Source organism: Salvelinus fontinalis, chromosome 23, assembly GCF_029448725.1.
Source record: "Salvelinus fontinalis isolate EN_2023a chromosome 23, ASM2944872v1, whole genome shotgun sequence".
Classification (NCBI taxonomy): Eukaryota; Metazoa; Chordata; class Actinopteri; order Salmoniformes; family Salmonidae; genus Salvelinus; species Salvelinus fontinalis.
This window is the reverse complement of record NC_074687.1, coordinates 20518819-20619957: the sequence shown is the minus strand read 5'-3', so window position 1 is coordinate 20619957 and position 101139 is coordinate 20518819. Positions and strand designations below refer to the sequence as shown.

The window sequence follows — 101139 nt, the reverse complement described above, 5'->3', positions numbered from 1 at the left end:
CAGAATCCACATTTTACTTGGCTACAGTAGTAGTACAGTCGGTATCACTATCATTGGTGAAATAAAATGTGGAAACGGTAACAGTGATTATCAAAGTACTATGCAATACTATGTAATAAGTGTCAATAACAATGCTATTACATAGGTATGAATCCATTGCTATCTTTTTCAAACGTGTGCATGGTACTCTGACGGACTGTGTGATGATGAATTGCATAATTCTTTAGTCTTTTCTGCGCAAATATTCACGCTCATACGGTAACCAAAGGAATGTGTCACACGAATGTAGAGCAGTAACGATGTCAACTTGTTATTTACTTTCCAAATCTGAATGACTGAGCAATGCGAAAGGAGAATTAATCAACCACTATGTGACCCTACAGGCGAAAAATACAGATCAGTGGGGGAGGGGAATCAACTCAGTGGCCAGATACAATGTAGGGTTGCATCGTGTGAAGATTACTACCAGATCCAACCAACCCAACGTCTTTGGCCTTAGTGCATTAGAAACATTAGTCATTTTCTAACAAAGCTAAGATTATAATGATTGCAATTCTTCAAACTTGGGATTCCGATTCACTTCAAATATATATTTTGGGATTACAGTGTAGTTTATTCTTGATTGATGTAGGTGTTTAATCAAACAATAATATTTTACCATATAAAGTAATACATAGGCCTACTTTAAAATAATATCACACAATATGTTTTGTAGGGGTTGCAATGACATTAATCAATAATCACTGTTATCATCACTCAATTTATATTTGTCTTTTAAAATGGCAAATGCAATGTAAAAATTACAAGTAGGCTACCAAAGACAATACATGACTATAGCTACAATGCTCTTTGGTTGAAGTTTACAGTGGCCATGTTCTGAGACCACATGTAGCCTACATGTACAAGCAATTACGTACAAGAAATTAACTTGAGGCAATAACGGCTAATAACCATAATTTTAAAATGGCACAATAGAGGAAATCATTGAAGATAGGTCAAACAATGCCATTCACGTGCATTAGAATTGACTATAAATTCTCATTTTTTATCTATAAAGAACATGGCTTGTAGGCAAAATAACATCATGGTATTTCGTTACCATTTAGGCTACTGGAAGGATTTTTATGTTTTGAATAAGCAAGTTCAAGGTCAGGTGCTGATTTTTTCATTGTAGGTCACGACAGTCTCTATCTCTCTCTCTCAGCCCTCTTTCTCTATGCCGATGAGTGCTTGCTGCTGTCTCTTGACGTTCTATTTTCAGAAACGCTGAAAACTCAATTGCATACATCCCCAGCTTTAGACCTCGCGCTTCTTTAAACTTTACATGCCACACACTCATTTGCCAGGAATATATCTTTTAGACCATCTCTGTTACCTTCGGAACGCAGTTAGAGATAGCAGCGGTGGACAGAACTTGAAGTATGATAAGCAAAATGGGAGGAAAGTCGTCCCTTGCTTATTGAGTTGCAGGCTCTCCTTGTGGAAGTGGAAGAGGTGGCGGCAACACCACGAGCTCACTCTGAGAAAGGTAAGTTAGAACTTTTGTTCAAGTTTCATTAATAGTAACATTGTATTTCCATGAATTATACATTGTTGCATGTTAATACTTGCCGAACTGAGTAACACTGTTTATTATGACACGTTTACTGGATCACACTCTACATGTGTAGAAATGTCTTCCAAAGGAACATTTAGATTTTTAAATTGTTAGTAGTCTAATATAAACGTTGCCTTTTGTTTTAACATAGTAATTTAATTATTGTATATTTTGACATAAATTAAACATTTTGTTGAGCTGCAATACATCAAATGTAGTAATTCTGGTGGCAGTTATTGTGTTTCCCTGCTGAGTTATAATCCTGACTTTTAGATTAAAGAGTAAATGAAAAAGAAAACGTGTGATGCAATTTAACATACGCAAACTTAATAATAAAATGTAATATTGGCCCCATTTAAAAGGTATTGCTCATGCTGATAGTTCAGAAGCGCATGAGTGGGGGAGGGGAAGTAGAGTCAACTGCACCACCAGTCAGACAGACATTGGTTTCATAGTAGCTTAACCTGCTGCCAGGGTTACTTCTTGTTACAGTATCAGTCAAAATGGTGACATTTAGCCCATGTATAAAATCAACATTCACCCTCCAGCCCATTCAATACATTTGTTAAAATGCTAATTGGGCATTCGATTTTAGAGTTTGTGTATTTCCTTATATTTACACTTGAAATTAGAGGAGTCTTTCGAGAACGGATATACTGATTGGTATTGGCGAAGCTTGTGGATAGGTCACTGGGAGGCTTGAGGTTTGGAAGAGTCATCATCACATGGAATGTAGCCTAGGCCTATCCCACTGGGCAAAAACTGGTTGACTCAACGTCGTTTCCACACCATAAATGTTTTTTTAATAATTCCACGTTTAATCAGCTTGGAATTGTTAAAAATGTTCCTTTCTTTAACTAGGCTAGTCAGTTAAGAACAAATTCTTATTTACAATGACGGCCTACCGGGGTACAGTGGGTTAACTGCCTTGTTCAGAGGCAGAACGACAGATTTTTACCTTGTCAGTTCAGGATTTGATCCAGCAACCTTTCTGCTCTCGAACTCTGATTGGATTCGCAAAAGTACTTTTTTTCACTCAACTTTTAACCTAAATCCAATATCATGGTTACATTTTTTGGTTGAATTCACATTAGTTGACAACTCAACCAAATGTAAATACAAAATAGACATTTAACTGATGTCTGTGCCCAGTGGGATGGCACCACCTCTATCACCTGTTGATCTGATGGTATCTAGGTCCTTACGGTAGACACAGAACACAGCGCTGTAAAGACTATACATAAAGTAATTTCTATCCTCCCACTTACATTTTATGGGATAATGTGCAGTCATATAGAACTTGACAACACCCACCAACATTCTTCAATGTCTGGCAAGAGTTTACCAGTACAGTGACACTGGAATTATCGTATTCTAACTCTTATGATGATCCTCCATTACCAAGGAATCTGAACTAATAAAGGCCTAGAATACCAACAAAAACTGGAGCTTGTCTTGCCTGTGTCCACTGGTTTGGTTGTAGAGTGAAACCAAATGAGTCATAAGAACAACTGGTTTAGTGCCATCTATTAAAAGAACAATGGGGGTTTATTATAACTTAATTGCTGCTCCTGGATGACAAGGCTTTTCCATTTGTGGAAATCTACAAGCTATTAGAGAGTGGTAATGTAGAAAGTCATTAGTAAGCTATGACTGTGAACCGTGGCCCCATTTTGGAGATGGAGCAGTATCGGTGGTTAATAGCAACGCAAAGCCTTATGCAGCGTTTCCCGAGCTCGGTCCTCGGGATGCTAAGGGGTGCACGTTTAGTCAACGCTTAATGATTAGTTGATTATTTGAGTCAGCTGTGTAGTGCTAGGGCAAAACCCAAACATGTGTCCCTTAGGGTCCCGATGACCGAGTTTGGGAAAACCTGCAATGATATTGTCAAGACTTTGAATTGGTTTATGTCTCAGTGAACATTATGTTCTGGGAGATTATAAAGTCGTTTTTCTCCCGATGAGCAGTGTTTCAGAAGACCCAGATTGTTTACACTTGAATGTCTCAGCTTTCTAGGGGGCCTAGATGAATAATATTGTTAGCCATGGTATGTCTATTGAAGGTTCAGTGATCTGATTTGGCCTTTGGCTTTAGTGGTGAGTGGTGATGTTGTGTGTTCAGTTTAGAAATGCCTGGCTGGTTGTTGCTAAAGTGCGCTAAAGTGACTAGAATGACGTATACAACAGCCAACTTAAAATAATTTGGTCACATACACTGGATAGCTGTAGTGAAATGTGTTGTTTTACAGCAGGGGTAGGCAACCCTGGTCATGGAGGACCGCAGGCACTTTAAGTTTTTGATTTAACTGACCTGGAAGACCGGGTGTGTTGAATTTAGGCAATCACTGAACTGATCAATTAGCTCAGTTGGCCAGGGCTGCTTTCAGTACATTAAAACGTAATTGAATGGAAGTGGTACTGTACTAAACGACCAGTTGAAAAATGGGGAAGGGTTGGGTTGTGGGTTCAGAATGCACCGCTACCCTTTAAATCTGTCACTCATTGCGTCAAGCCACACCATGGCACGCCCAATGAATGGAGTAAACATAGCTCAAAGTCTGATCAAGAATGTTTTGGGAAAACGTGTCATTCAGTAAAAAACGTTCAGCAATGTAGCAAACGTTCAAGCGAACTGATTGCACACCTTGTTTAGGGCCGGCCTAGATGGAACTTAATCCTGGAGTGCCTAAGGTACTGCAGGGTACTGAACAGGGTTGCCTACCCATAGCCATAGAAGTACGGCACCCCTGGAGCAAATTAGGGTTAAGGGCACATCGGGCAATTTTTATTATTACATTTTTTTTTTTACCTTGTCCACTGGTTTGGTTGTAGGACCAATGCTCTAACTGCTAGGCTATCTACCACTCTTTCAGATGGACTCTTTGCCCTAAGTCAGGTTGTAGTCTTTTTTTAATATTAGTTTTCATTTTTCAAATAGACATGTTTTACATACAACAAAAACATTAATTGTCTGAAAAAAGAAAGTAGCGTAAAATAGAAAAGGTAACCTATTTCCCTCCATGAACCAATAACACAACCCTACCAGTCTCCACTGTAGGCTAATGGCCATTTTAGACGTTCTCCTTCAGTCAGTAGTTTGTTGTTTCCTTTGGTTATACATTTTGTTATTTAGATACATTTGTGAAAGTTGCCCCTTTGTGCAAGAGATGAGATCTTTCAAATAGAGGGCATTTTGTGTGGAACTCCCATTTGCTCATAGCATGCTTCAATTCCCATTCACCAGCAGTACCTGAAGTTAGCCGCAGATACAGAAACCCCATGTGACAACCGCTCTCAAACTCTGCATTTGTCCAAATATTTATGCGGCAATATTTATTTCTAATAGAACATGGGAGGAGGCATGGCAGGCAAGAGGGGCTTACGGTTCACATGGGCCACCAGCCAGTTGGCATGCCAATATTTTACTCAGAAATAACACCCATTGATGGCATTACAGCCTTGTTCAAGACTACATTCATTTATTTGGGATCTGGGATGGTTGTGTTTGTTGTTGTGTCTGGCTCTACCCTCATGACTTTGTTTGTGTGTATGCCATACATGTAAAGACAAGTTGGAGGCCTGTCGAGAGTGTACTGGAGGCCACAACAGAAACCTCAATGTACATGTTGTTACGGCAACTGCTCGCTGCAGCTGCGAATCAATCTCTATTCTCAGACCTAAACTGTAATGATTGCTAGTGCCCTTGTTTGAATGCTATAGATTCCAGACAGACCCCATTCTGCTCCTGGTAAAGCACAAAAGTAATTGAGACATATCCAATAATCTATCCTATGAATTGTGTAACCCAGGAGATAGTGGTGTCATATACGTGTCAGGTTTGTGACGTGTCATAAAAAGGATAGCGAGAGATTCGAGGGAAGTACAGGGGAATACACATTCAGCTTTAAACCCATAGGATTAATGTTTATTGAACGTTGTAAAAAATTTAATATTATTTGTAAAAAATAATGTCGATTTATCTGATGACCTGCCAATTTTTTCCATGTATGATTTCACAATATCACAGTGTAATTGGGGAGCATTTACTGTGAACCCATGATACAACATCAGAAAGGAATTTGTGTGACATTGTAATGTCCCCAATGAGTTGTGAGGTTTGTTTTTGTGTGACAAAGAAAACCTGCATCCCTTCTCTGGAGTTCTGCTGCTGTATTTTTTTCCTGAGAATAATTTGTTTGTTGTGAATACTTAGCGTTAAATCATTAGCCTACTGTAAGTCAGCTGTTCGGCATGGCTACCACTAGTGGGGAAAACAATTGATACAGTTGCATATCGCAATGTTATTTTTGGACAATATTCATTTGACTCCAATTATCAATTTGTTAAAAGAATATATATATATATTTGTATTTTTTGCTAACGCTAGTCAGCTTTACCTGTGCCAAAACGCCGGTATTTTTCATCTTATAGCTTGGCCTCAATATTATTTTTTAATAGTGAACCAACATGTTTGCAGCACTTTTATTTTCATGACTGACCCATTTTCTCATGCACAGGTTAGATTGGCATTCCTGAAACATTTTGTTGAAAATGTATTTTCTCTGAGAAATTATGCTAATTGGTTTCACCCAAATTGGCCATGTAAATATATAGGATTCAGATAATATTGAATACATATAGTACCCAACATCTGATTTAGACCAAACTTTTTCCTATCAATGAGTAAGACATGAGAAATCCCCCACTTCCCCATGCCAATCGTACCCCAACAACTAGTATACAGTATCAGTTCTCTATGTTTGACAAATGGTATGAAGCCGTGGCTTGTAGTATTGTTTTTCCATATTATGTAATGTATTCCCTGTGAATCTGGTGATTCGTTTTTTTGCCCCTGTTCAGAGAAATTAGTAATTTAAGTCACTTGCATAATTTACCATAAAGTAGTGTGAAAGTACCAGGTTTTGGCTTGGGATGTGGCGGTGCTGTGGGTGGCTTTTGACCTTTTTGGGGGGATTCCTCATCTTGCTCATTGATATGAAGAAGTTTGGTTAAATCGAAAGTTGGGTGCTATATTTATTGAAACGATTTCAGAACAACCTGAGATGGTGTGTGTCGAAATCCTCTTTCTTGTGCTTTCTGAGGTGGAACGACCCAGTATAGAATCGCAATACATAAAGAATCATGAGAATTGCAATGCATATTGTATCGGTACCCAACACGCAAACCACACCGGCTGCGTTGTGTAGACTTACATGTATTCTGTAATTTCACCCACACAGCTTGCGTGAATAAGCGTCTGCGTAGCCAAGTGCTAAAATAGAACATGGTTCTATTTGAAACACTCAAAGCACTGCGCTGCAAGTGCCCTCCGTAATGGATATCAGGAAGATACAAACCCACGTGGATGCTTGAAAGACAAACGAGGCGAAATTAATAGCAGATAATTAACTTAAAAACAAACTACGTTTCCCTTTATATCTGTGAATTAATTGTCGGAGTAGAGAAACACACGTTTTGTATGACTCCGGTTTAAATTTCTACAAAGAACCAACTAAAAAGAGGACCATATGCATGTCAGGTAAAATAACAACCCAATGTTCATCTCCCAGGACAAGCTAGCTAGCTAAATGTCCAAGAATGTTTCATGTATGTTTCGACTTGCCCCAAAATTAATATAAATTGATTCACAGTTGGTTTTGGAATTTTAATCTGCGTGTCATGATTGCGTCTGGTGGGGATAAACAAAATCAACATACGCACACACGCAGTCAGCATGTAAGTATTGTGATTTAATCGTATTGTTAACCAAAGTCGAAACCGTATATATTTTTTCTAGAAATGGGACATACAGTCACGGCAGTTAAAGGAAAATAACACTGATGTTAATAATTAATGCTGGTAGTTGTAAAGAATTCTGCTGCTCTCATTATGTTTGTATGGGCCATCTGTCTGGTCTGGTGTGCAGCCTTGACCATGGCCTCTCGCTGTTCTGGTTTCCAGGATAACCCTGTCCTTGAATATTGGCTCTTAGAACACAGCTCTGGAATGGATACCAAACCAACGTGTAGGAGCCATTGAACGTTTCATGTCTGCCTTGGTTAGCCTTTATCTCTGCCATTTCCTACCGTTTGTAATTTGAAACACTCACCCATACACTCTCATAGTAATACCACAGTCTGGAGGTTCTAAGAGGTTGACTAACACTGTGACAAGTAATGCAGACTTTTGCTTGTATTAGGCTTGGTCGGTACAACACACACACACACACACACACACACACACACACACACACACACACACACACACACACACACACACACACACACACACACACACTTGAAGTCGGAAGTTTACATACACTTAGGTTGGAGTCATTAAATCTCGTTTTTTCAACCACTCCACAAATTTCTTGTTAACAAACTATAGTTTTGGTAAATCGGTTAGGACATCTACTTTGTACCTGACAAAAGTCATTTTTCCAACAATTGTTTACAGACAGATTATTGTTGACTTGCCTAGTTAAATAAAGGTAAAATAAATAAATGGAAAAACCAAACCTGTAACAATCAAATCCGAAACCTTTATTTCCGCCTAACGACCTAGTAATAATTGTGTTACATTTCTGCCTATGGGTGAGTATGAAACATAGCTGTAATGCTGAGCAGGTATTGGCACGTAATACGCTCTTAAACTCTTGATGGTTGCTAGGCAGCACCAGTTAACCATCCTCCTGACAGTTGTGAACTTTGGGAGGCATGTCTCTTCCCCCATCTCTTTACACAGCCCACCACTAAGCATGCACTAGTTTCTTAACCACAACAGGGTGGGTCCATAAAGAATTACTGTGGGAATAAATATCACTGAATGATGAAAATAATGGAGTAAAGTAGGCTAATGCAATTGAAGGCTTGTATCAAATTGTCGCTTACTGAAAGTCCCAAAGTCATCCAATCATCGTAATAAATTTGAAGAAATAGCCTACCCACATGTGGTCAACTAGATAATTGAGACAGTGCCATCGCGCAGCGTTGAGACAAGCATGGGGACTCTCTTGATAAATCAATTGTCAAATTTTTGTTTTCACTGAATCTCTGTTTGGATATTGGTTAGGCTATTATTAGGCTGGGGAAATGTTAGCTAAGTTGAGGTAAGTGTTGTTCATGATCATCTTGTCAAGTTGGCTCATTTATTACAACATTTTGCCAGCATGTTATGGAGTTTAACATGTGGATTATTTTGCTCTTCAGTCGCTTAATAGCCTAGGCCTACTCCCGATCAAAAGCCTGTGACTTTATGGGCTTGTTTCACTGAATCGCTGTCTGTTGGCTATTTGGTTAATTGGTTTCTGGCTGGGCAAATAAGTGGAGGGGGTATAACTAATTTGTTTGTTTTCTCATCTATCACTGATCAGAAACATTTAGCATGCAGTAATGTAGCCTAAATCAAGTGTAGGCCTCTTGTTTTGCTCGATCGTGTATAGGTAACTCCAAAAACCCATGGAGGTTGTGAAATACTAACACGAGACATATGCTTTGAAAACAGGATTTCTATTGTTTTCTACCTTTGTCATGAAGATACTCTCAATGTAATACACTACATCTGCTCCCTAATGAAGTGGAGTGAGGGTAAGAAAGAGATGAAATGCGGATCAAAAAAGCATGGGCCTGGGCTCTGTTTCAAAATATCACCTTTTTTTAATAGGACAGCGGTTCCACACAATCCTGTGACACAAGTTGGGCGGGAAAAATATTATTTGTATTTTATACTGTTATATTCCATTATATTCTTACTTCAAAAAATATATATGTATGTATATGTGTGTGTGTGTGTTGACTGTGATGGACGGGGGTGTGTGTGTGTCTTGTCTGTTTAATTAACTATTGATTTCATTAATTTGGACGTAACATAATTAAACTCAACATATGCCATTGTTTATTATCTTATAATGTTTCTTAGTACCTGCCTAAACAAATTAATAATGGATTTCTTTTGATGGTATATATTCAATGAATTGAATAAAATAGACGCACACCCACATCTGCACACCACTACTACTGTCACGATCGACCATGGGAGAGAGAAAGGACCAAGGCGCAGCGTGTAAAAATTGCATCTTCTCTTTATTTAGGAGATGACCAAACGAAGCAAAACAACAAATCGAAGACCGTGAAACCAAAACCGACTAAATGCAAAACATGCCAACTTGAAACAGACCTAGACACAGACTAAGACAATGACTAAATCAATGACCCAACAAACACATGATGCCTATGGCCGCCTAAAATATGGCTCCCAATCAGAGACAAATGAAAGACATCTGTCTCTGATTGAGAAACCACTCAGGCAACCATAGACATACCTAGAAACCCTCACTAAACCATAGACATACCTAGACATACTCACTCAACACAAAACCACACACACAAAACCCAACAACCCCTTAACCATATAATCACCCAAACACCAACCTCCCCCATGTCACACCCTGACCTAACAAAAATAATAAAGGAAACAAAGATAACTAAGGCCAGGGTGTGACATAACCCCCCCCTTAAGGTGCGAACACCGGGCGCACCAACATAAAGTCTAGGGGAGATCCGGGGTAGGCCTTAATATGGCGGCGGCTCGGGTGCAGGACGTGGCCCCCACTCCACCATAGTCGATCCCCGCTTCGGTGTCTCTGGTAGATCCTGGCTGAATGGCGGATTCAGCCGATCCTGGCTGGCGGACCACTCTGGCTGATCATGGCAGGCGGGCGACTCTGGCTGATCATGGCTGGCGGGCGACTCTGGCTGATCATGGCTGGCGGGCGACTCTGGCTGATCATGGCTGGCGGGCGACTCTGGCTGATCATGGCTGGCGGGCGACTCTGGCTGATCATGGCTGGCGGGCGACTCTGGCTCGTGGCAGACGGATGGCTCAGAAGGCGCTGGGCAGACGGATGGCTCAGACGGCGATGGGCAGACTGGCAGCTCTGACGACTCGGGGCAGACTGGCAGCTCAGACGACTCGGGGCAGACTGGCAGCTCAGACGACTCGGGGCAGACTGGCAGCTCAGACGACTCGGGGCAGACTGGCAGCTCAGACGACTCGGGGCAGACTGGCAGCTCAGACGACTCGGGGCAGACTGGCAGCTCTGACGACTCGGGGCAGACTGGCAGCTCTGACGACTCGGGGCAGACTGGCAGCTCTGACGACTCGGGGCAGACTGGCAGCTCTGACGACTCGGGGCAGACTGGCAGCTCTGACGACTCGGGGCAGACTGGCAGCTCTGGCCGGCTGAGACGCACTATCAGCCTGGTGCGTGGTGCCGGCACTGGTGGTACCGGGCTAGGGACACGCACCTGAAGGCTAGTGCGGGGAGAAGGAACAGGGCATACTGGACCAAATATACGCACATTAGGCCTAGTGCGTGGTGCCGGAACTGGTGGTACCGGGCTGGGGGCACACATCTCAGGGCTAGTGCGGGGAGCAGCAAGAGGACACACTGGGCTCTCAAAGCGCACTATAGGCCTAGTGCGTGGTACCGGCACAGGTAGTACCGGGATGAGGACACGCACCTCAGGGCGAGTGCGGGGAGAAGCAACAATGCGAACAGGGCTCTGGAGACACCCTGGAATCCTGGGGCGTGGTGCCGGAACTGGTGGTACCGGGCTGGGGCGGGAAGGTGTTACAGGAGGTGTAGGACTAGGAATGCACACAGGAGGCCTGGTTCGTGGGACTGTCATTCCCAGACGGTTAGCACGCAACTCAGGACGAGCATGGAGAACTGACTCAGGTAACATCACCTCCCGCACGCGCTCTGTCGGGTGGATGTCGTTCCTCACGCACCAACACAGCAGGTCCCTCTTTTCACTCTCCTCCAAACTCCTCAATAAATCCTTAACAGTCTCTGTATCCTTCCCATTGCTCACCTCCAGTATCTGCACAACGGGCTCTGGCTCCCTCCTTTCACGCTGCTTGGTCCTGAATGGTTGGGTCATTCTGTCACGATCGTCCATGGGAGAGAGAAAGGACCAAGGCGCAGCGTGTAAAAATTGCATCTTCTCTTTATTTAGGAGATGACCAAACGAAGCAAAACAACAAATCGAAGACCGTGAAACCAAAACCGACTAAATGCAAAACATGCAAACTTGACACAGAACTAGACACAGACTAAGACAATGACTAAATCAATGACCCAACAAACACATGATGCCTATGGCCGCCTAAAATATGGCTCCCAATCAGAGACAAATGAAAGACATCTGTCTCTGATTGAGAAACCACTCAGGCAACCATAGACATACCTAGAAACCCTCACTAAACCATAGACATACCTAGACATACTCACTCAACACAAAACCACACACACAAAACCCAACAACCCCTTAACCATATAATCACCCAAACACAAACCTCCCCCATGTCACACCCTGACCTAACAAAAATAATAAAGGAAACAAAGATAACTAAGGCCAGGGTGTGACAACTACCACTCGTCGCCAGCATGCACAGGGAATGTATAAAAGGCATATGCAGGCACGAATGTTTTTTTGTTACAGACAAAATACTGTAAATCCTATGTGAAAGCAGTATCTGTCTCTATCCCATGTATTCTCAAGTGAACCCTAGAATAAAGGTTATAGATGACTCCAGGATATGGCAGTAGATGTGTCCATCCATCTGATTGGCTGGCAACAATGTACATAACACTTGAGACAACTGGCTCCCATGTTATTTGCCATTTTTTCGAGTAATTTGTGAATTATATAATGGTAATAAAAATGTAGTCCAAACTCCATGTTTGGCATACATGCTGCATTGATGTCAATGGTTGATATTAGTGATGAACCTATATGCCATTTTTGGCCGATACCGATGCCCGATATTTTCATTTCCAAAAAACCCGATACCGATATGATTTTTTTTGCGGCCTTCTAAGCATTCTAATACAGTTAAATAGTTAACACACACACGGACGCAGCGGTTTAAGGCACTGCATCTCAGTGCAAGAGGCATCACTACAGTCCCTGGTTTGAATCCAGGCAGTATCACATCCGGCCGTGATTGGGAATCCCATAGGGCGGCGCACAATTGGCCCAGCGTCGTCCGGGCCGTCATTGTAAATAAGAATTTGTTTTTAACTGACTTGCCTAGTTAAATAAAGGTTACGCACACACACCACACTAACCAAAAAGTTATTTTTGGCATTTACGTATGTCCCCATTACCAGTAAAACATAATAAGTTCCTATTTCTTTCCTTCACTTGCTGTATTGTTTCGTTGTTCATTTGGTCAGTCGTTTCATTCTCAACCAGGATTTCTATGGAACACCGTTTGGGTCTTTGCGTGTCAAAAAAGATACACGTCAAATAACACGACATAATCTGTTTCAGTAGCTATAGTTACCTAGCTAACTATATAGCTAGGTGTCATCATCTAAAATAACCCTAATTTATAAGACAGTTCTTATTTGATTAATGGTGGTCGGACACATCTATGTGAAGCTAGCCACAATAAGGATTAGGCACAATAGTGGAATTTGCGGTTTGCCTTCAAAATAAAAGGCTAAGTGCAAGACTAACCGCAAAGTCCACTATTGTGGCTAATCATTATTGTGGCTAGCTTCACATAGATGGGTCACAACACATAACTCGGTTCGGTCGAGCCTCACTAGCCAGATAAACCTAGCTGGCTGTTTATAATGTTTGCTTTGGGCAACAGGGTTAAGTAGCTGGCTAGCTATGAAATTCAAGTTCAATTTCAATAGGCGAACAACAAGTGGCAACCTAGCTAATACTTACTCACAAGGATTCCTAAATCATTGATAAGAATAATGAAAATGACTGCAGTTTCTACTGGTCATTGTTTTCAGGTTGGTTGTATTGGTGCTAGCGAGGTACTAAGCTAAAGCTAGCTACCCCAGAAGTTGCGGTCGAACAAATTATGCTTTATTACCAACGCGGTATTGTAAACACATCATTCATGGCCGGTGTTTGCTTGTTTGCAGACTTTTTTTGTACATATTTGACAGTGCTACTGTACCCTTTTTGACACGCAAAGACACATACTATGGAACGTTGTTTGGATGTCGTGAAGCTAATAGCATTGACTCTATTACTGTGTAACTCCGGTAGGGCAACATCTGAAAAATAGCGCACTTGGTAGTGTACCGGTGCTCGACCAGCCGGAAAAAGCCGACATGCCGTTATTACGTCATGTACCTATGTTATATACTCTACCGTTCAAAAGTTTGGAGTCACTTAGAAATGTCCTTGTTTTTGAAAGAAAAGCCAAAAAAATGTGTACATTAAAATAACATCAAATTGATCAGAAATACAGTGTAGACATTGTTAATGTTGTAAATGACTATAGTAGCTGGAAATGGCAGTTAAAAAAAAAAGAATATCTACATAGGCGTACAGAAGCCCATTATCAGCAACCATCGCTCCTTTGTTCCAATGGCAGGTTGTGTTAGCTAATCCAAGTTTATAATTTTAAAAGGCTAATTGATCATTAGAAAACACTTTTGCAATTATGTTAGCACAGCTGAAAACTGTTGTTCTGATTACAGAAGCAATTAAACTGGCCTTCTTTAGACTAGTTGAGTATCTGGAGCATCAGTATTTGTGGGTTCGATTACAGACTAAGAATGGCCAGATGCAAATAACTTTCTTCTGAAACTCGTCAGTCTATTCTTGTTCTGAGAAATGAAGGCTATTCAATGCGAGAAACAGACGCCTCACAAGTCCTCAACTGGCAACTTCATTAAATAGTACCCGCAAAATACCAGTCTCAATGTCAAAAGTGAAGAGGCAACTCCGGGGATGCTGGCCTTCTAGGCAGAGTTGCAAAGAAAAAGCCATATCTCAGATTGGCCAATAAAAATAAAAGATTAAGATTGGCAAAAGAACACAGACACTGGACAGAGGAACTCTGCCTAGAAGGCCAGCATCCCGGAGTCGCCTCTTTACTGTTGACGTTGAGACTGATGTTTTGCGGGTACTATTTAATGAAGCTGCCAGTTGAGGACTTCGGAGGTGTCTGTTTCTCAAACTAGACACTCTAATGTACTTGTCCTCTTGCTCAGTTGTGCACTGGGGCCTCCCACTCCTCTTTCTATTCTGGTTAGAGCCAGTTTGCGCTGTTCTGTGAAGGTAGTAGTACACACCATTGTATGAGATCTTCAGTTTCTTGGCATGGAATAGCCTTCATTTCTCACAACAAGAATAGACTGACGAGTTTCAGAAGAAAGATCTTTGTTTCTGGCCATTTTGAGCCTGTAATCGAACCCACAATTGCTGATGCTCCAGATACTCAACTAGTCTAAAGAAGGCTAGTTTTATTGCTTCTTTAACCAGAACAACAGTTTTCAGCTGTGCTAACATAATTGCAAAAGGGTTTTCTAATGATCAATTAGGCTTTTAAAATTATAAACTTGGATTAGCAAACACAACCTGTCATTGGAATACAGGAGTGATCGTTGCTTATAATGGACATCTGCACGCCTATGTAGATAACCATTAAAAATCTGCCGTTTCCAGCTGCAATAGTCATATACAACAGTCATAAACAACATTAACAATGTCTACACTGTATTTCTGATCAATTTGATATTTTAATGGACAGAAAATTAGCTTTTCTTTCAAAAATAATGACATTTCTAAGTGACCCCAAACTTTTGAATGGTAGTCTAGGTATGCTCGGTAGCTTTGACATAGTTTTTTAACATCGGTGTTGAACTAGACATCGGGCCGATACCGATGTTGGCATTTTTAGCTAATATTGTCTGATTCCGATATATTCACTGATATATCGTGCATCCCTAGTCAATATGCATGAACGTTCAAGTGAGGCGTGTACATGGATTCTATCTGGTCCTGTGTGATGTGGTGTAGGACGGAGAAGAACTGGGGGCAAAGTTAGTCACCCGAACAGTGGCTGAAAAGCTGCTAGCTGCAATAATGCTTTGATATTGCTATTCACTGTAGTAGTCAATAAATGACTCCCTGATGTAGACCTACTACATCCTGTTGGATTTGACAACCAATGTAACCCTTCAATATTAAAACTACAGAAACACAGTGTAATCTTCAAACTGTTGTCAGTCAATCACCTCTATCCAGGCAGGCAAGGCAGGCGTGGAAGAAGTGGTTTCCTCTAGATACGGTAGTGCTACCATCCCACAGTTTCCCTCCCACCCCACACCACCTGTCGTTTGAGCGAGTCCTTGAGAAAGGCAGACAATAATACACAAATAGTTGTTGCGGCTACCTGATTGTGGCATCATTAGTTATCCTCCCCATTCCCCTCCCTTCTTCCCCCTCTCTCTCCCTTCCCCCAATGGTCAGTCTAACCAAAGGCAGGTTTTACTCAGAAGAGTAGTTCAAGAGAAAATGGCTGCTGTTTCCAGGTCATATGGCAGGTTTTACACATCTGCACATCTGTCAGGAGGTGACTGCACAGGCGAAAATGGGGTCCTCCTCAGCATGTTAGGGTAGAATGTGCCTTCCTGTGTTTTTGTAAACCTCTTTTTTTTGTGTGTCCTGTTTTTCTACATCAATCCCCTTCAAAACCTATACACATAAATGCCTGGCTGTAGAGTTTTTCTTTGCTTTATTGTCTCAGGGTATTTTGATTGCATGTTGTCTTCTTGAAGCCTATGTAATGATTTAAAAATATATATTTTACGCTTAATTTATCTTCATATTGAATACTATTTGTTGTGGTTGATGATTAGAAACTTATGTAAATAAGAGAATATACATTTGTACTGTAATTTGCTAGGGTTTGTGCGTTTTTTCTCTGCAGTGTATGGACATGGTTGTTTCTCTTTCCTCTCTATATCCAATAAGTAGATGTTAATAGACTTCTCTAGTCTGGGAGAGCACACTGCTTTGTCCTTGAGTTCCAAACACAAACCATCCACATCTATTTTTAGGCCAGATTATCCAGCAAAAATCAACATTTGCAACCAATTTTTTTCTCTCTGTGTAATTACATCCCCCCATGGTGACCTTATCATGAAGACTTATCGCAGCTTCCCCTGCTTGTAGATTGTCTGTACTTCTGTACTGTCTGTAGATCTAGGAGAATAGTTAAGCAGTTTATATTTTTACGGTATGAATTTACAATAAGCGGCAGCCATTTCTGTTTTGTAGTGCCACAGAGTGCTTATGTACCATCAGTTGACCCTTCCCCAAATGTTTAACCTCACAGTTAGAGAGGGGAAAAAAGATCAGACCAAAGATCAACGTTTAAAGGCAACTTCATCCTAGAGAAACTAATCCATGCCTGCGCTGGAAAGACTGGATGTGTTTTGTGGAAAAATTGTGAATGTAGCAATAAATTACGTTTTAAATGGAACGCTCATGAAATGCTTACACGACATCAACACTGTTTTGGCTTGAGTCCTGAGATCGTTTTGGTTGAGCCATTTTACCTTCTACAATAAGTGTTTGTACTTACATGGACAGTCAACCTGATGTGGTGCTCTTTCCAATGAATTTCTAATGACTCAGGCAGCTACTATAGTTGTCATTTGGTTCGTAACAACTTAAAGAAAATTGGACATTCAGTTAAATTGTGCTGTACTTTCACCACAGCCTCAGGCATAACACTCAGTTGAAACCTAAACACCGTAGCCTGGGTGAATGGCTGGAATCAACTTTACTGTGCATTAAACATGCTAATGATTTCCCTAATAAGTCACAGGGCTGACGACTAATGGGAAGCTCATAACTGTCCAGTATTATTTCCATGTTTCTGCTGCTGCAATCAGTCAACTCCTGGGATGTGCTATATGGAGGCTAAATGCAATTGATTGGGACTGTTGTGAATGCATGCCCCAAACAAGGAAAACAATTTGGAGCAAGACAAATAATGTATTTGAAATGGGTCTGATGAATGGCAAAACACTATGATGTAGATTATGTGCACCGAAAGATTACATTAGGTAGATATGTTCTTCCAATGATATCATAACTGATATCCCAATTATGATATTTAACAGATAGCATTTCTGGCACAGAGTAGGGGTTGGTCGGTATCTAGATTTTCATACCGTCATACCTTTTCTGTACCTTACCGGCATATACAGTATTTCCGGAAGTGCACACAAGGGGCGCTATTTAGAAAGCAAAAACAATTTAGGCAACAGGGATCTTGATCCAGGAGGGGATTGAATGTCTCTAGTCTTGTAGTATTTAGTTTTAGAATTTTGACATGAGCTAGCAACATTTGACAGACTGGTTTCGTCTGGACAAAAAAAAAAGGTTAGCAACCGGATACCAACGTGTTCTGTGGAGAGACAAAAAGGTGATAGTTCCAGTATTTGGACAATTGTTGTGATTGGAGGATAGCTGTGAGGTTTATCGAAATCGGGACAAACTCCTCTTCTCCTCAAGCTCATTAATGATAAAATATTTATATTTGAAGATGTCATAAAGGCCAGTCTCTGGCAATAACCAGGTAGGTAGGGCAAACAGTGGAATGTTAGCTAAAGAGACTAGTACTCAGGCTAGAATGTCTCTGCTGTAAAAAGAAGCTTGATATTAACATTTAGCCCCTTACCTAACAAGTTAGCAAACCAAATGCAAAGCTGGAACCCTGAGCTGGATATAATTCATTTGACACATCTTAGATTTCTTATAGCTAATCTGACCTATTTTTTTTACGGTATTGAAAATCATACCATCAGTATTTCAAAATACCCCGGTGTACGGTATAAACGGTATATCGCCCAAGCCTAGCATAGAAAAGTGTCACGTTCCTGACCTATTTCTGTTAGTTTGTTGTATGTGTTAGTTGGTCAGGACGTGAGTTTGGGTGGGCATTTTATGTTTTCTGTTTCTATGTTGGTTTAAGGGTTGCCTGGTATGGCTTTTAATTAGAGGCAGGTGTTTGGCGTTCCTCTAATTGAGAGTCATATTTAGGTAGGTTGTTTCACAGTGTTCGTTGTGGGTGGTTGTCTCCTGTGTCAGTGTTTGTCGCACCATACGGGACTGTTCGGTTTGTTTTTGTACATCGTCATTTTGTGTAGTCTATTTTCCCTGTTCGTGCGTTCTTCGTGTTTAATGTAAGTTCGTCGTCCAGGTCTGTCTACTCCGTTTGTTGTTTTGTTAGTTATAGTGAAGTTCGTGTTTTTTCGTCTTGTCTTTAAATAAATGATGTGTTCACAACCCGCTGCGCCTTGGTTCCATCACTACTCCTCCTTTTCGGTTGAAGAGGAGGAGGACTACCGTTACAAAAAGTGCAGATGCAAACTTTGGTAACAGAATGATTGTTTGTGCTGTTTGTGTTGTCACCAAACTTTGCATCTGCTGTCACAGTCGTGTGGAAAGACGGACCAAGGCGCAGCGTGATTTGAGTTCCACATATTTATTTATTGAAACTTCTAAACAAAACAATAAGCAAACACCGACCGTGAACAAACGTGGTGCTACATGCACTCACTCAAAACAATATCCCACAAAGCAGGTGGGAGAAAGGGCTTCCTAAATATGATCCCCAATTAGAGGCAACGATTTCCAGCTGCCTCTAATTGGGAACCATACAACCTAGCCACATAGAAAATCAATGACTAGAACACCTCCCTAGTCACGCTCTGACCTAAACACCATGGAGAACCGAGGGCTCTCTATGGTCAGGGCGTGACATCTGCACTGTTTAACTTTGCAATCATTGGTTTTTGTTTGGCATACATTTTAAAGTAATACATCTGAGTCTAAGCATCACTCTGTTACTGTGGAATTGCTCTACTGACAGTGTCAATGTCACCAATGTTCTCAATCCACCAACTCAATTTGTCCTCACCGTACCTATATCACTCAACAGATCACGACGTTAAAGTGCTCTTGCTAGTTGCCACAGCACAAAGCAAATGCCTAGGTAAGCATTTGTGTCAGAGGTGGGAGAAGTGTATAGGCTGTGTTGTTTCGAGGGAAGCCTAGATGCCCAGGAAGCTCTGTAATGGATGATGCCGTCATGTGCCCATCTGATATATGGATTAGTGCTGAGCCCCCCCCGACCTTTTGGGCTTCGCCTGGTAATTATGTTTCCAGTTGTTTGTTGTGGTGATGGCAGCAATGGCTCGCTGCTTTGATGCCGATAGCCCTTCCCTTCCAGCCTTGCCAAAGAGAAGTGGTGTGTAGGGATGTCTCTGAGTTTTGCCTCCCACCCAGACTGACACAAAGGCTTAGCTAGGGAAAATGGGACCTGCTTCCAGTTTTGGTGTTTTTTGTAATTTTTTTAAATGTGTCATAAATTATTGATCAGGTTATTAATTGTGTTTTTGGTTTCATATGATACTGACTCAAGCGATGCCTCTCATTCAATAACGTGGTGGTGTGATTTATGTATTCATGGAACGTTAGTGTGAATCCACCCGAGGAGAATGTGTCTCAGTGTGAGATTGATCTTCACACTAGCTCCAAATCATAGCACCATCTCTGATTGTTGGCGGAAAATTCATGTGAACATTCACACTCAGCCAATATCGGGGGTTATTTCATTTGAGCGCTGCATGTCTGCTGTGTGGTACAATAAAGCCAGAGAGAGTCCATGTGAAAGAATATCCCAGTGTAATCGGTGTGAAATGGCTAGCTAGTTAGCGGTGCACGCTAGTAACGTTTCAATCGGTGACGTCACTTGCTCTGAGACCTTGAAGTAGTTGTTTCCCATGCTCTGCAAGGACCACTGCTTTTGTGGAGCAATAGGTAACGATGTATTGTGGGAGGCAGTTGTTGTGTTCAGAGGGTTCCTGGTTCAAGCCCAGGTTGGCGAGGAGAGGGACAGAAGCAACACTGTTACTCCAAGGTGAAGACTTGCATTATTCATGTTGAGTAACATGTTTGACCCGGCTGGCACAGAGCCCAGTGGTAATTGGGACAACACTATTCTGTGTCTATTTTGCGCCGGTTGTTGGTATGCTACCAAAATGGAACTCTTTAGAGTCAGTTGAGCTCTGTGTGGTGTGGTATGAAGGTTAGAGGCCTGCATTTCTTACTGACTGGCTCTACTCTGATTCTGACCTGGGAAGAAGTTTGTCCCTCTTGTCCAGATCTACCCTTCAAATTAGGCTGAATGCACAAAAAGTAACAATGGCCATGATCCAGCTTTCTAAAGGTCAGTTCTAGGATCAAGTTCAAATGTATTGTTAATCTCTGAGGAATCTTAACCTCTTGTGGGGATCCGCAATAGAGGTCGACCGATTATGATTTTTCAACGCCGATACCGATTATTGGAGGACCCAAAAAAGACGATACCGATTAATCGGCCAATTTTTTTATTTGTAATAATGAGAATTACAACAATACTGAATGAACACTTATTTTAACTTAATATAATACATCAATAAACATCTATTTAGCCTCAAATAAATAATGAAACATGTTCAATTTGGTTTAAATAATGCAAAAACAAAGTGTTGGAGAAGTAAAAGTGCAATATGTGCCATGTAAAAAAGCTAACGTTTGAGTTCCTTGCTCAGAACATGAGAACATATGAAAGTTGCTGGTTCCTTTTAACATGAGACTTCAATATTCCAAGGTAAGAAGTTTTAGGTTGTAGTTAATATAGGATTTATAGGACTATTTCTCTCGATACCATTTGTACTTCATATACCTTTGACTATTGGATGTTCTTATAGGCACTATAGTATTGCCAGTGTAACAGTATAGCTTCCGTCCCTCTCCTCGCCCCTACCTGGGCTCGACCCAGGAACACATCGACAACAGCCACACTCGAAGCAGCATTACCCATCGCACGACAAAAGCCACGGCCCTTGCAGAGCAAGGGGAATAACTACTCCAAGTCTCAGAGCGAGTGACGTTTGAAACGCTATTAGCGCGCACCCAGCTAACTAGCTAGCCATTTCACATCGGTTACTCCAGCCATTAGGCTGATAGGCTTGAAGTCATAAACAGCGCTGTGCTTGCGAAGAGCTGCTGGCAAAACGCACGAAAGTGCTGTTTGAATGAATGCTTACGAGCCTGCTGCTGCCTACCATCGCTCAGTCAGACTGCTCTATCAAATCATAGACTTAATTATAACATAATAACACACAGAAATACGATCCTTTGGCCATTAATATGGTCGAATCCGGAAACTATCATTTAGAAAACAAGACGTTTATTATTTCAGTGAAATACGGAACCGTTCTGTATTTTATCTAACGGGTGGCATCCCTAAGTCTAAATATTCTTGTTACATTGCACATTCAATGTTATGTCATAATTACGTACAATTTGGGCAAATTAGTTCGCAATGAGCCAGGCTGCCCAAACTGTTGCAAATAACCTGACTCAGCGTGCAATGGACGCAAGAGAAATGACACAATTTCACCTGGTTAATATTGCCTGCTGACCTGGATTTCTTTTAGCTAAATATGCAGGTTTAAAAATATATAGTTCTGTGTATTGATTTTAAGAAAGGCATTGGTGTTTATGGTTAGGTACAGTCGTCCAACGATTGTGCTTTTTTCGCAAATGCGCTTTTGTTAAATCACCCCCCAGCGTTGCATCGATTATATGCAACACAGGACACACTAGATAAACTAGTAATATCATCAACCATCCATCAACCATAACTAGTGATTATGATTGATTGATTGTTTTTTATAAGATACGTTTAATGCTAGCTAGCAACTTACCTTGGCTTCTACTGCATTCGCGTAACAGGCAGGCTCTTCGTGGAGTGCAATGTAATCAGGTGGTTAGAGCGTTGGACTAGTTAACTGTAAGGTTGCGAGATTGGATCCCCCGAGCTGACAAGGTGAAAATCTGTCGTTCTGCCCCTGAACAAGTCAGTTAACCCACCGTTCCTAGGCCGTCATTGAAAATAAGAATATGTTCTTAACTGACTTGCCTAGTTAAATAAAGGTATATATAAAAATAATTAAAAAATAATTATAATAAATAAAAAAATCTGCAAAATCGGCGCTCAAAAATACCGATTTCCGATTGTTATGAAAACTTGAAATCGTCCCTAATTAATCGGCCATTCCGATTAATCGGTCGACCTCTACTCCGCAAGGTTCTTTATGAATGATAACTAGCTGTTTTTGGTGAGGTAAATTATTGGAGCTGCCAACATGAATAGGAAGCATTTTACGATGTATAGTTGTCTATGTGGTCTTGAAAACAGAATGTGATATATCACATACAATGAGCTCCAGAAGTATTGGGACATTGACACATTTTTTTGTTGTTTCTGTACTCCATCACTTTAGACTGTCAGCTTTAATTTGAGGGTATTTTCATCCATATCGGGTGAACCGTTTAGAAATTACACCACTTTCTGTACATAGTCCCCCCCCCCCCCATTTTAGGGGACCAAAAGTATTGTGACAAATTCACTTATATGTATTGAAGTAGTCAAAAGTTTAGTATTTGGTCCCATATTCCTAGCATGCAAGCTGTGACTCTACAACTTGTTGGATGCATTTGCTGTTTGTTTTGGTCGTGATTAAGATTATTTTGTGCCAAATAGAAATGAATGGTTAATAATGTATTCTGTCATTTTGGAGTCACTTTTATTGTAAATAAAAATATAATGTTTTTCCAAACAGTTGTATATTATTGTGGATGCTACCATAATTACAGATAGTCTTGAATGAAACATGAATAATACTAACCTCCCCTGTTATTGTAATGGTGAGAGGTTAACATTATTTTATCTTTGTTTAACTAGGCAAGTCAGTTAAGAACAAACTCGTATTTACAATGACGACCTAGGAACAGTGGGTTAACTGGCTTGTTCAGGGACAGAACAACAGATTTTTACCTTGTCAGCTCGGGGATTCAATCTAGCAACCTTTCGGTTATTGGCCCAACACTCTAACCACTAGGCTACCTGCCACCTGACATTTGTGTGTCTAACTTTCTCACTCATTATTATTATTATTATTGTTCACGATTCACGTAAGTGAATTTGTCCCAATAATTTTGGTCCCCTAAAATGGGGGGACTATGTACAGAAAGTGATGTAATTTCTATACATTTCACCCAATATGGATGAAAATACCCTCAAATTGAAGCTGACAGTCTGCACTTTCACCTTATATGCATTGTATAATTATAATCTAAAGTGCTGGAGTACAGAGCCAAAACAACAAACAATGTGTCACTGTCCCAATACTTTGGTAGCTCACTCTATTTGTCTGCTTTGACTTCAGTTTGAAGGCAAAGTTCGCAACTTCAGTTCGCTTTACTCGTCAACAGATACATTGGGCTTTGATACAAAATAAAGTTGATTATTGCAGTGGTCAAGGGCATTTCACACAAACTGGTTTGCTTCTACAGTTTCAGGATTTTGACGATTTCTTTCTCTGAATTCTAAAGGTATTGTTCCAGTCTCACCTTCATATTTCATACCCTATTATGCATAATATACTGTGTACAGACAGACAATGGATTGATATGTTGTTTGAAAATGATTAATATTTTTATTATTTTTATCAAAAATCCGAAACATACAATATACTTACAGTGAAGCCGCTCAACAACTACATCATACCAGTTGCATGAGAGTGTGTGTATTTGCATGTGTACAAACACCTGCACAGCATCAGCCTCAGGCAAACCAGCATTAGTTGTAAAACACTGCTCCTCAGTGTCATTCAAACGTACTTTTTGTTATGTTTTATTTTTACTTTAAAAAAAAAAACGTATCTTTGACCATCATTCTATCTCCCGCACAGCAACTCCACTCCCTCAGCTTCCATCAGCCCATCCCAACTACCTGCTGGCCACCCACTTCGGGTTTCTACGCAACACATATCTTTCAACTATGCTGTGATGTTTAACGTACAATTTCAATTATCTAATCGAATAGAATCCACAGATTGCGAGTTGAAGATAAATACTTTTACTAAGAGTATTAGTATATTCGGAATTGACTGACCCGGTCTCTCCAGATCTCCTAACAATACAATTTCTAGTGTCAATTTTAGGTCCATGATATGCATTTTCAGCCATTCCTGAACCTGAGACCAGAAACAGGCTACCTGAGGGCAATACCAAAATAAATGGTCTATTGATTCTGTATCCTCACAACAAAATCTGCAGAGCTTCGATGATTTTATGCCCCAAATATTCAACATTTTGTTGGTGGCAAGAATTCTATATAGTAATTTTAGCTGAAAAGCACGAAGTCTTGAATCTTGCGTTGTTTTATATATCAACTCATATATCAACCATCGAATACATCAAAAATCTCTTCCCAACTATTTTGCAATCTGTATGGCACAGTTGTCAACATCCTGGTCCTCAAATGAAACTGGTATACTTTCCTATTTATGCTATTTTTATTCCCCCGCCAGTTTTGATACTTTATATTGGGCAGACAGACCAGTTGAGTTTGAGTTTATTTTATTTTTACAGGGACAGTGCACATTAATCAACGTTTCAGTAAAAGTGACAGTTTTAGCCAGCTGGCTAATTTTCAACCGCAGTCCCTGGGCAGGTTATTAAAAACAATTACAATATAGACAATCATTAAGCAGTGAGCACACGCAGAGCAACATAGGACAAGCAAGACATAGCATACAGACAGAGTTCCTCCTCCCACTGCCCCCTGCCTCCTCCATTTTTGGGGTAATGCTGAAATCAATTGGTTGTACTCTCGAGCAGACCTTCCCGTACAATTCTGATAACTCCATGAAGGACATAACTCTACCATTCCAATTTACAATATAATTTAAGAACACAATACAATTTTGAAACATCTTTCCCATAAAAACAGGTATTTTATCAACCAGCACATTTGAGTTCAGCCATACTATTTGCTGTAATATTTGTTCTACCTTTTCAGGGGGATGAAATTTAAATTGTAGCCAGTTCTGCAATACTTGTTTTGAAAAAGAGAGATACTTTGAAAAAGGTATCATTTTCAATTAATCGAAAATGAGACATGGCAATCTGCACAAAGGCAAAAAGGCCATTTTTAAACAATGGATGAGCTTTTCTTAGTAATCTACTTGAGAACCATTTAGGATTCAAGTAAAACTTTTGAATGAGTGAAGCTTTTAGAGAGAGGTTTAGTGCTTTTATATTTAATATTCTCAACCCACCCAATTCATATTCATTATATAGATAGGCACATTTTATTTTGTCTGGTTTAGCGTCCCAGATAAAGCAAAATATTTTTTGCTCATATGATTTGAAAACGAATCATCAGGAGTAGGCAGCGCCATAAGTAAGTTAGTAAACTGAGATATGACTAAGGAGTTAATCAGGGCAATTTCACCATAAATAGACAGGTATTTACCTCTCCATGGTTGCAGGATCTTCTCTATTTTTACAGGTTTTCTATTTAAATTCATTGTGGAGAGCTTATTTATATCTTTTGTGATATGAATACCAAGTATGTCTACTTCACCATCAGCCCATTTTATCATCAACCCAGGGTTTATAGGTCAACTGTAAAAGTTGGATATTTTAAAGATCCAATACGTAATATTGTACAGTCGTGGCCAAAAGTTTTGAGAATGACACAAATATTAATTTTCACAAAGTCTGCTGCTTCAGTTTGTATGATGGCAATTTGCATATACTCCAGAATGTTATGAAGAGTGATCAGATGAATTGCAAAGTCCCTCTTTGCCATGCAAATGAACTGAATCCCCAAAAAACATTTCCACCGCATTTCAGCCCTGCCACAAAAGGACCAACTGACATCATGTCAGTGATTCTCTCGTTAACACAGGTGTGAGTGTTGACGAGGACAAGGCTGGAGATCACTCTGTCATGCTGATTGAGTTTGAATAACAGACTGGAAGCTTCAAAAGGAGGGTGGTGCTTGGAATAATTGTTCTTCCTCTGTCAAACATGGTTACCTGCAAGGAAACACGTGCCGTCATCATTGCTTTGCTCAAAAAGGGCTTCACAGACAAGGATATTGCTGCCAGTAAGATTGCACCTAAATCAACCATTTATCTGATCATCAAGAACTTCAAGGAGAGCGGTTCAATTGTTGTGAAGAAGGCTTCAGGGCGCCCAAGAAAGTCCAGCAAGCGCCAGGACTGTCTCCTAAAGTTGATTCAGCTGCGGGATCGGGGCTCCACCAGTACAGAGCTTGCTCAGGAATGGCAGCAGGCAGTTGTGAGTGCATCTACACACACAGTGAGGCGAATACTTTTTGAGGATGGCCTGGTGTCAAGAAGGGCAGCAAAGAAGCCACTTCTCTCCAGGAAAAACATCAGGGACAGACTGATATTCTGCAAAAGGTACAGGGATTGGACTGCTGAGGACTGGGGTAAAGTCATTTTCTCTGATGAATCCCCTTTCCGATTGTTTGCGGCATCCGGAAAAAAGCTTGCCCGGAGAAGACAAGGTGAGCGCTACCATCAGGCCTGTGTCATGCCAACAGTAAAGCATCCTGAGACCATTCATGTGTGGGGTTGCTTCTCAGCCAAGGGAGTGGGCTCACTCACAATTTTGCCTAAGAACACAGCCATGAATAAAAGAATGGTACCAACACATCCTCCGAGAGCAACTTCTCCCAACCATCCAGGAACAGTTTGGTGACGAACAATGCCTTTTCCAGCATGATGGAGCACCTTTCCATAAGGCAAAAGTGATAACTAAGTAGCTCGGGGAACAAAACATCGATATTTAGGGTCCATGGCCAGGAAACTCCCCAGACCTTAATCCAATTGAGAACTTGTGGTCAAACCTCAAGAGGCGGGTGGACAAACAAAAACCCACACATTCGGACAAATTCCAAGCATTGATTATGCAAGAATGGGCTGCCATCAGTCAGGATGTGGCCCAGAAGTTAATTGACAGCATGCCAGGGCGGATTGCAGAGTTCTTGAATAAGAAGGGTCAACACTGCAAATATTGACTCTTAGCATCAACTTCATGTAATTGTCAATAAAAGCCTTTGAAATCAGCCGTTACACACATCCCAGCATTTCCATACGAATTGATGTTTTACATGATCATGAAAGAGACCTTGCATTACTCTAGAGACGGCTTCACTACAGTACAAATGTATTCCGTACAATATGTTATTATTCCCCAGTGCCCCTATTCTAATATCTTCCCCTTGCTTGTTGTAAACATATATAAACGTGTAGACAATTACATCAAAAATATAGACAAACAATAAACACATTAAATTATAACAGTTCTCGACAGAGAAGAGAGCGAGATCAGGTGTGTGTGTGTGTGTGTGTGTGTGTGTGTGTGTGTGTGTGTGTGTGTGTGTGTGTGTGTGTGTGTGTGTGTGTGTGTGTGTGTGTGTGTGTGTGTGTGTGTGTGTGTGTGTGTAAGTCCGTATGTGTAAGTGAGCATGTAATTGAGTATGTGTGTGTTCATATCCACTTCATAGTGTTCAGATATTTTTACAGTTCCCATACTTTCTTTTTTTCGTAACCTGAAGTCCCTGTAGAATTTAGTACAGCCATTAATCATTCTTTGTAGCAAAGCACTCCCTAGCCTGAAGGCCCTTATCAGTGGGAACAATATCTCAATTGCTGTGATTCTAAAGGGCTCTGTTTTTATGTTTTTCTTCAGCTCCCTGTAGTTTTGAAAGAATACCAAATTGAAATGTTGATGCATTCGCCAGTAAATGATGTTTTCTGTGAAAGCGATAATGATGTGAATGTTGCCCAACTTTACCAGTAATTAGCCCTAGCCGGTGTGTTGAGTTCTCCTCTGCAGTTTACTAGATAGCGACAGTAGGCCTTTAATGCCATGTCCTGCTTTATTAGGCTTCTTTACCCATCTAGATCAGTGGCCAGGTCAATAATAGTAGAATGTTGCCATTTTCCCCTGCAAGCCAAATGGAAATGGACACCGCTGTCGGATCACAGAGCGATGGGGGGGGGGGGGGGATACTTAGCATGTGAAGTAGAGATGGATTCACTAGTTTAGTGATCCGGTTATTGACATGCTCTGTGTGTGTGTGTGTGTGTGTGTGTGTGTGTGTGTGTGTGTGTGTGTGTGTGTGTGTGTGTGTGTGTGTGTGTGTGTGTGTGTGTGTGTGTGTGTGTGTGTGTGTGTAGGAAGTACATGCCTGAACTATGGTCTTGCTTTATCTTTGTATGTGAGGACATGGTAGCTGTTAAGTCATTTGGTAATAATGATTGGGGACCTACCTAGATATAACCTACATTTTCCCACTCATTGTGAATCTTGTCATCTTGTGAAACGATGTAGCTAGCTGTGTAATGAATCTAAAACTCATTGTCTTCTTCTCTTTCTTTCCTAGAGTGAGCCGATCTTTACTAGATACATTACCTCCTCCATCGAGGTGGGCTAAGATGAGTATAACCAGTGATGAAGTGAACTTCTTGGTATACAGATATCTTCAGGAGTCAGGTATGTATGACTGCCAACCTCCCTGTAAGACACTTGTCCTGTCTCTGTCTGTCTGCTGAAATGATTATTATACTTCTGCTTTACATATTTCTTGTGTATTTGTTTCTGTGGTAATGTAGGAATTGAGAATGGCTTTGTAGTTGACCTTGTTGATTATGTTGTCATGGATTAGACTGCATTGACTCGTTCTAAACCACATGTGTGAAACTCATTCCACTGGCTGAGTGTCTGCGGCTTTTCACTTTTCCCTTGTACTTGATTGAGGAATTAAGGTCACTGATTTGTAAGGAACTCCCCTCACCTGGTTGTCTAGGTCTTAATTGAATGGAAAAACCAAGACACTAGGCCCTCAATGGAATGAGTTTGACACCCCTGATCTAAACAGTGCCTAAAGGTTTGGGAATTTTGACACACATTTTACCAATGGCTACTTCAATACATTCACCAAAAACATGATGAAAAGCTTGAGAGAGTGCAGGAATAGGAAAGTAGAGGTGTCAGTAACTCCAGAAACTACACTTAGTGGAAACCAAGCCTATTCTACCTGTCTGTTGGCTGTTCAGAATATCGCTTTCCCTTCATATGTACCTGTGTCAACATGCCATTCACGCTACCCTATTTTTCACAGGGTGAATGAATTATTGAGATCCTAGCCGCTGTATTTGATTACTGTTGGGGCTTTCTTTGAAGCCAGTCATTGGATAAATGCTTGATAGCTCTGGCATTTTAACATTTCTTCCGCTGAAAAAGTCTACTTGGAATGAATGATGAAAGTTCCCTTTTATTTTTTGGTTTACATAACATTGATATAAAAAGTTAGAAATAACACCTCAGCCATGGCAGATGTCTGTAGATATGTCTGTGTAGGAGTGAGATGTTTGTGTTGCAGGGTCTCTGGTGTTCTCGTTGTACTGACTGTGTTCTCTGTGTGTCCCTTTCCAGGTTTCTCCCACTCGGCGTTCACCTTTGGCATCGAGAGCCACATTAGCCAGTCCAACATCAATGGAACACTAGTGCCCCCTGCTGCCCTCATCTCCATCCTGCAGAAAGGCCTCCAGTATGTGGAGGCAGAGATCAGCATCAACGAGGTGAGCCCAGGGGCTCCACTCCAGGCTGCCTTCTAGTGCTGCCTTGGGTCATATTCATTAGTGCATACTGTAGCAAAACATTTCGCAAAAGAACACAAAAACTATATATATATATACGGTACTAGTCAAACGTTTGGACACACCTACTCATTCCAGGGTTTTTCTTTATTTTTACTATTTTCTACATTGTAGAATAATAGTGAAGACATCAAAACTATGAAATAACACATATGGATTCATGTAGTAACCAAAAAAGTGTTAAACAAATCAAAATATATTTTATATTTGAGATTCTTCAAAGTAGCTACCTTTTTGCCTTGATGACAGCTTTGCACACTCTTGGCATTCTCTCAACCAGCTTCATTAGGTAGTCACCAGGAATTAATTTCAATTAACAGGTGTGCCTTGTTCATTTGTGGAATTTCTTTCCTTAATGTGTTTGAGCCAATCAGTTATGTTGTGACAAGGTAAGGTTGGTATACAGAAGATAGACCCAATTGGTAAATACCAGGTCCATATTATGACAAGAACAGCTCAAATAAGCAAAGAGAAACGACAGTCCATCATTACTTTAAGACATGAAGGTCAGTCAATATGGAACATTTCAAGAACTTTGATAGTTTCTTCAAGTGCAACCGCAAAAACCATCAAGCGCTATGATGAAACTGGCTCTCATGAGGACCGCCACAGGACAGGAAGACCCAGAGTTACCTCTGCCACAGAGGATAAGTTAGAGTTGCCAGAAATTGCAGCCCAAATAAATGTTTTAGAGTTGAAGTCACAGACACATCTCAACATCAACTGTTCAGAGGAGGCTGCATAAATCAAATTGCTGGAAAGAAACCACTACTAAAGGTCACCAATAAAAATAAGAGACTTGCTTGGGCCAAGAAACACGAGCAATGGACATTAGACTGGTAGACATCTGTCCTTTGGTCTGGTGAGTCCAAATCGGAGATTTTTGGTTCTAACTGCCGTGTCTTTGTGAGACGCAGAGTAGGTGAACGGATGATCTCCACATGTGTGGTTCCCACCGTGAAGCATGGAGGTGGGATGGTGTGGGGGTGCTTTGCTGGTGACACTGTCAGTGATTCATTTACAATACAAGGCACACTTAACCAGCATGGCTACCACAGCATTCTGCAGATATACGCCATCTCATCTGGTTTGCGCTTAGTAGGACTATCATTTGTTTTTCAACAGGACCCAAAACACACCTCCAGGCGGTGTAAGATCTAAATGACCAAGAAGGATAGCGATGCAGTCCTGCATCAGATGACCTGGCCTCCATAATCACCCGACCTCAACCAAATTGAGATGGTTTGGGATGAGGTGGACCGCAGAGTGAAGGAAAAGCAGCCAACAAGTGCTCAGCATATGTGGGAACTCCTTCAAGCATTCTAGGTGAAACTGGTTGAGAGAATGCCAAGAGTGCAAAGCTGTCAAGGCAAAGGGTGGCTACTTTGAAGAATATAAAATATATTTTGATTTGTTTATCACTTTTTGGGGCATTATTACATGATTCCATATGTGTTATTTCATAGTTTTGATGTCTTCACTATTATTCTACAATGTAGAAAATAGTCAAAATAAAGAAAAACCCTTGAATGAGTAGTTGTGCCCAAACCTTTGACTGAGTGTGTATGTGTGTGTGTGTGTATATATATATATATGTTTTATTCATTAAGGTTCTTTTTCAATCTGTTTTCCTACTTTTGGTGCCTAGAGAATACAACCCTGGCCTGGACTACCACACCCAGAACAAACACCACACACTCTCCATGTAAATCAATGGGGTTATTAATATAAGACTGCACTCACTAATACAGTGCCTAAGATCAATACTTAGCTCAGCAGTCATTTGTATGCAAAATAAGTTTATCGAAGTCATGAATCTCAAACAATACCAAAATCAATACACTATTGTACTTGGCAAATTAAAAATGTAAATCCTACAGTTTGCATTTATTGTCCATCAGTGCACTCTACATCCAACGGGGTAACCATGGCATATTTGGTGTTGTGTTGGCAGGATGGCACGGTGTTTGATGGGCGGCCCATTGAGTCTCTGTCACTCATCGACGCGGTGATGCCAGATGTGGTGCAGACGCGGCAGCAGGCCTTCCGCGACAAGCTAGCCCAGCAACAGGCGGCCTGCGCCATGGCAGCCACCGCCGCAAGCAACCAACCCAACACACCAAAGAACGGAGAGGCCATCGTAAACGGAGAGGAGAACGGCACACACACCATGTGTAAGAACAGCCTCCTGTCTAACAGGGCCATTTAGCAATCACTAGCAAGCGTTGTCGTGCCGTAACTTAACAAATGATAGCTAAATATTTTCCCACATTATCTTGATACTTACTATGTGAGACTTACTACATCAAGCAGCGTGTGTGTGTGGTACTCTAGAGCCATGTGATTTAGTGACATGGCATTGAGTGTTGGTGAATTTGACCCTGCATGCATTCACCTTCATTGTGCCTCCCTAACAGATGCTTCTAGAATTCAGCCAGTAAAACCAGAGAGGTATGGATCAGGTAAAGCATTAGATTAGGGAGAAACCGATAGAGGATGTTGTGGATGTTTGTGTCAGCCGATCCCACTGGAGTTAGTCTGTCTGTGTGGGTGGGTGGCAGAACATCAGCAAAGACTATGTTAGTTTAAGTAATGCTTGTCTGAACGGACAGGGATGCTACAGCCCCGTAGGATTGCTCTTCAGCAAAAACAAGGCTGGAAGAAAAACACATTTCATCAATACTGCAGGCAGGATATGAAGATGATTACTGGATTAGCTCTTAGCTCATCTCCCAGAATGGTTGAGCTTTGATCCTCTACAGATTGCTCCTTCCACTTCAATTGGGTCAACAAGTGTGTTTGATGCGGTAGTTGCAAATCTTAGATAACACTGTTATTTAAGACTTAGTAACTGTCTCGGGCTCTCTACTATTTGCCGTTAATGTTTTGGAACTAGCCTAATTTAAATTATCTGATCTTAAATGGTTATGATTTGAAAGGGGAGAGGTTAAACACCTCTAATTTTTGTCAGAAACAAACTTAAGAGGGAAACAGTTCAGATAATTAAAGTTTTTGCAACTGAATATGACTCTGGTTGAGAAGGAAATGGAACTATATTTTCAATATATGTGATCTCCTGTATAGTAGGTACTGGGAGTCATGTATGTGTCTGTTTTATTTCTTTATTTTATTTAACCTTTATTTTACTAGGCAAGTCAGTTAAAAACAAATTCTTATTTACAATGACAGCCTACCCCGGCCAAACCCTAACCTGGACGATGCTGGGCCATTTGTGCGCGCCCTATGCGACTCCCAATAACGGCCGGTTGTGATACAGCCTGGAATCAAACCATGATCTGTAGTGATGCCTCTAGCTCTGTTTTTTGTTGTTGTTTTCTTGTTTATCTGTCGGCCCCAGCCTCGAACTCAGGCCCTGTGTGTAGTTAAGCGACCTTCTCTGCCCATTCATCTCCATTTGACCTGTTGTTGTTGTCTCAACTGATTAGCTGTTGTTGTCTTAGCTAGCTCTCCCAATCAACACCTGTGATTGCTTTGTCTCTCTCAAATGTCAATATGCCTTGTATACTGTTGTTTAGCCTAGTGGTTAGAGTGTTGGACTAGTAACTGAAAGGTTGCAAGATCAAATCCCTGGGCTGACAACGTAAACATCTGTTGTTCTGCCCCTGAACAAGGCAGTTAACCCACTGTTACTAGGCTGTCCTTGAGAATACGAATTTGTTCTTAACTGACTTGCCTAGTTAAATTAAGGTAAAATAAATAAAAAATGTTTTAGTTTACTGCGGAGCCCATAGTCCCACTCAACATGCCTCAGATACCTCCTTTGTCCCGCCACCCAGAGATGCAACCTCTCTTATCGTCACTCAATGCCTGGGTTTACCTCCACTGTACCCGCACCCCACCATAGCCCTGTCTGTACATTATGCCCTGAATCTATTCTACCACGCCCAGAAATCTGCTCCTTTTATTCTTTGTCCCCAACACACTAGATGACCAGTTTTGATAGCCTTTAGCCGTACCCTCATCCTACTCCTACTCTGTTCCTCGGGTGATGTGGAGGTTAACCCAGGCCCTGCGTGTCCCCAGGCACTCTCAATTGTTGACTTCTGTAACCGAAAAAGCCTTGGTTTCATGCATGTTAAAATCAGAAGCCTCCTCCCTAAGTTTGTTTTACTCACTGATTTAGCACACTCCGCCAACCCTGATGTCCTTGCCGTGTCTGAATCCTGGCTTAGGAAGGCCACTAAAAATTCTGAGATTTCTATCCCCAACTACAACATTTTCCGTCAAGATAGAACTGCCAAAGGGGGGGGAGTTGCAATCTACTGCAGAGATAGACTGCAAAGTTCTGTCATACTTTCCAGGTCTATGCCCAAACAGTTCGAGCTTATAATTTTAAAAAGGAATCTCCAGAAATAAGTCTCTCACTGTTGCCGCCTGTTATAGACTCCCCTCAGCTCCCAGTTGTGCCCTGGACACCATATGTGAATTGATTGCCCCCCAACTATCTTCAGAAGTCATTCTGTTAGGTGACCTAAACTGGGACATGCTTAACACCCCGGCAGTCCAACAATCTAAGGTAGATGCCCTCAATCTCACACAAATTATCAACGAACCCACCAGGTACAACCCTAAATCCGTAAACATGGGCACCCTCATAGATATTATCCTGACCAACTTACCCTAGAAATCAACCTCTGCTGTTTTCAATCAGGAACTCAGCAAATACCTGCCTCATTGCCTGCATCCGCTATGGTCTGCGGTCAAACGACCACCCCTCATCACTGTCAAACGCTCCCTAGAACACTTCTGCAAGCAGGCCTTTCTAATCGACCTGGCCCGGGTATCCTGGAAGGATATTGACCTCATCCCGTCAGTCGAGGATGCCTGGTCGTTCTTTAAAAGTAATTTCCTCACCATCTTAAATAAGCATGCCCCTTTCAATTTTTTTTTAACCAAGAACAGATATAGCCCTTGGTTCACTCCAGACCTGACTGCCCTCGACCAGCACAAAAATATCCTGTGGCGTACTGCACTAGCATTGAATAGTCCCGCGATATGAAACTTGTCAGGGAAGTCAGGAACCAATACACGCAGTCAGTCAGGAAAGCAAATGCTAGCTTTTTCAAACGGAAATTTGCATCCTGTAGCTCTAACTCCAAAAAGTTTGGGACACTGTAAGGTCCATGGAGAATAAGAGCTCCTCCCAGCTGCCCACTGCACTGAGGCTAGGTAACACTGTCACCACCGCACCTTATCTGCTGTACAATCTGGTTTCCGAGCTGGTCATGGGTGCACCTCAGCCACGCTCAAGGTACTATATAATATCATAACCGCCATCGATAAAAGACAATACTGTGCAGCCGTCTTCATCGACCTGGCCAAGGCTTTAGACTCTGTCAATCACGGTATTCCTATCGGCAGACTCAACAGCCTTGGTTTCTCAAATGACTGCCTCGCCTGCTTCACCAACTACTTCTCAGACAGAGTTCAGTGTGTCAAATCGGAGGGCATGTTGTCCGGACCTCTGGCAGTCTCTATGGGTGTACCACAGGGTTCAATTCTCGGGCCGACTCTGTATATATCAACGATGTTGCTCTTGCTGCGGGTGATTCCCTGACACCGCTACACAGACGACACCATTCTGTATACATATGGCCCTTCTTTGGACAATGTGTTAACAAACCTCCAAACACGCTTCAATGCCATGCAACACTCCTTCCGTGGCCTCCAACTGCTCTTAAACGCTAGTAAAACTAAATGCATGCTTTTCAACCGCTTGCTGCCCGCACGCTCCTGCCCGACTAGCATCACTACTCTGACTTGTGGACAACTACAATATGTGGACAACTACAAATACCTAGGTGTTTGAATAGACTGTAAACTCTCCTTCCAGGCTCATATTAAACATCTACAATCCAAAATTAAATCTAGAATCGGCTTCCTATTTCGCAACAAAGCCCCCTTTACTCACGCCGCCAAACATACCCTCGTAAAACTGACTATCCTACCAATCATCGACTTCGGCGATGTAATTTACAAAATAGCCTCCAACACTCTAATCAGCAAACTGGATGCAGCCTATCACAGTGCCATCCGTTTTGTCCCAAAAGCCCCATATACCACCCACCACTGCAACCTGTATGCTCTAATCGGCTGGCCCTCGCTACCTATTCGTCGCCAGACCCACTGGCTCCAGGACATCTATAAGTCTATGCTAGGTAAAGCTCCGACCTCATCTCAGCTCACTGGTTACGATAACAACACCGACCCGTAGCACGCGCTCCAGCAGGTATATCTCACTGGTCATCCCCAAAGCCAACACCTCCTTTGGCCACCTTTCCCTCCAGTTCTCTGCTGCCAATGACTGGAACGAATTGCAAAAATCGCTGAAGCTGGAGACTTATATTTCCCTCACTAACTTTAAACATCAGCTATCTGAGCAGCTAACTGATTGCTGCAGCTGTACATAGCCCATATGTAAATAGCCCATCCAATCTACCTACCTCATCCCCATATTGTTTTTATTTACTTTTCTGCTCTTTTGCACACCAGTATTTCTACTTGCACATCATCTGCACATCTATCACTCCAGTGTTAATTTGCTAAATTGTAATTACTTCACTACTTTTGTCACGATCGTGTGGCGGATTAACGGACCAAAATGCAGCTTTTGGAAAATAAGCCATCTTCTTTTATTATAACACGAAGATGAACACGACACAAAAACACTTTAACAAAACAACAAAACGACCGTGAAGCTACAAACGTTGTGCACAAACATACAGGCTACTAACGTTCTTACATAGACAATTACCCACAATTAATGAGAGCCTATGGCTACCCTAAATAAGGCTCCCAATCAGAGACAACCGACATCAGCTGTCTCTAATTGGGAACTCATTCAGGTAACCATAGACTCTTCTAGATCACTCACCAACATAGACAACGCTAGACATCTACACTAAACACAAAACCATATTTTACACCCCATAACCCCTTTACCAAATAAACACCCAAAACCAACAAAATATAAACATTCCCCATGTCACACCCTGACCTAACTAAAATAATCAAGAAAACAAAGAATACTAAGGCCAGGGCGTGACATAACCCCCCCCTTGAGGCGCGAACTCCGGGCGCACCATACACAGTCTAGGGGAAGGTCTGGGTGGGCTTCCCTCCACGGTGGCGGCTCCGGCTCTGGTCGTGGTCCCCACTTCACCACAGTCCCTAACCACCTCCTTAGTTTCTTCAAAATAACCCCTGTCCACATTAATCCCATTGCATTAAGGGGGAGTTCCGGATTAAGGGCCAGTACCAGGGTAAGGGGCAGTACCAGGATCAGGGGCAGTACCAGGGTAAGGGGCAGCACCAGGGTAAGGGGCAGCACAAGGGTAAGGGGCAGCTCCAGGGTAAGGGGCAGCTCCAGGGTAAGGGGCAGCTCCAGGGTAAGGGGCAGCTCCAGGGTAAGGGGCAGCTCCAGGGTAAGGGGCAGCTCCAGGGTAAGGAATGGCAGCTCCGGACTGAGGGACTGCAGCTCCGGACTGAGGGACTGCAGCTCCGGACTGAGGGACGGCCCATGGCTGGCTGACAGATCTGGCTGCTCATGGCTGGCTAACTGATCTGGCTGCTCATGGCTGGCTGACGGATCTGGCTGCTCATGGCTGGCTGACGGATCTGGCTGCTCATGGCTGGCTGACGGATCTGGCTGCTCATGGCTGGCTGACGGATCTGGCTGCTCATGGCTGGCTGACGGATCTGGCTGCTCATGGCTAGCTGACGGATCTGGCTGCTCATGGCTAGCTGACGGATATGGCTGCTCATGGCTAGCTGACGGATCTGGCTGCTCATGGCTAGCTGACGGATCTGGCTGCTCATGGCTAGCTGACGGATCTGGCTGCTCATGGCTAGCTGACGGATCTGGCTGCTCATGGCTAGCTGACGGATCTGGCTGCTCATGGCTAGCTGACGGATCTGGCTGCTCATGGCTAGCTGACGGATCTGGCTGCTCATGGCTGGCTGACGGATCTGGCTGCTCATGGCTGGCTGACGGATCTGGCTGCTCATGGCTGGCTGACGGATCTGGCTGCTCATGGCTGGCTGACGGATCTGGCTGCTCATGGCTGGCTGACGGATCTGGCTGCTCATGGCTGGCTGACGGATCTGGCTGCTCATGGCTAGCTGACGGATCTGGCTGCTCATGGCTAGCTGACTGATCTGGCTGATCCTGTCTGGTTGGCGGCTCTGGCAGATCCTGTCTGGTTGGCGGCTCTGGCAGATCCTGTCTGACGGACGGCTCTAGCGGCTCCTGTCTGGCTGGCGGCTCTAGCGGCTCCTGTCTGGCGGGCGGCTCAGTGGGCTCATGGCAGACGGGCGGCTTTGCAGGCTCATGGCAGACGGGCGGCTTTGCAGGCTCATTGCAGACGGATGGCTCAGATGGCGCTGGGGAGACGGGCAGTTCAGTCATTGCTGTGCAGACGGCAGACTCCTGCCGGCTGAGGCGCACTGTAGGCCTGGTGCGTGGTGCCGGGACTGGTGGCACCGGGCTGGGGACACGCATCTCAGGGCTAGTGCGGGGAGCAGCAACAGGACGCACAGGACTCTGGGGACACACAGGAGGCTTGGTGCGTGGTTTAGACACTGGTGGTAAAGGGCTGGAGACACGCACCATATAGCTAGTGCGTGGAGGAGGCACTGGTGGTACTGGATTGGGGCGGGGAGGTGGCGCCGGAAATACCGGACCGTGCAGGCGTACTGGCTCCCTTGAACGCCGAGCCTGCCCAACCTTACCTGGTTGTATGCTCCCCGTCGCCTGACCAGTACGGGGAGGTGGAATAACCCGCACCGGCCTATGTAGGCGAACCGGGGACACCATGCGTAAGGCTGGTGCCATGTACGCCGGCCCGAGGAGACGCACTGGTGACCAGATACGTTGGGCCGGCTTCATGACATACGGCTCAACGCTCAGTCTAGCCCGGCCGATACGTGGAGCCGAAATGTACCGAACCGGGCTATGCACGCGTACAGGAGACACCGTGCGCTCTACTGCGTAACACGGTGTCTGCCCGTACTTCCGCTCTCCACGGTAAGTACAGGGAGTAGGCGCAGGTTTCCTACCTGACTTCGCCACACTCCCTTTAAGGCCCCCCCCAAGAAATTTTTGGGTTGTACTCACGGGTCTCCAGCCTTGTCTCCGTGCTGCCTCCTCATATCGCCTCCTCTCGGCTTTCGCTGCCTCCAGCTCTTCACGAGAGAGGCGATATTCTCCAGGTTGAGCCCAAGGTCCATCTTCTTCCAATTCGTCCTCCCAACTCCAGAGATCCTGTGTAGGTAGGTCCTGTTGCCGCCTACCATGCCGCTTGGTCCTATGGTGGGTAATTCTGTCACGATCGTGTGGCGGATTAACGGACCAAAATGCAGCTTTTGGAAAATAAGCCATCTTCTTTTATTATAACACGAAGATGAACACGACACAAAAACACTTTAACAAAACAACAAAACGACCGTGAAGCTACAAACGTTGTGCACAAACATACAGGCTACTAACGTTCTTACATAGACAATTACCCACAATTAATGAGAGCCTATGGCTACCCTAAATAAGGCTCCCAATCAGAGACAACCGACATCAGCTGTCTCTAATTGGGAACTCATTCAGGTAACCATAGACTCTTCTAGATCACTCACCAACATAGACAACGCTAGACATCTACACTAAACACAAAACCATATTTTACACCCCATAACCCCTTTACCAAATAAACAAAACCAACAAAATATAAACATTCCCCATGTCACACCCTGACCTAACTAAAATAATCAAGAAAACAAAGAATACTAAGGCCAGGGCGTGACAACTTTGGCCTATTTATTGCCTTACCTCCTCATGCCATTTGCACACGCTATATATAGACTTTATTTTTTTCTATTGTGTTATTGACTGTACGCTTGTTTATTCCATGTGTAACTCTGTGTTGTTGTTTGTGTCGCACTGCTTTGCTTTATCTTGGCCAGGTTGCAGTTGTAAATGAGAACTTGTTCTCAACTAGCCTACCTGGTTAAATAAAGGTGAAAAAAATATATTTATAAAAATGCCTTAGACCGCTGCGCCACTCAGGAGCCCCAGTCTGTAACAGAGTGTGGATGTGATCTGATTACAGATAACCACAGTGAGCCCATGGAGATGGATGTGGACGTGGAGATCCCAGCCAGCAAGGCCACGGTCCTCAGAGGCCATGAGTCAGAGGTGTTCATCTGTGCCTGGAACCCTGTCAGCGACCTGCTGGCCTCAGGGTGAGTCTCACTGGGGAGGGGGAAGTGTGGGGGGCACAGGGATGGGACAATACTGGGTTCAGCTTTTCTGGGACTTGCGAGAGCAGCTCACACACACACACACAAACACACACACACTCTGTCACTGTCTGTATTGACTTTCTCTTCTGTATTCTGCCTGTGTGTGTGTGTCTAGGTCGGGAGACTCGACAGCCCGGATCTGGAACCTGAATGAGAACAGTAACAGTAGTTCCACCCAGCTGGTGCTCAGACACTGCATCAGGGAGGGAGGCCAGGACGTCCCCAGCAACAAAGATGTCACCTCACTAGACTGGAATGTGAGTTCTCAATTGTCCATTCCATCCATCATCTACTGTGTCAATTCTCACTTGACTGAAATGGTCTGGAACGGAACATTAGAAGTCCTCTATGAAGATTACAGTTAACTAACTGCACTATTTGACCCCATAGAGCGACGGGACACTCTTAGCAACAGGATCGTATGATGGATTTGCAAGGATATGGACAAAAGATGGTTTGTTGAGCTTTGTTGCATTTTAATGAATTTATATTACAGTGCCCAATCTGAATCATATTGTCATCTGTGCAGATACATGAAACTCTTGTCTTTCACAGGTAATCTGGCGAGCACCTTGGGGCAACATAAAGGGCCCATATTTGCACTGAAGTGGAACAAGAAAGGAAACTCTATCCTCAGTGCTGGTGTAGATAAGGTATATAAAAAAATATATATTTTATTGTATATATTATTTAATCGAATAAATCAAGTAACTCCAGTAGCAATCATCTATCCCTGCAGTATTTGCTATGTATCTGTTGTAATTTTCCAGACAACAATCATTTGGGACGCACACACAGGAGAGGCCAAGCAGCAGTTCCCCTTCCACTCAGGTAAGCCCCCTGTGTCCCGAACAGAAAGATGTAGGACTTCAGCTGCTCGGTTGATGTGAGTTAACCCTTTGAATCCTGTCCCTGTGTGCTGCCTCCTACCCACAGCTCCAGCCCTGGATGTGGACTGGCAGAACAACACAACGTTTGCCTCCTGCAGCACAGACATGTGCATCCACGTGTGTCGACTGGGCAGCGACCGGCCGCTCAAAACCTTCCAAGGCCACACGGTAAACAAACAGCATCTCTGTTCAACCCTCTACATTTCACACCACCGTAGTCACACTTAGGATTTCTCTACTTCCTGTATTTTCCCAAACTTTTGAAGGTTTGTAAACAGGATAATGTGTAACTATTAAACGGATAAGCATGATGTCTTATTGGTCCTCTACAAGTCTACATGTCTGTCTTCCCATGTGTTTTTCAGAATGAAGTCAATGCTATCAAGTGGGACCCGTCAGGGATGTTACTAGCCTCCTGCTCTGATGACATGACTTTAAAGGTAAGGTCAGCACTTCTACTTCAGCCAAGATTTTGGACACACAATAAATTCCACCTCTTTCCTATGACCATGATCTCTATATGTCAATATAATAATATAATGATTACACAGTGCTGTTCTCTTTCCCAGATCTGGAGTATGAAGCAGGACTCGTGGGTCCATGACCTCCAGGCCCACAGTAAAGAGATCTACACTATCAAGTGGAGCCCCACCGGCCCCGGCACCAGCAACCCCAACTCCAACATCATGCTGGCTAGGTGGGACACACTCGCACTCACAGCACCTAGACTTGTTCTGGGACAGTGTTGTGATTTATGAGTTGAGAATGGACAGTGTGTGTGCCAGTGAAGGGGTCTCTTGTCAAGAAGTGTCCCAGACATTCTCTCAGGGCTAGTAACTGTCAGTGGATCAGGGACATAAAGCCTATGCTTCCATATGTACCGTAATTTCCGGACTATAAGCCGCTACTTTTTTCCCACGCTATGAACCTTGCGCTTTATACAATGACGCAGCTAATTTATGGATTTTTCCCGCTTTCACAAATTCATGCCGCCAAAAAACTGAGCACCGTCACATAATGTGACGTAAATCGAGCGCGCTCAAACTTTCCATCATTCTGATTACGGTAGTCATTTTGTCACCCTCATCATGGCAAAGACACGGAGAAATGCATATGATGCAGCTTTCAATTTGAAGGCGATCGATCTGGCTGTTGGAAAAGGAAATAGAGCTGCTGCACGGGAGCCTTAATGAGTCGATGATAAGACGTTGAAAACAGCAGCGTGAGAAACTGACTTTAATGCAAAAAGACAACAAAAGTTTTCAGAGGAAAGAAAAGCAGATGGCCCGAACTAGAAAATGAGGCTTGGATGAGTTTGCCTCCGGATGAAAGTGAGGAGAGCGCAATGAAAACGATCCAACATCGGATGAAGCAATTCTGAGGCTATTCAACTCTGACACCAAAGGAGATGACTTCAGTGGTTTCAGTGCACAGGAGGAAGATAGTGACCAAGGACTTTCTTGGTAGGCTATTGTTTACTGCTATTTAAAAAAAAAATAATAATGTTACAAGCCTGTTTCGTTAAAGCCTATTTATTTTTGTTACAAGCCGTGTTTCGTTAAAGCCTATTTATTTTTGTTACAAGCCGTGTTTCGTTTAAAGGCTGTGTAAAGTTAATTTGTTTCAATGTACCGGTAGGCACCTGCGGCTTATAGACACGTGCGGCTTATTTATGTACAAAATAAATAAAAAAATTAAATTCAGTGGGTGCGGCTTATATTCAGGTGCGCTTAATAGTCCAGCAATTACGGTAGATGTTACAGTTCAAATACCACAGGCATTTACAACCTCTTCTGAAATCCCCTGGGATGAGCGTATATTTCACTCTGGATGTAAAACTGACATTACTGCTATGACTTGTTCGGAACTTGATAGTAATCTGAGGTAAATGCGGTATTGTACACCAAGATACAGCTCATGTCTGATCATGTGATTTAATCAGTTCTTTCCCAACTTCTGTTTTTTTATTTCGTTTTAATCTCACAATATTTTCCTGTGTCCTTGTAAAGAGAGATTTGCAATCTAGCCAGGGGCAGCCCCAGAAGACTTGGCTTACACTACCTAATAATACCATTTTGATGAGAAAGTGTTGATGAACGTCAGCTCCTCTTTTCATTAACACATGCTCTCAACCTTGTCTCTCCTTTTGTGGTGACAGATGTTCTCACCGATTCTACAACATCACACGTCTCGTTTTGGCTTTGTGGATCAGCATGTTGAATTAGAGTTTGCATCGAGCACCAAAGCCAACTTATTGACATATTTCTTACATTTCATATCCTTCTTTCTATGTGGTGTTGTTGACAACCTGAAGCTGGAAAAACTACTTGGTTGCTACTTTGTTATAAAGTTGTTAACTCTCCTGTCAAACCCTGTAAATTACCATTAGTACTGAAAGATCAGTAATGTCTTGTTGGTATGAACATAAACTTGAACAAAGTTTGAGTTTTCATGTATTTCAGTTACAGTATGTATTTTCATTTAGTAGATAGATTTAGATGGAGAACTGACCATGTGCTCTGTCCACCCCTCAGTGCCTCATTTGACTCGACGGTACGTCTGTGGGACGTGGAGCGAGGTGTGTGTATCCACACCCTCACCAAACACCAGGAGCCCGTCTACAGTGTGGCCTTCAGCCCCGACGGGAAGCACCTGGCCAGCGGCTCCTTCGACAAGTGTGTACACATCTGGAACACCATGGTGAGTCACCCTGGAGGTTATAACTCAGTTAACAGTTTATAACATGTAACAGCTTTTAGCAGTTTATAACAGATTGTAACAGCGTATAACAGGTTATTATAGATTATAATAGGTTATAGCATCTTATAACAGTTAGTTAGTAGGTCCTGTGGTCAGGTAAAACACCTGGCTCTATGTTTAATACAGGCTGTGACATTGTTGTTAGGTCAAGCAGGCAACTATGGTCCTCAAGCAGTCCTCACCAGATTTGGTGGTAATTTGGTTGTGTTGTGGTTGCAGTCTGGAGCCTTGGTGCATAGCTACAGGGGGACTGGAGGGATTTTTGAGGTTTGCTGGAACAGCACAGGAGACAAAGTTGGTGCTAGCGCTTCAGATGGATCGGTATGTTTGATACGATTATGATTTGTGTTTTAAAATGTATATCATTTGTATTGATGTCTTTTTATTTTTCTCATTTATGCATGTACTACTACCACTCATTTTTGTACGTTAAACCAAAGTGATAAAAAGCAAAGAACTTAATGCTTTAGTCTCAGGACCAATGCTTTCAGAAGTGCATGGGGTGAAACCAAAATATTCTGAAGCATAATATGTATTATTAATCATGCTATCTTTGCCCTCCAGGTATGCGTTCTCGAGCTCCGGAAATAGAATCCTGGCAGTGATTTTGAAGATGGACCCTGGAATGTGCAGACAAAATGCCTTCTGCTATCAGCAAACACACTCTAATAGTTCAAAGCAGGCCTGGCAACGTGGAGGACAACCTCAGAGTGGACACAGGAGACCAACAAAAACCCTTTTTCTAACTAGCACAACCTACTCAATGGATTTGTGTCTCTTGTTTGAGACCACAAAGAACATCTGCTGGGTTAATTAATCCACAGGACTGGACTAAATCTAATAATTGTTGTTCAGCCATGCTTTAAAAGGTGCCTAAAGAGGAAGTGAAATGACCACCTACCCCTGCTGTTATTTGGCTAGGGCCTGAATCATGGAGGGTTTGCCGAGGTTTGGGTGTGTTTGGGGTCATATTGTGAGAGAAAGGTTGTGTTTTAGAACTTATCTAAGCACATGTTAACCCTATGGTGTCCTGAGTTGAGAAACAATGTGGGAGACATGAGGAGAGTGACATTGTTACTGGCCTCCTCAAATATGATGATTAAGTTGTCCTGAGTGGGAAATGGTTTCTGTTTCAAGAGCTCTTCTTGCAAATTTTTCTGAAATGGACTTTTGAAAGTCAGAGTAACACAAGGCGTTGCTATGAGGTAGTTCTGTTCTGACATTTAATAACATCATTTCAATTAAGAAAAAACTAACTTTTAATGATGTTTTATTTCACATGAGGAAAAACAACTTTTTGTGGACATCTTTACAAGATGCAAAAAGTAGTTTATAAGTATTCTCCCTTCTGGATGTAAATTTTATGAATGTAAAGATATGTAAATTAGATGAATACACAGACTTATATACTGCGTATATATGTTTATTTACAGTACACTTTGGCGTCATCCTCTAGACGCTCAATACTGGCTAGAGATATTGCCCCTTTTCTTTGCTGATACTCAGTTACAAGACCCTGATTAAATTTAATGCATGTCAGATTTTTTTTCCCACCATGTATGTTCTTTTATTCTACCAATTATGTGTGCATTGGGTTTGTTTGTCAAGTCAGGTGGCGCTGAGGTGGACTGTAGTCATTTCACAGGACGTGTCGGTGAACTTAGTCTGTATTCAGTCCTAATAACAACCAATGAAATGGAGATCAGAACAGACAGAGAACATGATGACTGACCAGGAGAAGGAGAGGAGGCTGTGAATGTTTTAATTGTGTTGTCTCAATGTTGCTTTAGTAGCAATCTGTCATCACTAGTCATCTATTGATATTCTCTAACAGCACTCCTCTGTTTGGCACTGCAAGCTATCTGACGGAAACCCAGATTACACTCTGACCGATCAATCTGATTGGAAAGTCCTGCTGTAGCTTCTAAGCTGTGATTGGTTGAATTCGGTGGAGGTCCTGATGTCTCCACTGCCTGATCTAATAGGTCAGATATGACTTCTGATTTGAGATACCTGTATAATGGGTTTAGCTTTAAATGAGGAAGTTCGTTTTGCATGGCCCATTGAACATTTTAGACCTCTCCACTGGTACTTAAGTGAAATCACCTGGGGCACCGGGCCATGCCAAACGAACTCGCCCGTTGTGTGCTGTATGTATACTTGTACTTACCATGGTCTAACGTAATATCTGTCTCTTCAAACTAACAATGCCTGTTTACTGGTCCCTTTTCTCTCTTTCAGTCAAGATCATTTTAAGAGCAATGTGTGAAGTGCACTTTTTCAGAAGGTAGGATCAGCTTTAGTTTGGATTTGTGATGAAAGGGGAAGGCCAGCATTTTTATTTCTTGTTTTTTACGACATGATCGGGCGTTGATGGATGGATGGTTCATTGTCTTGACTTATTTTTTGTTGCTGCTGAGAGCCATTATTGTCTGTGTCAGACTGAGAATCGGACTGTGGTTGGTGGCCATCTTGGCATGCTGAGAAGCCCAGTGTGGAATAAAATGCTGTGACTGACAGCGATCACTCTCCCCCACCCAGTCTAGGGTATGGTCATCTGTTTCCAAGGCTAAACAATGAAATCACATTATGTCTCAAATAAAGCACTCTATTTTGATATTAGAAAACACTTTCCTTGTATTGTTGGGTTCTTGTCATTTCCCTTTACATGTGGCTTAATGTATAGCATTATTATGATAATGTGCATATGGAGAGGTAGATATTTAGTGTCAGTGTAGTACTTTATCAGATACTTCATGTGATCATTTAACTCATGACACATCAAACTTGAAAGAAATTACAAAATGCTTACCCTCCTTCAACTTGGGTTAAAGATAACACTATCACAAAACTTCAATTGCTCAATGTTTAATACTGTATAAAATAGAACCAAAGTACAAGGTTAACAATGTAACGTTCAAAACTTTATCTACAAATCTTTTACCTATAAACAACATCTCAGGTAGAGATATATTCCTGTTCGTTTATGCTTTTGGGGGCTACTTATGTGCACAAGTCATACATGCATACGTACAGTATACTGGGTCTGCTGATGTGTTGAATGGAATACATGCTTCTGGAGTAATTAAGGCACATTTTTAGAAGGCAGCTTCTAGGTTCACCAATAGTCAATAGTACAAACCTGACATTTCTTATCTGAATTGAACATGAGACATCGTGAGGTAGCCTTGAGGACTATTCCATTACTGTACAGTTGATGGTTCAGTAGCGTAACGCCAATGGTGATTAGGAGGGCTGTGTGTTCCGTGCTGAGGCAAATGAACTGGCAAACCCCTTGGGGCCTGTCATATGGACACCAGAGATATGAGAAGCAGATGGACGGCCAAGTGTGTCATGTTGTTCTGTGATAACAAACCTTTAACCATGCTACAGTAGTAATGAAATGGCAATCCTAAAGAGAAAAAAAACTGAAATGGTACAGGTAGACAGACCATTTTTAAACACTGCTGGTTGATCTAGAGGGGCGTCTATGGGTTCATGGTTTTCCAACAGAGATCAGGGACAGGGTCTAACAATGCGTCCCTATTCCCTATATAGTGCACTACTTTTGACCAGAACCCTATGGCCATTGGTCAAAGTAGTGCACTCTATAGGGAATAGGGTGCCATTTGGGATGCGAACTAAAACATGGGGTAAAGACGAGGTGCAGAGAGTGGAGGCTGGCAGCAGGTTTTGCAGGTGGCTCCAGCTAGTGCCTTGCAGAGCTCCCCAACGATTCTCCATCTGCGTCTATCTCCTCATAGTCTCGGTGCTCAGTGGAAATGTGGATTTCAATTGTACTAGACTCTGAACCTAGCAAGACAAAATAGGGGATAGGGGAGATGACCGAGTTAAGGCGAGTATATATATCCCTTCTCTTACACTTCAAATCAAAACTCCCAAGTCTCTAAAATTAACAAGTCCTCTGCTGCAGCTGTCTTCATTCAAGGCATGCACAACACCTTCATACAAGTAGCATATCTCTTACCATTGCGATTTTTTAAAAACAGGTTAGACAAGACTATATACATGTGTTATGGGTTAAAATATGTTTGGATCCTCTTGTTAAACCCCCCTCCCCCCAAAAAACAAGCCGAACAAATTTCCAACACAACTCTATATCAAAACGTAAATATAAGATCCTTGAGAGCCATAATACAAATTCATAAACAAGAAACACTAAAGCCTTGAAAGTTGTTCTTTATTTCATGCGGAGTTTTCATTAAGAAGCCAGGATCACTGTCTCAGATCCTGAACAACAATCAAAAACATTAAATATCTGTGTACATTTTCTTGAAATTGTGCACCGAAACATCTCACTAAGGGCTAGATTATATCAGATCCGAACTAGCTGACACCCGCATAGCGGTTGTTTTGGCTGTGTCGGCGGAGGAACTGCGTTAGAGTTGTCAAATCCAAAAGCGTATCCTTGCGTTAGGTTAACCAGAAGACTTTATAATCTAACAAATCCCATGCTACAAGTTCAAACACTCGAATGCGTGATTTTCTATTGTCTACACCTCGATTAGACTGATAGGCTATAAATTAACATGAAACCATGTATTTGCCTACACTTCCTATCAACATTTTGAACTTCTAACACGGTAGGGATAATGAGGAAGAGAGTGGTTTGTGACACACTAGGCAGCCGCTGAAATGTGTCAGCTCATACCAGTTACACCTCTAACATCGCCAAAACATTGCTATGCGGATGTCTGCCAATGCGGGTTAACGCTAAATCTGATTGAATCATAAACTAAGTCTGCTTAAATAGTAGAACATAAAAATAAAAAATAAACAAAAACATAAATTTCTCCCAAAAGACATTATATATTTTTGTCCTCACTTAATTGTAATATAACCATGTGAGAGCGTAAATATTTAACATTATGGAGTTAAAAGATGCAGCGGCACATGGCAGTTAAATACACGTTCTACTACTACACAAACAGTTCATGTCATTTCATGATGAGATCCAAAGCATTTCTGTCCCTGGTCATTTCTCCTGGCTCAGACCGTCATCCTCTATAATACATCATCTAAACTGGTCCTGGTGGACAATCTCTAACAGTAATATATTTTTCAAAACTGGATTTACTAAGGAAAACTTTGCCCGGTGAGTGAGGCCATTCCCTATGAGTCTGAAGTCATCTATAACTTTATAATCTAAAACCAAATCCATACTTGCTGGTATGATATGAAACAAATTGAGTGCGGCTTTATTGGCAGCACCATGCACTGCAGAATGTAACGTTAGATGATGATGCCCAGCGTGTGTACAACAGGTTTCACCAGCCTTGATACACTGGGGAGTTACCATTGCCATTCTCCCCGCTCTGCAGCCACACATGCCCTTTACCTTCTGATAGGACGCTGATGGCGTCGGAGGCCGGCTGCCCGTTGCCTGTCATGTTCTTGCCGGTCATGTTCTTGGCCTCCTGGACATGGCTCTGGTAGAGCAGGGTGGAGCCCACGATGGGGTTGTAGCCCCCCACGTTAGCCGCCGAGGTGGAGGCTGAGTCCCAGGCCAGCTCCCTCCTCTTCTGCAGGCTGCAGTCCACTTTGAAGCCCGTCCAGCCATGGAAGGCCAACGTGTTGAGGAAGCCTGACATGGGGTTCAAGATCCCCTGGAAACAGTAGAACACAGCACAGAGACCTTCAGATATGAACAAACCTGAGCCTTCAGAATAACACACTTATATTGGTGCTGGACTGGTTTGCTGTACAAATGAAAACTTCTTGCCAAGATCGTTTACTATAAAGTAAATGTATTGAAAGTGAACCCACCATGATAAACCATGTGATGAGGGCTGCGTTTCGTATATTCTTCAAGTCACCAGCTTTTATATCTGTCTGCATCTCCAGGTAAAACAGAAGGCTTTCATTGATGATATTGGGAAGCCAGCTGAAACGTGGGAATCATGATAAAGGTATCGTACATTAATGTCAGGAAAGCATACTGAATGTCAATACTTTTTTATTATGAATCTTATTTTTCCTTATGAAAATTAGTTAAGTTCCTTTACTGACTGGACAGATTCACCCAGGGCTAGCTACAATATGGCAAATTAGGTCTCTATGGCTACATTTACACAGGTAGACCAATTCTGATATTTTTTCCACTAATTGGTCTTTTGACCAATCACATCAGATCTTTTCACATCAGATCTTTCTCAGAGCTGATCTGATTGGTCAAAAGACCAATTAGTGAGAAAAAAAGATCAGAATTGGGCTGCTTGTGTAAACACAGCCTTAAAGTAATTTATAAAAAGTGTAGTAAAAAAAAGTGCCAGTTCTTCAATTTTGAAACGTGGATCTTAGAATTCAAGGGCCTCTGCAGCTCTCCATAATGTTCGGAAAACGCTTTTTAGAAATAAATGGATTTACACTACCGCATTATAAGTATGACCTCTTTGAGGAAGGTCATGGACTTTATGAAAAAAGGTCATACATAAGCCATTCTCCAGCATTGCCAGGAAACACAGTTGCCTTAACTTAATCAAATTTAAGTTTACTTTATTGCCAGGAGCTGTGATATAGATTCCTCCATAACCCATTTACTTGCCGTCAAGTTTTGTATGTTGTTTGGCTAACACAATATAATAGAAGACAGGATAAATGTTATAGACTACATACTATGTATCCCACAATGGCATGCATTATTCTGGTCTTTCTCTTAGATAAAGACAAGTTTCTTACCAAATAAAGAAAACCAGCATGATTTTGAAGAAGCGTATTTTTATCTCTGTTCCCAGGCGTCTCTCGTTTTCTGTGTAGATCCCTTGTCGTCCTTTCAATAATGATGTCACTGAATGGAAAAAAACGAAGGTTCACATTCTTTCTTTCTGGTTTTACAATAATCACAGAATGTTTCTTCTGGAAAAGAATAGCTATAACAGATTGAACCCATTTAAACACATCTCTGTAGGACTCTACATTTAAATACAACAGAGCTGTTAGTATTTACAGTTGAATTCTGAATTTTACATAGCCAAATACATTTAAACTCAGTTTTTCACAATTCCTGACATTTAATCCTAGTAAAAATTCCCTGTCTAAGGTCAGTTAGGATCACCACTTTATTTTAAGAATGTGAAATGTCAGAATAATAGTAGAGAGAATTATTTACTTCAGCTTTTTTTTCTTTCATCACATTCCCAGTGGGTGAGAAGTTTACAAACACTCAATTAGTATTTGGTAGCATTGCCTTTAAATTGTTTAACTTGGGTCAAACGTTTCGGGTAGCCTTCCACAAGCTTCCCACAATAGGTTGGGCGAATTTTGGCCCATTCCTCCTGACAGAGCTGGTGTAACTGAGACAGGTTTGTAGGCCTCCTTGCTCACACACGCTTTTTCAGTTCTCTCCACAAATGTTCTACGGGATTGAGGTCAGGGCTTTGTGATGGCCACTCCAATACCTTGACTTTGTTGTCATTTTGCCAAAACTTTGGAAGTATGCTTGGGGTCATTGTCCATTTGGAAGACCCATTTGCGACCAAGCTTTAACTTCCTGACTGATGTCTTGAGATGTTGCTTCAATATATCAACATAATTTTCCTCCCTCATGATGCCATCTATTTTGTGAAGTGCACCAGACCCTCCTGCAGCAAAGTACCCCCACAACATGATGCTGCCAGCCCCGTGCTTCCCGGTTGGGATGGTGTTCCTCGGCCTTCAAGCCTCCAACATTTTCTTCCAAACAAAACGATGGTCATTATGGCCAAACAGTTCTATTTTTGTTTCATCAGACCAGAGGACATTTCTCCTCCAAAATGTACGATCTTTTCCCCCATGTGCAGTTGCAAACCGTAGTCTGGCTTTTTTATGGCAGTTTTTGAGCAGTGGCTTCTTCCTTGCTGAGTGGCCTTTCAGGTTATGTTGATATAGGACTCGTTTTACTGTGGCTATAGATACTTTTGTACCTATTTCCTCCAGCATCTTTACAAGGTCCTTTGCTGTTGTTCTGGGATTGATTTGCACTTTTAGCACCAAAGTACGTTCATCTCTAGGAGACAGAACTCGTCTCCTTCCTGAGCGGTATGATGGCTGCGTGGTCCCATGGTGTTTATACTTGCGTACTATTGTTTGTACAGATGAACGTGGTACCTTCAGGCATTTGGAAATTGCTCCCAAGGATGAACCAGACTTGTGGAGGTCTACAATTTTTTTTCTGAGGTCTTGGCTGATTTCTTTTGATTTTCCCATGATGTCAAGCAAAGAGGCACTGAGTTTGAAGGTAGGCCTTGAAATACATCCACAGGTACACCTCCAGTTGACTCAAATGGTGCCAATTAGCCTATCAGAAGCTTCTAAAGCCATGACATTGACAGCCATGACAGAATTTTCCAAGCTGTTTAAAGGCACAGTCAACTTAGTGTATGTAAAATTCTGACCCACTGGAATTGTGATAGAGTGAATAATAAGTGAAATAATCTGTCTGTAAACAATTGTTGGAAAATTACTTGTGTCATGCACAAAGTAGATGCCCTAACCGACTTGCCAAAACTATAGTTTGTTAACAAGAAATTTGTGGAGTGGTTGAAAAAAGAGTTTTAATGACTCCAACCTAAGTGCATGTAAACTTTCAACTTTAACTGTATCTATGTATGAAATATCTGATATGAGTGTGCCTGTGGATGCGGCCTGTCGGCCATGGTCAAAAGTAGTACTCTAAATAGGGAATAGGGTGCCATTTGGGACGCATATTTCCTGTCCAAGACTCTGAATCATAAAGAGCTAGCCAGCAACAGAGGGGCAGTTTGAACTGACCTGCAGACACAGTCCTGGCGAACAGCGTAGGGTTGACTATAAGCACCAGCAGTAGAGGAGCGTAGGTAGTGATGTAGTGAGGAATGGCATGCTGCAGGCCATTCTCACAGCTGCAACACGAGAGAGCACACTGAGGGAAAGGCACTGCACATCACACAACCTTACATGTATCCTCCAGGCATGGGGGAAGGATCACAGGAGGTAGCAGTACAGAGACATGTTGGGTTAGCACACCACAATCCTCAGTCATTTAAAGGTGTAGTTCAGGATTTTGGCAATGAAGCTCTTTATCTACTTTTCAGAATCATATGAACTCGTGGATACAATGTTCATGTAATTGCATCTAACTTCCTTCATACTGGACGCAGATACAGTACATAAAAATCATAAGTTAATTTGACTCTGGGGAAGTAGATAAAGGGCCTCATTGCCAAAGTCCCGAACTATCCCTTTAACTACAATAGGGCTATTGACTGTCAGTGTACAGCACAAGTCTTGGAATGCACATAAAACTGGTCTAACATCAAGGATCCTGAGACAATGTTCACTCCTCCAAGTATCTTGACAGTCAGTAGTCCAGTAAATGTTATCACAACTTCACAAGTCTACATTTTCAATGTGATTCATGACAACACAAACTTGATGTCACAGACACAGCCAATGGAGAGCTGTTGACATACCTGGAGATGGATGGGTAGTAGAGCATGGCCACACCCTCCACACACAGCAACACGGCCAGACCCCATGTGATCATGTGATACAGGATGATGGTACTGACGGAACAACAAGACATCACATGTCATGGGGCCCTGTGTGTTGGTTAATTATGTCACATGACCTGGATTTTAATCTTTATTTAAAACTTTTTTGGGATAGGGGGCAGCATTTTCACTTTTTGATGAATAGCGTGCCCAGAGTGAATTGCCTCCTACTCTGTCCCAGATCCTAATATATGCATATTATTATTACTATTGGATAGAAAACACTCTGAAGTTTCTAAAACTGTTTGAATGATGTCTGTGAGTATAACAGAACTCATATGGCAGGCGAAAACTTGAGAAAAATCCAACCAGGAAGTGGGATATCTATCTCGATTTTCAAATCAGCCCCTATTGAATGCACAGTAGGATATGGATCTGTTTGCACTTCCTACAGCTTCCACTATATGTCAACAGTCTGTAGAACCTTGAATGAGGCTTCTACTGTGATGTGGAGCCGGACGGGAGCTGTTTGAGTCAGTGGTCTGGCAGAGTGCCAGGTCCTGGTCAGGCGCATTTCACAAGTAAGCGACCTGCATTCCATTGCTTCTCTACAGACAAAGGAATTCTCCGGTTGGAACGTTATTGAATAGTTATGATAACAACATCCTAAAGATTGATTCTATACCTAGTTTGACAAGTTTCTTCAACCTGTAATATAACTTTTTGAAGTTTTCGTCCGACGTTCGGCTGGACCTGCACGAGCGTTTGGATATGTGTACTAAACGTGCTAACACAAGTAGCTACTTGGACATAAATAATGGACATTATTGAACAAAACAACAATTTATTGTGGAACTAGGATTCCTGGGAGTGCATTCTGATGAAGATCATCAAAGGTGAGGGAATATTTATGATGTAATTTCTGATTTCTGTTGACTCCAACATGGCGGAGAAATGTTGTTTCTATCTGAGCGCCGTCTCAGATTATTGCATGGTTTGCTTTTCCGTAAAGTTTTTTTGAAATCTGACACAGCGGTTGCATTAAGAACAAGTGTATCTTTAATTCTATGTAAAACATGTATCTTTCATCAAAGTTCATGATGAGTATTTATGTTATTTGACGTGGCTCTCTGCAATTTCTCAGGATATTTTGGAGGCATTTCTGAACATGGCGCCAATGTAAACTGAGGTTTTTGGATATAAATATTAACTTTATCAAACAAAACATATATGTATTGTGTAACATGACGTCCTATGAGTGTCATCTGATGAAGATCATTAAAGGTTAGTGATTCATTTTATCTAAATTTCCGCTTTTTGTGACTCCTATCTTTGGCTGGAAAAATGGCTGTGTGTTTTTTTGACTTGGTGGTGATCTATTATAATCATATGTTGTGCTTTCGCTGTAAAGCATTTTTGAAATCGGACACGGTGGGTAGATTAACAAGATGTTTATCTTTCATTTGCTGTATTGGACTTGTTAATGTGTGAAAGTTACATATTTCAAAAAAATATTTTTGAATTTCCCGCGCTGCCTTTTCAGCGGAATGTTGTCGAGGGGTTCCTCCTAGACAGGTAATCTTTTTCATTTAAATTTTATTTTTATGTCAGATGGTCCAGTACCATCCTTAGACAATTGTTTTCACTTTTGATGTAATTCTAATTTCTGGAAAAGGCTTAAAATAGAGGTTAAAATCCAGGTCATGTGACATGATTTACTAAAACACAGGGCACTAGTCATGATTCATGAGCCAGGCAAAGCTTTCAACACAGAAAAATACACTAAATGTACAAAACATTAAGGACACTGTCCTGATATTGCGTTGCACTCCCAGTTGGCTGGATGTCCTTTTGGTGATGGACCATTTCTTGATACACACGGGAAACTGTTGAGTGTGAAAAACCCAGCAGCGTTGCAGTTATTGTTTTGTCTTGCCCATTCACCCTCTGAATGGCACACATACACAATCCATGTCTCAGTTATCTTAAGGCTTAAAAATCCTTTAACCTGCTCCCCTTCATTAATACCGATTGAAGTGGATTTAACAAGTGACATCAATAAGGGATTGTACATTTCACCAGGACTAACCTGGTCAGTCTATGTCATGAAAAGTGTGTCCTTAATGTTTTTTACACTCTGTGTAGTATATTTCACACAATATCTCACTGACTACATATGAGATACACGGTAACGCCCAGAGAGAAGTGGTATCAGAACTGAAGAGCAGATTTTCACATTCTCTGCCTAATGGAAGTGGCATATCATTAGGACAGTATGAATAATTAAACACAATATTTGTTTTTGTGCTACATAAGTCGCTGTGGTACTTTCCCCATCTGGAAAGACAGAAGAGTTTTATATTGAGGAGTTGCAGCTATATTATATTGTGAGATTACTGATATTATATTGATGTTCAGAGGCACATCAGAGGCAGTGGTACTTTTCCCTAACTGGAGACGTAGTCAAGAGTTTTATGTCTATAGTATTTTGAGAGCAGAGGAGGCTCGTGAGGGGAGGATGGCTCATAATGAATGGAACAATATCAAACACATGGAAACCAGGTGTTTGATGTGTTTGAGACCATTCTTTTGATTTCCGTTCTATTGATTCCGTTCCAGCCATTACTATGAGCCCATCCTCCCCTTTTAAAGTGCCACCAGCCACCACTGATTGAGAGAAAACATATTTGATATAGAAGTGATATAGCAAAATGTGATTGATAGCAGGAGGAGAGTATAGACTACCTGATTCCTGCAGATCTTCTGACCACAAGGAAGACATCCACAGCGTAACAGAAGGTCCACCAGAAGGATGCACTGAAGAACAGCTGGATCCACATCTGTGGAATACAAACCAGACTAAACATCAGAACAACACACTGTATATAAACCATACTGCAACAAGCATCATACAGGAGGATATTATACATGGTGCAGAATCTCTCCTTGATAAGTAACGTGATAGCTTTCTAATGTAACTAAACCTAATCTAGGTCTAATCTCGTATTTGAAATAGGCCTATGTCTGTGTCTCTGCATGTTTAAGAGCACAGGGTGGTCGGTACATGTAAGCATCTCTGCTGTGTGTCAGTGTGTCCAACACCCAAACACTGGATCAACGTTGTTAAATGCTACATGCAGAATAATTGACTTACTCAGGAAATTTCTAATTCTCTAAATAATGGTGATGGTTCAACACTCTTGACTTTCCTCAACATTCTCTGCTGTGTGCAGTGAGATGTTTTATTTTATGGTTCTTCACAACAATAACTCCTTTAAGCACCATTTTGTCATGCAAGTGACTGTTTCTAATGTAAAATACAATCTGCTAGCCCATTCCTGTCAGTACTGTATATTTGCTGAGCTCCTTTTTGTCTCAGTTTAGTCATTTAGTAGATGCTCTTATCCAGAGCAACTTAAAGGAACAATTAGGGTTAAGTGCCTTTTTCAAGGGCACATCGACTGATTTTTAACCTAAGCTCAGGGATTCAAACCAGCAACCTTTCGGTTACTGGCCCAATGCTCTTAACCGCTAGGCTACCTGCCATAACTCTTTTTCTGCCAGGTCAGGAGTTTTTCCTGGTCAGGTTACATGGTCAGGAAAAAGTCCTAGACGTGGTTATCATACGTACTGCACTGCCGACGCAGAACACCTCTGGCCACACATCGCTGTTGTTGGCCACATTGATCCCTCTGACAAGGTTGGGCATGCCCAGCCAGATGGATGACCTCATTATGATACCTGGAGGAGACAAACACAACATCTCAAAACATCTGACCGTCTCATAAAGATGTGTTTAATAAGGCTCCTGACTGTATGGATGTCAATGAGTCTCCATTGATGACACACTCAGTAGAACGGTCAAACAAATGCAACAAGGCTCAGATCACAGAAACTAAATAGAAATACACAAGGGTGATTTTTAAACATATGTCCATTAAACTGTCATCTTTGTGAGGTGGACGGAAATCACCATAGCATCATACATACCTTACAGGGTATTATACTGGAGTTAAATCCTCACTGGCTTTAATTAACACCGGAAACAGATAATGAAGCTGTTGCTTATTTGGCTCGTATTATTACACACCTTGTTAATGGGATTCTGTCATGGAATCCTTTTTATTGTGGTTACAAGTGTAATGGAAATACTAGACACGTCAGGTGATGGTTCATAAGGGCCTTTCCGCTTCCTGCATCCGATAGGGCTGCCCTGCTGCACTGTGCTATGACGCTTGGAAACATGTGAGTATACTTCAGGAACTTAACGTGATGTACTTGATGCTCAAGTGTGCTTTGGCTGAAATGTGGCATGTTGAACGTATTAAAGTTGTTTTTATTTGCAGTTGGAAAACAACCATGCTTGGAAAAACTGGAACCACATACTATTCAGGTTAATTAGATTATTCTTTGACACCTTCTGTAGAAGCAAAATAACAAAGAAAGACATACCTTTGTGGGTAGAGAATGTCAAATGTATAATTTCTCACTACCAATTGATTTAACATGTTGATTTATTGTGTTCTAATGTCATTTTCCCTGTAGACAATGAAATAGGTTTTCATTGCAACAAATATATCAGCATAGTAATTTAAATGAAGAATAGAACTGATCAAACACCCTCAGTTCTATACTCACAGAAGGACAGCAGTCCTCAGTTCTATACTCACAGAAGGACAGCAGTCCTCAGTTCTATACTCACAGAAGGGCAGCAGTCCTCAGTTCTATACTCACAGAAGGACAGCAGTCCTCAGTTCTATACTCACAGAAGGACAGCAGTCCTCAGTTCTATACTCACAGAAGGACAGCGGTCCTCAGTTCTATACTCACAGAAGGACAGCAGTCCTCAGTTCTATACTCACAGAAGGGCAGCAGTCCTCAGTTCTATACTCACAGAAGGACAGCAGTCCTCAGTTCTATACTCACAGAAAGACAGCAGTCCCCAGTTCTATACTCACAGAAGGACAGCAGTCCTCAGTTCTATACTCACAAGAGGACAGCGGTCCTCAGTTCTTCTTCTCCATTATTGTCTTATCTCTACTAGACCTTCTAGTAAAGGCCATGACTCAACTTAAAGTGCTTTGATTTAGTATGCTATCATTTTGTGTGACAAATGTCCATTTTGTGACTATTTCAGAGGGCTTCGAGGATATAAAATGTCACCAGTGACAATTCAAGCAATGTTGGCTGACTAGACTACACCTCTCACATGAGTCTAATTCTAATCTTAGTATATCAAGGAATTATCCAGCACATATTCTAATTTCAAACAGTAGCCTAGGTGATGTTAAGAAACTGAAACTACTATAGTAGCTAGGCCTATAAATGGCCTCATTTAGACACTGCCAGGAGACAAATCAGTCCAATGGTTGGCTTGTGGGACTATACTGTATTTTCTTCATTGTGTATAATTGATTACCGTTATGAAAACAAGCTGGTAAGAGTCCATTCTTTCACAATGCATAAATGTTTTATTACAACTTGAAAATGTTGGCTCGTGCGTCATCATAATTAGGCTTAGTTACATGATGTGCCATGAGTAGATTTCCATGTGAGACTGAGAGCTATTGCAAAATGAGCAAATTGAGCAATATGCCCAATTGTATGTGATATTTCTTATTGTTATTGTGTTACTTTTTATTTTAGGGTAAAAATTGGTAAATATTTTCTTGTTCTTGAACTGCACTTTTGGTTAAGGGCTTGTAAGTAAGCATTTCACAGTAAAGTCTACACTTGTTGCATTCGGCGCATTTGACAAATAAAGTTTGATTTGATTTGATAAGAACTGGTGTTTCACTAGTAGCAATAGTAGATTCCATTGTCATATGCTATGATGAACAATTAAAAAGTTCAGAGTAAAGTAGGCTGACACAATTCTAAACTTGGTGTACGCCTACAGCTTTGATTAAACTCTCCATCGTATCGGCAGTGACGTGAAAAGTGTTGATGAAAAGTAACGGGACTTTTCCTTACCTGTACATCCCAGAATATCACATATGCTGATGATAAACAATATTCTCGACGAAGACGCTGGCTTGGGAAGAGGGTACTGTCCAAGGCGTCTGTAACCCCTACGTTTGGGCAAAAGTTGTAATATAGAAAATATCAAACTTAAACCAGCGCTACCAATGCAAATGGCGCTAAAGAAGAGGGGCTGAAAAGTAATAACAAATTCAGTCGATGCGTCTCTGTTTGGGCAGCAGAACGTCTCCAGCCTTGGGGATGCCATCATGGGCTAGATGCAGGAAAAGCAGGCTACGGTGTCAGGGGAGAAAATAAAGGGAAATTCATTCATTTAGTCGTGGTATGAGCTGCTCCTAGTGAAAATCACGGGTTGAATCATCATGTGCTTCTATTTAATCTTTCCAGTTAGGGTCTAACTGCCCCACATTGGTAAGAGCCTACAAAAAGAATGTTGCTCCGACATTTGGAGTAAAAAGGCTTACTCTTTGTTCAGTTACATTTTTCCAACAAGTTATCCAAGCCTCTATAATATTAAGTATAAATTGCATTATGAGTGTATGAAAACGTGAAAATAAGAGTGAATCAATGTGTGTTCAGGAAGAGACTGTGACTCACCTTTAATAAATAGCAGAGGCTGTAGTCCTGGTGGAAAATATGAAATGCACAATATGCAAACTTTTTCATTTACTACAACAATTTACCTAATTATACTAGAACATGTGATCAAATGCAGTCGTTTAGAGTGGTTTGAATGTAGGTAGGCTACATTCGAAAGTTGAAATACAGTAGCAAAGTTAAAAGGCCCTACCCTGTCCAGACAGATAGATTATGAACACCCTACTGCACAGCCCCTTGGCCTGAGTAGGTAGGGAGCTGCTGCATTCCAACTCTTAAGAACCAGAAAAGCAGGTGCGGAAAGGATTTGTGGAACAAAACAAAGGAGCTATGAATATGCATTGATTACAGAGAGGGCATTGAGTGGGTTTATGCAATGATAAACTATTCTAATCCATGCCCTTTCTCTGACAAGGCACAAGTAATTTATGTGTTAGGTTTACAGTGGCAGGGATTATATCAACATAATTTACTCCTGAGGTACTGACGTGTTGCACCCTCTACAACCCTGCTGGTCATCTATGAACGATTGAACATCTTGAAGAACATTTTGGCCCCTAATGACCATGTACTCTTATAATCTCCATCCGGCACAGCCAGAAGAGGACTAGCCACCCCTCAGAGCCTGGTTCCTCTCTAGGTTTCGCCCTATGCCTTTCTAGGGAGTTTTTCCTAGCCACCGTGTTTCTACATCTGCATTGCTTGCTGTTTGGGGTTTTAGGCTGGGTTTCTGTATAGCATTTTGTGACACCTGCTGATGTAAAAAAGACTTTATAAATACATTTGATTGATAGATTGATAGTAGGCTATTTGATTTTGCAGCATCCCCCTGGAGAGCTCTCTCTCTTCTCTCTCTGTCTCGTTCTCCCTCTGAACAAACCTCTCTCTGCTACTGTCATCTGATGGTCGATCAGATGACAGTAGTAATAACTTCTAACTTCTAATAACTTCTAAAGAATGCTTTCATCTGGACTGTCCTTGGGAAGGAGAATCACCTCGTTGCATCCATGAAGAGTGCATGTCACAGAATGCGCATGAGGAGTGCCTTGTCATGTTTTCTCACTGTCACGTGTTTGCCTCTCGATAATGTCAATGAGGCAAATTTGGGGTATTTAAAAATCAAGAAATTTATGTGGATGATTAGTTTACTATCGTGGCGGATCTGCTTTGGGCAGTGTCAGTTGTTGATAATGCCAGTGTACCTATCACAGGTGGCTGGTGGCACTTTAATTGGGGAGGACATGATTTCCATGTGTTTGATACCATTACATTTCCTCCATTTTAGTCATTATTGTGAGCCGTCCTCCCATCACCAGCTTCCTGTGGTACTGATGTATAATCTCGGTTATCCCAGAACTAAAGTCTCACGTAACTGGTGGGTTGCTCAATTTATGTTTATGTAGTCTGTCCACGAAAAAGGAACTTATGCCAGACAATGCAGTAAGTAAGTATTTCTGGTGCATTTCCTCTAAGACAACATTGTATCCTCCAAATGGAAAAAGTAGGGAGCATAAATAGTTTTTTGGCAAATTTGTCTCTCTTGCAAATCTCTGTGAGCCTTGAATTCCTTCTTGTAAAATGTTGCCATTTAGAAGCCTATCCAGCCAGCTATTTGAACTGCATTTCTTTCCAATAACACACAGGTTTTTTGGAAACTTGCAAGTAGGCCTAAACTCTGCATCTACAGCTGATGAATGGCCACTCATGGAAAAGTACTCCTCCATTTAAACCATGGCTTCACAGTTTGTGTCCAACACCTCAGAGGGCAAAGTGTGTGTCACACAGGGTGTTGACACAATAACCCAAACTATGAAAACAAACAAGTCACTGCAAATCCGATTTCTATTCATCTTTCCAGCCCCAACTGTCTCTTCCTCTCCTTCCCCCTCTCCCCCTCTATATTTCTTCATCAAGACCCCTCCTTCCCTCTCTCCCTCCCTCTTATACTGGACCCGTCTTATAAGAGTTGCATGTTCATCTTGTCATTATTGTACTGCCGTATATTATTTATATGGTCTGTCTTTGAGTGAACTGTTTGTGATGACAGTGTCAGGTTACGAACGTGCTCGACAGGCTTCCACTCACTCTCTCTGCCCCACCATTGGTTCTTAATAAGCACCATGTGCACTGTAAAAACCAGCCCAGCAGGGCATTCAAACCCACTTCCTGCATCGCAGACTCTGAGTCTGGTCGGAAATGACATCACAGGCTCTGAGTTGGGGCCTGATGCCAAAAACACCCCCAAAACAGTTCAGGCACAGACGGGTACAGATTAATTTTGACACCAACGACAGGTGACAGTCCAGTTGCTGATGTTACAAAACCGATGGTGCAGACAGACTACTAGATTGCTGTCTGATTTGAGGAACTCTATTTGTAAACAATGAGACAGGCCACAGGACACAGCAGTGACAACCAGAGGAAGAATGAAACTCAGACTGGTTCTATTGTGTTTCTCTCCAACCCTTTGATGAGTGGTGAGTAGTAGTAGACTGCTTGGTGAGATCGACAAAGTATCCACTTGTCTATATCCATGCTTTGGCTAATGAATTTATGTATGTACTGTATCTGTGAATGATCCTATGCGTGTTGTTTTTATTTTGTAAGATATTGAGTCAGATTGGTCCCCCATTCATGATGCAGCCTACAATGGACGTGTTCTCACACTGAGAAACCTAATAGCTCAGGTAAGGAAGGCACAGCCAGGCCTGTTATAATATGGACTGGCAAGGAGCCAACCGTTATTATACAAGCTCATGCCTGCAGGCGTCAGTTAAACTGATATTTGTTATTTCTGTTTATAAAATAACAGTAGCCTTACCATCATCTGCAGAATGGGACTGTAGATGGAATGTATCACTTAAGCACAGTATTATACAACGGACAGCTTAGAAATGCTGCACATTTGGAATTTCTGAATGGAATTTCTGAATAAGCTTAAAAATGTATGTCTATTGTTGATTGAGGTAATTGCAAAGGGAATAGGATTGGTTTTGATGTTTTATTGTTGTCATGTTTCTTTCTTCGTCACAGGGAACGTGTGTCAACCTGGCCACTCTAGAAAGAGTCTCTCCCCTTCATGGAGCATGTCTGCAGGGACACACTGCCTGTGCCAAGTTACTGATAGAAAATGGGGCCAATGTGAGTAAGGAATTCCACTCTATCTGCACCATCTCTGGCTGATTTTAAGACTCACACAACACAAGATTGTATACATGTTTATTGACATGAGTTTGATTGAATTTAATCATACAAGCGCCATGCTCTACCAACTGAGCTACAAATGACCCCTCTCAATGTATAACAAACAAAGTCCAAGAACAGGCAGGCCACCCTGAATATGGGTTAGATTATGAAGATATTAGGCGATTAATCACACACAATCCTTGACACTTTGACATTATTAGCACAAATCTGTAGACAACAATAGCCCTACTGTTGAATTCATCTGTACGCTGAGTGAGAAGTCACATTTCAATAACTTAACTGTTGAATAGTCTACTACATTTTAGTTATAAGAAAGCACTGAGCGAAAATGAAAAACCACTGATGCACTCTCCATGTAGGTGTATACACTACCATCCCTAGACACACTGACACAGTAGTATGCTTACAATGTGACAGACAGTGGAGTGTTAACCTTCTCAGCAGGTTATCACCAGTACTTTTGTTGGTTTTGATAGGATGGGAGAGGAATGCAGCAAGATGTATTGGATGTAAGATAAGAGCTGTTCAGTAGAGCTGATGAGTGCATGTTGTTGTCTGCGGTACCAGGTGAACGTCCCCACGTTGGAGCAGACCACCCCCCTGTCAGAGGCCTGTGCCCGGGGCCACGTGGCCTGTGTGACCCTGCTCCTCCAGCATGGAGCCTCACCCGAAGGATACAGCCTCTCAGCCTCCCCCATCCACCAGGCCGCAGCCAAAGATTATGGGTCATATTCTGAAGGACAGACTCCCAATAGATAGATCGATCCTCTGTGGTTAGGGTAGCAAAATTCTGGGAACTTTCAATAAATTCGCTGGTTTTCAGGAATTCCTTGTTGGAGATTACAGATTTCCGGCTTAAATCCCTTCTGACTCTGGGAATTCCCCAACCGGGATTTGGGGAAAACCAGGGAATTTTTTGAAAGTTCCTGGAATTTTGCAACCCTATCAGTGGTGCATCAGCCAAGGCGGTAGCCACGTGATTCACTGAAGACTGCACTGCAGCTTGTGCCAAAGTAATAAAGGGAAAACCCTGTAGAGATGACAAAATGTTGCCGAAAATAACATAACAAAGGCATCATAATGCGTGTTTTTTTTCTCTCAAAGGTTCATATACAGTAGCTACAGCACTTTGACGAAGATGAAAGTCAAAACGTGTCAGCTTTAATCAAATAAAAAAGAGCACCATTACCTAAAAATGTACTGTTGTTGCGGTAATTTATGGGAGATGCGTTCATCTTTCCTTTTTTGTAATACTTAGGAGCAAGAGCAATTTGTTAAGCCATGGTCACATTCATTTATTTTGTTATGTGTAATGAGATGTATCATTCCCTAGATTTAGATACAGTCAGAACTATTTCAAAGCAGGTCACACGCACTGTTCTTTATTCCTTGAAGATATCTCTGTCCAGGTCACCCAGAATGCATTGAGTCTCAGGTTCATCACGGGGCAGATGTTGATCAACACACTGACCAATCAGGCTCCCCACTCTACACTGCCTGCACCAATCAGCATCTGAGCACTGTGAAGAAATTGCTTCAGCTAGGTATGATAGTGGATTCTCTTCCATTTGTCTAGTCTAGATACTGTAGAATCTGGACTGGACATTGACCAGTGTGCTTCTATCACAAGGTTCTGCTGTATATAATACATTTTACCAAGATAGCCACGGCACATTAAGTACACTACATGACCAGTAGTGTCGAACGCCTCATTCCCAAATCATGGGCATTATAATGGCGTTAGACCCCCCTTTGCTGCTATAATAGCCTCCACTCTTCTGGGAAGGATTTCCAGTAGATGTTGGAACATTGCTGTGGGGACTTGCTTCCATTGAGACACAATAGCATTAGTGAGATCGGGCACTGATGTTGGACGATTAGGCCTGACTCGCAGTCGGCATTCCAATTCAACACGAAAGTGTTTGATGGGGTTGAGGTCAGGGTTTTGTGCAAGCCAGTCAAGTTCTTCCACAACGATCTCAACAAATAATTTCTTTATGGACCTCACTTTGTGCATGGGGGCGTTGTCATGTTGAAAGAGAAAAGGGCCTTCCCAAAACTGTTACCACAGTTTGGGAGTTGTACAAAGCTGTCATCAAGGCAAAGGGTGGCTACTTTGAAGAATCTCAAATATAAAATATATTTTCATTTGTTTAACACTTTTTTCCTTACTACATGATTCCATATGTGTTATTTAATAGTTTTGATGTCTTCACTATTATACTACAATGTAGAAAATAGTAAAAATAAAGAAAACCCTGTAATGAGGGTTGACTAGTACTGTATAGTGTAGGTTGAGGCTTATTCACCTAAGGCACTCATATGACATTTACTGTGCATACAAAATCCATACATGTTCCACACAATATCCATAAATATACGCTCTCGGTCAGCTGCTAGTGTGAACAGCAGTAAGGATGGGGACTCTCCTCTGAACACGGCAGTCTGTCTGTCCAACCCTGAGCTGATGTCTGTTCTGCTGGAGCATGGGGCTGACTGCAGCAGCAGAGACACACAGGGCAAACAACCCCTGGACCTGGCCTCTTGCACAGCCCCGTGGAGAAAATAGTGCTGGGCCACAGAGGAGGTAGCTAGTCCCCCAATGGATCTATCTGATACACAACATTTTGGTGGTGTTTTGAACTGCTTGTATACTTCAAATTAAACCTGTCATACATATGTTAGTGTTTGTGAAATACTTATTTGTTCTTGCATTGTGATACCATGATATAGTAATAGATTTTGGTACTATTTACATTGCTCTTGTATCATTTACAACAGCTAACCCTGAAAACGTCTTTCTGTCGTTCTAAATTATATCCGTTTCTTCTTGGATGCCTGGCCACGAGTGTCTGATGCAGCTGTGTCGACTGTCCACCAGGAAGATTTTGGGAAAGGCCAGACTTAGTTCAATCCATGGTCTCCAGATCCCCACGAACTGAAACAATACCTGCTGTACCAATCAGATCTATTGGGTACATCCATAAAATGAAGGAAAAAAAGTTCTATCTCAATGCATTTCTACTTTCGGTCCGTAGGTGGCAGCCTAACACAAGCATCTTTGGACAGAGGACAAACACTCAAATGTGAACGTTGATTGGTGGGATTGTTTGTGCCATATCTTGAAAAATGAAAGATATGAGAAAGAAGAGAGAACTTGAGATTTTATGCATTCATTTGTGCATAAATAAATGAATACGTCTACTGTCACTTGAAGAAAGAACAGGAACTGTGGACATGTGGACTTTGTTATGTAAAAAGGAGATCAGGGTTCATTGCATATCTACATATAAATGAAGTGGTGTGAATATATCTCAGCATTTTATGTAAAAAGGAGAGCAGGGTTCATTGTCTATCTAGATATCGATGAAGTGGTGTGACTATATCTCAGCAAGAGTTCATAAAGTTTTACTAAATTAATGCCAAATTAACATAATTATTTTTGTTCAAACAATGTTCATGGATATTGTAACAAGCTTCGAATGTAAGTATCCATCCATGATACGTACACCCATTTATGCGTTCATCTATCCATACAATTATGTAAATATATAAGTTAATACATAGGTACACACACTATGTAGTTCTGTCCTTGTGATGTACTTGTTTAGTATTATGTATTATAAACTGGGTGGTTCGAGCCCTGAATGCTGATTGGCTGACATCCGTGGTATATAAGGTCTGTATCTAGGCACTTCGCATTGCATCGTGCAGGGAACAGCCCTTAGCTGTGGTATATTGGCCAAATACCACACCCCTTATTGCTCAATTATGTTGTGTTTTATGTTTTGTTTGTTCCCCAGGAAGAGTAGCTGCTGCTTTAGCACTAGATAATGGGGAGCCTAATAAAATATTTAATACACACACACACACACACACACAGCACAGCACCATACTTAGACACAATAAAGGATTTTCTCCTGAATAAATATGTTATAACACAATTACACTCGGGCTATTCCATTCTCCCTCAAATCAGCATTCAATCAAGCCTTTGGGAAAGAAGATGCCGCCACAGGGCGTTGCCATGAATCAAGATAATCAAGGAAAACTAAAGCCAATCGCTGGGAGAGAAATGGATGCTTGGAGACACAGAAGTGTGGGTCTTTGAGAGGTTACACACTTAACCAGACTGCTATATTGATTGCCTTCTCTCTCGCTTTGTGTGGTCCACTGTATTCCTCATAATAACCCAAGAGAGAACAGTGAGGAGATGTTGAAACAAAAGGTAAAGGCAGTGTAATGAAGGATCAATCTCTGATACCTAATCTTCCATTTTAGAATGGGGAAAGTTGACTAGAATCCCAGACTCACACCGCCTAGTATTATGGTTTCTGAGAGTACAGAACACCTTTCTATTACCGCTCTGAAAATGTATAATTTACAATATAGTAGGGTTATCATCTTTCCTTTATTTCATAACCAATCTGTAAAGGGAGAAAACTCTGCTTTTGTTAGTTAAACTTTATTGTCCTCAGAGAGGAACATTACTTCCTATAATAATGGATAATATGGTGACCACATTCATTCCAATTACTGCTCATGAACGACTGACTATAAAATAAGCCTCAGAGAAGGTGCCATTCATATTGTGTGTATGGCTCTCCATGTCTATAACTAACCCCCTTACAGGGATCACTGTCACCTGACCTCACTGTATCTATAAACTACCATCAGAGGCCTGCCACACCACAGGGGGAATCAGAGCAGGCACTGGTTTTAGGATATAGGTTCTAGGGCAGAAGGAGAGCCGTCAAGGAGGATGTATGTTGAGAGAGGAGGCAGAGAATGACTCTTGATGCCCACTTGTCATCCACCTGCCACGAGAATGGCGCATGAGAATGGCGCAGGAGGGAATGGCTGCAGTTTTACGGGCTCCTAACCAACTGTGTTATTTTTCCCCCCGCATTGTTTGTAACTCATTTTGTACATAATGTTGCTGCTACCATCTCGGTTGACCAAAAAGAGTTTCTTGACATAAGAACAGCAATTACTCACCTTGAAATGGACAAAGATTTTTTCTTTAAACAGTCCGACACAAACGATATACTGCTTTGTTGAGACAATGCCCAAATTCCCGTCATCAGCGTGAATAAAAAACTGAGGAAAAGGGGGAGAAGGGCGGGGTGCCTTGTAAACGTTTGCAGACGAGTAGGTAAACCACCACTACCCTCCGTATTACTGGCCAACGTGCAATCATTGGAAAACAAACTGGACGATCTACGATTAACACTATCGTACCAATGGGACATTTAAAAACTGTCATATTTTATGTTTCACCGAGACGTGGCTGAACGACGACACGGATAATATAGAGGTGGCTGGCTTCTCCATGCATTGGCAGGACAGAGCAGCTACGTCTGGGAAGATGAGGGGCGGGGGTGTGTGTCTATTTGTCAATAACTGCTGGTGCACGATGTCTAATATTAAAGAAGACTCAAGGTAGAAAATCTCATGATAAGCTGTAGACCACACTATCTACCAAGAGAGTTCTCATCTATATTATTCATAGCCGTCTATTTATCATCACAAACCAATGCTGGCACTAATATCGCACGCAAGGAGCTGACTAAGGCCATAATCAAACAAGAAAATGCTTATCCAGAAGCGGCACTCCTAGTGGACGGGGACTACAGAAAAACTTAAATCCGTTTTACTTAATTTCTACCAGCATATCACATGTGCAACCAGAGGAAAAATAAACTCTAGACCCCCTTTACTCCACACACAGAGACGCATACAAAGCTCTACCTCGACATTGCAAATCTGACCATAATTATATCCTCCTGATTCCTGCTTGCAAGCAAAAACTAAAGCAGGGAGTACCAGTGACTCGCTCAATACGGAAATGGTCAGATGACGTGGATGCTACGCTACAGGACTGTTTTGCTAGCAGACTGGAATATGTTCCGGGATACATCCAGTAGCATTCAGGAGCATACCACCTCAGTCACCGACTTCATCAATAAGTGCATCGACGATGTCGTTCCAACAGTGACCGTACGTAAATTTCCCAACCAGAAGCCATGGATTACAGGCAACATCGGCACCGAGCTAAAGGCTAGAGCTGCCACTTTCAATGAGCGGGATACTAATCCGGATGCTTATAAGAAATCCCGCTATGCCCTCAGACGAACCATCAAACAGGCAAAGTGTCAATAAAGGACTAAGCTTGAATCCTACTGCACCGGCTCTGTCGCTCGTCGGATGTGGCAGGACTTGAAAACTATTACAGACTACAAAGGGAAACCCAGTAGCGAGCTGCCTAGTGACGGGAGCCTACCAGACAAGCTAAATGCTTTTTATGCCTGCTTCAAGGCAAGCAACACTGAAGCATGCATGAGAGCATAAGCTGTTCCGGAACACTGTGTGATCACGCTTTCCGTAGCCGATGTGTGCAATACCTTTAAACAGGTCAACATTCCAGACGGATTACCCGGACGTGTACTCAAAGCATGCGCGGACCAACGGTCAAGTATCTTCACTGACATTTCCAAATCAAATCAAATGTATTTATATAGCCCATCTTACATCAGCTGATATCGCAAAGTGCTGTACAGAAACCCAGCCTAAAACCCCAAACAGCAAGCAGTGCAGGTATAGAAGCACGGTGGCTAGGAAAAACTCCCTAGAAAGGCCAAAACCTAGTAAGAAACCTAGAGAGGAACCAGGCTATGAGGGGTGGTCAGTCCTCTTCTGGCTGTGCCGGGTGGAGATTATAACAGAACGTGGCCAAGATGTTCAAATGTTCATAAATGACCAGCATGGTCAAATAATAGTAATCACAGTGAACAGGGTTCCATAGCCGCAGGCAGAACAGTTGAAACTGGAGCAGCAGCACGGCCAGGTGGACTGGGGACAACAAGGAGTCATCATGCCAGGTAGTCTTGAGGCATGGTCCTAGGGCTCAGGTCCTCCGAGAGAGAGAAAGGAAGAAAGAGAGAAAGAGAGAATTAGAGAGAGCATACTTAAATTCACACAGGACACTGGATAAGACAGGAGAAATACTCCAGATATAACAGACTGACCCTAGCCCCCCGAAACAAACTACTGCAGCATAAATACTGGAGGCTGAGATAGGAGAGGTCAGGAGACACAGTGGCCCCATCCGATGATACCCCCGGACAGGGCCAAACAGGCAGGATATAACCCCACCCACTTTGCCAAAGCACAGCCCCAACACCACTAGAGGGATACCTTCAACCACCAACTTACCATCCTGTGACAAGGCCGAGTATAGCCCACAAAGATCTCCGCCGCGGCACAACCCAAGGGGGGGGGGGGGCCGCCAACCCAGACAGGAAGACCACGTAAGTGACTCAACCCACTCAAGTGACGCACCCCTCCTAGGGACGGCATGGAAGAGCACCAGTAAGCCAGTGACTCAGCCCCTGTAATAGGGTTAGAGGCAGAGAATCCCAGTGGAGAGAGGGGAACCGGCCAGGCAGAGACAGCAAGGGCTGTTCGTTGCTCCAGTGCCTTTCCGTTCACCTTCACACTCCTGGGCCAGACTACACTCAATCATAGGACCTACTGAAGAGATGAGTCTTCAATAAAGATTTAAAGGTTGAGACCGAATCTGCGTCTCTCACATGGGTAGGCAGACCATTCCATAAAAATTGAGCTCTATAGGAGAAAGCCCTGCCTCCAGCTGTTTGCTTAGAAATTCTAGGGACAATTAGGAGGCCTGCGTCTTGTCTTGTGACCGTAGCATACGTGAGGTATGAACGGCAGGACCAAATCGGAAAGATAGGTAGGAGCAAGCCCATGTAATGCTTTGTAGGTTAGCAGTAAAACCTTGAAATCAGCCCTTGCCCCAACAGGAAGCCAGTGTAGGGAGGCTAGCACTGGAATAATATGATCACATTTTTTGGTTCTAGTCAGGATTCTAGCAGCCGTATTTAGCACTAACTGAAGTTTATTTAGTGCTTTATCCGGGTAGCCGGAAAGTAGAGCATTGCAGTAGTCTAACCTAGAAGTAACAAAAGCATGGATACATTTTTCTGCCAAATGTTTGGACAGAAAATGTCAGATTTTTGCAATGTTACGTAAATGGAAAAAAGCTGTTGTTGAAACAGTCTTGATATGTTCGTCAAAAGAGAGATCAGGGTCCAGAGTAACGGCGAGGTCCTTCACAGTTTTATTTGAGACGATTAATTGTCAGATTCAACAGAAGATCTCTTTGTTTCTTGGGACCTAGAACAAGCATCTTTGTTTTGTCCGAGTTTAAAAGTAGAACGTTTTCAGCCATCCACTTCCTTATGTCTGAAACACAGGCTTCTAGCGAGGGCAATTTTGGGGCTTCAACATGTTTCATTGAAATGTACAGCTGTGTGTCATCCGCATAGCAGTGGAAGTTAACATTATGTTTTCGAATGACATCCCCAAGAGGTAAAATATATAGTGGAAACAATAGTGGTCCTAAAACGGAACCTTGAGGAACACTGACATTTACAGTTGATTTTTCAGAGGACAAACCATTCACAGAGACAAACTGATATCTTTCAGACAGACAAGATCTAAACCAGGCCAGAACTTGTCCGTGTAGACCAATTTGGGTTTCCAATCTCTCCAAAAGAATGTGGTGATCGAGGGTATCAAAAGCAGCACTAAGGTCTAGGAGCACGAGGACAGATGCAGAGCCTCGGTCTGACGCCATTAAAAGGTAATTTACAAGTGCAGTCTCAGTGCTATGATGGGGTCTAAAACCAGGCTGAAGCATTCCGTATACATTGTTTGTCTTCAGGAAGGCAGTGAGTTGCAGCGCAACAGCTTTTTCTAAAAATTTTGAGAGGAATGGGAGATTCGATATCGGCCGATAGTTTTTTAGATTTTATGGGTCAAGGTTTGGCTTTTTCAAGAGAGGGTTTATTACTGCCACTTTTAGTGAGTTTGGTACACATCCGGTGGATAGAGAGCCGTTTATTATGTTCAACATAGGAGGGCCAAGCACAGGAAGCAGCTCTTTCAGTAGTTTAGTTGGAATAGGGTCCAGTATGCAGCTTGAAGGTTTAGAGGCCATGATTATTTTCGTCATTGTGTCAAGAGATATAGTACTAAAACACTTGAGTGTCTTCCTTGATCCTAGGTCCTGGCAGAGTTGTGCAGACTCAGGACAACTGAGCTTTGGAGGTATATGCAGATTTAAAGAGGAGTCTGTAATTTGCTTTCTAATGATCATGATCTTTTCCTCAAAGAAGTTCATGAATTTATTACTGCTGAAGTGAAAGCCATCCTCTCTTGGGGAATGCTGCTTTTTAGTTAGCTTTGCGACAGTATCAAAAATAAATTTTGGATTGTTCTTACTTACCTCAATAAATTTGGAAAAATAGGATGATTGAGCAGCAGTGAGGGCTCTTCGATACTGCACGGTACTGTCTTTCCAAGCTAGTCGGGCAAACTTCCAGTTTGCTGTGGCGCGATTTCCATTCCAATTTTCTGGAAGCTTGCTTCAGAGCTCAGGTATTTTCTGTATAGCAGGGAGCTAGTTTCTTATGACAAATATTTTTAGTTTTTAGGGGTGCAACTGCATCTAGTGTATTGCACAAGGTTAAATTGAGTTCCTTAGTTAGGTGGTTAACTGATTTTTGTCCCCTGATGTCCTTGGGTAGGCAGAGGGAGTCTGGAAGGGCATCAAGGAATCTTTGGGTTGTCTGAGAATTTATAGCACAACTTTTGATGATCCTTGGTTGGGGTCTGAGCAGATTATTTGTTGCGATTGCAAACGTAATAAAATGATGGTCCGATAGTCCAGGATTATGAGGAAAACCATTAAGATCCACAACATTTATTCCATGGGACAAAACTAAGTCCAGAGTATGACTGTGGCAGTGAGTAGGTCCAGAGACATGTTGGACAAAACCCCACTGAGTCGATGATGGCTCCGAAAGCCTTTTGGAGTGGGTCTGTGGACTTTTCCATGTGAATATTAAAGTCACCAAAAATGTGAATATTATCTGCCATGACTACAAGGTCCGATAGGAATTAACTTCTACTGCCTCAGAAACCCGGATCCGGGAGCACCCCCCACCTCCCCCACCAGTAAAAAAGCTGAATAGCATAGCTAGCATAGCGTCACAATTAAATAGTAGCATCTAAATATCATTCAATCACAAGTCCAAGACACCAAATGAAAGATACAGATCTTGTGATTCAAGCCATCATCTCTGATTTTTAAAATGTTTTACAGGGAAGACACAATATGTAAATCTATTATTTAACCACGTTAGCAAAAATCACAATTTTTCGTTGTCCACCATTTTTTCTCAACACCAGTAGCTATCACCAATTCGGCCAAATAAAGATATTGATAGCCACTAACCAAGAAAAAACCTCATCAGATGACAGTCTGATAACATATTTATGGTATAGGATAGGTTTTGTTAGAAAAATGTGCATATTTCAGGTATAAATCATAGTTTACAATTGCATCCACCATCACAACTCGACTAGAATAAATACAGAGAGCAACGTGTATTACCTAATTACTAATCATAAAACATTTCTTAAAAATACACAGTGTACACTAATTGAAAGACACAGATCCTGTGAATCCAGACAATATTTCAGATTTTCTAAGTGTCTTACAGCGAAAACACAATAAATCGTTATATTACCATAGCACATGTGCAAACATTACCCCAGCATTGATTCACGGCAAAAAGAGCGATAGCATTATCACCACCAAAATGTATAAATTTTTTCACTAACCTTCTCAGAATTCTTCAGATGACACTCCTGTAACATCATATTACAACATACATATAGAGTTTGTTCGAAAATGTGCATATTTAGCCACCAAAATCGTGGTTAGACAATGAGAAAAGTAGCCAAGCTGGTCAGAAAATGTCGGGCGCCATATTGGACAGTGATCTAGTCTTATACATAAATACTCATAAACTTGACTAAAAAATACAGGGTGGACAGCGATTGATAGACAATTTTATTCTTAATGCAATCGCTGAATTACATTTTTTTAATTATCCGTACTTTTCAATACAGGTTGCGCCAAAGCGAAGCTACACCAAACAAAATGGCGGCATAAGCGTTTAACATTTTTCGACAGAAACACGATTTATCATCATAAATAGTTCTTACTATGAGCTGTTCTTCCATCAGAATCTTGGGCAATGAATCCTTTCTCCGGTCTAATCGTCTTTTGGTCGAAATGGCCACTAACGTTCACCATGCACTCGAAAAGTGCCCAGCTCCTCGAAGTGCGTCACACAGAAATGCCATAAAATCGCCCTAAACGGATATAAATTGCTATAAAACGGTTCAAATTAACTACCTTATGGTGTTTTTAACACCTATAACGAGTAAAAACATGACCGGAGAAGTATTACTGGCTAAACAACAGCTTGGAAGGAGACAAGTCCGATGTCCATTGTGCGTCAGGCGCAGAGACGAAAAGAAATGTACTTCCGGTCATTGGTGTTTTATACAGGCCCTGATTGCGCAATCGACTCCATTCAAAGCGTCACCACGTACTGACATCCAGAGGAAGACGTAGGCAGTGTTTGTTTCTCCATAGCATTTACAGGGACATTACAACTGACCTGGGAACAGGGGCCAAGATTTCTGAAATCTCACTCCCTGTCATGAAAAGTGCTGTAGAAGGAGTTCTGTTTCACTCAGAGACCAAATTCCAACGGCTATAGAAACTAGAGAGTGTTTTCTATCCAATAATAATAATAATATGCATATTGTATGAGCAAGAATTGAGTAGGAAGCCGTTTAATCTGGAGACCGGTTTATGCTAAGTCGAAACAGCACCCCCTATATTCGCAAGAAGTTTTAAGGGAACTCAGTGAGGAACGCTGTATATGGCCTAGGAGGCCTGTAAACAGTAGCTATAAAAAGTGAATGAGTAGGCTGCATAGATTTTATGACTAGAAGCTCAAAAGAAAATTGTAAATTGAAATTTGCTTTGTAAATGTTAGCAACACCTCCGCCTTTGCGGGATGCGCGGGGGATATGGTCACTAGTGTAACCAGGAGGTGAGGCCTCATTTAACACAGTAAATTCATTAGGCTGAAGCCATGTTTCAGTCAGGCCAATCACATCAAGATTATGATCAGTGACTAGTTCATTGACTATAACTGCCTTTGAAGTGAGGGATCTAACATTAAGTAGCCCTATTTTGAGATGTGAGGTATCACGATCTCTTTCAATAATGGCAGGAATGGAGGAGGTCTTTATCCTAAGATTGCTAAGGCGAACACCGCCATGTTTAGTTTTGCCCAACCTAGGTCGAGGCACAGACACGGTCTCAATGGGGATAGCTGAGCTAACTACACTGATTATGCTAGTGGCAGACTCTGGCTAACAGGCAACCTCTCCCTGACAGAGTCTGTAATACCTAAATGTTTCAAGCAGACCACCATAGTCTCTGTGCCCAAGATAGCGAAGGTAACCTGCCTAAATTATTACCGCCCCGTAACACTCACGTCTGTAGCCATGAAGTGCTTTGAAAGGCTGGTCATGGCTCACATCAACAACATCATGCCTGAAACCCTAAACCAACTCTAATTCGCATTCCGCAACAACAGATCCATAGATGACTCAATCTCAATCGCACGCCACACTGCCCTTTCCCACCTGGACAAAAGGAACACCTATGTGAGAATTCTGTTCATTGACTAGAGGTCAGCATTCAACACCATATAGTGCCCACAAAGCTCATCTTTAAGCTAGCCGGGGACTAAACACGTCCCTATTCAACTGGATCCTGGACTTCCTGACGGGCCACCCCAGGTGGTAAGGGTAGGCAACAAGAGATCTGCCACACTGATCCTCAATACGGGGGCCCTTCAGGGGTGCCTGCTTAGTCCCCACCTGTACTCGCTGTTCAAGCACGACTACGTTGCGAAGTATGACTCCAACACCATCAATAAGTTTGCTGATGACAGGCCTGGTCACCGACAACAATGAGACAGCCCATAGGGAGGAGGTCAGACACCTGGCAGTTTGGTGCCAGGACTATAACCTGTCCCTCAACGTGAGCAAGACAAAGGTGCTGATTGTGGACTACAGGAAAAGGAGGGCTGAACACGCTACCAATCACATTGATGGGGCTGTAATGGAGCAGGTCAAGAGTTTCAAGTTCATTGGTGTCCACATCACCAACAAACTATCATGGTCCAAACACATCAAGCCAGTTGTGAAGAGGGCACGACAACACCTTTTCCCTCTCAGAAGACTGAAAAGATTTGGCATTGGTCCCCACATCCTCAAAAAGTTCTACAGCTGCACCATCGAGAGCATCGTGACCGTTTGCATCACCACCTGATATGGCAACTACTCGGCATCTGACAGTAAGGCGCTACAGACGGTAGTGTGTATGGCCCAGCACATCACTGGTACCAAGCTTCCTGACATCCAGGACATATATACTAGGTGTTGCCAGAGGAAGGCCCCAAAAAGGTTAAAGACTCCAGTCACCCAAGTCATAGACTGTTCTCTCTGCTACCGCACGGCAAGCGGTACCAGAGCGCCAAGTCAAGGACCAAAAGGCTCCTTAACAGATTCTACCTCAAAGCCATAAGACTGCTGAACAATTAATCACTGCTGCTACTCACTGTTTATTATCTACGCATAGTCACTTTACAAATGACCTGAACTAACCTGTACCCCCGCACATTGACTTGGTACCATGTGCTGTAGGTCTGAGTATAGTATGGTGGAACTTACAAGTTTATGTTATAATACTTTTATTGCATCAAATGGTTGTTTTATGCAACAGAATAGAGGATTCTTATAACTCTCTATTGTGTCTGTGTGAACTGAAAGTGGGCCTCTGAGAGATAACACTGACAGGAGATTGATGATGTCTTTGGGGATACCGCATTCCAGAGCATGAGTTAATGTTTCTCTACTGGTGTACCAGGGGGAGATGGCTCCAGTATGGAGTTGGGGGGCCAGACCCTGGTCTCTACACAATGAAAACGGATTTTACAGCAGATACTGTCTGCTGTGAATTATAAGTATCTTTCATACAAATCTTAACCTTGTGACCCATTTCATGCATCTGTTGTGTGTCATGTAGACTGAAGGAGGATGGACTTTGATATAAAATGCTGTGGCTCAAACCAGCTTGTTGAATTCTCAGTGATCACCTCCAGGGGTGATTACCGACCAGCTCCATTACTGCAGTAATTAAATAAAAAGTTTGATTGATTTGAAGAAATCTAAGACTCTCCTTTTGATTACAATAGTTCCACCACAATAACCCCATCAGTTAGCTGTCTATGCTTAGCCTTGACTGATGAGGTTTAGCATCATTGACATCATATCACATAGGTAAAGATCATGGTATGTTTGCATCGCCCAGTTATTAAAAGCATAAAAACAGAGCTTGAGGGACCCACATTGAAACCGCTGTACACTAACATCTTTCTCTGTATTATAAACTGACGGATAATCAAAAAGGCTGAAAGAGGAAACACGAGGTAATGTGCTGCCGTGAACATGGAGATTTCCCTCTTTTATGATAATACAGCAGCAGCTGCTCAGACACATTCAGATCCAGGAGCTCTCGTTACTCTCACTACCTCTCCATCGATACCCTCACAATTTGCTGCTTGCAGTAAATCATTGTCCCCTCAAGCATACAATGAGCATCTTGGGCCAGCTGCGCACATTGAGCCGGACTTCAATTTACTGGTGTGTAATGTTAAATCAATATTGTGGAGGACTTCCTGACTTCTGGGACTCTGGGCAGACCTATCAGGCCTGTGTAATTAGTGGCATCTGGGAAATCAGGGAGGAGGATGAGTCTGGGAGAATCTCAATTTCATACTCATCGTGACCTCTCTCCTTGCCTCCTTCTCAAAACCTATTGGAGGAGAAGGTCAGAGGGGAGGGACGTCTGACTTTCTCATCCAATGGGTTTTGAGGAGGAGAGAGGACACAAGGAATATGTAATTGAGATCTTCCCTCTGTCTGTCAGGGGGGAGAGAAGACAGTCATGTGTCTGCACACCTTCAAACATCTAATTAACTTTCTGAACTGTAATGACTGAAAGTAATGCATTAGTGGTGGGAGTGTGTGGGAACATGGAAGGATGCTCATACTGGGTGTTGGACAACTTTATGTAACCAACTGGATCAATCTGGCTTCGAGTGGATTTTGATGAAGACTTGGTCAGGTACTGAAGGAGGTATAGCTGCATTTAAGAGATTACCCACCTGCACCTGATGTTAAAACTTTTACCTAAAGCCCCCTAGAGAGCCTGGCACTCTATTTACCCTTGTCCTGCTAAATGCACAGGCACTTACTGCTCCAAACAGCTGCGAAAGCATTTCTCAGTGAGAGCGAAAATACAACAAATAATGCATGTTTTACACCCAGTACACACATTCTCCTCAAATGATCCAACGACTAATATAAACAGTCCATTAACGCAAGGACAGAGGTTTCTCAATCGCGAGGTAGACTCATATAGAAGTAACCTTTAAGAGTAAAAAGAAAGTTCCGAACATCAGAACATGTGAACAAGGGGAAACACGGAAAAGCACTGTTACAAAACATGAAGTAGCAGAATGTGATGTGCTAAAATAAGAAGGAGAAAAGAAAAGGCTCCAACCAAAGCAAAAGCCAATGCATATGAAACACTCAAAGCAGGAAGTACCAGTGACTTGCTCAATACAGAAGTGGTCAGATGACTCAGATGCTAAGCTACAGGACTATTTTGCTAGCACAAACTGGAATATGTTCCGGGATTCATCCGATGGCATTGAGGAGTATACCACCTCAGTTACCGGCTTCATCAATAAGTGGATCGATGACGTCATCCCCACAGTGACCGTACGTACATACCCCAACCAGAAGCCATGAATTACAGGCAACATCCGCACTGAGCTGCCGCTTTCAAGGAGCGAGACACTAACCCGGACGCTTATAAGAAATCCTGCGATGTCCTCCGACGAACCATCAAACAGGTAAAGCCTCAATACTAGACTACGTTTGAATCGTACTACACCGGCTCGGATGCTCTTCGGATCTGGCAGGGCATGCAAACTATTACGGACTACGAAGGGAAGCCCAGCCACGAGCTGCCCAGTGACACAAGTCTACCAGAGGAGCTAAATTACTTCTATGCATCCTTCGAGGCAAGCAACACTGAAGTATGCATGAGAGCACCAGCCGATCCGGACGAATGTGTGATCACTGTCATGGAAAATTACATAATTAGTCATGCTATCCCGTGTTTTACTCCTTAAAGAACAGTCTCTTGTTATATTTGCTAGGGATGCACAATATATTGGTGAGAATATTGGAATCGGCTGATATTAGCCAAAAATGACAACGCCGGCCCAATGTCTAGTTTAACACCGATGTGTAAAACCGATGTCAAAGCTGACATGCATACCAGTATAACGTAGGTAGGTGACGTAATGACGGCACAAAAAATACAGCGCTACACGTGCAACACAGCCTTCCTAACCTAGCCCACAATGTCTGCAGTGTGGATCTATTTTGAAGTTTCAAAGGCCATATGTGTCACGATCGTCGTAATGAGCGGACCAAGGCGCAGCGTGATTGAAGTTCCACATCTTTATTATACACAAACACTATCCCACAAACACAGGTGGGAAAAATGGCTATCTAAATATGACCCCCAATTAGAGGCAACGATTACCAGCTGCCTCTAATTGGGAACCATAAAAAACACCAACATAATAATATTGAGCTAAAACACCCCCTAGTACACCATATAGAGAACCAAAGGCTCTTTATGGTCAGGGCGTGACAGTACCCCCCCCCCAAAGGTGCGGACTCCGGCTGCAAAACCTGAAACTTAATGGGGGGGGGTAGGGGTGGTGACGAGTGTCGGTGGCGGCTCCGGTGCGGGTTGTAGCCTCCCCCCAGACCCCGGATCCGACCATGGCGCCGGGCTGAACGCCGTGCACGGACTGGGCACCGGCGCAGAGTAAGTCTCCGACCATGGATCTGGGTTGGACGCCACGCCCGGACTGGACACCGGTGCCGAGGAAGGCTCCGGCCATGTAGCTGGGTTGGCCGCCGTACCTGGACTGGGCACCGGCGCAGAGGAAGACTCCTGCCATGGAGCGAGACTGGACGCCGTGCCTGGACTGGGCACCGGCGCAGTTGAAGGCTCCTGCCATGGAACTGGACTGGGCATCGGCACAGAGGAAGGCTCCGGCCTTGGAGCGGGACTGGACACCCTACCTGGACTGTGCATCGGCACAGAGGAAGACTCCGGCCTTGGAGTGGGACTGGACACCCTACCTGGACTGTGCATCGGTGCAGAGGAAGGCTCCGGCCTTGGAGCTGGACTGGACACCGTGCCTGGACCGGGCACCGGCACAGAGGAAGGCTCCTGCCCTGGAGCAGGACTGGGCATCGGCACAGAGGAAAGCTCCGGCATTGGAGCGGGACTGGACACCCTACCTGGACTGTGCATCGGTGCAGAGGAAGGCTCCGGCCATGGAGCTCGGTTGGCCGCCGTGCCTGGACTGGGCATCGGCGCAGAGGAAGGCTCCGGCCTTGGAGCTGGACTGGACACCGTGCCTGGTCTGGGCACCGGCGCAGAGAAAGGCTCCTGCCTTGGAGCTGGACTGAGACAAGATGGAAACGGACACAGTGACAGTGCGCACCGAAGAAGAGTACCCGCCACAGACAGACAAGGCTGAAACTTCACTGCTTGACATGTATGATGAAATCCTGGTTGAGAATGAAACAAATGAACAACGAAACAGCAAGTGAAATAAATTGGTTTTGACTATGTTTTACTGGTAATGGGGACATTTGTAAATGCCAACAAAATTACTTTTTGGTCATTGTGTGTGTTTATCTCTGTGAGAGAGACTCATATTTTCATTTTCTGTTACTATATCGGCCAACATTTGGGAATGTTGATCTAGGCCTAATGATCCTTTGTATTGCAAGAATCATACAATATGTTGTATTAAATGTTCTAACCCCCCCCCCCCCCTTTCCCATTATTAGCAGATACTAGGATACCTGACAGAACTAACTATTCCCAGGAATGAAGATGCACTTGGTAACAAGTAACAAGCACCGTTTCCCCATCCTAGCTAAAGCTGTGCGCAAGTATCTTGGTGCTCCCTCTATTAGTGTGGACAGTGAGCACCTTTTCAGTGCATCTTCACACATTGTAGAAGAAAAAAGAATCAGACTCTCGTGACGAAGCCGAGCAGGTCCTCATTGTGAAGAAAAACCTAACCAAATGTTAAAATTGTAAATGGGCAGTCATATTGTAACCCAGCCATCTAGTCACTGGAAACATTTTTACTAAGCCCAACGGCTTTTCTGTTGTTCATTAATGGCTGGTATAGGTCAATATTTTCATTTAATTTAAAACAAAGCAGTTGTGTTTTTTTATGACATTTTTTAAAATTTCCTAAATGAAAGATGAGATGATGTGTTGTAAATTATCTCTCATTTTACTAGTCAAGTCAGTTGAGCACATTTGAAAAGTTTAGGCAGTTTATGACAGCCTAGAGTCCTTTTTTCAAGCAGTTAAAGCTTAAATCATTAACTGCATTTTAGTTTAAACTAATATTTCTTTCAAAGCGTTTACGTTTCACCATACAGTCAAGATTGGATAGTAAGAAGAGCCACCAATAACTTCACCATCCTTGTAATGCGGGGCAGCTAAAATAATTGTGTCAAGTGCGATAAAATACATCAATGGATTTATCTAATTTACAAATTATTAAATCATCTGTGTCTAACTGAACAAATGAACATATGACACTTTGGTTCAACTATTTAACTGTACTAGAATGCTTAAAAGGCTGCTAAAATGTTAAATATCGGATATCAGTATCGTGTTTTTTGGCAAGGATTTTTTTAAATGAATCAGTGTACTGGTAAACCAGTTGGTTATGATTGGGAAACCAGCTAAACATTTAAAACCTACATGGAAAATTACATATATAATAATTAAGAATATATAGAGTAATTATCGAGGTTAGTTAGCCAGCTATTTTCGTCCGCCGCGCCACCGTTCTCCTACCTAGTCAACAACTGCTAGCTAGCTAGTCAACTTCTACCGACTAGCAGCACTGTAGAAACTAATACATTACAACGGAACGATTTGATTAGTGTAGTGTTAGCTAGCTACATAGTTGTCCTTGCTGTCTTTGTATCTAAGATAATTGTGTAGTTTAGAGTAATTATCGAGGTTTGCTAGCCAGCTATTTTCGTCCCCCGCTGCGCCACCGTTCTCCTACTAAGTCAACAACCGCTAGCTAGCTAGTCAACTTCTACCGACTAGCAGCACTGTAGAAACTAATACATTACAACGGAACGATTTGATTAGTGTAGTGTTAGCTAGCTACATAGTTGTCTTTGCTGTCTTTGTATCTAAGATAATTGTGTAGTTTAGAGTAATTATCGAGGTTAGCTAGCCAGCTATTTTCGTCGCCTCGCCACCGTTCTCCTACCTAGTCAACAACTGCTAGCTAGTTAGTCAACTTCTACCGACTAGCAGCACTGTAGAAACTAATAATACATTACAACGGAACGATTTGATTAGTGTAGTGTTAGCTAGATACATAGTTGTCTTTGCTGTCTTTGTATCTAAGATAATTGTGTAGTTTAGAGTAAATATCGAGGTTATCGAGGTTACCTAGCCAGTTATCGAGGTTACCTAGCCAGCTACACTTTCAAACAAAGTCAACAACGCAGCCACTGCTAGCTAGCCTACTTCACCAGCCAGCAGTACTGTATCATTTTAATCATTTTAGTCAATAAGATTTTTGCAACGTAAGCTTAACTTTCTGAACATTCGGGACGTGTAGTCCACTTGTCATTCCAATCTCCTTTGCATTAGCGTAGCCTCTTCTGTAGCCTGTCAACTATGTGTCTGTCTATCCCTGTTCTCTCCTCTCTGCACAGACCATACAAACGCTTCACACCGCGTGGCCGCTGCCACTCTAACCTGGTGGTCCCAGCGTGCACGACCCACGTGGAGTTCCAGGTCTCCGGCAGCCTCTGGAACTGCCGATCTGCGGCCAACAAGGCAGAGTTCATCTCAGCCTATGTTTCCCTCCAGTCCCTCGACTTCTTCGCACTGACGGAAACATGGATTACCACAGATAACACTGCTACTCCTACTGCTCTCTCCTCGTCTGCCCACGTGTTCTCGCATACCCCGAGAGCTTCTGGTCAGCAGGGTGGTGGCACTGGGATCCTCATCTCTCCCAAGTGGACATTCTCCCTTTCTCCCCTGACCCATCTGTCTATCGCCTCCTTTGAATTCCATGCTGTCACAGTTACCAGCCCGTTCAAGCTTAACATCCTTATCATTTATCGCCCTCCAGGTTCCCTTGGAGAGTTCATCAATGAGCTTGACGCCTTGATAAGTTCCTTTCCTGAGGATGGCTCACCTCTCACAGTTCTAGGTGACTTTAACCTCCCCACGTCTACCTTTGACTCATTCCTCTCTGCCTCCTTCTTTCCACTCCTCTCCTTTTTTGACCTCACCCTCTCACCTTCCCCCCTACTCACAAGGCAGGCAATACGCTTGACCTCATCTTTACTAGATGCTGTTCTTCCACTAATCTCATTGCAACTCCCCTCCAAGTCTCCGACCACTACCTTGTATCCTTTTCCCTCTCGCTCTCATCCAACACTTCCTACTCTGCCCCTACTCGGATGGTATCGCGCCGTCCCAACCTTCGCTCTCTCTCCCCCGCTACTCTCTCCTCTTCCATCCTATCATCTCTCCCCTCTGCTCAAACCTTCTCCAACCTATCTCCTGATTCTGCCTCCTCAACCCTCCTCTCCTCCCTTTCTGCATCCTTTGACTCTCTATGTCCCCTATCCTCCAGGCCGGCTCGGTCCTCCCCTCCCGCTCCGTGGCTCGACGACTCATTGCGAGCTCACAGAACAGGGCTCCGGGCAGCCGAGCGGAAATGAGGGAAAACTCGCCTCCCTGCGGACCTGGCATCCTTTCACTCCCTCCTCTCTGCATTTTCCTCTTCTGTCTCTGCTGCTAAAGCCACTTTCTACCACTCTAAATTCCAAGCATCTGCCTCTAACCCTAGGAAGCTCTTTGCCACCTTCTCCTCCCTCCTGAATCCCCCCCCCCCTCCTCCCTCTCTGCGGATGACTTCGTCAACCATTATGAAAAGAAGGTCGACGACATCCGATCCTCATTTGCTAAGTCAAACGACACCGCTGGTTCTGCTCAACACTGCCCTACCCTGTGCTTTGACTTCTTTCTCCCCTCTCCCCTTGTGATGGCCGGCCGCCCAACAACCTGCCCGCTTGACCGTATCCCCTCCTCTCTTCTCCAGAACATTTCCGGAGACCTTCTCGCTTACCTCACCTCGCTCATCAACTCATCCTTGACCGCTGGCTACGTCCCTTCCGTCTTCAAGAGAGCGAGAGTTGCACCCCTTCTGAAAAAACCTACACTCGATCCCTCCGATGTCAACAACTACAGACCAGTATCCCTTCTTTCTTTTCTCTCCAAAACTCTTGAACGTGCCATCCTTGGCCAGCTCTCCTGCTATCTCTCTCAGAATGACCTTCTTGATCCAAATCAGTCAGGTTTCAAGACTAGTCATTCAACTGAGACTGCTCTTCTCTGTGTCACGGAGGCGCTCCGCACTGCTAAAGCTAACTCTCTCTCCTCTGCTCTCATCCTTCTAGACCTATTGGCTGCCTTTGATACTGTGAACCATCAGATCCTCCTCTCCACCCTCTCCGAGCTGGGCATCTCCGGCGCGGCCCACGCTTGGATTGCGTCCTACCTGACAGGTCGCTCCTACCAGGTGGCGTGGCGAGAATCTGTCTCCGCACCACGTGCTCTCACCACTGGTGTCCCCCAGGGCTCTGTTCTAGGCCCTCTCCTATTCTCGCTATACACCAAGTCACTTGGCTCTGTCATATCCTCACATGGTCTCTCCTATCATTGCTATGCAGATGACACAATTAATCTTCTCCTTTCCCCCTTCTGATAACCAGGTGGCGAATCGCATCACTGCATGTCTGGCAGACATATCAGTGTGGATGACGGATCACCACCTCAAGCTGAACCTCGACAAGACGGAGCTGCTCTTCCTCCCGGGGAAGGACTGCCCGTTCCATGATCTCGCCATCACGGTTGACAACTCCATTGTGTCCTCCTCCCAGAGTGCTAAGAACCTTGGCGTGATCCTGGACAACACCCTGTCGTTCTCAACTAACATCAAGGCGGTGACCCGTTCCTGTAGGTTCATGCTCTACAACATTCGCAGAGTACGACCCTGCCTCACACAGGAAGCGGCGCAGGTCCTAATCCAGGCACTTGTCATCTCCCGTCTGGATTACTGCAACTCGCTGTTGGCTGGGCTCCCTGCCTGTGCCATTAAACCCCTACAACTCATCCAGAACGCCGCAGCCCGTCTGGTGTTCAACCTTCCCAAGTTCTCTCACGTCACCCCGCTCCTCCGCTCTCTCCACTGGCTTCCAGTTGAAGCTCGCATCCGCTACAAGACCATGGTGCTTGCCTACGGAGCTGTGAGGGGAATGGCACCTCCGTACCTTCAGGCTCTGATCAGGCCCTACACCCAAACAAGGGCACTGCATTCATCCACCTCTGGCCTGCTCGCCTCCCTACCTCTGAGGAAGTACAGTTCCCGCTCAGCCCAGTCAAAACTGTTCGCTGCTCTGGCTCCCCAATGGTGGAACAAACTCCCTCACGACGCCAGGTCAGCGGAGTCAATCACCACTTTCCGGAGACACCTGAAACCCCACCTCTTTAAGGAATACCTAGGATAGGATAAAGTAATACTTCTAACCCCCCCCCCCCCCCCCCCCCTTAAAAGATTTAGATGCACTATTGTAAAGTGGTTGTTCCACTGGATATCATAAGGTGAATGCACCAATTTGTAAGTCGCTCTGGATAAGAGCGTCTGCTAAATGACTTAAATGTAAATGTAAATGTAAATATACAGTACCAGTCAAACCTAATCATTCAATGGTTTTCCTTTATATTTACTATTTTCTACATTGTAGAATAATAGTGAAGACATCACAACTATGAAATAACACATGTAGTAACCAAAAACGTATTAAAGAAATCAAAATATAATATATTTGAGATTCTTCAAAGTAGCCACCCTTTGCCTTGATGACAGCTTTGCACACTCTTGGCATTCTCTCAACTAGCTTCACTTGGAATGCTTTTTCAACAGTCTTGAAGGAGTTCCCACATACAGTGGGGCAAAAAAGTATTTAGTCAGCCACCAATTGTGCAAGTTCTCCCACTTAAAAAGATGAGAGAGGCCTGTAATTTTCATCATAGGTACACTTCAACCATGACAGACAAAATGAGGGAAAAAAATCCAGAAAATCACATTGTAGGATTTTTAATGAATTTATTTGCAAATTATGGTGGAATTTCCACCGGTCTAATGTCCATTGCTTGTGTTTCTTGGCTCAAGCAAGTCTCTTCTTATTGGTGTTCTTTAGTAGTGGTTTCTTTGCAGCAATTCGACCATGAAGGCCTGATTCACAGACTCTCCTCTGAACAGTTGATGTTGAGATGTGTCTGTTACTTGAACTCTGTGAAGCATTTATTTGGGCTGCAATCTGAGGTGCAGTTAACCCTCATGAACTTATTCTCTGCAGCAGAGGTAACTCTGTGTCTTCCTTTCCTGTGACGGTCCTCATGAGAGGCAGTTTCATCATAGCACTTGATGGTTTTTGCGACTGCACTTGAAGAACTGCAGTCGCAAAAACCTGCACTTGAAGAATTGACTGACCTTCATGTCTTAAGGTAATGATGGACTGTAATTTCTCTTTGCTTATTTGAGCTGTTCTTGCTATTAATATGGACTTGGTCTTTTACCAAATAGAGCTATCTTCTGTATACCATCCCTACCTTGTCACAACACAATTGATTGGCTGAAAGAAATTCCACAAATTAACTTTTAACAAGGCACATCTCCATTCCAGGTGACTACCTCATGAAGCTGGTTGAGAGAAGGCCAAGAGTGTGCAAAGCTGTCATCAAGGCAAAGGGTGGCTACTTTGAAGAATCTCAAATATAACATATGTGTTATTTCATAGTTTGTCTTCACTATTATTCTACATAGTAGAATATAGGAAAAATAAAGAAAAGCCCTGAGTAGGTAAATCCAAACTTTTGACTGGTACTGTATATAACAAATATTTTAGAATTATAAGAAAGGAAGACGTTCCTCATTAAACACTGTTGTTTTGTGTGTTTATGTTTGAGTGTTTGTGTATTATGGAGTTTCACATGGAGGCAAGAGCAGCAAGGGAGAACCTTGCTTGCCCGATCAGCTGATTGGACCAGTGAAAATAATGGTGGATAAATGGGGCAGGGACATTCTGGAACAGGTACCGCTTTGGCACAAAATAGCAGATTTCCCCTTTTTTATTTAACTAGGCAAGTCAGTTAAGAACAAATTCATATTTACAATGAAGGCCTACCAAAAGGCAAAAGGGCTCCTGCGGGGACGGGGGCAGGGAATAAAATAAGAAATAAATCAAATATAAATATAGGACAAAACACACATCACGACAAGAGAGACAACACATGACAACACAGCATGGTAGCAACACAACATAACAACAACATGGTAGCAACAAAACATGGTAGCGGCACAAAACATGGTACAAACATTATTGGGCACAGACAACAGCACAAAGGGCAGTACATCACACAAAGCAGCCACAACTGTCAGTAAGAGTGTCCATGATTGAATCTTTGAATGAAGAGATTGAGATAAAAGTTTGAGTGTTTGTTGCAGTTCGTTCCAGTCGCTAGCTGTAGCGAACAGAAAAGAGGAGCGACCCAGGGGTGTGTGCGCTTTGGGGACCTTTAACAAAATGTGACTGGCAGAACGGGTGTTGTAAGTGCAGGATGAGGTCTGCAGTAGATATCTCAGAGGGGGAGTGAGGCCTAAGAGGGTTTATAAATAAGCATCAACCAGTGGGTCTTGCGATGGGTATACAGAGATGACCAGTTTACAGAGGAGTATAGAGTGCAGTGATGTGTCCTACAAGGAGCATTGGTGACAAATCTGATGGCCGAATGGTAAAGAACATCCAGCCACTCGAAAGCACCCTTACCTGCCGATCTATAAATTATGTATCCGTAATCTAGCATGGGTAGGACGGTCATCTGAATCAGGGTTAGTTTGGCAGCTGGGGTGAAAGAGGAGCGATTACGATAGAGGAAACCAAGTCTAGATTTAACTTTAGCCTGCAGCTTTGATATGTGCTGAGAGAAGGACAGTGTACTGTCTAGCCATACTCTCAAGTACTTGTATGTGACTACCTCAAGCTCCAAACCTTCAGAGGTAGTAATCACACCTGTGGGGAGATGGCATTCTTTTTACCAAACCACATTACCTTTGATTTGGAGGTGTTCGGAACAAGTTTAAGGGTAGAGAAAGCTTGTTGGACACTAAGAAAGCTTTGTTGTAGAGCATTTAACACAACATCCGGGGAGGGTCCAGCTGGGTATAAGCCTGTATCATCTGCATACAAATGGATGAGAGAGCTTCCTACTGCCTGAGCTACGTTGTTGTCACTCCCATGGTGACAGGCAGTGGCTGAGACAGCAGATTTTCTAACTTTATACACTGCACTCTTGGAGAGAGGTAGTTAGCAAACCAAGCCAAAGACTCCTCAGAGACACCAATACACCACAAGAATAGGTTGCAGTGACACATCCATAACCTGAGCGGAAACCAGATTGCATAGCCGAGAGAATACCATAGACATCAAGAAAAACAGTCAGTTGATTATTGACAAGTTTTTCCAACACTTGATAAACAGGGCAAAATACATACAGGACTATAACAGTTAGGATCAGCTTAAAACTTCTCTAGGGTAGGGGGCAGCATTCGGAATTTTGGATGGAAAGCATGCCCAAATTAAACTGCCTGCTACTCGGGCCCAGAAGATAAGATATGCATATAACTGGTGGATTTGGATAGAAAACACTCTAAAGTTTTCAAAACTGTTAAAATAGTGTCTGTGAGTATAAAATAATTGATTTGGCAGGTGAAAACCTGAGACAAATCCATTCAAGAAGTAGTTTCTTTTGTTGGTTTTGTAGTTTTCTATTCAATGCCATTACAGTATCCATTGACTTAGGACTCAAATTGCAGTTCCTATGCCTTCCACTAGATGTCAACAGTCTTCTTTAGAAATTGTTTCAGGCTTGTATTCTGAAGAATGAGGGAATAAGAGCAGTCTGAATGAGTGGACCTGCCGTGTCAGAGATTTTTCATGCGCACGAACAGAGAGAGTGCATTTCTTGTTTACCTTTTATATTGATGACGTTATTGTCTGGTTGAAATATTATTGATTATTTAGGCTAATAACAACCTGAGGATTGAATATAAACATTGTTCAAGATGTTTCTATGAACTTTACGGATACAATTTGTATTTTTTGTCTGCCTGTTTTGACTGCGTTTGAGCCTGTGGATTACTGAAGATAACACGCAAACAAAACGGAGGTTTTTGGATATAAAGAGACTTTATCGAACAAAAGGAACATTTATTGAGTAAATGAATGTCTTATGAGTGCACCCATATGAAGATCATCAAAGGTAAGGGATTCATTTTATCTCTATTTCTGACTTGTGTAACTCTTCTACTTGGCTGGTTACTGTTTGTAATGATTTGTCTGCTGGGCTATGTTCTCAAATAATCGTAAGGTATGCTTCCGCCGTAAAGCATTTTAAAAATATGACACAATGGTTAGATTCACAAGAAGTTCATCTTTAAACCTATGTAAAATATGTTTTGTTTTCTGAATTTTTATAATGAGTATTTCTGTATTTGAATTTGGCGCCCTGCAGTTTCACTGGCTGTTGAAGAGGTGGGACGCTAACGTCTCACGTACCCTAGAGAGGTTAACTTCTTGTCAATAGGGGGTGCTGTTAGCACTTTGTAATAATGACGTTCCCAAATTAAACTGCCTCGTACTCAATTCTTGCTCGTACAATATGCATATTATTATTACTATTGGATAGAAAACACTCTCTAGTTTCTAAAACCGTTTGAATTATATCTGTGAGTGAAACAGAACTGGACTTAGAGCAATTTTCCTATGTGGATGTGAGAATGCCAAATTTTGCAAGCTGCTCTGAGATCTGTTTATAAATCTGCCTGTCTTCTATTGGTTGAGATGCACTGCATACGCCTTCCCCTGGATGTTAGCGAATAGGGAGACTTGAAATGGAGTCTCTACGTAGATCTGAAAGGTTATAAATCGCTTGGCAAGGACGTGTCTGTTCTTTTCCCTCTTCACTCTGACGCACTGAGGACCTTGGCATATTGTACTAGAACCGTCGGTTATAGCTCTTGGAAATTTCCGGCTGTGTTTTTATTCGATATAGGCTTTAAAGACATCGTAATGTTGTTATTTTAAACCGAATTATATCAGTTTATGTCAGTATATTGCGATTTTCGGGTATTTATTGTCGTGGCGTTCTAGGGAATTGGGTATCTCTCTCTCAAATGCTAATGTTTACTGCTAATTGCAACGTTGAAGAGGACGTTCTACAACCTAGCAACGATTCTTTTGGACAAAGGACACCTTTCCCAAGATTCTGATGGGAGTTCATCAAAAAGTAAGAACTATTTATGCTGATAATTCGTTGTTCTGTTGAAAAATGTCAAATGCATAAGCCGCCATTAATTGCAGTGCAGCCTCGCTTTAGCGCACGCTGTATGCTGAAGTAACGTTAATTTAAAAAATGTAACACAGCGATTGCATTAAGAACTAATTTGTCTTTCATTTGCTGTCCAACCTGTATTTTTTAGTCAAGTTTTGGATTAGTTACTGATTAGAATAGGTGCCTCTCCAAAGATTTCTCCCGACATTTTCTGGGCAGCTTTGCTACTTTTCTCATTGTACCGCTAAATATGCACATTTTCGAACAAACTCTATATGCATTGTGTAATATGATGTTATAGGACTGTCATCTGAAGAATTCCGAGAAGGTTAGTGAAAAAATTAATATATTTTGGTGGTTTATACGTTATCGCTATTCTTGGCTTGAATCAATGCTGTTGTGATGTTTGCTATTGTGGTAAGCTAATATAACGCTATATTGTGTTTTCGCTGTAAAACACTTAGAAAATCTGAAATATTGGCTGGATTCACAAGATCTGTGTCTTTCATTTGCTGTACGCTGTGTATTTTTAAGAAATGTTTTATGATGAGTAATTAGGTAATACACGATGGTCTCTGTAGATATTCTAGTTGCTTTGGTGAGAGTTGTGATGGTGGCTGCAATGGTAAACTATGATTTATACCTGAAATATGCAAATTTATCTAACAAAACATATTTATGGTATAGCATATGTTATCAGACTGTCATCTGATGAAAGTGTTTCTTGGTTAGTGGCTATTTATATCTTTATTTGGTCGAATTTGTGATAGCTATTGATGCAGTAAGAAAATGGTGGAGTAAAAAAAGTGGTGTCTTTTGCTAACGTGGTTAGCTAATAGATTTACATATTGTGTCTTCCCTGTAAAACATTTTAAAAATCAGAAATGATGGCTGGATTCACAAGATGTATATCTTTCATCTGGTGTCTTGGACTTGTGATTTAATGATATTTAGGTGCTACTATTTACTTGTGACGCTATGCTAGGCTATGCTAGTCAGCTTTTTTTACTGATGGGGGTGCTCCCGGACCCGGGTTTGTGAGGATGTAGAGGTTAATCTCCCCCTTTAAATAAAGGACGAGCCGTGGCTCCCTTCCAAGCAATGGGAACCTCCCCAGAGAAGAGAGACAGGTTAAAAAGTTTGAAGATAGGCTTGGCGATGATAGGGCCAGCAACCTTAACTTCTTATGGCTGAAGGGGCAGAATTGAGTAGCTTGGATGAAAGGTGCCCATTGTAAACGGCCAACTCTTCAGTCTCAGTTGCTAATATATGCATATTATTATTAGTATTGGATAGAAAAAAGTCTAAAGTTTCTAAAACTGTTTGAATTAAGTCTATGAGATTAACAGAACTCATATGGCAGGCAAAAACCTGAGAAGTTCCACTTCCTGTTTGGATTTTTTCTTGGGGTGCCATATTTTCAACCAAGCTCTTATTTAATATAAAGAGAGATATGGATGGGTTTTCACTTCCTACGGCTTCCACTAGATGTCAGCAGTCAATAGAACTAAGTCTGATGACTCTAATGTGAAGGGGGGTCGAAGGAGACAGAATTTAGTAATCACTGCCATGAGGTGACCATGCATTCAACACGCGAGTTCACGTGAGAGGCAGCTCCGTTCCATCTCTCAATTGAAGTCGATTTAATTCTCTGGTTGGAACGTTATTCAAGATGTATGTTAACAACATTCTAAAGATTGATTCAGTACATCGTTTGCCATGTTTCTACTGACTTTAACGGAACGTTTGGACATTTCGTCACGTTATAGTGGTCGCGCTTTGAGACTTTGGTTAGGGTATTTGGTAAACAATTCGAAAGTAGCTAATTTGACATAAATAACGGACATGAACGAACAAATCAAGCATTTATTGTGGACCTGGGATTCCTAGGACTGCATTCTGATGAATTCATCAAAGGTAAGGAAACATTTATCATGTATTTTCTGGTTTCTGTTGAGTCCAACATGGTGGCTAATTTGGCTAATCATCTGAGCTCCGTCTCAGATTATTGCATGGTTTATATTTCCGTAAAGTTTTTTTGAAATCTGACACAGCGGTTGCATTAAGGAGAGGTATATCTATAATTCTATGTGTATTACTTGTATTATCATTTATGTTTATGTTGAGTATTTCTGTTGAAACGATGTGGCTATGCAAAGTCACTTGATGTTTTTGCTAGTAGTGAATCTAACGCCTCAATGTAAACTCAGATTTTTTGACATAAATATGAACTTTATCAAACAAAACATGCATGTATTGTGTAACATGAAGTCCTATGAGTGTCATCTGATGAAAATAATCGAAGGTTAGTGATTAATTTTATCTCTATTCTGGTTTTTGTGAAAGCTATCTTTAGCTGGAAAAAATGGCTGTGGATATTGTGGTTTTGTGGTGACCTAACATAATCATTTGTAGTGCTTTCGCTGAAAAGCATATTTGAAATTGGACTCTTTGGTGGGATTAACAACAAGATGACCTTTAAAATGATATAAGACACATGAATGTCTGAGGAATTTTAATTATGAGATTTCTGTTTTTTGAATTTGGCGCCCTGCACTTCGACTGGCTGTTGTCATATCAATCCCGTTAACGGGACTGCAGCCAGAAGTTAAAGAAGAAAGGGTCTAGGGTCCAGATGTTTTTGGGGTCAAGTTTAAGGAGCTCTTTTAGCAACTCGGACTCAGTGACTGCCTGCAGTGACTGCCAGCAGGGGAAAAAGAGGGAGAAGCATCGGGGATAGTCGCATTAGAAGGGGTGGGAGATAAGAAAATGTGGGACGGGTAAGGAGGCATGGCTGAGTCAAATAGGAATCCTAACTTAACGAAGTGGTGATTAAAGAGCTCAGCCATGTGCTTCTTGTCAGTAACAACCACATCATCAACATTAAGGGACATGGGCAGCTGTGAGCAGGGGGGTTTATTCTCCAGGTCTTTAACCGTTTTCCAGAACTTTTTACAGGATGTTTCTGATCTGCAATCAGGTGCAGGGCCTGGGGAGGTGAGACAGTGGAATAAGAAGTGTTCCTTTTGGCACATTGAGTGAAGTTTTATTTGCAGAATTTAGAAAGAACTTAAGAAGTTTGAGGGAACCAAGAAAGGAAAGAAAAGTAAAATAGATTGGGGTAAGTTAAGAAAGTGGGAGAGGGAAGCCGAAAGACAGTCAGACAGGAAAGTTAAAAGAATAATGGTGAAAGAAAGTATGAAGAAGAAACAGACGGAGGAAGATAAGAAAAGGAGAAACAGGGATGATGATAATGACTTTCCACCCCCCTAGTATACCCCTGTATCCACTGCACCAGCACCGGTTGTCCGACAGCAACTTGCTCAGCCGTCTGCCCCACCGCAGCTCTACCAGCAGACAATTCGGAGGCGGCCCGTGAGCAGTGGAAATCCGTTCTGTGCACCACCCACATTGAGTCCTGTCTCTGGAGTTGATGGACTCTGCGAACTTAGTCCACCATCGACCTCGACCCCTACCACGCAGCAAAGTCCCTCACCCCCAACAGTCACGACCAGAACAGGAAAAAAAGGGGACCCAAACACAACCTTTCTCCAGGCACCTCTGGTAACATTCCATAATCCACAACCACAACCTGCGGATGGTGAAGAGGGTCATGACGATGTTACCTGCTTGTCGACATCCAGAAGACTTGGAGACAGGACGAAATGGACATTGCTAAAGAACTTCCTTTTGCCAACTGACGATGATGGGGAACCACACGATTGTGCTGTCCTTATGGACCAGGTCTGTAAACCCCGCCCTGACCTCCCTGATGTGACATTACAAAATGCTGACTAAGAGCTGTTTGTGGATGGCTCCGCCCAAAAATCACCACAGGGTGAACCATTGGTGGCCTACGCAATCACCACTGCTATAGATTCTCTAGAGAGCGCAAAACTGCCTTCACATCTGTCAGCTCAGGCAGCAGAATTGTTTGCACTGACTAGGGCGTGCATTCTAGCTAAGAATAAAACTGTTACAATTTATACTGATAGCAGATACGCGCTTGGGGCTATACACAATTTTGGAACATTGTGGCAGCATCGTGGGTTCCTTACTTCATCTGGTAAGACAATTTCACATTCTAAACTGATTGCAAACCTGGTGGAAGCCATTATCTTGCCTACATCCATTTCTGTCTGCAAGTGTCAAGCTCACACTAACGCATCTGACCCTGTCTCTAAAAGGAATGCTATGGCTGATATGGCTGCAAAAGCAGCTGTCATGTCGATTGTTTCCCAAACTCTCCAAATAGTTTCACTTCCTGTTTCTGCTGCAAATATGTTTTCATTACAGGATGTTTCTGATCTGCAATCAGGTGCAGGGCCTGGGGGGGTGAGACAGTGGAGGAAGAAGTGTTCCTTTGACACACAGAGGAACCTCTGGCTGGGGCCAAACAGCCTTCCCATTTTACCCAGATCTTGCTTCCCCTATGTGGCTAAGTTGGCTCATGGCCAAGACCATGTGTCAAAGGGGGGAGTTGTAGAAAGCCCACCCAAGGCCTGAAGGACCTTTTGAGCACATAATGGACTTCATTGAGCTTACTCCATGCCAGGGGTATAAGTACTGCATGGTTGTGGTTGATGCCTTCTCCAAATGTGTAGAAGCATGTCCCAAGTAAGCATGCCACATCCATGGCTGTAACAAAGAACCTACTAAGGGAAATCATCCCTAGGTGGGGTCTGCCGTCCAAATGAACGTCAGATGTTATTCAGAACATCTCTGAAAGTTTGCAGATTGACCTGCGAACACATTGTAGCTATCATCCATCCAGTGGTGGTCTCGTAGAGAGAGCCAACCAAACGGTGAAAATAAAATTGACTGAACTGATGGCTGAGACCAGATTGCCATGGGTAACAGTAATGCCTCCGATGTACATGTGTGGATGCGCGCATCGTACCACTGGTTTAGCATCTCATGAAATATTCACAGGAAAACCCATGAGAATGCTTAGCACTCCATTCCCACAGAACAGGTTGACATTGATGGGTTGCGAGGATCAAATGTTAAGTTACTGTGCTGCACTTAACAATGTTGTAAAGTCTATTTTTCCCAGGTTTCCAGCTTTACCTGAATCAAAGGGAGGACCACTCCACAAACTTTAACCAGGTGAGTGGGTGGTCATCAAGGACCTCTGCAGAACGACTTGGCACCAACAGAGCTGGACTGGTCCATTCCAGGTGCTCCTGATGACTCAAACCTCAGTTGCAGAGAGGTCTACATGGGTTCATGCCAGCCACTGCAGGAAGGTGCCCCACAACCCAGACGAGGATGTACCAGCTGATGTCCCGTCATAGGCAACCCTAGATGCCATGGGAGAAGCAGGACCAGTCTTTACGCTCCATGTTGGTTGCTTTCGTGGTGAGTCTTCTCATTGCAGCTGTTGTATGGGCCCTGGGAGGAGTTGAACAGCCCAGAGCAAGAAGTGGCCACAATGCAACTGAAGTATACAACACCAGTGTAACGGATGTGAAATGGCTAGCTAGTTAGCGGGTACGCGCTAGTAGCATTTCAATCAGTTACGTCACTTGCTCTGAGACTTTAAGTAGGGTTGCCCCTTGCTCCGCAAGGGGCGCGGCTTTTGTGGAGCGATGGGTAACGATGCTTCGTGGTTGACTGTTGTTGATGTGTGCAGAGGGTCCCTGGTTCGCGCCCGTGTTGGGGCGAGGGGACGGTTTAAAGTTACAACTGTTACACCAGCATAGTCCCACGGCGGGACTGAAATAACAGCCGCTCCAGCTCGAGCCAACGGCAGGCTCAGTACGGGAGTCCAGCAAACAAAAGCCGCCCCGATACCAGAAGAAGCAAGAGGTCAATGCATCCACTTGATGAGCATCCCAGCCGGAATCACGAGGGAAAAACTTGGTCATTGCTTAATCATACAGTAAAACCTGAACTGATGGTAGAAAACACCTCATGCTATGTATGTAGTATTTTTCCACACTCAGAGATCTCACAATTCTTCCAGTATTCAGTAGAGGCCAGCATTAACGACACTATGTGCACTGGAGGTGCTCTTATCAAATGAAACTTCATGGGGTAAACCTTCAAAGGCTAAAACTTTGAGGGGAAAATGCATTAATGGTGATTTGTCAGCAACCAGAACATATTCTAATCCAATCCCAGTCAAATACATTTAAACTCAGTTCTTCACAATTCCTGACATTTAATCCTTGTAAAAATTCACTGTCTTAGGTCAGTTAGAATAACCACTTTATTTTAAGAATGTGAAATGTCAGAATAATAGTAGAGAGAATGATTTATTTCAGCTTTTATTTCATCACATTCACAGCGGGTCAGAAGTTTACATACACTCAATTAGTATTTGGTAGACATTGCCTTTAAAATGTTTAACTTGGGTCAAACGTTTCAGGTAGCCTTCCACAAGCTTCCAACAATAAGCTGGGTGAATTTTGGTCCATTCCTCCTGACAGAGCTGGTGTAACTGAGTCAGGTTTGTAGACCTCCTTATTCACACACGCTTTTTCAGTTCTGCCCACACATTTTCTAGCGTTCCACCTCGACAACAGCCAGTGAAATTGCAGGGCGCCAAATTCAAAACAACAGAAATCCCATAATTAAAATTCCTCAAACATACAAGTATAACCCACCAATTTAAAGATAAACTTCTTGTGTCCGATTTCAAAAAGGCTTTACTGCGAAAGCACACCATGCGATTCTGTTAGGTCAGCACCTAGTCACAGAAAACTATACAGCCATTTTCCAGCCAAGGAGAGGGCTCACAAGTCAGAAATAGCGATTCAATTAATCACTAACCTTTGATGATATTCATCAGATGGCACTCATAGGACTTCATGTTACAAAATACATGTATGTTTTGTTCGATAAAGTTCATATTTACATCCACAAATCTCAGTTTACATTGGCGCATTATGTTCAGAAATGCATTGTCTCAAACAAACATCCAGTGAAAGTGCAGAGAGCCACATCAAATTACAGAAATACTCATCATAAATATTGATAAATGATACAAGTGTTAAACATACGAGTAAAGATAAACTTCTCCTTAATGCAACCGCTGTGTCAGATTTCAAAAAGGCTTTACGGCGAAAGCACACTTTGCGATTATGTTAGGTCAGCACCTAGCCATAGAAACCCATACAGCCATTTTTCAGCCAAGGAGAGTGTCACAAAAGTCAGAAATAGCATTAAATTTAATCACTTACCTTTGATGATCTTCATCTGGTGGCAATCCCAGGTCTCCATGTTAGACAATAAATGTTTGTTTTGTTTCGATAATGTCCCTCTTTATGACCAAATACCTCCTTTTTGTTTGCGCGTTTTGTCCAGTGATCCAAATGCTTAAGGCGCGTGCACTAAGTCCAGACAAAGTTTTTAAGAAGTACAATAAAAGTTAGTAGAAACATGCCAAACGATGTTTAAAATCAATCCTCCGGTTGTTTTTGTCATAATTAATCAATAATATTTCAACCAGACAAAAGCTTCGTCAACAAGAAAGGCGCGTTCCCGATCAGGCGCATGGCTGATGTCTGGAAATTTCCCCTGGCCTCTCATTGAAAGTGCTGTATCTCCCTCATTTTTTAGAGTAAAAGCCTGAAACAATGCCTAAAGAATGTCTACATGTAGAGGAAGCCACAGAGCTCGTGAACTGGGTCCCAAGTCTTTGTATGGTGGATAGGCTTTCAATGGAAAAACAGCCTTTCAAAATAATAGTACTTCCTGGTTGGATTTTCCTCGGGTTTTGGCCTGCCAAATCAGTTCTGTTATACTCAGAGACATTTTTTTAACAGTTTTGGAAACTTTAGAGTGTTTTCTATCAAAATCGACTAATTATATGCATATCCTATCTTCTGGGCCTGAGTAGCAGGCAGTTTAATTTGGGCACGCTTTTCATCCAAAATTCCAAATGCTGCCATTTTGCCACAACTTTGGAAGTATGCTTGGGGTAATTGTCCACTTGGAAGACCCATTTGCGACCAAGCTTTAACTTCCTGTCTGATGTCTTGAGATGTTGCTTCAATATATCCACATCACATCACATTCCTCCCTCATGATGCCATCTATTTTGTGAAGTGCACCTGTTCCTCCTGCAGCAAAGCACACCCACACCATGATGCTGCCATCCCTATGCTTCACGGTTGGGATGGTGTTCTTCGGCTTGCAAGCCTCCCCCTTTTTCCTCCAAACATAACGATGGTCATTATAGCCAAACAGTTATAGACCAGAGGTAATTTCTCCAAAAAGTATGATCTTTGTCCCCATGTGCAGTTGAAAACCGTAGTCTGGCTTTTTTATGGCGGTTTTGGAGCATTGGCTTCTTCCTTGCTGAGTGGCCTTTCAGGTTATGTTGATATAGGACTCGTTTTACTGTGGATATAGATACGTTGGTACCCGTTTCCTCGAGCATATTCACAAGGTCCTTCGCTGTTGTTCTGGGATTGATTTGAACTTTTTACACCAAAGTACGTTCATCTCTAGGAGACAGAACGCGTCTCCTTCCTGAGCGGTATGATGGCTGCGTAGTCCCATGGTGTTTATACTTGCGTACTATTGCTTGTACAGATGAACGTGGTACCTTCAGGCGTTTGGAAATTGCTCCCAAGGATGAACCAGACTTGTGGTCTACAATTTTTTTCTGAAGTCTTGGCTGATTTATTTTGATTTTCCCATAATGTTAAGCAAAGAGGCACTGAGTTTGATGGTTGGCCTTGAAATACATCCACAGGTACCTCCAATTGACTCAAATTATATCAATTAGCCTAACAGGAAGCTTCTAAAGCCAAGACATCCTTTTCTGGAATTTTACAAGCTGTTTAAAGGCACAGTCAACTTAGTGTATGTAAACTTCTGACCCACTGGAATTGTGATACAGTGAATTATAAGTGAAAGCATCTGTCTGTAAACAATTGTTGGAAAAGTGACTTATGTCATGCACAAAGTTGATGTCCTAACCGACTTGTCAAAACTATAGTTTGTTAACAAGAACTTTGTGGAGTGGTTGAAAAACGAGTTTTAATGACTCCAACCTAAGTGTATTTAAACTTCTGACTTCAACTGTAGCTAAAATCTGTTAGGTGCGACAGAAGCCTGTGAGGCATCCCGTGAGTTTACAATCAGCAGGAAATCAGCTATGTGGAACCTTGCAGAAAGGAACACGTTATAGTGTGAACTGTGACACAACAAAGTTATACAGTTGAGCCCCTGTGCTATCAACCTTGGGCAACCTTAATCTGCACAGACAAACCAATCGCCTTTTACACTATTTTACGCCCGTTTCCACACATCTGCTAAACTGCCACATAGACAAAAGAGGTTGTACTTTTTCTATAAAAGAAGACTATGTTCAGCTTTCAACTGTACCATTCTTGTAATGGTTGTTTGCTTCATATTTGCAAATCTTATAATAAAGTTGTTGTTAAAGGAATCTACAGTCTCTCTCTTCCTATAGAATTGCTACCACATCACGCTCTCTGTAGCTGATGTAAGACCTTTAAACAGGTCAACATTCCGACGGATTACCAGGATACAGTGGGGCAAAAAAGTATTTAGTCAGCCAACAATTGTGCAAGTTCTCCCACTTAAAAAGATGAGAGGCCTGTAATTTTCGTCATAGGTACACTTCAACTATGACAGACAAAATGAGAAAATAAAATCCAGAAAATCACATTGTAGGATTTTTAATGAATTTTTTTGCAAATTATGGTGGAAATTAAACTTTTGTTATTGACCAAATACTTATCTCAATACTTTGTTATATACCCATTTTTGGCAATGACAGAGGTCAAACGTTTTCTGTAAGTCTTCACAAGGTTTTCACACACTGTTGCTGGTATTTTGGCCCATTCCTCCATGCAGATCTCCTCTAGAGCAGTGATGTTTTGGGGGTGTTGCTGGGCAACACGGACTTTCAACTCCCTCCAAAGATTTTCTATGGAGATGAGATCTGGAGACTGGCTAGGCCACTCCAGGACCTTGAAATGCTTCTTACGAAGCCACTCCTTCGTTGCCCGTGCGGTGTGTTTGGGATCATTGTCATGCTGAAAGACCCAGCCACGTTTCATCTTCAATGCCCTTGCTGATGGTAGGCTTTGTTACTTTGGTCCCAGCTCTCTGCAGGTCATTCACTAGGTCCCCCCGTGTGGTTATGGGATTTTTGCTTGTGATCATTTTGACCCCACGGGTGAGATCTTGCGTGGAGCCCCAGATCGAGGGAGATTATCAGTGGTCTTGTATGTCTTCCATTTCCTAATAATTGCTCCC

General features: G+C 42.5%; 3 protein-coding genes across 3 annotated transcripts; 2 read left to right on the top strand and 1 right to left on the bottom strand.

The window, feature by feature from the left end:
• Positions 1–1142: 1142 nt before the first annotated feature.
• Positions 1143–46624, top strand: LOC129821001 (F-box-like/WD repeat-containing protein TBL1X). The gene is made up of 15 exons (XM_055878196.1): positions 1143–1528; positions 28756–28865; positions 29808–29953; positions 31986–32205; positions 40153–40285; positions 40461–40602; positions 40736–40799; positions 40901–40998; positions 41116–41176; positions 41282–41403; positions 41601–41675; positions 41805–41932; positions 43770–43935; positions 44215–44316; positions 44560–46624. The coding sequence occupies exons 2-15, from the start codon at positions 28808–28810 to the stop codon at positions 44584–44586; spliced, it is 1542 nt and encodes a 513-aa protein (XP_055734171.1). The 5' UTR covers positions 1143–1528; positions 28756–28807; the 3' UTR covers positions 44587–46624.
• A 255-nt stretch (positions 46625–46879) lies between these two features.
• On the bottom strand, positions 46880–59720 carry LOC129821000 (G-protein coupled receptor 143-like). The gene is made up of 9 exons (XM_055878194.1): positions 59439–59720; positions 57097–57206; positions 56211–56305; positions 53445–53537; positions 52765–52874; positions 50695–50803; positions 49783–49900; positions 49355–49622; positions 46880–47808 (listed from the first exon to the last, which is right to left on the bottom strand). Exons 1-9 carry the CDS (start codon positions 59695–59697, stop codon positions 47705–47707), a joined length of 1266 nt encoding a protein of 421 aa, XP_055734169.1. The 5' UTR covers positions 59698–59720; the 3' UTR covers positions 46880–47704.
• A 2520-nt stretch (positions 59721–62240) lies between these two features.
• LOC129821523 (ankyrin repeat and SOCS box protein 9-like) lies at positions 62241–65835 on the top strand. Its single transcript, XM_055879196.1, has 6 exons — positions 62241–62521; positions 62652–62731; positions 63078–63185; positions 63819–63976; positions 64647–64795; positions 65645–65835. Exons 1-6 carry the CDS (start codon positions 62428–62430, stop codon positions 65818–65820), a joined length of 765 nt encoding a protein of 254 aa, XP_055735171.1. The 5' UTR covers positions 62241–62427; the 3' UTR covers positions 65821–65835.
• The last annotated feature ends 35304 nt before the right edge of the window (positions 65836–101139 follow it).

Coding starts and splice junctions, on each gene's coding strand:
- LOC129821001 (XM_055878196.1), top strand. CDS start 28,808: ATGAGTATAACCAGTGATGAAGTGAACTTCTTGGTATACAGATATCTT. Junction 40,603..40,735: donor TCACCTCACTAGACTGGAAT/GTGAGTTCTCAA, acceptor TTGACCCCATAG/AGCGACGGGACACTCTTAGC. Junction 43,936..44,214: donor TACACATCTGGAACACCATG/GTGAGTCACCCT, acceptor TTGTGGTTGCAG/TCTGGAGCCTTGGTGCATAG.
- LOC129821000 (XM_055878194.1), bottom strand. CDS start 59,697: ATGATGGCATCCCCAAGGCTGGAGACGTTCTGCTGCCCAAACAGAGAC. Junction 57,207..59,438: donor TGATATTCTGGGATGTACAG/GTAAGGAAAAGT, acceptor TGTCTCCTCCAG/GTATCATAATGAGGTCATCC. Junction 52,875..53,444: donor TACTACCCATCCATCTCCAG/GTATGTCAACAG, acceptor CTCGTGTTGCAG/CTGTGAGAATGGCCTGCAGC.
- LOC129821523 (XM_055879196.1), top strand. CDS start 62,428: ATGAGACAGGCCACAGGACACAGCAGTGACAACCAGAGGAAGAATGAA. Junction 62,522..62,651: donor CTCCAACCCTTTGATGAGTG/GTGAGTAGTAGT, acceptor TTATTTTGTAAG/ATATTGAGTCAGATTGGTCC. Junction 63,186..63,818: donor TGATAGAAAATGGGGCCAAT/GTGAGTAAGGAA, acceptor CTGCGGTACCAG/GTGAACGTCCCCACGTTGGA.